General features: G+C 46.2%; 1 protein-coding gene across 1 annotated transcript; it reads right to left on the reverse strand.

Moving 5' to 3' along the window:
* Positions 1-9,697: 9,697 nt before the first annotated feature.
* Positions 9,698-100,511, reverse strand: LOC138303604 (uncharacterized). Its single transcript, XM_069242894.1, has 7 exons — positions 100,037-100,511; positions 82,645-82,740; positions 60,110-60,340; positions 42,013-42,243; positions 35,664-35,686; positions 32,913-33,025; positions 9,698-11,825 (listed from the first exon to the last, which is right to left on the reverse strand). The coding sequence occupies exons 1-7, from the start codon at positions 100,436-100,438 to the stop codon at positions 10,915-10,917; spliced, it is 2,007 nt and encodes a 668-aa protein (XP_069098995.1). The 5' UTR covers positions 100,439-100,511; the 3' UTR covers positions 9,698-10,914.
* Between the last annotated feature and the right edge of the window lie 43,668 nt (positions 100,512-144,179).

Consider the following 144,179-nt stretch of genomic DNA (forward strand, 5'->3'; position numbering starts at 1 on the left):
ATTTTTGCTGCACAAGGAGTTCTTTGCAGAGATAAAGGGCCTGATTACAACTTTGGAGGAGGTTTTAATCCGTCCCAAAAGTGATGGTAAAGTGACGGATATACCACCAGCCGTATTACGAGTCCATTATATCCTATGGAACTCGTAATACGGCTGGTGGTATATCCGTCACATTCGGGACGGATTAACACCTCCTCCAAAGTTGTAATCAGGCCCAAAGTCTTTTCGGTCCTGAGACTTCAGGAAAGAGGAGGCAAGCTCAATCCAAGCCTTTGGAGAGCACTTCTCAGCACAGCCAGAGAGCAGCAAGGCAGCAGGGCAACAGCGAGGCAGCAGTCCGTCTCAGAAAAGCAGTCCAGGTGAGTCCTTTGGGCAGACAGAAAGTTATTGTTGGCAGGTTGCATGTTCTGGTTCAGAGTTTCTTCCCCAGCAGGTTCCTTGTCCAGAAGATTCTGAGTTTGCCAGGGTCCCAGTAGTGGGTGTGGCAGTCCTTTGTGTGAGGGCAGGCCACTGTCCTTTGACATGTAAGTGTCAGGCCCTCTGCCCTCCCAGCCCAGGAAGACCCATTCAGTATGCAGATGTGTGAAAATGTGACTGAGGATCCTGTGTTTGGGGTTGTCTGAGTGAATGCACAAGGGAGCTGTCAACTAACCCTAGCCATTTTAGGGTAGAGAAATACTCACTTTCTAAAAGTAGCATTTCTGAAATAGTAATATAAAATCTAACTTCACCAGTAAGCAGGATTTTCTTATAACATTCTGGCCATACTAAATATGATCTGGCTACTCCTTTCAGATCAGAATCTACCACTTAAACAGTAACTGAGGGTAGCCCTAATGTTATCCTATGAAAGGAGCAGGCCTCACAGCAGTGTAAAAACGGATTTAGGTGTCTTACACTACCAAGGGATATAGAACACACATTTTCATGCCCTGCCTTTTATCTACATAGCACCCTGTCCTATGGGCTACCTAGGGCCTACTTTAGATGTGACTTATATGTAGAAAAAGGGGAGTTTAAGACTTGGCAATTACTTTTAAATGCCAAGTCGAAGTGGCAGTGAAACTGCACACACAGGCCCTGCCATGGCAGGCCTGTGATATGGCTAGGGGGCTACTTATGTGGGTGGCACAACCAGTACTGCAGTCCACTAGCAGCTTTTAATTTACAGGCCATGGGCACATGTAATGCACTTGACTAGGGACTTACAAGTAAATGAAATAAGCCAGTTGGGTATGAGCCAATGTCACCATGTTTTAAGGAGAGAGCATATGCTCTTGCAGCATATGTCAGGAGTTCGAGGCCCTCCTCCACCGCAGGCTTCTGCCTGCTCCTCATCCCTGTAGTCTAGTGGGAGAGCTCTGCTTTCCTACTAGGCTACCTTTTGCCTCTCTCCTCCTTTTGATTTGCTTTGCTCTCTGCTCTGCTTCACTTCTGTCCCTTAGTGCTCCTTTTGCTTTGCTGTGCTCTGCTTCACTACTGTCCCTTAGTGCTCCTTTTGCTTTGCGCTACACTCTTCCTCGCTTCTTTCTCACTCCGCTCTCTTTCTCTCCCTTTCGCTCTCCCCCTCTCTCTCTCCCTCCTCTGCTGTTGCTGCCCCGCTCCCTCCTCCCTCTCCCGCGCTGCACTTCTGCTGCTGCTGCCCCCGTGGCCCCACCCTCCTTTTCAGCTCCAACTCTTTTCCCGGCTTCCCCTTTTTTGTGCCATTTTTCATCCCCCCTCCCACCTGTCCTCTCCTCCCCCCCACCTCCCTACTTAATGGCGGCCGCTGCGTGTTAGGTCAAGCAATACCACTGACCTGGTCAGTGCACTGGTCTGCCTCCTGTGGCTCCACCCTGTAAGTAGAGCCCTTTCCCTGGCTCCTCTGAACTCCTGACCCCTGTCAGGAGTTCGAGGCCCTCCTCCAGCCACAGGCTTCTGCCTGTGCCTCATCCCCGATGCTAGTGGGAGAGCTCTGCTTTCCTACTAGGCTACCTTCTGCCTCTCTCTTCCTTTTGCTTTGCTTTGCTCTCTGCTCTGATTCACTACTGTCCCTTAGTGCTTCTTTTGCTTTGCTTTGCTCTCTGCTCTTCTTCACTTCTGTCTCTTAGTGCTCCTTTTGCTTGCTTTGCCCTCTGCTGTGCATTACTACTATTCCTTAGTGCTCCTTTTGCTTTGCGCTACACTCTTCCTCGCTTCTCTCTCACTCCGCTCTCTCTCTCTCACTTTTACTCTCCCCCTCACTCTCTCCCCCGCCGCTGCTGTCCCTGTGGCCCCGCTCCCTCCTCTCTCTCCCGCGCTGCACTCCTGCCGCTGGTGCCCCCGCAGCTCCGTCCACTTTTTTGGCCCACCACTTTTCCCGGCTCTGCACCCTTTTCCCAGCTCCACCCCCTTTTCCTGCCATTTTTTGTCCCCCTTCCACCTCCCAGCTGTCCTCTCCTACCCCCCCACCTAATGGCGGCTGCTGCATGGACGCGCAGCAGGTTCGCCAAAGGTGCACCAAAGGCAAGCCCGTCTGCGCCTGGACCGCGCCCAGCGCCAGAACCCCTGGCTCTCGTCCTCCACACTGCTGCCATGCACGTCTTTACTACGACGACGCCACCCTCCGCCCCCCTCAACACCGGCCACTCTCCCACCTGCCTTCAAGCCTCCCCGCAGACCACCCGCAGACCCTTCTCCTGCCGGAACTGCACCTTCACCAGCCTCCACACCAACAACCCACCCACCAAGACAGGACGCAACCATCTCAGATGTATCCTCCTTAACACCCTCTCCGTCCACATACACGACTTGCCTCCCCAGATGTCGCCTTCCTGACCGAGACCTGGATGAACCCCTCCTCAGCGCCTGACATCACCATAGCCATCCCGGATGGCTACATGATCACCCACAGGGACCGCTCCAACAAACCAGGAGGAGGCATCGCCATCATCCACAAGAACACCCTCAGGATCATGACCAACACCGAAGACACCCTTAGCACAGCCGAACACCTGCACTTCCAAATCCACACTGACCCAAGCACCACCCTCCGAGGGACCCTCGTCTACAGGCCCCCCGGGCCACAACAGCTGTTCAGCGAGTCCATTACTGACATCATCAGCACGCACGCTCTCGCATCCACTGACTACTTTCTCCGCGGGGACTTAAACTTCCACCTCTAGAACACCAACGACAACACCGCCACCATGCTTGACAACCTCTCCAACCTTGGCCTCAAACAGCTCGTCACGACACCAACCCACTCCACAGGACACACACTCAACCATATTTTCTCTGCCAGCAATCACGTCTCTTTCAGCCACCGAACTCCATTGGACAGACCACCGCTGCATCCACTTCTCGCTCAAGAAAGCCACAACACACCATCACCCACAACGGATCCCCCACCGCAGTTAGAACAATGTCACCGAAGATCAACTTATTGCGACCCTCTCCCAGAGCCCACCCATCGACACCACCGACACTGAGGCAGCTGCCCGCAACTTCAGGCAATGAGTCAACACCTGTGCCAATACTCTCACCCCAATCAAGAATCCCTCCAACAGATGCACCAACAGAAAGGCCTTCTGGTTTACCGCCCACCTCCACGAATCTAAGCAAAGCTGCAGAAGACTCGAAAGAAAGGGGCGCCAAGATCAGACTCTGGACAACCTCACAGCCTTCAAAAATGCCATCCGCAGACACCACCAACTCATCCGAGCCACCAAGAGAACCGCCTTCAAAGACCGAATCAATACCAACACACACAGCCACAAGGAGCTCTTCAACGTCGTGAAGGAACTCTCCAACCCCAGCTCCAACGCCAACGACATCCTGCCATCACAAGACCTCTGCGACTCCCTAGCCTCCTACTTCCACCGCAAGATTGCAGACATCCACGACAGCTTCAGCACCCAGACCCCCCCAGCAACCACCAACACCACAGATTCACCTCCGACCAACCTCCTGCTCTCCTGGACCCCCGTCAACCACAACAACACCATCAAAATCATGAACACCATCCACTCTGGCTCTCCATCTAACCCCTGCCCTCACCACATCCTAAACAAAGCAAGCTCTGTCATCGCACCCCAACTACGGATGATTATCAACAGCTCCTTCGAGTCCGCCACTTTCCCGGAGAGCTGAAAACACGCCAAGATCAATGCCCTCCTCAAAAAACCAAGGCGGACCCAAAGGACCTCAAGAACGTCCGGCCTATCTCCCTGCTCCCCTTCCCAGCAAAAGTAATCGAGAAGGCTGTCAAAAGACAACTAGCCCGCTTCCTCGAGGAGAACCGCACCCTGGTCCCTTCCCAATCTGGATTCTGCAGCAACCACAGCACCGAAACCTCCCTCATCGCCGCCACCGACGACATCAGAACCATACTGGACAGCGGCCCATCCTCCTGGATCTCTCGGCCACGTTCAACACCATCTGCCACCACACCCTACGCTCTTGCCTCAGCAATGCTGGAATCCACGGCAGAGCCCTGGACTGGGTCACCTCCTTTCTCACCAGCAGAACCCAGAGAGTCCGCCTCCCCCCATTCCGCTCGGAGGCCACCAAAATCATCTGCGGCGTATCCAAGGATTCATCCCTAAGCTCGACCGTCTTCAACGTCTACATGGCCCTGCTCACTAACATCGCCCGATCCCACAACCTCAACATCATCTCATACACCAACGACACCCAGCTGATCCTCTCCCTCAACAAGGACTCTGCAAACACCAACCTCCACGAAAGAATGAAGGCCATCGCCGAATGGATGAAGGGCAGCCGCCTCAAACACAATTCCGACAAGACGGAAGTCCTCATCTTCATCTCCACCCCCTCCACGTGGGATGACTCCTGGTGGCCTGCCACTCTCAGAACTGCTCCGACTCCCACCAACCACGCACACAACCTAGGATTCATCTTGGATCCCTCACTATGCATGACCTAGCAAGTCAACGCCATCTCCTCCTCCTGCTTCAACACTCTCCGCATGCTCCGAAAGGTCTACAAACGGATACCTACTGAGACCAGAAGAACAGTCACCCAAGCACTCATAAGAGCAAACTGGACTACGGCAATGCCCTCTACGCAGGAACCACGACCAAACTCCAGAAGAGGCTGCAACGCATCCAGAATGCCTCTGCACGCCTCATCCTGGACATCCCTCACCACTGCCACATCACAGACCACCTGAAAAATCTGCAATGGCTCCCAGTCAACAAGGGAATCAGATTCAAACTCCTCACCCACGCTCCACAAAGCACTGCACAACACCAGACCAGAATACCTCAACAGCCGACTCTCCTTCTACACCCCGACCCGGCATCTCCGCTCCGCTGACCTCGCCCTCGCAACCGTCCCACGCATCCGCAGAACTACAACCGGCGGTAGATCATTCTCGCACCTCGCCGCCAAAACCTGGAATACTCTTCCCACCACCTGCGCCAAACCAAAGACCTCCTTACCTTCAGGAAACTTCTCAAGACCTGGCTGTTCAAACAGTAGCAGCGCCTCCCCTTTTTTTTCACCCCTTCCCTCCTCAGCACCTTGAGACCCTCACAGGTGAGTAGTGCGCTTTACAAATTATTGATTGATTGATTGATTGACTTCTAGCACTGATTAGCAGTGGTAAAGTGCGCAGGGTCCTAAAGCCAGCGAAAATTAGGTCAGAAAAATAGGAGGAAGAAGGCAAAAAGTTTGGGGGTGACCATGCAGAAAGGCCATTTCCAACAATGAACCTCTTGAGGGTATAGTGTATTACACATTTTCAGGCCTAGCAGGCCTTTTAGATATTTAACTGTGGAGTCCGCAGCACAAGGGTGCAGTGCCACAGGTCGTTACTAGATGCTCCTTTAGAGTCAATAGCAGAAGGTGCAGTACCACTGGTGGTAGCTGGTTGTCCCTGTATAGTCAACAGCAGAAGGTGCAGTACCACTGGTTGTGGCTAAATGTCCTTTTAGAGTCAAAAGCAGAAGGTGCAGTACCATTGGTTGTGGCTAGATGTCCCTGCGGAGCCAAAAGCACTCAGAGTACAGTGTCCCAGAACACTGCCAGAACTTCTGACATCAGAAGCTCAGAATGTCCCCCAAACCTGGAAACGTATCAGAAATAAACTGTGTCTGCGCATACATTAAACCTTTACCAGAAATAAAAATTGCAATACCACTGGTCATGACTAGATGGCCCTGTGATGTCAACTGAGTTAGTAGTGACTTGGGAGAATTATCATCATTCAGCCTGTGGAAAGCATACTACATTACACATTTGCAGGCCATGCAAGACTATCAGTATATTATTACAAACAGCATTCAGAACACAACCTCCTCTCAGCTGTAAAAACAACAGTTCTAGTTAAAAATAATTGAATGGTGGAAGAGGTTATGATATTTGGGCCCCCTCTAACCAAGTGTGACCCACAGTTGTCCTGGACGGAGGGGGCACATGGTTATGAATGTTTTGGTGGTGGTCCCATTGCCCTAGGACCACCACAGGCTGAGTTATGGCCAAACATGTGTCGTAAAAGGTATGCCTGCAAAGCATTATGGGGTGAGTTTCTGTGCATATATTAAACCTTTATCACAAATAAACTGTGCATGTGCTTTAGCAAAAGGTGCAATACGACTGGCTGTGGCTAGATGTGCCTGTGGAGCATACTGAGTTTAGTAGTGCCACGGGGCAATTATGATCCTTCAACCCTTGGAAGACATAGTACATTACAAATTTGTAGACCTAGCAAGGCTGTCAGAATATTTTTACAAACAAGGCCCTTATAACACAAACTCTTATCAGCAATAAAAACAAAACTTCCAGCTACAAGAGAGTTTAAATATGCATTGAATGGTGGAAGAGGTTATGATTTTCGAGCCTCCTCTAACTTAGTGTGACCCACAAGAAGTCCTGGACAGAAAAGGCACTTCATTCTGAATGTTTTGGTGGTGGTCCCAGGACCACTACAGGCTGAGTTATGGTAAAAAATGTGTTGTAATAAGAATGCCTGCAAAGAATTTTGGGGTGAGTTTCCCCGAGTGCAGTGAATATTGTAGTATTGGTTATCACGCTGTGCGGGGTGAGCTGCTTTTGAGGATTCATTCCTGGGTCGATTTCACGCTATATTAAGCCACAAAAAAAATTACAAAACACATGCACAATATCATTACTTGTAATTACTGATTATGCAACGTTAAGGCCAAGTGAAGGGCAAATTTAGAAAACCAACCACGCATGTGAACAAGAGTGCTTCCTAAAGAACAGGAGTGCTCATTCATAAACGAGAGAGGCAATAAATAAAGAAAAATAGTCAGTTCAAGCAGCAGAAAAACATTCCAAGCGTAATTAAAAGGACGTGGCTGGTGCTCCTCAGCCAAGTACTGGAAGTGACTCAGCGGCTGACAAACCACTTAGGAGACAGCAAAACAAGAGCGACACTGCCTTCAACCTATGGTAAGTGGCAGGAAGCAGCAGGCGGGTGCAAAGTATATACTCCATCCAACAGGTCTTGCAGACAGTGCGTGCACGCTGTCTAGGCTCAACCTAAAAAGGGGGCTAGTGCTAATGTGTGGGGACAATGGATGGTGCAAGGGAAAACAAGAAAAATTGTGGAGTGGGTGTATGTTGTGTGGGGATTAGGAACAGTAGGCTTATATCAAATTGGAGTGAATACAATATATGTGTGGGTTCTGTCTATGATGCAGTTAGGAACGCAAAGGATCATGGTCTGGACAGGTGTGTTTTATAGTGTGCTTTGCAGGTGTTTCCACTGGCCCAATGTGTGTCAGCTGTGTTGTTTTTTAAACCATTCAATAGGCAGTTGTATAATGCTTTGATGGCTTCGTACGCCATGGTCGACTGCCATCAGCTGATCACCGCTGGGAGACTGCTACATGGCTTGTGTATTTGTAATAGGCTTGGAGGTTCCCTGCTACCACCTCGATGCAGGAGTACGGACCTCCACGGTTTTTGACTGCCATGGTGTTGACGGGCCGACATTTGCTTTGACGGGCGGCAGTTCAGGCTGTTTTCATTGAAATACGGCCGTCTATTGCCAGGCACCACAGCAGTCTTTCTGCGACCTCTGCCACGGTTCTTTGACGGTCTGACCATCAAACTCATAATTAGGCTTGTAGTTACATTGAACTCTCCCTAATACATTCAGTACCAGCAATGTGCCATCAAGAGAGAAATAGACACTGTGGGATCCCGAGCTCAGAGCACTCCATCATCTCCTATGTTTATCAGAAGCAGACTCTCATTCAGCTTAACACTGACCCTGGATCTCCTTAATGTCAATATCCCAATATAGTGGACATAATGTCAATGGAAAATTGGTATGAGCTCTCATTGATTATTTAATTTGTTCCTATATGATTGTTTATAATTGCCAATATGTTTATGTCATGGATTACTATGCACACATGGGCCCAAACTTGCTAGAGTGTTGCGCTGGTGTTCACGCCATGTAACACGATCCTAAAAATACCGTCTCTGCACCTGCCATTGTTCAGGCCTGCTTTGCAGCACCAAATGGGCTGCGTCATGCAAAAGTCTGCAGAAACGTGGACTTGGTCTCAAAGTTTTGTTGGTTCAATGATAAAAAAGTGGACAATGGTAAGGCGGGCATCACAGTTGTGTTTTATGTGTCAAAACAATGCAAGATTTATATGTAATTTCAACAGTTAACTTACGCAATAGATTCAGATATTAGCCGTTAAGTATCATCAAAGGGTACAACACGTTCTTACTTATATCAAAACAACGTGACAGTGATTGCCTTAAATACATAACATTTAATTTTAGGTCTGCCTACATGCACCTCTAGCTGCCTGGTTTCTTCATGTTGACATTACATGCATCATTCAGCATACACAAAATATACACAACACTCACAGGGGCATTTGGTCACCCAGTTCAGTCATATGACTAGTAGGGTAGAGCCCTCTCATGGCAATGGCTCGCTGGGTTGTCCCACATCATGGTATATTGCAGATGTCTACACGTGGCTTCACGTTTGAAGATAAAGGGCCTGATTCTAACTTTGGAGGACGGTGTTAAACCGTCCCAAAAGTGGCGGATATACCACCTACCGTATTACGAGTCCATTATATCCTATGGAACTCGTAATACGGTAGGTGGTATATCCGCCACTTTTGGGACGGTTTAACACCGTCCTCCAAAGTTAGAATCAGGCCCAAAGTGTCCTGATTCCCTCTGTGTCCTGATTCCCTCTGCGTCCTGACTCCCTCTGTTTCTACACCATCTCGGACCACTCTCTGTGACTATCGTAATATAGCCGGCAGATGTGCACGCTGAGTGAATTTGGCAAAATGCACCCGTAGCAGCCATGTTGGAATCATGGGCTCCAGTTTCAGGCCTTTGCTCCTTGCTGAAGGGAGCCAGTGCGCATGCTGCGGCTCAGTGCCTCCAGATAGACATGGACTGCTCACGCACATTATGTGCATTAAATCTAGGCAACACTCCACAAGTAGACCAGTTACCCAGGAAGACTCATTAGTAGGGGCTACTAATAGTCTTGCAACTGCAGAGTTTCTTTCCCAGGGATCAAGGCAGGTTCACCCGGCTTTTGCTTTACCACTAGAAACTGACATGGTGTTAAGCCTGCCCCCACCACTGACTTGGTCCTGGGCTCCTGAAAAATGTCTTCCATGTTTAAATGGTGGTATAAAGAACAATAGACCCCCATCGCAAAACAAGGTCAGATATTTCGAATATAAACAATTTGGGTTTATTGCAAAATACCAGTGGTACACCATAGTACACAACATATAACAGAAGTAAACAAAATAACACAGCATATCATTGCAGGATAACAAAATAGCACAATACAATACAAAACAGGATAGCAAAACATACTCTTTCACAGCAAACCTCAACATAAGAGCATAGCAAAGCATAATGCAACATAGGGCATCACAGTAAACCAAAATATTCCAGAGAATAATATGCGAAGACTGGATACCACAAGTAAAGAAAATACAGCAAACCACAACAGAACATATACCATTCATGGACCTTCCCTTTGCAATAACAATAGAGAGTTTGCTTTGATTTGATGGCTGGACATTGGCTAGCCTGATACAACACCCTCCTTCAGCTCTTCTTTCACCCTCAAACAGGGATGCCACTTTCCCAAGAGTAAAAATACCAGCTATTTGTTGTTAAGAGTCTGCAATGGCCCAGACGTGATACCTAATAGGAGTTTAAACAAAATCATATGTATTCATTAGTAACATGACTGTTTTGCCTTTGTTTACTTGAATTATTAGTCTGTGATTATTAACACAGCTCTAGACACATTCAAAAGTGCTTTCTATTAATATTTGATGGTTGAAGTATGTGCAAATAAGGGCTGAAACTACCGGTTCTAGGTTTATTTATTTATTTTATTTAATGCGTTTTTATATAGCGCGGACTTTACCCAAAGGTGTCAGAGCGCTTCACAATAGGCAAAGTAAAGATACAAGAGGAGACAAATTACAAGTGAGCATGTTACAAAAACAAGCTTTACATTACAAGGGGCAATCGTGATAATTGTGCACGTATCGAGAGCAAAAAATAAACGAGGTAGCAAACGATACGTTATGAGAGGAAAAAGTGACGTGTGCAGGTTACAAGAGTAAATAAAGTACGAATAGAGGTAAAAAAAGTTGCAATCAATGGTAGACACTCAAAACACTAAAACAATAGTTATGTTACATGAGGCAGTGGTGGCCGTTGTGCATGTATCAAAAGCAAACAAGATATAAGAGGTAGCAAATGTGATTTTATTTATGCTTGTACCAGTCGGACATCGAGTGGTGCCGGGAGTAAACTGGTCCGGTGCCAGGTTGCCATCGGAGCGGTTTTCTACCGGCACCACCAGTGCCCTACCTTCAGGTTATACCGGAGGCTCTCCCTCCGCCTCAAAGTAAACCCACGGCCAGAGTTCATTGGAAATCACTGTCATTCTTCAGCAGCAACAGCAGCAACAGCACAAGCAACCTCAGCGCCCGCCCGAGCTCCTTCTAGCTTTGTTTGGTGTTTCCTCTCTGACTCTCGCAGTTTTCTACTCATTCCCCGCCTCAAGTCCTCAATGAGTTTAGTTTTCTCGGCGCTATCCTTCTCGCCCTCCAGATCTGTCATCAGGGCCTCATACTGGCGCTGTATTGCCTTCTCTTCTATCTTCGCTTCTTCATTGTATCGCGCTTTAACAACCTCCAGTGATTTCAATAACATCCCCTCGAACTCCTTATAGCCCCCATGTGTGTAAAAGGCGCCTCCTCGGAGCTGCAGCACAGTGTCTATCAGCGCCATGACCTCTGACCCCTCTCGCGCCCTCTCTTCTGCTCGTGCGCTGCTGCGGATGACGCAGTGACGCCCCCCGCACCCACCAATGAGATCCTTCAGAGCCGCCCCCGAGGCCTGGACGTAGCTGTCCACCGTCTGACCTTTCACCCCCTCTTTCCCCGTGAACAGCACCAGCCCGTGCCTTCGCAGCCCTTCTTCATTATCAAAGAGCTCTTTGATGAAGGCAATTGTTTCCATTCCTTCTGTGACGGTCTGCCCCAGGTTCAGCACAAGAAGGATGGCATGAGGACCCGGGGCAGAGAAAGTAAAACACTTATAACATTCTTCTGGACATTCCTCCTTGATATCTCTAGTGTCTAGTGGCAGAGGCCATTCTGTAAGCGCCAGCCTCCTCCCATCCCGCACACAGCTCCTCTTGGTGCACTCTCCCATCTCTGACTCGTATTCTAACTCGTCCTCTCTGCCAAGGAGGGTGTTCAGTGCCGCGTGTGTGCCGTCTCCAGTCAGGTCAATGAGGACGATCCTCAGCTCCTCCATCCCAGGGCCGCCGCCGACATCACAGGCACCTGTAAGGAGCACATCACACATTGGAAAGGACACTTTAGGCGAAGGAGGACCAAGCGATACAGTCACACATGCACAGCCCTGAGAAAATTAACACAGCGTGACCTCTGTATCTGGTCAATACCCAAGAGGTGAGAGGCAGCTCCATAACACTCCATCCACGGACAGGGACGTAACTTGGTCAGTAAGATTGGGGGGCTGGGGAGTGAGCTATGCATTTACCAACAAACACGCTGGCACATAATCTTGAGCTACATTATATGACCAGCATGGCACGAGGAGGGATTAAGGGGCAGTGGAAAGGGAAAGGAATGCAGAAAATACCTGGTGAGACGTGGCATTTTGACAGATTCCAAGGTCTACCAGTAATGGTAAAGCTGGGAATGAGCCAAGATCAATGCTCCACCCATGGAATGCCTCCCTCGGGCAGAGTAATGCAGCAATTTGCGATACACTGTGTTACTCTGGATTGATCAAGTCATGCAGGGAAGCGCAGTTATAGTTACTTGAAAGAACTCTAACTATAACTGTTGAATTTCTATGCTTTTGTATGAGTAAATTCAGAACCTAACTATAACGTCCCTGTAACCTTTGTTCAGTGAATGACTATGTTTTTTTAATGCACACGTTAATAATTGTGTCAGGTTGTGGCAAGCCAATAAGGTCCTTGCTTTTCCCAAGGATCCGAGGAGGATCTGTGAATTCTCGGATCAGCCCCAAAAAAAGGTAATTGTTTTGCCCATGAGGGTTCCCTAACAGACCCTACGATGTGCCCTATGGGGTCCGGATACCTGTATCCTGACCCCTTATATGTTTTTACACTATTTTCTTTCCCACCCGTCAGGCAACGCGAGAAACAAAATGGCGGCTGAAACCTTTCTATCCGGTTGCGGACAGCCAATCTGGGACTTGCTTTGCCTCCGGATCCGAGGAGGATCCGCGTATCTACAAATACAAATTTGTTTTCCAGTTAATTACAAGAAAACCACTGAACAGATTCACACCAAATCACAAAAAGGTCACTTTCTGGACTATGACCTACCTTTCTGCCAAATGTGGTGTAATTCCGTCCAGTAGTTTTGGCGCTATCACTGATCAAAATCTCTGTGGAAAAATAAATGAAGAAAAAGTGTTTTGGGACCTCCACTTTTTCATGGCCACCGCTTGACAGATCACCCCTAAACTTTCAAGACAGCAGCTGACGTGGCTGCCAATTTTTATTTGGAACATTTTGTGCAGATTTGTCAACCAGCGCCAAAGATATAGGCAAGTAAAAAGCACTTTTTCCTATAGAAACAAGGTCCTAACTATAACTACCTAATGGCGACCGCCACTAGGTAATATATATATATATATATATATATATATATTACCTAGTGGCGGTCGCGACTATGTTGTTATAGTTAGGACCATGTTTCCATAGAAAAAGCGTTTTTTGACATACTTATAGCTTTGGCACCGTCTGACAGATCTTCATGAAATTATTTTTTTAAAGTGTGCTGGCGATTCTTGTTGCGCATGGGAAGTTTTGGGGTGATCCGTCAAGCGGGAGCCATGAAAAAGGGGGTTCAAAAAAGTTGTGCTTCCCACGTTAATTCAAATAGGTCCTTTAGACACAACTTCAGCCCAAACCACTGGATGGAATTACACCAAATTTGGCAGAAAGCTAGCTGTCCGTTCAGTACTTTTTGAGAAATGTAGGGAAATCCAAATTTGTATATCTCTGGCTGTGGCGACCTCGCAATTCTTTTGTGAAAATTTGTGAATTTTCAGGAATGCCCTTGCAAAAAGAAGTGCTGTAATTGGCTGACCGCAACCTGACTCGAAAGTTTCAGCCGTCATTTTCTTTCACAGGACACGGTCCCCAGGATTGAAAATCCTAATTGAAAGTGGCATAAGGGGTCAGGGTGTAGGACCCGGACCCCAGGATTGGTGTGTTTTTAGGGGAAAATTATGGGTTTAAAATAATTTTCCATTACCATGCTCGATATTAGTTAATTTTTGTGAATATTCGTGAATATAAAACAATTTGCAAGAAATAACACAGACTCATTCGTTCACTAATTCACTCACTCATACATGCACTCAGAGACTCATGCACCCACTCAAACATCCACTCAGTCACTCAGACTGACACACCCACTTTCAGACCCACTCAGACACTCACGCACCCAGTCACTGATCCACTGACAGATACAGTCCCTGTGGCCAACCTGCGCAGCGCACGGCCAAAAGCCATGTGTGGCGCAGGGTTGGGTGGTTATAAGGGCTTGGCTGCTAGGCATATGCGGTGGAGGTTGGAATAACGTATAGTAATTAAAATTACTTTACTTTAAAAAAACATAGAAATTCACTCAAAAAAACAAAGGTTACAGGGACTTTATAGTTAGGTTCTGAATTTACTTGTAGAAAACCATAGAAATTCAGCAGTTATAGTTAGAGTTCTTTCAAGTAACTATAGCTCATGCCCTAAGGTAACTATAACTCGTACCTTCACCATGCACAGCTAATTACTCCACATATTATGGCATCTATGATATTATCACTGCAACATTAGCAATAAAATTATTGATAAGAACACTGCATGGCAAAGGCGTGAGTTATAGTTACCTTGGGGACTTTATAGTTAGGTGCACATTTTAAATGTATGAAACCATAGAAATTCAGCTGTTTTAGTTAGAGTTATCTCAAGTCACTGTAACGCATGCCCTAAGGCAACTATAACTCGCACCCGCGCCATGCACTGCTATTTACCCCACAAATGATGTCACTAACGACACTTTGATAACATCACTGATAATATCAGTGTAATATATACAGTAAAATTTTTGATGAAAAAAACTGTGTATGGTGGATGCACAAGTTATAGTTACCATAGGGCATGAGTTATTGTTACTTGAGATAACTCTAACTAGAACAGATGAATTCCAATGGTTTTGTACATTCAAAATGTGCGCCTAACTATAACGCCCCTGTAACCTTTGGTTTTTTAAAAGTTAATAGATATATATACAGGGAGTGCAGAATTATTAGGCAAATTTGTATTTTGACCACATCATCCTCTTTATGCATGTTGTCTTACTCCAAGCTGTATAGGCTCGAAAGCCTACTACCAATTAAGCATATTAGGTGATGTGCATCTCTGTAATGAGAAGGGGTGTGGTCTAATGACATCAACACCCTATATCAGGTGTGCATAATTATTAGGCAACTTCCTTTCCTTTGGCAAAATGGGTCAAAAGAAGGACTTGACAGGCTCAGAAAAGTCCAAAATAGTGAGATATCTTGCAGAGGGATGCAGCACTCTTAAAATTGCAAAGCTTCTGAAGCGTGATCATCGAACAATCAAGCGTTTCATTCAAAATAGTCAACAGGGTCGCAAGAAGCGTGTGGAAAAACCAAGGCGCAAAATAACTGCCCATGAACTGAGAAAAGTCAAGCGTGCAGCTGCCACGATGCCACTTGCCACCAGTTTGGCCATATTTCAGAGCTGCAACATCACTGGAGTGCCCAAAAGCACAAGGTGTGCAATACTCAGAGACATGGCCAAGGTAAGAAAGGCTGAAAGACGACCACCACTGAACAAGACACACAAGCTGAAACGTCAAGACTGGGCCAAGAAATATCTCAAGACTGATTTTCTAAGGTTTTATGGACTGATGAAATGAGAGTGAGTCTTGATGGGCCAGATGGATGGGCCTGTGGCTGGATTGGTAAAGGGCAGAGAGCTCCAGTCCGACTCAGACGCCAGCAAGGTGGAGGTGGAGTACTGGTTTGGGCTGGTATCATCAAAGATGAGCTTGTGGGGCCTTTTCGGGTTGAGGATGGAGTCAAGCTCAACTCCCAGTCCTACTGCCAGTTCCTGGTAGACACCTTCTTCAAGCAGTGGTACAGGAAGAAGTCTGCATCCTTCAAGAAAAACATGATTTTCATGCAGGACAATGCTCCATCACACGCGTCCAAGTACTCCACAGCGTGGCTGGCAAGAAAGGGTATAAAAGAAGGAAATCTAATGACATGGCCTCCTTGTGCACCTGATCTGAACCCCATTGAGAACCTGTGGTCCATCATCAAATGTGAGATTTACAAGGAGGGAAAACAGTACACCTCTCTGAACAGTGTCTGGGAGGCTGTGGTTGCTGCTGCACGCAATGTTGATGGTGAACAGATCAAAACACTGACAGAATCCATGGATGGCAGGCTTTTGAGTGTCCTTGCAAAGAAAGGTAGCTATATTGGTCACTGATTTGTTTTTGTTTTGTTTTTGAATGTCAGAAATGTATATTTGTGAATGTTGAGATGTTATATTGGTTTCACTGGTAATAATAAATAATTGAAATGGGTATATATTTGTTTTTTGTTAAGTTGCCTAATAATTATTCACAGTAATAGTCACCTGCACACACAGATATCCCCCTAACATAGCTAAAACTAAAAACAAACTAAAAACTACTTCCAAAAATATTCAGCTTTGATATTAATGAGTTTTTTGGGTTCATTGAGAACATGGTTGTTGTTCAATAATAAAATTAATCCTCAAAAATACAACTTGCCTAATAATTCTGCACTCCCTATATATATATATATATATATATATATATATATATATATATATATATATATATACACACATACATAATTAGTCACTGTAGTTATAGTTAGGGTTACCAGAGATAGGAATTCCACAGATATTTGCTCCTTTAAAAGTTTGTGCACATTTGACGAATCCCCACAAAACTTTCCAGATCTTTTCGTCCTTCTACATTGGCGGATGATGGAAAGTTTTGTGGTGAGTGGTAAAGTGCAAAGAAAACAAGGGGGTCCCAAAACACTTTTTTGCAGAATGCATTTTTCCATCTACTTTTTGTATTGGATGTAGCAGCCAAATGGCGAGTAAGATTTGGATTAAATTTGGCACAATTATATGTTATGGCATGCGAATGATTCTTTTGGGGTTAGAGGTAACTAGAGTAAGTATTTTTTAAGTTATAAAGTCATAAAACTTAGGGCCTGATTACAAGTTTCGTGGTCGGAAAACCCGACCGCCAGACCTGTGGTGAGGAGACTGCCACAGAGCTAGCAGTCTCCCCACTTGCCCTATTACAAGTTTTCCACTGGGCTGAACAGTGGAAACCAAGGTTTCTGCCAGTCAGCCCATTGGAAAATGTGCGGTGGCATTGCACTCGGCTATATATGGAGCCGAGTCCAATGCCGTTGCACAGGGGGCCTCCCTAGCACCCTCGGAATGCACACTGTCTGCTGAGCAGACAGTGCACATTCCGATGGTGCTGGGGACCAGTGGGGGGGGGCCTGCACTGCCCACAATAATGTCATGGGCAGTGCAGGGGCCCCCCTGTGGCCCCCAGCACTTGTTCTCCACCAGCTTTTCCATGGCGGTTGAACCACCATGAAAAGGCTGATGGACAACATGGTTGTAATCAGCACAGCGGCGCAGACTTCAACGCCATCGTGGCTGATTACAACCAAGATCGCCATCTGCCCGTTGGGATCTGAGATCCTGTCGGAGGCGGTGGTCTTTTGATGGTCCGACCACCAGGGTCATAATGTGGCAGTCCAACCGCCACCGCAAGTCTGGCAGTCTAGAGACTTAGTGGGCCACTACGACGGCGGTAAAACAGAGAAAAGTACTGGCAACAGGCTGGTGGTGCTTTTCCACATATTATGACATTGGCAGTTTGGCTTAGGCCAAACTGCCAATGTACCACAGCGTCTGCCACAACGGTAACCGCCTCCGGGCTGGAGACTTCAGTCTCCAGGCGACACCAGTCTGCCTGCGGGATGATGACCCCGCCTACTGCCATGGTTTTTGTGGCTTCCTTACAGCCAAGAAAACCATGGTGGTCCACTGCACCTGTTTTTTTACCAGCCTTCTCATGGCGGTGTTACCCTGGCAGATTAGGACCGCCAGACTGCGGCACAACTGCTGCGGTCATAATGTGGTGCTCGGACTGACCACCACCACGAGTCTGGCGGTCGAGAGACCTCCTGACTAGAAATGATGCCCATAGTGTCACATGGCCAATGCAGTACTTACCAGAGATTTAGAAAGTAACACAAAGCCAACAAGCATGGCTTGTGCTGGTTAGTAGATCTCGAGGAACAGAAGGCAGTGCAAATTGCTGTCTTGTGTTACTCTTCTCACCATATTCTACATTCCTGCCTAATTTCATCTACACCCATACAACACTCCACTGAACTTCACACTAAAGTACTTCACTGTATGCCACACTACTGCACAACAATGCACTCTACACCACTACACTGTGTGCCACTCCATGGTATTCTACTGTACTCCACTACAGTGTACACAACTCCACTGTATGTCACTTCACTGTATGCACTCGACTCTACGCTATTACATTGGACACAACTCCACTCTAAGCCACTCACAGTATGGTATTCCTCTCTATCCTACTCCAGTCAAAGTCACTCCAGTGTATGCCACTCCCCTGTAAACTAATTCAGCATACAGTATTCAACTACACCACTCCTCTGTACGGCACTGCAATCTACATTATTCCACTTATTCCACTTCACAGTATCACACTCCACTGTACACTGTTCTACTGTTTGCCACTCCACTTTACACCAATGCAGTGTACGCCACTGTAATGTATGCCACTCCACTCTACAACACTACATTCCGCGCTATTCCATTGGATTTCACTACACTCATTGTACACAACTCCACTGTAAACTATGACACACCCCACCACTCCAGTCTATGCCAGTACATTGTATGACATTCTACTGCACTCTAATCCACTCTATGCTATCCCACCATATGCCTCTCGACTGTACTACAGTCTACACTTTGTCACTGTACCCCACTGCACTCTACGCAATTACACTGTACACAACTCCACTATACGCCGCTCAACTGTACGATATTCCATTAGACACAATTCTGCTCTACGCCACTCCACTCTATGCTATTCAACTCTCCCCTACTCCACTTTACACCATTCCGGTGTACATCCTTTCACTGTACGCCACTCCACAGTATGCTACTCCAGTCTACTCTATTTCATCCCACAGTACTACACTGTACGTTATTCCACTGTACTCCACACTACTCCACACCACTCCACTATTGGCAATTACACGGTATGTAACACCAGTCTGCACTACTCCACTGTATGGTATTCCACTGTACCCCACTCCACTCTATGCCACTCCACTATAGACAGCTATCCTGTATGTAACTCCACTCTACACTAAACCACTGCATGGTACCCCACTGTATACTAGTTCTCTATATGGCACTACACTATGGCCCTCATTATGACATTGGCGGTAAGTGCTGCTTACCGCCATGCTGACTGCCGCCAACATACTGCTACCGCAACGGTATACCACTACCCATATTATTACCCACACATAGAAATCTGCCACTATACAGACACACACACAAGTCTGCCAGCCCAAAGGTCAGTGATAAACTGGCAGTAGCAAAACCCACATCGTTACACCAACAGAACTATGCCTACAGCATTATGAGCCACAAATCACTGCAGTGGACATTCAACCGCAGTAAACTATTGGCGGTACATACCGCTGCGCTCAAAATACACACACACTAATAAAGCAACACCACATTGGACAATTAAACTACACACACCTGACACACATATGCACACCACACCCACACACCACTATAAAGCGCACACACACACACATTACCCACAACCCTTTACCACTACGAAAAAATTAACAACAGAGAGAGTGCCACACCAACAGCACCCACAGAACCAGAGCCACAGAACACCATCACCCATACACCATCCACGCACCTCACAGCACAAACCCCAACACATCACCCCACACACACTCACACACACACCACACACACTACACCCATGGCACCACAAAGACACCCCAGGTTCTCAGAGGAGGAGCTAAGTGTCATGGTGGAGGAAATCATCTGGGTAGAGCCACAGCTGTTCGAATCACAGGTGCAGTAGACATCCATTGCAAGGAAGATGGAGCTATGGCAGAGAATCGTGGACAGGGTCAACGCCGTGGGACAGCACCCCAAAACAAGGTATGACATCAGGAAGAGGTGGAACGACCTATGGGGGAAGGTGCGTTCCATGGTTGCAAAACACCAGATAGCTGTACAGAGGAACCCCACAACATGGGAGGAGCAAGTCTTGGCAATCATGCATCCTGAGGGCCTGGCAGGAGTAGCAGGAGGACTGGACTCTGGTAAGTCAAATCTTTACTACTTACACCCCCCTACCTGCATGCCATCACATACCCCCATCCTCACCCTCATTCCCATCATTCCACCACCTCCCATATACCCCACCATCACAACCCACTCATCCCAATACCAAGCCCTGCATGCAATACCAATGCATGGACACCCATCACAGACCTGCATGGACAACCATCACCACTGCAGGCACACTAGAGACAATCACTTAGTCAACCAAATAACAACTCACACAAGGCAAAACTGCCATGGTAATAACAACCATAGAGAGAAACATATCCATGCACAAGATGTCACACCCAGAATCTATAACACTGCATTTACATCCCCACAGGACTCACACACAACGTCACCGGAGAGGAGGTGCCAGCAACATCTCGTCCCCCCACAGAAAAGGCCCACAGTGATGACAGCAGCTCTGCACGCCTGGATAAGGATGACCAACCTGGCCCATCAGGGACATCTGGACAGTCAGTTACCCAGGCACAGTTCCATACCACCACAGAGCCTCCCCACTCAGGAAACACCACCACAGCACCCACCCAGCGGGCCCATACCACTGTCCCCAGGACATGTCAATCAGCAGTGTGTCTACCACTACAGGGACCCCAGGCAATCCCACAAACACAGGACGATCAGGGACCTGGGGCCAGTGGCAGTGGGCACACAGTACAGGGGACAGAGGCACAGGACAACAGGGAAGCTGGGAGGACTGCTGTGCGACAGGGGGAGGACAGGCCCAGGTAACCGACTCTCCACAAGGCACTCAACAACATCCTGGGATCATACCACCATTCACAGGAGACCATGGGCCAGATACTGGCTAAGTTGCAGGAGACCCAGCGGCTGCAGGAGGGACAATACCTGGGGATCAAGGAGGGCCTGAGGGACATCCACGTCACCCTGGTCACCATTGCAGGGGTGCTGACATACATCGCCAACACCATGAGGGAGGCAGTGGCACACCAACGGGCCCCTGACACTAGCCACATTGGTGAACAGCCTTCCACCTCCGCTGATGCTAGTGGACAGGAGGCCCCGCCACAGGAACAACAGGCCACCAGCACCCCACCCCCTGCAGAAGGAGAACCACCCCTCAAACTGTCCCTGAGATCCAGGCAGAAGCCAGAGAACATTGCCAAGCCCCCCACCAGGAAATAAGACTCTCCTGATTGTCACCCTATACACCTTGAACTGCCATTGCTCCACTTTCCATGCCCCATTGGACAATGCACCTGTGATACCAATAGACTGGACTCTATCCTGGACTTTCCTCCATCATGACCCAAGCCCATTGCACATCCCCATTTACTACTCAGCACTAAAATAAACACCCTTGGAAAAACAAGTATGGAGTATGTCAAATGATTTAAGGATGTAGTTGTTTAACAATCTGTAGACATTGCAAATAGACTGTACAGTTATGTATACATAGGTATGACCTGTAATGTGCTGCAGTCAATACACCAGGAGCCATAGGAGGGCACAAATATCTGCAAATAGACATGTTAAAGGGTACAATAAGTGGCCATTGTAGTGGGAACAGAAGCCAGCCAGATAAAATTCAGTTCACAAAACAGCAATGGAAGGTGAGGTTACAGTGTCTTACCTGTGTGTCACTGGAAGTACTGTTGTATGATAGTTGTTCTGTTGTCCACATCCTCTTCCTCTGCCTCCTCTTCGTCACTGTCCACAGGCTCCACTGGTGCCACACAACCATCTCCAGCCTCATCCTCCTGCAGAAAAGGCATCTAGCGTCTCAAGGCTAGGTTGTGCAACATGCAACGATGATCTGGAAGACCTTCTTAGGTGAGTAGCACAGGGATCCACCTGTCAGATGGAGGGACCTGAACCTGGCCTTCAGGAGGCCAAAGGTGCGTTCAATGATCATCCTTGTTCACCCATGTGCCTCATTGTAACGTTCCTCTGCCCTTGTCCTGGCATTCCTCACTGGGGTCAGTAGCCATGAGAGGTTGGGGTAACCAGAGTCACCTGCAAATATCGAGGGATACCTGTAAGCCACACACTCACCCTTAGGGCCAACCCCACACCCATATACCAACATACACTGGGTGGGGACCATGGGCTCACCTATTAGCCACACCCGGTGCCTCTGGAGTTGAGCCATCACATATGGGATGCTACTATTCCTCAGGATATAGGCATCATGCACAGACCTAGGATACTTTTCATTCACATGGGAGATTTTCTGTTCCTCCAGGCACACTATCTGCACATTCATGGAGTGAAAGCTCTTTTGATTTCTGTACACCTGTTCATTTCTCCGGGGGGACACAAAGGCAATATGTATACCATCAATAGCACCAATGATGTTGGGGATATGTCCCACTGCATAGAAGTCAGCCTTCACTGTGGCAAAATCCTCCACCTGGGAGAAAACGATGTAGCTGCGCATGTGTTTCATCAGGGCAGACAAAACTCTGGTCAGCACGTTAGAGAACATAGGCTGTGACATTCCTGCTGCCATGGCCACTGTCACTTGGAAGGAGCCACTTGCCAAGAAATGGAGCAATGATAGGACTTGCACAAGAGGGGAGATCCCAGTGGGGTCACGGATAGCTGAGATCAGGTCTGGCTCCAATTGGTCACACAGCTCTTGGATTGTGGCCCTATCAAGTCTGTAGGTGAGGATAATGTGCCTGTTCTCCATTGTTGCCAGGTCCACCAGGGGTCTGTACTTGGGGGTATGTCTCCATCTCCTATTCATCCTCAGCGGTTGAACTCTAGGGTGAAAAACGGTGAGCAGCTGGTCATATTCAAACATATCCTCAGAGTAAAATGCCTTGCATGTTGTGACAGAAACAGTATGTAATGGCGGCCGCCTGACCTGTGTGGAGGGACAAGTGGAAATAAGGTAATTCCGCTGACGTTGTGCACCGTTGTGGGAGGCGGTAGAGGACTGCCGTGCAACTCCTCATTGGTTATCATTGGGCCCTATTGGTTCCAGTAGCCAACAGTGATGTACGCCAGCGGTAACGGTACGCACTGCCACGGACGTGACCGCCATTTTCTATCTGTTCACTCACTTGCTACCTGACCTTTAACAGGAGAGGACCTAAACTGCAAGTGCTGCTGTGACCTGTGTCTGGAAGCGACCATGGCTTGAGTGTCTGGGGAAAGGGCCCCAGCCTTCATTTCAGAGGAGTTGGAGAGACTAGTGGATAGGGCCCTACCCCAGTACCGTTTACTTTATGGTCCTCCAGACCAACAGGTGAGTACACTGTGAGCACGATGCATGAGGCATGAATGCATGGAGTGCTGTGTGTGTAAGCCTAGTGTAAGGGGGGGGTGGCTGAGGGGTCCTGGGCAGAGTGCTGCAAGTATGGTGGTCAATGTCTGTGCGTAAGGGGATGGGAGGGATATTGTGGGACATGAGTGTAACAGGCCAGATGATATGGCTGATACCTTTTTCTATGTATCCTCTGCTGGTCAGCGGCCATCAGAAAAAGGGTATTTGGCGTGCCATCGCCAAGGAAGTGCGAACCCTGGGGGTCTTTGACAGGCGGAGCACCCACTGTCACAAACGGTGGGAGGACCTGTGCCGCTGGGCAAGGAAGATTGCAGAGGCTCAGCTGGGGATGGCCTCCTGAGGAAGGGGTGCCTGTCGAACCCTGACCCCCCCTGATGTTCCGCATACTGGCAGTGGCCTATCCGGAGTTGGATGGGCACTGGAAGGCATCACAGCAGCCACAAGGGGGTGAGTACAGTTTCAAAATCAGAAACTTGCGCGTGGTGGGGTATTATCTGGGTGGGGGTTGTAGGCCTGTGGGTGCCCCTAGGCCTGGACGAACATGGCAGGATAGGTTCCATGTTTGGCAGGCTCTGATGCACTCCAGCCCCAAATATGCTAGTGGGCATCTACTACAGGGCAGGGTCCTGTGTGTTTCAGGTGTGCTGCTATTGGTGTTAGGCATTGTATTCGATGGCCTGGCGACTAGCATTGTAACTGGTAGTGCATGGCCTAGTGCATAGGGCTGTTCCCTGTGTGTTGTGTATGCCAACGGTGGTGTTGTTGCTGGCATTGACCAAGTGTATCCTCTGTCTCTTCCCCCCCTTTTTGTTTTGTCACCCTGTCCTTGTGTGCATTAGCTTCATCTGGCGGAGGAGCAGAGGCACCGGCGACGGAGGGAGCTGCATCCCACATGGCACATGAGGCCAAATCCACCGATGGTGAGGGCACCAGTGGGACGGAGAGCGAGGGGAGCACCACGGCGGAGACTGGAGTGGACAGTTCAACAGTGACACCTCCTCCGAAGGAAGTTCCCTGGTGGTGGTGGACACCTCTGTGCCCACCCCAACTACAGGTACAGTCGCCACCCCCGTACCAGCACCGTCCTCCCATCAGCCCCTCAGCATGTTTCCCGTGCCCGCTCACCCTGGAGGGTGGCCATCTCCTTTGCCCCAGGCACCTCAGGCCCGCCCAAGTCAGCCCTGCTGCCATCAGTGAGGAGTCTATTGACCTCCTGCGATCCATCTCTGTTGGACAGTCAACCATAGTGAATGCCATTCCAGGGTCTGGCAGGGCATTTGCAACAAACAAATGCATTACTGAAGGGCATTCACTCTGGCGTGGTGGCCCAACAGAGATCATTCCAGGCTCTGGCCTCCTCTCTGATGGCAGCCATTGTTCCTGTCTCTAGCCTCCCCCCTCCAACTTCCTCAACCTAGTCCCATTCCCCTCAACCCCAGCCTATCCCAAGCACACCATCAGACCAGTATGAACCCAAATCCCACAGGCACTCACATAAGCACCATCCAGCTGCAGACACACCAACACCCACTGCCTCCACTGTGTCCCCCTCCTCCTTGTCATCCACCCCCCTCCCAGTAGCGTCTCCACTGACACCTGCATGCACTACATCCTCATCCACTACCCCCATCACCATCACGCCTATCACTCCACGTCCCTCACTGGCATAAACCACCCCTACATCCATGCACACATCCCCTGTGTCCTCTCCTACTGTGTCTGTGCCCTCTCCTCCCTATGTACACAAATGCAAGCACTCAGACACCCAACAGCCATCCACCTCACAACAGCATCCAGCCCATGCACCTGCACCCACCACTCCCTCTTCCTCCACTCCCAAACCTTCATCCTCTTCCAGCACTAGTGTCCCTAAAAAACTTTTCCTCTCCACCCTTGACCTATTCCCTGCCCCCCACCCCTGGTCCTTCACTTCGGGCCAGGGTGGTCAGGACCCAAACTAGCACCTCAGCCAACTGCAATTGTGAGAGGCTCCAAGGAGACACCAGTCAGCACAGCCAGTGTGACTGCACCAGCTGGCAAAGGCAAGAAGGGGCCACCAGCTGCCAAGGGCAAGAAGGGACCACCAGCTGCCAGGGGCAATGACAAAGGCACAGACAGGCAGGATGGATATGGAGCCTGGTGCTGGAGCAGTCTTGCGTCCATGGACTGTAGTGCGTCCTGGCCCCTGCAAATCCTGTAGGTGTGAAACCCAGGTGAGAGACTGTTACCTTGCACTCCCCAAGATCTGCATCACAGGGCACAAAGCCCCCTTCAGAACCAGTGGATGAAGGCATCCACTCACCCCCTCCTTGCCAGGATGAAGCACACTGGATACAAAGCCCCCTCCAGAACCAGTGGAAGAAGGCATCCACTCACCACATCCTTCCCAGGATGAAAAACACTGGGCACAGAGTCCCCTCCAGAACCAGTGGACAAAGGAATCCACTCACCGCATCCTTCCCAGGATGAAGCACACTGGGCACAGAGCCCCCTCCAGAACCAGCGGAAGAAGGTATCCACTCACCCCCTCCTTGCCAGGATGAAGCACACTGGGCACAAAACCTGTGGAGAAGCCATCCACTTGAGAGACTGTAGCCTTACACTCACCAGGACCAAGTAGTGGGCAAACCACCCACTAGAGAGACTGTGGCTTTGCACTCCCCAGGACCAAGCAGTGGGCAAACCACGCAGTGGGCAGACCACCCACTAGAGAGACTGTGGCTTTGCACTCCCCAGGACCAAACAGTGGGCAAACCACCCACTAGAGAGACTGTGGCCTTTCACTCCCTAGGACCAAGCAGTGGGCAAACAACCCACTAGAGAGACTGTGGCTTTGCACTCCCCAGGACCAAGGAGTGGGCAGACCACCCACTAAAGAGACTGTGGCTTTACACTCCCCAGGACCAAGCAGTGGGCAATCCACCCACTAGAGAGACTGTGGCTTTGCACTCCACAGGATCAAGCAGTGGGTAGAACACCCACTTGAGAGACTGTAGCTTTGCACTTCCCAGGACAGAGTGATGGGCATGTGGCCCCCTTCAGGAGCAGTGGCGTTGTACCATCTTCTGGCTGAGGTGCCCCCGTTCCCCTTACCCCTGAGGTGCCTGTGTATTGTCGATGATGTATTTCTAGAACTTTATATTATTACACTGACTTTAATCACTTCCTTTTGTCCTTGCATTATTCCTGAGGGGTACGGGGTGGATATGTAATGTTGTTTCATCTGTTTGTGTGTATATTGTTGGGGGTGGGGGTGTTGTGTGTTGCGTGTGTGTCACTCTCTTTTTACCCCCCTCCCTTGTGTGACAGGGTCAGTACTCACCTTGGTCGTCTTTGCCGCCGTTGGTATTCCTGGTGTAGGAGGTAAACCAGCATGGGTTACACCTGCAGTTCGGGCTACATGGCGTCGTGGTTCGTCGTGGTTCGTCCTTGAGTGTCCAGAGGTGAGTCGTTTCCCTTCTGTGTACTGTTTCTGCCGTGCTTTTGATGACATTGGTACCGCTCCGGAAAAGCTGGAGGATTGGTGTCTCGTAATACAGTGGGCGGAACCTTGTCTTCCGCCTGGCTGTTGGCGGTTACCGCTGCGGTGCTTGTTGCTACCGCCGTGGCGGTCGGTGTGTTAAAGTGGCTGTCTGTGTTGTCTGTTTCCGCTGTGGTCATAATTCAATTTTTTTTACCGCCGGCCTGTTGCCGTTATTACCGCCGCTTTATCACCGACCGCCAGGGTTTTAATGAGGGCCTATATGCTACTCCACTCTACGCCACTCCAGAGTATAGCACTCCATTCTATGCTACTATATTGGATTACAAGATGTTAAGAAAGTATAACTTGTAGCCTAAAGATACTTTCCAGCAAAAGTTATAGTTTCTTCAGATAAGTATAACTATAAGCATAACTATGACTGCTGAATTTTTATGGTTCTGTGTGGATAAAACATGAACCTAACTATAACTTTTCTGTAACCTTTGTTTTTGTCAGTGAATTTACATGTTTTTTAATGTAAAGTAATATATGAATTCAGTACATTAATACAATCACTGCTGTGCACAGCTGTGTGTGTTTTTTTTTTTCCATTGGGTTTTGCATCTGCGGGTATCTGCGGAGCATCAGTGTCTCTAGATATCCATATTTCTTTCCTTTAATAACACCGAAACTACTGAACAGATTTACACTAAATCACAAAAGCACGATCTGTGGACCAACATCCAGCTTCCAAATTTGGTGTAATTCTGTTCAAGGGTTCGGGATGTAGCCTTGTCTAAAGATTGCAAAATGTCCATGCCCAAAGAATGGAGAAAAAGTGTTTTGGGAGCTCCACCTACCCCCCTTTTTTCTCGGTCCCCACTTGATGCATTACCCCAAAACTTTTCAGGCAGCAGCTAAATTGAGTGGCAAACTAGTTTTGAAAATTTCATGACGATCCATTATACGGCACCAACGTTAATAGCAAAACAAAAAATGCTTGTCTATGGGAAAAGTTGGTCCTAACTATAACTACATACATAAGTATTCAGTGAAAAAAACAAAGGTTACAGGGACTTTATAGTTAGGTCCTGAATTTACTTCCACATAACCAGAGAAATTCAGCAGTTATAGTTACCTGAGCTAACTATAACTTGTGCCCATGTAATGCACTGCTATGACATCACATTTTACATTACTCATAATGTAGTCAGTGACATCACTGATGATATCACTGATGACATCACTGATGTTTTCATCCAGTATCTGTAAGTGGTTATATGTATGTATGACTGAAGGTGCCAGTATTTGTATTGGTGAGTTAGTGGTTGAGTTAGTTTCTGTGTGAAACCGTAAGAGTATGTGTTCTACTAGATGTATCTATGAGGAAGTGGCTGTGCTATAGTCTGTATTGGTACAGTGAGTGGGTGTCTGAGTAGCTGTATAGCTGAGAAAATGGGTGTGTGAATGTTTGTATAGAGTACTGCCTGTATGTTTCAGCAACTGTGTTAGTGTGTAACTCTCTATGTTATTGAGAACGTTGATGAGTGAATGCCTTTATAAGTGGCTGTATCCACAGGTAAGTGGTTCTGTTACTTCTTGTGTGGCACAGTAAGTGTATGTGTGAGAAGGTGCACATGTAAGAAAGATGATCTGTTAGTTGCTGTATGGGTAATTATGTATGTGTATGAGAGGTGACTGATTTTATGTTTGAGTTGATGTTCCCATAAGTGAGTGTTTTGTCATTGAATCATTGTGAGAGTGAGTGAATGTGTTAAAGTTAATTTCTTCATTAAAAAGTGGGAGTATGAGTGGCTGTATGGGTGAGTATGTGGTGGGTGAGTGCCTGTATGTATTGGTGACTAGGAGTAGGAATTGTTGTATGGGTGATTGATTGGGTGTATAAGTATTAATAACTGTATGGGGGAGTTCATGGGGGTGTGTTTTTGTTGTATGTGTGAGTGAGTGGATGTGTCTGTGGTTATATGTATTTTATAGTAGATTTGTGAGTCATGTACGGATGAGTGAGTGGGTGTATCAGTGGTAGATTGGGCTGTGAGTCTGTGTGTGAATGGTTGTTCATGTGTAGTAATAGCATAGTTAGTTATGTATGCATGAGTGATTTGGTATGTTAGTGTTGAATGAGTGAGTGAGTAGTTGTGTGGCAGTGGTTGTACTGCTCTGTCAATGAGTCTTTTAGTATTTGTATGAGTGGTCATCTATGTGAGTTTGTGTAAGAGTATGATTGGGTCTGTGAGTGGTTCTGTGGATGGCGTAGTCAGTGATGTCATTTGAGATGTTATCAGTGAGGTCATTAGTGATGCCACTGACTGTCATGAGTGATGTAATATGTGATTTCAAAAGCAGTGCATTACATGGGCTCAAGTTATAGTTAGCTAAGGTAACTATAACTGCTGAATTTCTCTGGTTTTGTAGAAGTAAATTCAGGGCCTAACTATAATTTCCATGTAACCTTTGTTTTTTTCAGTGAATTTCTAAGTATTTTTTAAATTTTGTTTCCTAACTATAACGTCCCTGTAACCTTTGTTTTTTCAGTGAATTTCTATGTTTTTTTAACAAATAGTAATTTTCATTACTATACGTTAATCCAACCACTGCCACGCATGGCCAAAGAGAATTGGCTGCAGCCTATCTGTCTCAGTGTGAGAATATGTGTAAGAGGGTGTATCTGGGGTGGGAGTGGCTGTGAGAGTCTCTGGGTGTGCGAGTGCGTGCATCAGTGTCGTAGTGGGCGTGTCAGTGTCTGAGTGGGTCTGTGAGTGGGTAAATGAGGCTCTGAGTGGCCTGTAAGTGGATGCGTGAGTGTCTCAGTGGGTCTGTGTGTGGGTGCATCAGTGTCTCACTGGGTCTGTGAGTGGCTATATGAGGGTCTGAGTGGATTTGTGAGTGTATGCTTGAGGGTCTGATTGGGTTTGTGAGTGGGTGCATAACTGAGTGGGTCTGTGAATGGATGTGTCAGTGTCTGTGTGGGTCTGTGAATTGGTGTGTGAGGGTCTGAGTTGATCTGTGAGTGAGTGAGACAGTGTCTGGGTCTGTGAGTGGGTGCATGAGGGTCTGAGTGGATTTGTGAGTTGGCACATGAAAGTCTGAATGGGTCTGTGAGTGGATGTGTCAGTTTATGTGTGGGTCTGTGACTGTGTGCATGAGAGTCTGGGTGGATTTGTGAGTGGGTGTGTGAGGGCCTCAATGGGTCTGTGAGTGGGTGCATGAGGGACCTTGTGGGTCTGTGAGTGGGTGCGTCAGTGTCTGAGTGGGTCTGTAAGTGGGTGCATCAGTGGCTAAGTTGGTCTGTGAGTGGGTGTGTCAGTGTCTGTCTGGGTCTGTGAGTGGGTGCATGAGGGTCTGAGTGGGCCGGTGAGTGGATGTGTCAGTGTCTGAGTGGGTCTGTGAGTGGGAGTGGGAGTGTCTGAGTGGCTCAGTGACTGGATGTGTGAGAGTTGGAGAGGGTCTGTGAGTGGGTGTGTGAGAGTCTGACTGGGTCATTGTGTCAGTGTCTGAGTGGGTCTGTGAGTGGGTGCATGAGGCTCTGAGTGGTTTGTTAGTGGGTGTATGAGTGTCTCAGCAGGTCTGTGTGAGAGTGCATCAGTGTCTCAATGGGTCTGTGAGTGGGTGCATGAGGGTCTGAGTGGATTTGTGAGTGGCTGTGTGATGGTCTGAATGGGTCTATCAGTGTCTGAGTGGGTTTATGAGTGGATGTGTCAGTGTCTGTGTGGGTCAGTGAATGGGTGTGTGAGGGTCTGAGTAGGCCTGTGAGTGAGTGAAACAGTGTCTGTGTGGGTCTGTGAGTGGGTGCATGAGGGCCTTAGTGGATTTGTGACTGGGTGTGTGAGCGTCTGAATGGGACTGTGAGTAGGTGCATGAGGGACTGTAGGTCTGTGAGGGTGTGTGTGAGGGCCTGAATGGGACAGTGAGTGTGTGTGTCAGTGTCTGAGTGGGTCTGTGAGTTGGTGCATGAGGCTCTGAGTGGTCTGTGAGTGGGTGTATGAGTGTCTCAGTGGGTCTGTGAGTGGGTGCATGAGGGTCTGTGAGTGGGTGTGTCAGTGTCTGAGTGGGTCTGTGAGTTGGTGCATGAGGCTCCGAGTGGTCTGTGAGTGGGTGTATGAGTGTCTCAGTGGATCTGTGTCTGAGTGCATCAATGTCTCACTGGGTCTGTGAGTGGGTGTATCAGTGTCTCAGTGGGTCTGTGAGTGGGTGCATGAGGGTCTGAGTTGGTCTGTGAGTGGGTGTGTCAGTGTCTGAGTGGGTCTGTGAATAAGTGCAAGAGGGCCAGATGTAGCAAATTCCCAAATTGCGACTTGCAATTTGCGAGTCCCTGCGACTCGCAAATTGCAAGTCGCAATTTGGGATGCAGAAAGGTGTCTCAGACACCTTCTGCGAGTCGCTACGGGGTCGCAAAGACCCACCTCATTAATATTAATGAGGTGGGTCACAATTTGCGACCCCATAGCGATTCAGGGCACTCACAGGGATGGTGGCCTGCTGGGAACAGCAGACCACCATGTCCGTGACTGCTTTTAAATAAAGCAGTTTTTTTTTTTCAAAGTGCAACCCCTTTTCCTTAAAGGAAAACGAGCTGCACTTTGAAAAAAAAAACGAAACCTTTAGTTTCGGTATTTTTCGGGGCAGGTAGTGGTCCATGGAACCACTGCCTGCTCTGAAAAATTATTTTTAATGCCAGACACAAAGGGGAAGGGGTCCCATGGGGACCCCTTTCCGTTTGCGACTGGGTTACCATCCACTTCAAGTGGATGGTAACTGCGAGTCCATTTGCGACCGCATTCGCGGTCGCAAATGGAATTACATCACATTGCGACTCGCACATAGGAAGGGAACACCCCTTCCTATTTGCGAGTCAGAAATGCATTTTGCGAGTCGGTTCCGACTCGCAAAATGCATTTCAACATAGCAAAGACGCATATGCGAGTCGCAAACGGCGATTTTCGCCGTTTGTGAGTCGCAAAGTCTTTGCTACATCTGGCCCTAAGTGTCTTACTGGGTGTATGAGTGGGTGCATGAGTCTATGAGTGCATGTATAAGCGAATGAATTAGCGAATGAATGAGTCTGTGTTTTCTCTTCCAAACGTTTTTATATTTGCAAATATTTTGAGAATAATTCACGAACATTCATGAATATCGCACATGGTGATGTAAAATTATTTAAAACCCATAGTTTGCACCTAAAGTACACCTGTATCACACCCCTGGAGTCAGGGTACCTATACCTTGACCCCTTATGCCACTTTCAATGATGATTTTCAGTCCTGGGGACCGTGTACCATGAAATAAAATGGCAGCTGCAACTTTCTAGTCAGGTTGCGGTCAGCCAAATACAGCGCTTCTTTTCACACGTTCATTTGCAAAAATTCACAAATATTTACAAATTATTTGTGAGCCCGGATATACAAATTTGGATTTCCTTTAATATCTCAAAACCTACTGAACGGAATTATACCAACTAAGCGAAAGCGTAATCTGCGTACCGAAAGCTAGATTTCTGCCAAATTTTGACCCCCCCCTCCCATTTTTCTCGGTCTCCACTTGACAGATCACCCTTACATTTTCCATGTGCAACGAGAATCACCAGGGCACTTTTTTGGGAAACATGCTTTTTGTAAGGAAATACAGTCCTAACCATAACTACCTACTGGCGACTATGTGTGTGTGTGTGTGTCTTACACTCAGTGTTTGCTGGTACTTACATTTATTTTGCTACCCCTGATGTCCTAAAACAAAACAATTTCTTGGTTCTGGTTTATGGCAAAATAAATATATAATTTGGTGTAAGACAGATGTGGCTGGATGCCACTGGGAGCGTACCACCCCCAAAGGAGGTTGGGGACGGGAAGGCAAACAAGATAATCTGAAAAGGCATGAGGTGGAAACAGGACAATGGAGCCTTAGTATTAGGCATACCCTGAAATTCAGTAGTATCATTCGGGGTTTTTTGAGCAAAACATTTGGCGCTGGCAAAGTGAGTAAGTACTCTTTTAGAAATTAGGCAGTGAGGTAAGTACCTTTCACTTTCGCATAGAGACTCACATAGCTGCGGACGATAATAATAGTGTAGATCAGGAGTAACAGACAAATGTGCTTACCACTGTATTTTGCAGACATTTTCATTAGGACCAGCTCCTTAGTAAAACTATAGATGCGGTTGCTCAGTTCAGCAGACACCCGTGTTGGCTTCTCCGTGGTATCACTCTTGAACCTAGAACGAATTGTCAGTGTTAGTGGTGGTGTGTCATTTGTGTGTAGGACACACCGGCTAGGGGTCTGATTTAGATCTTGGAGGAGGGGATTACTCCGTCAGAAATGTGACGGATATCCTGTCTGCCATATTAGGATCCCATTATGTCCTACGGAGATCGTAATACAGCGGACAAGATATCTGTCACACTTGTGACGGAATATTAAATCCTCTGATATAGTAATCAGGACCTAAATTACTTACTATTGTTGACAGAGGCAGAGGGTATGGGAGATAGGTTGGAGCAGGTTAGGGGGTGTTTGGAAGTGGGGTATAGCTACTCTTTGCCTACTGGAGGAACTGAACAAGGTTCAAGTGTGAGAGATACAGGTGATTTGTTGTATTGGTGTTGGCCTGGGTTTATGATTTCAAGGGTCCGTAGAGATTATTGGTTATGAACATCAAATGTTGTAGGAGTATGTCACAGCCATATGTTTGACTCTTGAATGAAGAGAGCATGAAATGAAATACTAGTGATCTAACTTCAACCAACAGGTGACCTCCAAAGGGAGATTTAATCTACACCGATAATGTTGGATACATCTGGCCCACAATAGCACAAAGACAATTATTGAACTTGAACTTACAGAGACTTATGAGTTGGTACACTCCTCTGCTTCTTTTTTCTGAACCATGACCAAACTCAAATGTCTTTCCTTGTAATTTAAAAAATATTTTTTTCTTTTATTTCCCTGCTTCTTGCACTTCTCTTTCCCTTGACAGGCTTCAATTTGTTGTTTGGTTTTAAAGAATGTGCTGTTTATCATTTCATGTTTTATGTATTATGTCATTCGTCTGATGCACCCATACTTTTTTTTAATTGAAGTGTGTTTGATAAAAATAAAACGAAGTGAGCTCACAGCAGGCTGCCCGTAACATAACGATGTCCTGTATCTTTAAGGGGATGGCATCATCACCAGGTTTCCATCACGTCAGGTAGGATATCAGAGGTGTTCCACAGGCTTCCGTCGGCGATGGGTGGCCTCGAAGTTCACTACCATGTCCGCTTTGTGGCATAATACATTGCTCCTTATTACTTCATGAGCATAGAGGCATCACTGTGCCCTTATCACTGTATTGGGACAAATTGACGTTATCTCATTAGGGGTGCGATTTGCAACACTTTTGACACAGCCCCTAACACTTTTGACACAGCCCCTAATTCCCAACTAACTCACCGGCTAGCACCTAGTGAGTGATGTAAAGAGCCAGAGGAACTTTTGTCTTAAGAAAATGTGGTGTGCCAAGACTTGTGAGGCACAAACAAACGCAAGTGAAGTTTCAAAGGATTATGGGATGCCATCTGTGAGCCAACTGCTTTACAACGCGGTGACTTAACCGCCCACAGGACATATTTACTGCAGGTTCAGCATCAGAGTGACAGAGTAAAATACTCCATCATCCTGACAAAGTAGCCCTACTCTCAATCAGGCCCTTTGTTATTTTGGTTCACAGCAGTTTAAAAGCATGTTTGCCATTGTCCCAATTCAAAATCACCCCTGCCTCATTTCTATAACAACCAGGTTGGTCGTGATCATGTGACGCTCTAAAAACTGGATTGTTGTTTTAAAACGTTTGGGAAGCACTGCCAAAGAAAGGACCTCTTGCACACAATTCAGGACAAGTATTATGCCCAAAGACCTTCAAAGATCAAGTCAGCCCATTATTAGAGGTTCTATGTAAAAGCAATATGTGTCCATGTTGTGTGGTATGTTTAAAATGTAGGTATTATGGAACTTCAGCTATCTGAACTATTGTGATGTTAAGATAAAGTTAAGTTAGGGTCATGTCAGATGACTTTCGGGAAAAATTAGGGGTCGAGAGGCACATGATGTCACTTCCTGTGATGTCATTAAATCTAAAGGGTATGTTCTGATACCCCTGGCATTTTGATGAATCAACATCCATTCCCTAGAGCCATTTATTTTGTGGTAGGCATTAAAGTATTGTATACACCTTCACAGGCATATAATAGAAGGAGGGGGGTGATAGGGTTGAACAGAATGAAGCTGGAGATTTTCACTAGATTTACCTACAGGGAGCTGCCCTCAAAGGTATGACACAGCTCATCAAGAAACTCCTTGCTTTTAGAGGTCATTCACTGTTTTATAAAAACAATCCTCTACATTAGGAGTTTAATTTCTGAAAAGCAAACAGAAATGCCGAGTAGGGCTAAAATAATATGGTACCCACTCAGCATTTCCCTTAGCCTGCAGTAGAGATAATGAGTCAACAACCGCACTGTAGGCCTGCAGATCCCCACCAGCCAGGCATAGACTTTTAAATAGGGTGGGCGGTCCCCCAGAGAAAAACAGCTAGTTCTTGGCCTCTGCTGATCTGGTGCACAACCACATTGCCAGAAAGGGACTAAGGGCCAGATGTAGCAGAGGTTTTTACCCATTCTGTGTCTATGGGAAAAAGTGTTTGTACATATGGCCCTAAATGAATCCTTTAGTGTGCAAATGAGCCAAGACATGTGTTGTGAGCATGGTAAGACCATAAATAAATGTTATTAAATTGATTCATGGTTGCATTTGTCATTGACTTACACAATTTCTGAATTACCACCTGAGCTGCAATTGGTGATTGCCGTTCTTACCTGCTGAGAAAACCTTTCACATCCTAGAAGAAAACATGAAAAATACATGTAAATTCTACAGGTTTTGTTACAAGTGTAGAAGTATGTCATAATTTGGTCATGATAACATTGGGTATCACGTCATATTGTAAATGGAGTGCTGACACTCTACTGGATTTTCCATAACTATATTGTGCTATACTCGATCCCACATATGGCTTGGGAGGCACTGATATTGGGAACAGAATATACTGTTAGTTACTCGGCTGTCGCTTTTCCAGTAAACAATCTGCTTGATAATGCAAGGATATTTGTCTTTCTTGAACATATGGCAGATCAACAAGTATTTGTTGTAAGTCCTTATTAGATGTTTTTGGAATCCAAACACACAAACAAATGGGAGAGAGGTACCTCTCCTTTTCCATACCCCCTTACTTTTAGTAACCCTACACATACACACAAAAGAGGAAAAGGAGGAAATCTAATACTCTTATCAAGTCAAGAATACCACATCGAAAAAATGCAAGGTTCTTTAAAAATGCCTTTGCTCATCATTTGCTTCAACATTGGGCCTGCTACAACTTCTCTGGGCAGACCAACGGCAGGGACAGAGATGGGAGTTGGGGAAGACAATACTTACACATATGTAGGGGTATACTCAGCAGAACAAAAAAATTATTACTGCTACCTCATGGAAGTCGTAAACTCTCTTTACTAGAGGACCCCCTAAATGGGATTAAAAAATCAATAATAGTAATGAAATGGTGTTATGAGCGCTCCATCATCCCTCCTGTCTGCTTTATTGTAGACATGTTTTGGCCAGTCTCAATCGCCCAACTGGGTCGTTCAGCCTTCCTCAGGACTAAAGATCCCCCTTACTTTTACTCCTCTTACTTATAGTCTTTATTTAGGGGATGGGGATGCATTTATCCAACATATAATGACCTTACTTGCCATTCCTAAGAAACCACACAACGGGTGATCCTGAATTGAAAAGTGAGATAAATGAGAAAATTGACAAAATCAATGCATTTTTCCACAAACAAGCATGGTTCAGACCCCCTTCAAGTAAGAGCTTCTGTGTTCAAAGTTCAATACTTCATGTCTGTACCTGTACCCTTTCAAAATAATTCCTATTGGGGAATCACCTGGGAGGGCCTTTCCGGTTTGAACTTAAAAAACTTTGTAGCATCACATTAAGATAACATACTGTCCCAGGAATCGGTGTCTATGAGCTTGGATACCCCCTTTTCAAGTTCAGGGCTTTTGCCCATTCCTCTTAAAAAACAAGGGACTCAGTAGGGTTTAAGGTTCAGTCAGTACAACCTCCCACATCAATATTAGTAACCAAACTAGTATTGACTGCTATTAGGGTTCAAAGGAGAGTCAGTGAGTCTGAGGTACTCACCGCTTCAGAACTGACAGTCGTCTCCCACTATCCTCAGGATCATTCTGGCATTGATAAGTGAGATCACAGTGTGAGCTACAACCCACTGAATTGTTGGGGTGCTCCATGGTTCCTTAAGGAACTCACCATGACATACTCATGTCTTGGGTAGATGGTGAAGGAGCTCACAGATCCTACAGAGGTCAATGGGCAACCTCTCTGGTTGTTTGGCCTGGGCCATGAGCCCCACTCTCCTGCAGTTGATGCAACCTACATGAACTGGGTGTAGAGACTCACAACAGTGACAGGTGACACAAACCTAAGGCTCTTGAGCATAGAAAATAAATAGTCTATTATGGAAAACAGACTAAAAGAGGAATTTGTTGTGTAGAAGATGCAGTAGTAAAGGGTAATCAACTGTAGTCTGAAATTAAAATTATTTAAATAAACTTGCAGAATACTTTGAGAATCACAATAGAAGGAATATTATCAGAATGTATGGTCTTCCTCAGGACAATTAGCCACCAGACCCAGAAGTAGCAGTAAGCCTAGAGGGATCATAATATTTGTTTAGAAGATACTTATTTTGTAAAGGTGATATCAGTGGTGAAAATTCTGAAACAAATATCTTGGTGTGAGAACAAACTAATTTTCAAGCTCAATGCTGTGAAATCTAAGACTTCAAAAAGGAAAGAGTTTCAGAATGGGATGAAGATATGGAAACATTGAGCCCTTCCTCTAAAATAACTTTTGATGACTGTTTTACTCTTCTGAAAGTAAGACTAAGTATCTAGCTTATGTTTGTAAAACTCTGTTATGCTATGAAAAATGTCAAGCTTTTTATAGTTTAATTAGTTTGTAGATGATTCATTCAAATTTCGTCTTGTCATAGTAATGATTCCTGATATGGTTTATTCTTCAGAGGTGCCCAAATTATGTACATTTTGTCTTTCCGTATGGGTTCACCTTTGCCTGAGTGGTTCATCTATGTGAGGCATTGTTTCAGTGTCAATTATGCTGACCTGTTCTGTCTATTCTTGGTTATACTTTCAACTTTGTTTTCCTTATTACATTTTCCGTTTCTTTGTTCTGTTTTCCATCACCCCAAAGATGTTTTAATTTCCTGATTTTATTCTGTTTCACTTTCTCAGTTTATGTGCTTTGCATGCGTGATGTTCGATTTCTATGTTTTCTAATGCATGGGACAGTTTATGTCATATGACATATTGTGATTAGTTATAAATAGGAGTTATATCTTGGAGTGTTAAGTAACCCAATTAAGAGACAATTAATTGAAAAAGACTGTTATTTCTTATATCCTAATGGACACTGGTATTGTCCTGTTAGAAGACTCTCCTTTGTCCCCAGATGAAGCAGCGAAACGTAAATAATTTTTGCTTGGGACGTTCTTTGTTTCATTAGACAATGGTGCTATTATTTTGTATCACAAGTAATTAGATGTAACAATTGCGAGAAAGTACGTCTTTTTGTGTAGTCGCCTGACTTGTCGTGGATGGATAATGCTGGTTTTAGACTTCCACACATAGGGGCACTGCTGTCCAGTCACCATTGTATGTGCTCTGACCCCCTGAATGTTTTTTAACTTGGGCTAACTCTTATTTGGCATATTTAACTTCCCAGTAAGACCATAATATATGATTCAGGAAATACACTAATGGCTTGTAGAAGGCAAATGTGGCAGGCATATGGACCTATCAGTGCTTCTCACTATTGAGGTGTGAAAACTGCTAACACAGCAGAAACAAAAGCTTAGACCTTTTGGCAGGGAGACCAGGGAGTGAGGTATGTGACACATGAGCTCAGGAAGGGTAGCTAGGAAAGGTTCAGGAACTTCATTAACTTGGAAGGGACCATGGTGAGACCTGCACATTCGTATTTAAGTGTTAAGGGAGATGTAGAGAAGAGACGTTTAGCACCAGCCCATTGTGAGGGGGAACAGGTCCCAGAACCTGTTTGGTATAGATGATGAGGAGACTGCTTATTTCCTAAATACATCCCTCATTGGCACACATGCTCCCTCAAGGGGCAGACATTTTCTGCCGTAATGGATTTACCTCAGAATGGTGTACTGTAGAATAGTTTGCACTCAGGCAAACAGGATTTGCTGCAAAAGCAGACAGGTTTGCCATTGGGAACTTTTTTCTTTTTCTTTATATAGTTTTCAGATGCCACCCCACCAACTGGTTAGTACATCCTAAAAACGTGACACCTACCCACAGCTAATTAGAACATTTCTGGACCTTCAGACGAATAGAAGATAACCAGCACTAAGAGCTTTGTGGAGACCTGAAGGGCTGGAAGTGCTCCCATTTGTCACAAGAAGTAAGAAAGTGACCCCAAGTGTCATTTGGCTAACCGCCTGTGTGGCCACAGGGACACAGCAAGCCTCTAGAGGCATTTCTCCTGTAGTGCCATGCTGATCAGAAGCAGCTGGACCTGAACTGGACCCTGCTAGTGGCCTCTGCTGGAGTGAGTGCAGACCTCTAAGTGCTGTCTCTGAGATCCTGGGTGCCTTAGAAGTGACAAGAACTATTGTCACTGCTGCTTCAAAATATAAATATATTTTAGTTTAATAGCACTGGATGCAAACAAAGGTTTCAAATGTTGGAGTTTAAATTCACACTAAAATCTTTGAAATAGCATGGCATAGTTCCTAAATTTATAAATCTAATATTTATCCTTTAAGTTTCATGGTGGCTTGACCTCAACCAGACAGTGATGTCTTGTCACCCTTTTTCATTTTATAATTGCCACCATTGTTAAATATAATCAGACAGATAGAATTGGATTTTTTATGGGGGTTAAATAAGTTTGCCTCATTTTTTTCAAATAAACTGAGCTGTTTTTAGAAGTCTCATGTTATAACTTAAATTTAGAATAATCCAAGAGTCTCCCATCTAATACTTTTTGTTGAAAATTACTATTTGATCCAATTGGCTTTTCATGGAATCCTATCAATATCATCATTGTGTTGTTATCAAGTTTATGCCACTGCCATTCTTAGTTACACGTGTTGTACTGTTTACAATCATTGTAGCACTCTAGGTTCATGGAAAGAAATTGAGAAATAAACGTTCCATATAGATGAAAAAGGGTAAAATTGTGCACTTATGAAATTGAAAAAATCAGGCTTTGTGGACTGGTCTTTCAATATGTAGTCTAAACTCAGATTAAGAGTACAAAATGGTCACAATTTGAATTCCTGCATTATTAAATAATGTGTTCAAATACCCTAAGGGCATGCTCAAATCTAATTGCTGTCTGAAGGTCATTTAAGTAACAGGAGTAATTAGAGTCCAAATCTAGGAGTCTCTAAGCAAGTAAAACAATGTGTTTCTGTCCGCTGAAAAATTGTAGAGCCAATGATTCTGAGACTTCGAAGATGGAGTAATTAGTGTTACTAAGGCTGAATCATTGATGCATGATAGCAGGAACCCACCTTGGTGGTCTTGGCACATTTGTTGAAAGGCGTGGGTACCAAACTATTGATAATACGGATAAGTCAGAATTAGAGCTGTAAACCTGTGAATTACGTGGTTAGCCCATTTGTTAGGGAAGCTCCGCAGCAGTGGTAGGACCAGAGGTGTACCACAGGCACCTGCAGTCCCTGTGGTGCAAGGGCCCCTCCACCTTCACTGGCCCCCATTCAGTGTCAGGACTATGAGCATTGGTAAACATGAAAATCTCTGGGACCATTCAACACATTCTGTAGAAGGGCCCCATCATTTTATGTCGCACCATCGAACGGGACCTGGGAACTCACACAGTGTTACTGTCTTCAGCTAGGTGTGAGTATATTTTCAGATGGGTGTTGTGTTCGTAAGTGTTGCCATGCTTCTTTTAGGATTCATTTACCTCAAGTTTTTCTGAGTTATCATCAGTGTAGAGAGTTCCATGCAGGGAAACATCTAATGCAGGAGCTGCCCTTGGGACGGAAAAGGGGTGGGGGCGGGGCGGCGGGGCACATGGAAGAGGAGGGGTGTGGGAGAGGGACACAGCAAAAAAAAAAGTAAAAATAAGCACCATGTTGTGCTGCGCCACGCCTCGATGCTCCCATCTGCTCCTCGACTGGACTGCAGGCACAGGCTCCCAGCCTGCCCTGCTTGCAATCCTAACGCTGCTTTCATGCTGCTGGCATGATTGGACAGAACGCCTAGCCAGGGAACTCTGTGGCAGAGTGGAAGTCTCTGCCTGCTGTCTCCAATCCACAACACAGTGCCTGCATTGCTGGGTTGGAGAGAGCCCAGTGTGCATGTGTGTTTGACTAGCCTGAGACGGCCGGACAAACATACATGCACACTGAGGGTAGTGCTGTGCACGCCCCCTTGTCCCTGTCACAACCCCAAGGTCCTGCACCTTTTACTATAAAACAATAATAAACATTGTTTATTATTGTTTTAAAGTAAAAGTTTTGCAGTTGTTGCTGCTGGCGGGGGGGAGGGGAGGCAACGCTCCTCCTCCCTAGCAGAGGAGCCACCCCTGCTCCAATGTCGATTGGTCTGCGGATAGTCTCTGGTGCCTAAAGAAATGAGCGTGTGTGGTATTTATGTGACAACAAATTTTATCTAAGAAATGTTATTGATTAACCTACACTTTGAAATGTACTAGATGGTGCAATCTAGTGGCCAGTACTAGGATGTAATGGTTACGTCCGTGACGCCTCAGCGCCGCAGCCACAAACGTGACATTATGTCCTTGGCACCCAAGGGGTTAAAAGATTTGCTTAATAACATCAACCAATTCCAAAGCTGCAGACAAAATTCTTTTTAGAAGGCTCTGTCAGTAATTTCAACTAATTTCAGTCCAGCAGACACAAATATGTTCAAGTGGTTCTGCTAGTACAGTCTATCAGTTTCAGTCATACTGACACAAACCTGTTAAGACCCCCATGTCCATTTCTAAGGACTGAAGACATGTAGTGCGAGCAGACAAATATTTACAGATTGATTCAATCGCTCTTACTTCAAACTGTTGGACTAAAGACAACTTCCTCTTTTCCTGTATTGTGGTCATCATTTCATTCAGCGATAACATGTGCTTAGACAATTTGGTGATGGATTCATTCAACAAGTGCAGGAATTCCTTCTCTTCTTTCTCCAGTTTGGAGAGAAAGTGTATTTTCTCTTTTTCCAGCAACTCTTGAAGCTCTTTAAATTCTATTTCAATCCTTTCCCGCTCATTCTTCATTTTAATCTTAGAAGAGAGAGAAAATGAGCAAAGAAACTGTCAAAATGCTTTGCTGGACCTGCTGGTTTACAAAATAAACTACAATTATGTACAGTAGGACAAATACTGAGCTGCTGATGTTCCCTCTTACACACAAAGGAAAGTTCAATTTTCACAACAAAGTTAGCATTTTACTCCAGTAGGTTTGCAATATGTGTTCACCTTCTTTTAAATTCACAAAGGTTTTCAGGAGTGTTCCTGAGAAACTGTGGTAGCAACAAGTGCTCATGAGTACCTCACGCATTCTATTTCAAATTTCTGTTTAAGACTCTGCATGAACATTTTGCATTACTCAGTAGTGTTCGCCATGGGCACAGTTATAGTTAGTACCAGGTTAGGCTATGATGCTTCCTCTTACCTGGAGGGAGCAGAGAAAAAAGCTGTTCCCACTGCATGGGAGGAAAGCAACAAAGCGGGATTCGACTGCACCTTGGAAGGGTGCTGGCTGGGGAGCGGGTAGAGCCGCAGGGGCATTGCGACTCACACAGCAGTCCCCAACATATACTAATGACATGGGACTTCCAGGTGGCATTGGGGCACCCAAGGTCATAAATGACCTGCTCCCACTGGCACATTGTATGGGCACTGGCTGAGGAGGCAGCATGTGCTCATAAACACCTCACCTATTCTTTTTAGAATTTATTTTAAAGACTTTGCAGTCTGCCACCAAATCAACAAAGACATGGCAGTAGCCATTTTAGGAATTACACTCAGATTGTTCTGGAAACAGAGTTAAAAAAGAAAGGTGGGGCTAAGCCTTAACCTCTAGGGAGTGAGGGGAGTCCCAGAGGAATCCCTGCTAAGGCCAAAAACATAATTTGTTTAATGGTAGCAAAGATCATCTCCCAGATATTTTGAATCCTAACCCCCCTGAGTGGGCCAGGGCCTGGGGGATTGGTGCATTTGAAAATATTTGGGAGGGGGCATGCAGCCTGTCCTCCCTGAGGCATTTGGAGGCCCCAGAGGCCCCAACCCTCAGGGCCAATTTACTTATTTGGAGGAGGAGCGGGTCTGATGGTAGAAGTGACTTGGGGCAGCATTCTCCACACATTGCTGTTTCTACGTGGGAGAGTTTGAGCAGGTAATTAAGTAACTGCCTGCACTCTTCAGGGCTGGGAACACAGCTTCGTTCTCTCATGGTGGCAGCACAGAAAAGTCTGCACCTGCCTGAATGGAGCAAAACAACATAGCTAGCTCCCTCTGCACCCAAGATGGGTGTTGGCTGGGGAGCTGGAATGGGCCTCAGGGGCCATGGAATCCACTCGTGGCCCCAAAGTTAATATAATGTGAGACACCCAACAAAATACCCAAAAATTGAATAATAATATATGAGTGGCAGGAGACGCTCATCTATTATTCACTGCTCCAGGCAAAGAGCGCCCCATAATGCCATGCAAGGAATGTATAGTAATATTTTGTTATCTTGGTGGTGCTCCCTAGAAGGGGAGTGCATTTGTTTAATGTTAAGGAGGCCTTCAGGGAGTGCAGCAGGCCATCCAGAAACAGAAAATACAACAGTAAGTTACCTGGGTGATTGAATCTCTGACTCCAGGACAGATTACCATAATACCACAATAAAGCTATCCAAGCTGGAGCTGTTCAGTGGAGGGACCATTTATGGTTGGTCCTAGAGTTGCACTTTGTGGCCTAAAAAATGTTAAAAAGGACTCAAAGAGTTCTTATTGTTTGATTACCATTATTGGTGAATGTTTAACAAAGCTAATATATTTGATTTATATATCTTGATGTGCTGACTCTTTCATTGCTCGCCATGCACTGCTAGTTACCCCATGTGTTACATCACTCCTGAGATGTTCTATGACATCACTGATAACATCACTGCAACATCTGAAATTACATCATTGATGACAACACTGTGCATTGCTAGGGCACAAGTTATAATTACTTTAGGGCACAAGTTATTGTTACTTTAGATAACTATAAGTTGTGAATTTCAGTTGTTTTATTAGTTTTAACTGGCATGTTTTAACTGACATTTTTACCTAACTATAACATCCTGTCAACTTTTGTTTTTTTTCAGTGAAAGTGTAAATATACATAAGGCACCATAGTGCAAGGGTGCCTGCGTTGTAAGGAGCATTATTTTTGCCTCAGGGGATTGTTTTTGTGAAGGAAGGTGCAACAGTCCACTGTGGCATTTTCCTCCTTCTATCCATGCGGCAGATTGCAGCACACATAGAGGAAACAGATTAAGACTAATAAAGGTATTTCTCCGTGCTACGCTTTATCTGGGAAGGTGGATTATTTTGGTGCATTCCCAGGTCTACCACTTCTGGGAAATCTGAGAATGCATCAGAATCCATGGATGTTGCATTGGAACACCCATGCAACACCCATGAAACGTCTCCCTGAGGCAGCAATTTGTGCTGTGTGCTTTACTCCAGATTCATGAAGCCACTCAGGGCCACACAAATTGACCTTGAGTAGCTTCATAAATCAAATTGTGGGCCTACGTCGCTCATATAACACTTTGCCTGGTGCAAAAATGACACAACCCCAGTTATAAATATGCCCCATAGAATATATGCATATAAATATATGTAGCACATTTTCATTGTGTATTGCTGTATGACATTTTTCACACTCATTGAGGATTTTCCTTCCTAAATTGCTCACTCGCCATGTGTAAAAGAAAAATTACTAACTACTGTCACTAAACATTTTTTAAATTATGAACATGGAGTTACATTCATACTCCAGTCAAAAGTATGCAAAACTGCAGGGTTTAAAGAAACCCCAAACCTTGTCTTTTTGAACAGAAGATCAACAAGCCAAGAAGCCAAAAACCCACATAATACATGTAATACAACCTTGAGTAAATAGGATACAGAAACACTGTTTATCCCATTTTGGCTTCAAAACTCCAAACAATGGGAAAGTGAGATGCTGTTCCTAAGTCCTGACTGCAGCAATTCTGTGAGGATCTGCATCTGTGAAAATCTTTACATTGCTCTCTTTCTCCTGCAAAGAGATCTGTTGCAAAAGGGAAGCTTTGTGACACCTTTTATATCTCAAATCTTGATGAGGTCTAAGAGGTCGCATTTCTGATGGATACAACTACCTGTGGATTCCTCACCTTATGAATTCTCCCAATGCGCAAGCATTCGACGGAAATTTTTCTTCCCAGCACTTCACGTCGACAAGGACGTCATAATTGCACGACTCAGCACGCGCCTCCGTCTGACGTTATCATGGCAATAGTAGGTCCTCGCCGGCATGGTGACGTGCCTTTGACGCTAACGGTTTTCTCCTAGCTCTCGGGGAGCTACTGTTTCGAAGGTGTCTTTTTGTCTCTCGTTACAATGTCTCCTCCTAGAAAGTCAAGGTTTAAACCTTCTTGTGAGTGCAGGGTCGTATGTCTTTTACGGACCCTCACGATGACTACTTATGGTGTCTATGTTCAGAGCATGACGTGGTGGATTGTGTGTCCTCCCAAAGGATGAATCAGAAGGCGCTAAAGGAGAGAGAAGCCAAACTTTTTATGGCTAAAGCAAAGAAAGGGCACAGAAGTCATCGGAGATCGTCTTTCTATAACTCATCAAAGAAGCATAAGAAGCAGCGCCGGCATGACTCTCAACGCTGTTCGGCTAGAGGTCGTTCACGATCCAGGTCTCCATCTAGCCGGCGTCGTGCGACATGGGAGGTTAGTCCTACTGTGACCCCACAGCCTCAAAGTCCTCAGACTTCTCTGGCGCCATCGGTCTTCGAGGTGGTTGGGCCTCAAGAGAGTTCTCGCTTTTCGCCTGGGGGGCAGGTTTCTGATGCCCAGCTGACACAAGTGCTGCAGGAAGATCAGCAATATCCTGCCTTCCCTGCTCCGGGAGCGGATCCGGCGGCATTTTTAAATGCTATGTTCAGCATGTTTAATGCTATGGCCCCTGCTGGTGCACCGGCTGGTCCCACTGGTCCTTTGGCATTCTCCTTGGGCTCTCCGGCTCTATATAAGTCATGCCTTTTTTTCCGGCTGAGCGGGCCGGTTCGGCACCAATGACATTGTCTCATAGACCTGCGGCGACGATTACATCGCCTCATGGGCCTACGGCACTGATTTCTTGGCCTTATAAGCCTGTGGCACCGAGGACGTCGCCTCATACACAGTCGAAGCCGGTGACGGGACCTCACATGTCCACGGCACCGATAGGATCAGCTCCGGCGCCGGATGGATCACGATTGGATTGGAGTGTGTCTCCTTTTTCTCGTGGTCCACATCTATTGGTCCTGAAGCTGGTGTCGTCGACGTTGGCTAACTCTATGTCAGCGCCGAGGTTGTAGGCCAGGTTGAGGTCGCGGAGGAGAGCATTGAGGCTCTTGGAAGAACAGGAGTACCAGAGGCAGCTGCTGAAAAAAGGAGAGATTGGTGAGCCCTTGGGAGAATATCAGGGCCTAGACTCAGCAAGTGGGCTGGACACTTCCCCTGAATGGGATCTTGCATCTCTAGGGGAGTTTACAGAGGAAGCAGGTTCTTTCCATTCTGGGTCAGAAAGGCGGTAGATTTCTTGGACCTTCCATTACCGGCTGCTGAAGTTAAAACAAACATTTTGACAGAGGTCCTGCATCCTTCTTTGGCTTCAGCAGAACCCTTGCTTCCATTTAATGATGGTCTGATGGAGCCTAGAGGAAGCCTGTGACATCGCCAGCGGTAAACAGAGCTGTTGCAAGACGGTACAGGGTGGCTCTGGGAGATCTGGGATTTTTAATGCAGCATCCGACTCCGGAGAGTTTAGTGGTCCATGCCTCCTGTTCGGCACGTTCTACACCAGGCTCTTTCCCTGGTACTCCTTCGGACAGGGAATCCAAGAGGATGGAGCAGTCGACTAAGAAGACTTTTCATCCTGCAGTATGGCCTTAAATCGGTCAATGCTACCTTTGTGTGAGGTAGATATGTGCACGCTCTGATGGATGTGGCTAAAGCTGTAGTTCCTGACTTACCACAGGATATGCAGGGGCAGTTCAGTGAGCTCCTCTCAGACGCTCAAGCTGCCGCTAAGCAGATCATCCAGTCTGGTCTGATACTACAGATTCAGTGGCCAGGGCGATGGGTACTTCAATCTCTACCAGGACACATGTGTGGCTGAAGTCTTCTGGCTTTTCTACGGATGTCCAGACCACTTTATTGGACCTGCCTTTCGACGGGGAAAAAGTGTTTGGAGCCAAAGCTGACTCTGCCTTAGAGCGCTTCAAGGACAGTAGGGCCACAGCGAAGTCTTTGTGTTTTCAGGCTTCCACTACTACCCCTTTCAGGTCCTTTCAGAGGTTTAGGGGATTAGGGCGTGGAGCCGCTTATCGTGGAAGACCCCAGTCCACAGTCCAACAGCCTGCCAGCCTTCCATAAAGATTCTTTAGAGGGCAGGGGAGAGTTCGGTTAAGAGGAGCCACACAGCAGCACCCTGCATCATCCTCTTCCTCTGGGGGGGCACAACAAGGAAAGCAGCCCTAGTATTCTACCCATTTTGCGTCACACTTCTCCTGTAGGCGGAAGGTTACTTCTTTTTCTCTGCAAGTGGGAGTTGGTCACATCGGACTCCTGGGTTCTAAATATTGTGAGGAAAGGATATGCCCTTCTTTTTTGGGAGTTTCCCCCTCCTACCCCTCCCCGTCCTTCGTTTTGTTCAGAAGACCATTTCCTGTTGTTGCAGCAGAAGGTTCTAGTCCTGTTATCGAAAGCAGTGGAGTTGGTTCCAGAGCAGGAAAGGGGTCAGGGTTGTTATTCAAGATATTTCCTGATCCCCAAGAAGGATGCTCGATTGAGGCCTATTCTGGATTTGATGATTTTGAATTGGTTCCTCAAGCAGGAGAAATTCAGATGCTGACTCTGGCGCAGGTGCTTCTGGCGTTGAACAAAGAGGATTGGATGGTGTCTGTCGACTTGCAGGATGCTTATTTTCATATCATTATTCTCAAGTTGCACAGGAAGTATCTCTGGTTTGCGGTGGGGTCGCAACACTACAAGTCTGTGATCCTTCCTTTTGGTCTTACTTAAGCACCTCAAGTCTTCACGAAGGTGATGGCGGTGGTTGCAGAAAGTCTCAGGAGGAAGGGAATATTGGTATTCCCTTACCTGGACAATTGGTTTATCAAAGCCAGCTCTCCAGAGCTCGTGCTGCATCACCTGCAAATGAAAACTCAGTTGCTGTTCGACCTGGGCTTTTCGGTATATGTGCCCAGATCTCACCTAGAGCCCTCTCAGTGCCTCCTGTTCATAGGGGCAGTACTGGACACAACACTGAATCAGGCCTATCCTCCGCCTCAGCGCATTCAGGACATTCAGGCGTTGACTATAATGTTTCTAAATGGAGCGGTTGTTCCAGTCCTCAATGTCCTACGTCTGCTCGGTCTGTTCGCTTCTTGCATTCTATTGGTCACTCATGCATGCTGGCACATGAGGGCTCTTCAGTGGTCCCTCCGCAAGCAGTGGTTTCAACACAAAGGGGATCTCCAGGAGTTGATAACCATCTCCAGAGAAGCTGCAGTGGATCTACGATGGTGGGCTGTGAACTGCAACCTTTCCCAAGGAAGGCCGTTTTCCACTGCTTCCACTCTAGGGTGGGGAGCTCATCTGGGGGACCTGGGGATAAAAGGTCTTTGGTCTCCAGTAGAACAGATGTTTCACATCAATACGTTAGAACTGCCGGCGATACGTCTGGCTCTCAAGCCCTTCCTCCCGTCCCTTTGCTGTCAGTCAGTTCAAACCTTGATAGACAACACTATCGCAATGTGGTATATCAACAAGCAGGGCGGAGTAGGGTTGTACCTTCTCTGCAGAGAGGCTCTGCGACTCTGGTCCTTGGCTCAGGACCATCGGATCTGCATAGTAGCAAACCATATGGCCGGAGTTCTCAATGTACATGCGAACAGTCTCAGTCGGTATTTCTTGGCCGATCACGAGTGGCGTCTCCATCCAGATCTGGTCCTTTACATCTTCCGGATGTGGGGTTTTCCACAGATAGACCTATTTGCCACTCGGGAGAACGTGCACTGCCCATCGTTCTGCAGCCTCCAGTTTCCAGTCAAGGAACATTGGGGGACGCGTTTCAGATGTCTTGGTACGGCCAGTTACTTTATGCGTTTTCCCCCATGCCCATGATTCCTCGGGTCCTGAGGAAGATGCGCCAAGACCAGATTCCAGTCATTTTAACAGCTCCAGATTGGCCAAGAAGGGTGTGGTACGCAGACCTTCTTCAACTCCCACTGTGCCCTCCGCTCTGTCTCCCTCACAGGGCAGACCTCCTCTCGCAGTCGCAGGGGCAGGCTCTACACCCCCACCTCCAGAGCCTGCACCTACATGCCTGGAGATTGAACGGGGCAATCTGAGTTCCTTTTCTCTCCCACCAGAAGTGGAGGATGTTACTTTATCGGCCAGGCGACACTCCACCAAGTCTGTTTATGCCGGCAGATGGGCGAAATTTGTGGTTTGGTGTGGAGAGAGACAAATTGATCCTTTGAAAGCCCATTTGTCTGATGTTTGCTTTGACTTTAGCACAGAAGGGTTGTGCAGTTGCGACGATCAAGGGCTATTTGTCAGCGCTGTCGGCCTTTCTGTGCCTTCCTGATCAACCTTCATTGTTTAAGTCCCCTATAGTTGTTAGGTTCTTAAAAGATCTAACTAATAGGTTTCCTCCCACACCGTTTGTCATGCCTCAGTGGGATTTAAATTTGGTTCTTACTTTCTTAATGGGTTTCCCGTTTGAGCCTATGCATTCTTGCCTGTTAAGGTTTTTGGTTTTAAAAACAGTTTTCCTCACTGCTATCACGTCTGTGAGGCACGTGAGTGAGCTCCAGGCCTTAGGGGGTCATTACAACCTCGGCGGTCTTTTTACAAGACCCCCGAGGGACCGCCGTGCGGAAGACTGCCAGTAGTGGTGGTTTGCCGCTCAGCGTATTATTACTGTTGGCTGCTCTCTGTCCTTTTTACGACGGAGAGCCACCAACAGCCATACTGGCGGGCGGCGTGGAAGTGGAGGTTGCTCCACCTCCACCGCCACGCCAACAGAACACCGCCCAGCGAATCACATCCTGTGATTCGGCGCGGTGGTGTTCTGTTGGCGGTGTGGTGTCGGCGGAGCAGCCCCCATGGCTCCCGTCCCCTCCCGGAGGATAGACGGACAAGGTAAGTCGATCGTCCGTTAGGGGAGGGGAGTGGGGGGATGTTGTGTGTTGTGTGGGTGCATAGGGGTGTGCGTCTGTGTATGTAGAGGGGTGTATGTAGAGGGGGGTGTGCGTGTCTGACTGAGTGTGTGGATGTAGACATGTATGTTGGTGTGTGTGCGTGTATGTGTGTTGGTGGTGCCTGCGTGCGTGTCGTGTGTGTGTGAGTTATGTGATGTTGGGGGTCGGGGTGGGGAGGGGGGCCCTGCCACCTTTGAGGGGTTGCAGGGGTAGTGGGGGGGTAGGGGAGGGAGTTTGGGTGGGGGTAGTGGGTGGGGGAGACCCCTATCAGTGCCAGGGAAGGAATTCCCTGGCACTGATAGAGCTTACCGCCATGTATTTAATGGCGGTCCCAAACCGCATGAAATCCATGGCGGTAAGCCGGGTCCGGCAGGTTGTGATACCGCCGGCGGTATAGTGACGACTGCCGGGCGGAATGGTGAAGCGGCGGTTGACCATGGCGGTAACCGCCATGGTCAAAATCGCATTTTTTAGACCGCCAGCCTGTTGGCGGTCTTACCGCAGCTTCACCGCCGTCCGCCAGGGTTGTAATGACCCCTTTAGTGTTAAACCTCCTTTACATCATTCTATGCTGACAAAGTGGTACTGAGAACAAGGGCGGCTTTCCTTCCTGAAGTTGTCACACGTAGAATTGGCTAACCTCTGACTGGCAAATTCAACTTACCCACAAGTCCCTAGTATATGGTACCACGTGTACCCAGGGCCTGTAAGTTAAATGTCACTAGTGGACTGCAGCACTTATTGTGCCACTAGAGTGACCATGTAAAACATCACACCAGCGCCCTCATTTTGACTTTGGCGGGCGGTCCTACATCGTGATGACGCATATGCGGCCGTTCCTCTGCGGTACCTATTATGTGTCTGCTTCTGGGCCGGCGGGCGGAAACAGCGTTTCTGCCGCCGGCCCAGCGGGAAACACACCACAAAATTGAGCCAGCGGCAATGTTTGGGTGCGTTGGGTGCAACAGCACCTGTCGCGTTTTTCACTGCCCGTAAATCGATGAGCCGGTGGGGCCCCTGGCACCCCCTTTCATTCAGCCTTTGCATGGCGGTGGGACCGCCATGCAAAAGAGGAAAAGGGACTCGTAATCCAGCCCTGCCCTGGCAGATTAAGACCGCCGACACCACCAGGCCATTGGCTGGCGGCAGTCTGGCCGCGTCAGTGGTCTGACCGTGGCAGCTCTGCCACCTGCAACGGTCGTAATGTGGAGGCCGGACCGCTGCTTTGGCGGTGGTCCAACCTCCACAGCGGCGTTGGCAGGCTCATGACCGCCAGGGTAGTAATGAGGCACAAAGTCTGCTACAGCAGCCTGGCTGGGCGGTTCTAAATCTGCCATTTTGGCCTGTCAAAATCACCCTTGACTAAATCTTCCTTTTTAATGTTAGTAGAAACACCACTAAAGTAGGCATTAGCAGCCCTAAGGCAAGGTGCTTAGTATTTAAAAGTATGACATATATATTTAATGTCCTTACATGTCCTTGCAGTGAAAAAGCATGTAACCTGTTTCCACTGTAGCAAGGCTGGCTGTGCCATGGCAAACACTGGGTTACTTTATTACACTACCTTATAAAGCTTACTTCAGATTGACAGAGGCTACAAAAACACTTTAAACACTTTTTAAAATAGTTAACAAGGTCCAACTGATTGCTAAATTCAGATTTTGGTAACTATTTCAGAAATAGTGACTTTAGAAAGTCACTATTTCCTGGCCTGAAGTCTAAAAGGAACAACAGGTCAATTGGGGGGAAGGATGCGTTTCCTTCTACTTGCAGGATGGCCTGGGGGATGAGGCCACCAACTGCACAAGCTTCAAAGGGACGACCACACCAAGGCCTGCCCTTTTCTTTCCCAGGTAGTCAGGGTGGAACCAACCCCAGTGGGACAAAAACCTGTTTAAGAACTGGTTTGCAGGGGAGGTTATTAATTTCCCTAGACACACCACAGGGATATACCCAATGCTCTCCCAAGGGAAAAAACGGGTTTTGACATGTTGTGGGCAGAGAAGCGTGCGCTCGGATAGTTTAATGCCAACCCCCAGGAAGTAATGTCAAAGGGGTTAGGGCTGCCCCTGAGAACTATTTTCCTTCAGAGAGTCTCCCACACCCAGAGGGTAAATCCAAGCATAGATGTGGCACCCCTAAATACATTCTTGGGATCTCTGCTGGACATGAGAAAGAGAGAAGAAGGACTGCACCTGCTAATCCCCTGTTGGACTACAGGTGAGTGGACTACACTTACTGTACTGTATGGAGAGAACCCCCAAGGGCTGGACCTGCTCCCACCTGTACCCAGGACAGTAGAGTGGTCTTCAACAGCTGGTTGGATAGCCTCTTGTTAAGCTCCAGGAACACAAAAGTTACAAGAAGCCTGCAACTTCAGGAGCCCAGTTGGCCAGTTCCATGTGGAATTGATCTAGACCCTGCTAGTGGCTTCAGGGAGAGTGAATCCTAACCACCAAGTGGGCTCAAAAGTTCCTAGACCCTTGGCTGGTGTTAGAGTGTACTCTTTGCCCCTAAAATCTACAAGATTGGACATTTAGAGGATCATGTGCACCAGTTCCCTTAAAACACCCAGAGGATACCACCAGATCACTGCCAAACCACAGCCACCAATGTTGAACTGGTGGTCAGACTCTGATTGCCAGTTTGCCCTGCTGAGGAGTACCAGGACTTCCAGAAAATCTTCTAAGTCAGCACCTTGAGGCTCTTACCAGAAGCAAAGCTGGGCAGCTCCCCATCATCTATGATGCCTTCCTGGGCTTGGACGTCTGACTTTGATGGCTTTGAGGTTTCCTACATTGAGGTAAAGAACTTTCCTGCTAACACTAAGGCTCTCTCCAAGACACTAGACCTTGCCTGACCGCCACCACTGACTCCACCTTTGGATCCAGTCTGCAGCAGACCCTACTGTCAACCTTCGTCAACAAAGATTTTCTCCAGATAAGTTTCTAAGTGAAAAGGTAGAATTTCTTCACTGGTGATTTCCTAAGGTCCAATCCGCTGTCACTAACTTATTCACTCTCACCCTGCTGGTGGAACGAGCCATTTAAAAAAAAAAAACTACATTTATATATCTGTTTTACTGATTTAAAAGCTGCATTTTACTCTGTTCCACGAGCTATTTTATGGAGAAAACTTGGGAATCCCCCAATAAATGTTGGAGGCTTTTAAACTTCTGTATTTAAATACATGGGTACAAGTTAAATTAGGTGAAGGCTCTAGTTTGTTTCGCAGAATCATAACTTGCAATGGCCTTAAACAAGGCTGTTTGTTCGCCCCGTGTACATTTTAATCTTTTTATGTCACATTTGTTCCAGCACTTAGAAGCCATCAATGCTCACCCGTCTAAACTTGCTAACTGCCATCTTAAATATCTTCAGTACACTGACAATACAATATTACTTAGCCAAACCCATGTAGGATTGCAACAACTAATAGCTGCATTTGACAAATATATTACAGCAAATCATTTGGAAGTGAACATCTAGGAAACCAAAGTACTGGCAACAGGTCCATATGTTACCAAACGGTGAACTTGGCAAGCAAGAGGAAGGCCATTTGAGACTGTAAAGTCATATAAATATTTGGGTATCCTTTTTGATAATAAAGTCTTGCTTAAAAACCATTTTAATGTACTAAGAGCCAAAACATCATCTTCAATATTCGCTTTTTAGTCATTGCAAGATTCATTAAAATTCCAATTGTATGATCATCTTCTCAATGTTATTGAAGCCAAGTTGCTTTCGACTATTTCCTATGGCTCTCCTGTCTTGAAGGGAAAAAAACTCAGAACTATTGGACTTATTGATAATAAAGGCATGTAAATCTGTTTTTTTAATTCCAAAAGCAATTGGCCAAGCTGAAATACGGGTTGGAATTTGGTCTCCGAAGACAAACAATAGCGAGGCAGAGGTCGTTCTTGAAATGTATGCATTAACTGTTTTTATCAGAAGTTAGCTCCTTAGCAAACAACTGCTGGTATGAAATGTATCATTCTGAATATGTTGGTGCTTGGAGAGCTTATCTTAAAGAGTGCTTCCAAAGTTTCGACTTATGGGTTTTCTGACATGAATAAGCCATGTTTTAAACCGCTTTTAAACAGAAAGTTAAAATGTAACTCTTTTAATGCTGACAAGGAGGCCTTAGCTACAAAGAAGCATACCTAGACAGTGATAAATTCTTGTCAGAGACTGGAAATTGAGCTGTATTTGACCACCTATTTCCTATCAAGTATGAGGGCCAAATTTCTAAATTAGAGGTTTGGCAGATATCCCACCAAGAATGGCACCCCAAAATGGACCCAACAATGGGCATCTAGTGTCTGTAGACTGTGCGGGCGCTCGCAAGAAACTATTTTATACTGTATGTGTTTGCCCAAACCTGTTTACTGCACATCACATATTATTAAAGCCTTCATTTCTTGATGGTGGGGTGAGATCTGTCCGCCAGGCCCTTATATTGAAGTGCCTTAATCACACTGACTTTTCAGTTGATTAAGATTTTGACCATGGCAGAAAGAAAGTTTCTATCCTTACCATCATGATGTTTTCTTGTGATAAGTTTTACGCCTTTTTTTTTGTACATTTGTCCTCTATGTTTGGTTGGGTTGAGGTACTTTCTCAGGACAAGGCATTCAGCAGTTTTCCGAAAATACATTTGCATCTGCCTGAATAGGTCCTGTCAATTAAGGACATACATAGTATTGAATCACATGGCATTATTATGTATCTTAGAATTCTGATGACTTTCATGTAAGTAATATTTACAAGCACTTGGCAGTTTGAAGCAACCTGCATGGTTTTGTGTGGGCTAGGGTAAATGCAGTTTATTTTTTTTACTATAAATTTTACATGTATTAGTTTTAGTTAGATTGCTGAATGATTTTGCATGGTATTTTGATACATATTTTAGTTCTGATGGATTTTTATGCATATATTGTTTACAAGCACTTGGCACTTTTGAAGCAACCTGTTTGGTTTTCTGCATGCTAGAGAACATGTAGTTTTATTTTAACTTTGATGAGTTCCAGGTGTATAAGTCTTACTGAAAAACTGTTGAAGACACATGGTATTTATAGGGACTATTATATGATAATATGGCTGGAAATGTACTTTAATGTGTAACTTTGTGATGATTTTAATTAATCAGACAATAAAGTTTCATTCATTCATTCAATTTCTTCACTGGTACCAACCTGGTCCCTCAATCTGAAGGGCAAACCATCGTGGTCGGTCAAAAACGTTGACTTTGACCCAGACTACAGCGTTTGAGGCTCATTAATTAGTGCTTTGTGCTTTCTGTCGCTAGGTTTCTCATCATATTCATATCTCTGGCTGTCGACATCAGATGTTTGTCATTTTTGTATCTATGTAAAGATTACAATTTATTTTATTATGTTGTATCTACCAATTATGAACTGTTTATGTACTGATAAATGCTTCACTCTTGTTTCTTCTAAGTTAAGTCTGACTGCTTTGTGCTACAGCTTCCATGGGATAAGTTAAGACTTAACTTATTGAGATTGACTTGGGTCTGGTAAAGCATTGCACCATTATTAGGAACTACCATCCACTTCAACTAATAATCCACATTCTCACAGCTAGTAGCAGCAGAGTTAGAGTAGTTTGACTCACTGAATGGTGGTACAGTGACTGTGATGTGAAGGACGCTACAGACTTGAAGAGGGAGCCAGGTATTTTTCATGCAAATCAAAGGAGTAGAGAAGGGGATTGGAATGCCTACAGGTCAACTAGTCAACAAGGCCTACTGATCTACATATAGGCATGCCAAGTAGGCCAGCGATCTTAGTGTGGACCCTATAGGGAATAGGGTACAGTCTTGTGAGTATATGAATGAAAGTGCAGTACATCCCTCAACGATGTAGCTGTCATCTCATTCTTATTCTAAAGAACAAAGGCACCCAATCAACAGATGGAACCACCTACATTTTACATATTTACATACTGCAAAAGGCACCACTGATCAATTGTGAATAAGCTGTCAAATGGGACTGGCTCTACAGCTTGTACTGACATACCTTAAGGGCAAATACAAAATAAAGTTATATACATTATTTTTCTGTTTCATTGTTTTAGAAAGTGTCAGTGCAAAACTATAGAGGCTGGTAGAACAACATAGAAGGAGACAAGCAGAGTTGACAAAGTCATTCAAGTAGAAAAGCTTGGTAGAAGCAGTGAGTCTTCAGAAGTTTCCAGCCTATTCAGATGCCTGCCAAAAGCAATATATGTTGTGGAAGAGACCTGCAGTGGGAGGAACATTAGTTGTGGTGAGGCCGACCACCCATTGTGTTTGCATTTCGCTAGCCACAGGGTGAAACAGTATTTGGAGAGTGACCTTCAGCGCCTCTTCTGGTGACATGTGTCCACAAATTACTTTTATTTGTGTTTTGCCCTGGTTTTATTAGATATAGGCTCAAATTATAAGTGTGGTGGTCTTACAACCGCTACAGTCGCAGTGGCTTTCTGGACCGCCGCCAATGTGACGGTCCAATCGCCACTTTAAAACCCTGGTGGTCGGACCACCAGCTCCGTCAGAATCTTGGATCCCAGAAGTCTGGGGGTGGCAGGGCAAGCAGCACTGCCCTGGGGATTATGACCTCATTCTCCACCAGCCTTTTCATGGTGGTAACACAACCATGAAAAGGTTGATGGAGAACAGTGCATGGGCCCCACGAGTGCCCCTGCACTGCCTATGCACTTGGCATAGGCAGTGCAAGAGCCTCCATGCCCAGCACTCTCGCAATGTCCACTGTCTGCACTGCAGATAGTGAACATTGCGAGGGTGCTGGTGCACCCTGCTGGCTACAGCATTGCCACTAGCTCGATTTCGAGCCGGAGACAATGTTGTAGCCTGTTTCCCACTAGGCTGGGGATGGAAACCGAGGTTTCCACGTGCCAGCCTAGTGGAAAACTCTTAATGGGTCCGGTGGGGAGGTGGCCTGTGTGGCGCCAACTTCCCCATCAGAAGTTCGACAGACTGTGAAAACCATCAGCCGAACTCCTAATGAGGCCCATCGTCTTTCTTCACAGTGAAAAGAGTAATTCCTATTTTTTGATGCATACACTTGCTTAGAATTCTGAAGCAGATTCACATTTGGATGTAGAGTGTAAGAAGATGAATAGTAAAGAATGTATTGATACTGTATATATCTATATGCATGTAATACTTGCTATCCTCCTTCTATGACTATGACCTCTGATTGCTACTTACAGTGGTCTCCCTATATAATATATTGTTTTGTCTAAGAGTATTTGTATAGTGTTTACCACCCCTATATAAGTGATGAAGCCTTATTCATGCAGGTATCAGGCCACACTGTGTCGGTGTGTGGTTTGGATTAGTGTTGCCTTGGCTTTGAGTCTATGGGCCTGATTACAAGTTGTTCGATGTATTCCGACCTGTGCGTAAACCCGTTTATGCACAGCTCGGAATTACGAGTTGAGTGCTGTTTAATGCATCTGATAATTATCAGACATGTTAAATACCTCAACTTCAGAACATTTAGGCCCATATTAATACTTTTTGACGCAAATCAGCGCTAACGCTGATTTGCGTCAAAAGGCTTAGGGCTAACGCCATTCCAACGCGCCATCTGGGTGCCATATTTAAGGAATGGTGCAAGCCGGCGCAGCGGCCTGGTTAGCGTAAAAAAAAAATGACACTAACCGGGCAGCGCAGGCATAGGGGAAAATGGGGGTTGTGCGTCAAAAAATGGTGCAAGTCAGATTTGCGGCAAAGTTCATGCCTCAAACCGGACTTGCACCATTTGTTGACGCACAAACCCCATTGAAATTACTCCTTTGTGGACTGGTCTTTCAATATGTAGTCTAAACTCAGATTAAGGGTGCAAAATGGTCACAATTTGAATTCCTGCATTATTAAATAATGTGTTCAAATACCCTAAGGGCATGCTCAAATCTAGTTGCTGTCTGAAGGTCATTTAAGTAACAGGAGTAATTAGAGTCCAAATCTAGGAGTCTCTAAGCAAGTAAAACAATGTGTTTCTGTCCGCTGAAATATTGTAGAGCCAATGATTCTGAGACTTCGAAGATGGAGTAATTAGTGTTACTAAGGCTGAATCATTGATGCATGATAGCAGGAACCCACCTTGGTGGTCTTGGCACATTTGTTGAAAGGCGTGGGTACCAAACTATTGATAATACGGATAAGTCAGAATTAGAGCTGTAAACCTGTGAATTACGTGGTTAGCCCATTTGTTAGGGAAGCTCCGCAGCAGTGGTAGGACCAGAGGTGTACCACAGGCACCTGCAGTCCCTGTGGTGCAAGGGCCACTCCATCTTCACTGGCCCCCATTCAGTGTCAGGACTATGAACATTGGTAAACATGAAAATCTCAGGGACCATTCAACACATTCTGTAGAAGGACCCCATCATTGTATGTCGCACCATCGAACGGGACCTGGGAACTCACACAGTGTTACTGTCTTCAGCTAGGTGTGAGTATATTTTCAGATGGGTGTTGTGTTCGTAAGTGTTGCCATGCTTCTTTTAGGATTCATTTACCTCAAGTATTTCTAAGTTATCATCAGTGTAGAGAGTTCCATGCAGGGAAACATCTAATGCAGGAGCTGCCCTTGGGACGGAAAAGGGGTGGGGGCGGCGGGGCACATGGAGGAGGAGGGGTGTGGGAGAGGGACACAGCAAAAAAAAAGTAAAAATAAGCACCTTGTTGTGCCGCGCCACGCCTCGATGCTCCCATCTGCTCCTCGACTGGACTGCAGGCACAGGCTCCCAGCCTGCCCTGCTTGCAATCCTAACGCTGCTTTCATGCTGCTCGCATGATTGGACAGAACGCCTAGCCAGGGAACTCTGTGGCAGAGTGGAAATCTCTGCCTGCTGTCTCCAATCCACAACACAGTGCCTGCATTGCTGGGTTGGAGAGAGCCCAGTGTGCATGTGTGTTTGACTAGCCTGAGACGGCCGGCCAAACATACATGCACACTGAGGGTAGTGCTGTGCAAGCCCCCTTGTCCCTGTCACAACCCCAAGGTCCTGCACCTTTTACTATAAAACAATAATAAACATTGTTTATTATTGTTTTAAAGTAAAAGTTTTGCAGTTGTTGCTGCTGGCAGGTGGGGAGGGGAGGCAACGCTCCTCCTCCCTAGCAGAGGAGCCACCCCTGCTCCAATGTCGATTGGTCTGCAGATAGTCTCTGGTGCCTAAAGAAATGAGCATGTGTGGTATTTATGTGACAACAAAATTTATCTAAGAAATGTTATTGATTAACCTACACTTTGAAATGTACTAGATGGTGCAATCTAGTGGCCAGTACTAGGATGTAATGGTTATGTCCGTGACGCCTCAGCGCCGCAGCCACGGACGTAAACATTATGTCCTTGGCACCCAAGGGGTTAAAAGATTTGCTTAATAACATCAACCAATTCCAAAGCTGCAGACAAAATTCTTTTTAGAAGGCTCTGTCAATAATTTCAACTAATTTCAGTGCAGCAGACACAAATAAGTTCAACTGGTTCTGCTACTACAGTCTATCAGTTTCAGTCATACTGACACAAACCTGTTAAGACCCCCATGTCCATTTCTAAGGACTGAAGACATGTAGTGCGAGCAGACAAATAATTACAGATTGATTCAATCGCTCTTACTTCAAGCTGTTGGACTAAAGACAACTTCCTCTTTTCCTGTATTGTGGTCATCATTTCATTCAGCAACGACATGTGCTCAGACAATTTGGTGATGGATTCATTCAACAAGTGCAGGATTTCCTTCTCTTCTTTCTCCAGTTTGGAGAGAAAGTGTATTTTCTCTTTTTCCAGCAACTCTTGAAGCTCTTTAAATTCTGTTTCAATCCTTTCCCGCTCATTCTTCATTTTAATCTTAGAAGAGAGAGAAAATGAGCAAAGAAACTGTCAAAATGCTTTGCTGGACCTGCTGGTTTACAAAATAAACTACAATTATGTACAGTAGGACAAATACTGAGCTGCTGATGTTCCCTCTTACACACAAAGGAAAGTTCAATTTTCACAACAAAGTTAGCATTTTACTCCAGTAGGTGTGCAATATATGTTCACCTTTTTTTAAATTCACAAAGGTTTTCAGGAGTGTTCCTGAGAAACTGTGGTAGCAACAAGTGCTCATGAGTACCTCACGCATTCTATTTCAAATTTCTGTTTAAGACTCTGCATGAAGATTTTGCATTACTCAGTAGTGTTCGCCATGGGCACAGTTATAGTTAGTACCAGGTTAGGCTATGATGCTTCCTCTTACCTGGAGGGAGCAGAGAAAAAAGCTGTTCCCACTGCGTAGGAGGAAAGCAACAAAGCGGGTTTCGACTGCACCTTGGAAGGGTGCTGGCTGGGGAGCAGGTAGAGCCGCAGGGGCATTGCGACTCACACAGCAGTCCCCAACATATACTAATGACATGGGTCTCCCGGGTGGCATTGGGGCACCCAAGGTAATAAATGACCTGCTCCCACTTGCACATTGTATGGGTACTGGCTGAGGAGGCAGCATGTGCTCATAAACACCTCACCTATTCTTTTTAGAATTTATTTTAAAGACTTTGCAGTCTGCCACCAAATCAACAAAGTCCCAGAGGAATCCCTGCTAAGGCCAAAAACATAATTTGTTTAATGGTAGCAAAAGATCATCTCCCAGATATTTTGAATCCTAACCCCCCTGAGTGGCTCAGGGCCTGGGGGATTGGTGCATTTGAAAATATTTGGGAGGGGGCATGCAGCCTGTCCTCCCTGAGGCATTTGGAGGCCCCAGGGGCCCCAACCCTCAGGGCCAATTTACTTATTTGGAGGAGGAGCGGGTCTGATGGCAGAAGTGACTTGGGGCAGCATACCCCACACATTGCTGTTTCTACGTGGGAGAGTTTGAGCAGGTAATATACATTTAAGTACCTGCCTGCACTCTTCAGGGCTGGGAACACAGCTTTGTTCTCACATGGTGGCAGCACAGAAAAGTCTGCACCTGCCTGAATGGAGCAAAACAACATAGCTAGCTCCCTCTGCACCCAAGATGGGTGTTGGCTGGGGAGCTGGAATGGGCCTCAGGGGCCACGGGAATCCGCTCGTGGCCCCAAAGTTAATATAATGTGAGACACCCAACAAAATACCCAAAAATTGAATAATAATATATGAGTGGCAGGAGACGCTCATCTATTATTCACTGCTCCAGGCAATGAGCGCCCCATAATGCCATGCAAGGAATGTATAGTAATATTTTGTTATCTTGGTGGTGCTCCCTAGAAGGGGGGTGCATTTGTTTAATGTTAAGGAGGCCTTCAGGGAGTGCAGCAGGCCATCCAGAAACAGGAAATACAACAGTAAGTTACCTGGGTGATTGAATCTGTGACTCCAGGACAGATTACCATAATAAAGCTATCCAAGCTGGAGCTGTTCAGTGGAGGGACCATTTATGGTTGGTCCTAGAGTTGCACTTTGTAGCCTAAAAAATGTTAAAAAGGACTCAAAGAGTTCTTATTGTTTGATTACCATTATTGGTGAATGTTTAACAAAGCTAATATATTTGATTTATATATCTTGATGTGCTGACTCTTTCATTGCTTGCCATGTACTGCTAGTTACCCCATGTGTTACATCACTCCTGAGATGTTCTATGACATCACTGATAACATCACTGCAACATCTGAAATTACATCATTGATGACAACACTGTGCATTGCTAGGGCACAAGTTATAATTACTTTAGGGCACAAGTTATTGTTAATTTAGATAACTATAAGTTGTGAATTTCAGTTGTTTTATTAGTTTTAACTGGCATGTTTTAACTGACATTTTTACCTAACTATAACATCCTGTCAACTTTTGTTTTTTTTCAGTGAAAGTGTAAATATACATAAGGCACCATAGTGCAAGGGTGCCTGCGTTGTAAGGAGCATTATTTTTGCCTCAGGGGATTGTTTTTGTGAAGGAAGGTGCAACAGTCCACTGTGGCATTTTCATCCTTCTATCCATGCGGCAGATTGCAGCACACATAGAGGAAACAGATTAAGACTAATAAAGGTATTTCTCCGTGCTACGCTTTATCTGGGAAGGTGGATTATTTTGGTGCATTCCCAGGTCTACCACTTCTGGGAAATCTGAGAATGCATCAGAATCCATGGATGTTGCATGGGAACACCCATGCAACACCCATGAAACGTCTCCCTGGGGCAGCAATTTGTGCTGTGTGCTTTACTCCAGATTGATGAAGCCACTCAGGGCCACACAAATTGACCTTGAGTAGCTTCATAAATCAAATTGTGGGCCTACGTCGCTCATATAACACTTTGCCTGGTGCAAAAATGACACAACCCCAGTTATAAATATGCCCCATAGAATATATGCATATAAATATATGTAGCACATTTTCATTGTGTATTGTTGTATGAAATGTTTCACACTCATTGAGGATTTTCCTTCCTAAATTGCTCACTCGCCATGTGTAAAAGAAAAATTACTAACTACTGTCACTAAACATTTTTTAAATTATGAACATGGAGTTACATTCATACTCCAGTCAAAAGTATGCAAAACTGCAGGGTTTAAAGAAACCCCAAACCTTGCCTTTTTGAACAGAAGATCAACAAGCCAAGAAGCCAAAAAACCCACATAATACATGTAATACAACCTTGAGTAAATAGGATACAGAAACACTGTTTATCCCATTTTGGCTTAAAAACTCCAAACAATGGGAAAGTGAGATGCTGTTCCTAAGTCCTGACTGCAGCAATTCTGTGAGGATCTGCATCTGTGAAAATCTTTACATTGCCCTCTTTCTCCTGCAAAGAGATCTGTTCCAAAAGGGAAGCTTTGTGGCACCTTTTATATCTCAAATCTTGATGAGGTCTAAGAGGTCGCATTTCTGATGGATACAACTACCTGTGGATTCCTCACCTTATGAATTCTCCCAATGCGCAAGCATTCAACGGAAATTTTTCTTCCCAGCTCTTCACGTCGACGAGGACGTCATAATTGCACGACTCAGCACGCGCCTCCGTCTGACGTTATCATGGCAATAGTAGGTCCTCGCTGGCATGCCGACGTGCCTTCGACGCTAACGGTTTTCTCCTAGCTCTCGGGGAGCTACTGTTTCGAAGGTGTCTTTTTGTCTCTAGTTACAATGTCTCCTCCTAGAAAATCAGGGTTTAAACCTTCTTGTGAGTGCGGGGTTGTATGTCTTTTACGGACCCTCACGATGACTACTTATGGTGTCTATGTTCAGAGCATGACGTGGTGGATTGTGTGTCCTACCAAAGGATGAATCAGAAGGCGCTAAAGGAGAGAGAAGTCAAATTTTTTTTGGGTAAAGAAAGGACACAGAAGTCATCGGAGATCGTCTTTCTATAACTCATCAAAGAAGCATAAGAAGGAGCGCCGGCATGACTCTCAACGTTGTTTGGCTAGAGGTCGTTCACGATCCAGGTCTCCATCTAGCCGGCGTCGTGCGACATGGGAGGTTAGTCCTACTGTGACCCCACAGCCTCAAAGTCCTCAGACTTCTCCGGCGCCATCGGTCTTCGAGGTGGTTGGGCCTCAAGAGAGTTCTCGCTTTTCGCCTGGGGGGCAGGTTTCTGATGCCCAGCTGACACAAGTGCTGCGGGAAGATCAGCAATATCCTGCCTTCCCTGCTCCGGGAGCGGATCCGGCGGCATTTTTAAATGCTATGTTCAGCATGTTTAATGCTATGGCCCCTGCTGGTGCACCGGCTGGTCCCACTGGTCCTTTGGCATTCTCCTTGGGCTCTCCGGCTCCATATAAGTCAGCGCTGTTCATGCCTTTTTTTCCGGCTGAGCGGGCCAGTTCGGCACCAATGACATTGTCTCATAGACCTGCGGCGCCGATTACATCGCCTCATGGGCCTACGGCACCGATTTCTTGGCCTTATAAGCCTGTGGCACCGAGGACGTCGCCTCATACACAGTCGAAGCCGGTGACGGGACCTCACATGTCCACGGCACCGATAGGATCAGCTCCGGCGCCGGATGGATCACGATTGGATCGGAGTGTGTCTCCTTTTTCTCGTGGTCCGCATCTATTGGTCCTGAAGCTGGTGTCGTCGACGTTGGCTAACTCTATGTCAGCGCCGAGGTTGTAGGCCAGGTTGAGGTCGCGGAGGAGAGCATTGAGGCTCTTGGAAGAACAGGAGTACCAGAGGCAGCTGCTGAAAAAAGGAGAGATTGCTGAGCCCTTGGGAGAATATCAGGGCCTAGACTCAGCTAGTGGGCTGGACACTTCCCCTGAGTGGGATCTTGCATCTCTAGGGGAGTTTACAGCGGAAGCAGGTTCTTTCCATTCTGGGGTCAGGAAGGCGGTAGATTTCTTGGACCTTCCATTACCGGCTGCGGAAGTTAAAACGAACATTTTGACAGAGGTCCTGCATCCTTCTTTGGCTTCAGCAGAACCCTTGCTTCCATTTAATGATGGTCTGATGGAGCCTAGAGGAAGCCTGTGACATCGCCAGCGGTAAACAGAACTGTTGCAAGACGGTACAGGGTGGCTCTGGGAGATCCGGGATTTTTATTGCAGCATCTGACTCCGGAGAGTTTAGTGGTCCATGCCTCCTGTTCAGCACGTTCTACACCAGGCTCTTTCCCTGTTACTCCTTCGGACAGGGAATCCAAGAGGATGGAGCAGTCGACTAAGAAGACTTTTTCATCCTGCAGTATGGCCTTAAATCGGTCAATGCTACCTTTGTGTGAGGTAGATATGTGCACGCTCTGATGGATGTGGCTAAAGCTGTAGTTCCTGACTTACCACAGGATATGCAGGGGCAGTTCAGTGAGCTCCTCTCAGACGCTCAAGCTGCCGCTAAGCAGATCATCCAGTCTGGTCTGATACTACAGATTCAGTGGCCAGGGCGATGGGTACTTCAGTCTCTACCAGGACACATGTGTGGCTGAAGTCTTCTGGCTTTTCTACGGATGTCCAGACCACTTTATTGGACCTGCCTTTCGACGGGGAAAAAGTGTTTGGAGCCAAAGCTGACTCTGCCTTAGAGCGCTTCAAGGACAGTAGGGCCACAGCGAAGTCTTTGTGTTTTCAGGCTTCCACTACTACCCCTTTCAGGTCCTTTCAGAGGTTTAGGGGATTAGGGCGTGGAGCCGCTTATCGTGGAAGACCCCAGTCCACAGTCCAACAGCCTGCCAGCCTGCCAGCCTTCCATAAAGATCCTTTAGAGGGCAGGGGGGAGTTCGGTCAAGAGGAGCCACACAGCAGCACTCTGCATCATCATTTCATCTTGGGGAGGCACAACAAGGAAAGCAGCCCTAGTATTCTACCCATTTTGCGTCACACTTCTCCTGTAGGTGGAAGGTTACTTCTTTTTCTCCACAAGTGAGAGTTGGTCACATCGGACTCCTGGGTTCTAAATATTGTGAGGAAAGGATATGCCCTTCCTTTTTGGGACTTTCCCCCTCCTACCCCTCCCCGTCCTTCGTTTTGTTCAGAAGACCATTTCCTGTTGTTGCAGCAGAAGGTTCTAGTCCTGTTATCGAAAGCAGTGAAGTTGGTTCCAGACCAGGAAAGGGGTCAGGGTTGTTATTCAAGATATTTCCTGATCCCCAAGAAGGATGCTCGATTGAGGCCTATTCTGGATTTGATGATTTTGAATTGGTTCCTCAAGCAGGAGAAATTCAGATGCTGACTCTGGCGCAGGTGCTTCTGGCGTTGAACAAAGAGGATTGGATGGTGTCTGTCGACTTGCAGGATGCTTATTTTCATATCATTATTCTCAAGTTGCACAGGAAGTATCTCTGGTTTGCGGTGGGGTCGCAACACTACCAGTCTGTGATCCTTCCTTTTGGTCTTACTTAAGCACCTAAAGTCTTCACGAAGGTGATGGCGGTGGTTGCAGGAAGTCTCAGGAGGAAGGGAATATTGGTATTCCCTTACCTGGACAATTGGTTTATCAAAGCCAGCTCTCCAGAGCTCGTGCTGCATCACCTGCAAATGAAAACTCAGTTGCTGTTCGACCTGGGCTTTTCGGTAAATGTGCCCAGATCTCACCTAGAGCCCTCTCAGTGCCTCCTGTTCATAGGGGCAGTACTGGACACAACACTGAATTAGGCCTATCCTCCGCCTCAGCGGATTCAGGACATTCAGGCGTTGACTATAATGTTTCTAAATGGAGTGGTTGTTCCAGTCCTCAAGGTCCTACGTCTGCTCGGTCTGTTCACTTCTTGCATTCTATTGGTCACTCATGCATGCTGGCACATGAGGGCTCTTCAGTGGTCCCTCCGCAAGCAGTGGTTTCAACACAAAGGGGATCTCCAGGAGTTGATAACCATCTCCAGAGAAGCTGCAGTGGATCTACGATGGTGGGCTGTGAACTGCAACCTTTCCCAAGGAAGGCCGTTTTCCACTGCTTCCACTCTAGGGTGGGGAGCTCATCTGGGGGACCTGGGGATAAAAGGTCTTTGGTCTCCAGTGGAACAGATGTTTCACATCAATCTGTTAGAACTGCCGGCGATACGTCTGGCTCTCAAGCCCTTCCTCCCGTCCCTTTGCTGTCAGTCAGTTCAAGCCTTGATAGACAACACTATCGCGATGTGGTATATCAACAAGCAGGGAGGAGTAGGGTTGTACCTTCTCTGCAGAGAGTCTCTGCGACTCTGGTCCTTGGCTCAGGACCATCGGATCTGCATAGTAGCAAACCATATGGCCGGAGTTCTCAATGTACATGCGAACAGTCTCAGTCGGTATTTCTTGGCCGATCACGAGTGGCGTCTCCATCCAGATCTGGTCCTTTACATCTTCCGGATGTGGGGTTTTCCACAGATAGACCTATTTGCCACTCGGGAGAACGTGCACTGCCCATCGTTCTGCAGCCTCCAGTTTCCAGTCAAGGAACATTGGGGGACGCGTTTCAGATGTCTTGGTACGGCCAGTTACTTTATGCGTTTCCCCCCATGCCCATGATTCCTCGGGTCCTGAGGAAGATGCGCCAAGACCGGATTCAAGCCATTTTAACAGCTCCGGATTGGCCAATAAGGGTGTGGTACGCAGACCTTCTTCAACTCTCACTGTGCCCTCTGCTCTGTCTCCCTCACAGGGCAGACCTCCTCTCGCAGTCGCAGGGGCAGGCTCTACACCCCCACCTCCAGAGCCTGCACCTACATGCCTGGAGATTGACCGGGGCAATCTGAGTTCCTTTTCTCTCCCACCAGAAGTGGAGGATGTTACTTTATCGGCCAGGCGACACTCCACCAAGTCTGTTTATGCCGGCAGATGGGCGAAATTTGTGGTTTGGTGTGGAGAGAGACAAATTGATCCTTTGAAAGCCCATTTGTCTGATGTTTCCTTTGACTTTAGCACAGAAGGGTTGTGCAGTTGCGACAATCAAGGGCTATTTGTCAGCGCTGTCGGCCTTTCTGTGCCTTCCTGATCAACCTTCATTGTTTAAGTCCCCTATAGTTGTTAGGTTCTTAAAAGATCTAACTAATAGGTTTCCTCCCACACTGTTTCTCATGCCTCAGTAGGATTTAAATTTGGTTCTTACTTTCTTAATGGGTTCACCGTTTGAGCCTATGCATTCTTGCCTGTTAAGGTTTTTGGTTTTAAAAACAGTTTTCCTCACTGCTATCATGTCTGTGAGGCACGTGAGTGAGCTCCAGGATCTTAGGGGGTCATTACAACCTCAGCGGTCTTTTTACAAGACCGCCGAGGGACCGCCGTGCGGAAGACCGCCAGTAGTGGTGGTTTGCCGCTCGGCGTATTATTACTGTTGGCTGCTCTCTGTCCTTTTTACGACGGAGAACCGCCAACAGCCATACTGGCGGGCGGCGTGGAAGTGGAGGTTGCTCCACCTCCACCGCCACGCCAACAGAACACCGCCCAGCGAATCACGTCCTGTGATTCGGCGCGGTGGTGTTCTGTTGGCGGTGTGGTGTCGGCAGAGCAGCCCCCATGGCTCCCGTCCCCTCCCGGAGGATCGACAGACAAGGTAAGTCGATCGTCCGTTAGGGGGGTAGGGGGGTGTTGTGTGTTGTGTGGGTGCATAGGGGTGTGCGTCTGTGTATGTAGAGGGGGGTGTGAGTGCGTGTATGATTGCGGGTGTGTTGCGTGTATGAGTGCGTGTATGTCTGTATATGGGTGTGCGTGTCTGACTGAGTGTGTGGATGTAGACATGTATGTTGGTGTGTGTGCGTGTATGCGTGTTGGTGGTGCCTGCGTGCGTGTCGTGTGTGTGTGAGTTATGTGATGTTGGGGGTCGGGGTGGGGAGGGGGCCCTGCCACCTTTGAGGGGTGACCCCTATCAGTGCCAGGGAAGGAATTCCCTGGCACTGATAGAGCTTACTGCCATGTATTTGATGGCGGTCCCAAACCGCATGAAATCCATGGCGGTAAGCCGGGTCCGGCGGGTTGTGCTACCGCCGGCGGTATAGTGACGACCGCCGGGCTGGAGACCCAGGTCTCCAGCCCGGCGGGCGGAATGGTGAAGCGGCGGTTGACCATGGCGGTAACCGCCATGGTCAAAATCGCATTTTTTAGACCGCCAGCCTGGTGGCGGTCTTACTGCAGCTTAACCGCCGTCCGCCAGGGTTGTAATGACCCCTTTAGTGTTAAACCTCCTTTACATCATTCTATGCTGACATAGTGGTACTGAGAACAAGGGTGGCTTTCCTTCCTGAAGTTGTCACACGTAGAATTGGCTAACCTCTGACTGGCAAATTCAACTTACCCACAAGTCCCTAGTATATGGTACCACGTGTCCCCAGGGCCTGTAAGTTAAATGTCACTAGTGGACTGCAGCACTTATTGTGCCACTAGAGTGACCATGTAAAACATCACACCAGCGCCCTCATTTTGACTTTGGCGGGCGGTCCTGCATCGTGATGACGCATATGCTGCCGTTCCTCTGCGGTACCTATTATGTGTCTGCTTCTGGGCGGGCGGGCGGAAACAGCGTTTCTGCTGCCCGCCCAGCGGGAAACACACCACAAAATTGAGCCAGCGGCAATGTTTGGGTGAGTTGGGTGCAACAGCACCTGTCGCGTTTTTCACTGCCCGTAAATCGATGAGCCGGTGGGGCCCCTGGCACCCCCTTTCATTCAGCCTTTGCATGGCGGTCCCACCGCCATGCAAAGGCTGAATGAAAGGGGACTCGTAATCCAGCGCTGCCCTGGCAGATTAAGACCGCCGACACCACCAGGCCATTGGCTGGCTGCAGTCTGGCTGCGTCAGTGGTCTGACCGTGGCGGCTCTGCCACCTGCAACGGTCGTAATGTGGAGGCTGGACCGCTGCTTTGGCGGTGGTCCAACCTCCACAGCGGCGTTGGCAGGCTCATGACCGCCAGGGTAGTAATGAGGCACAAAGTCTGCTACAGCAGCCTGGCTGGGCAGTTCTAAATCTGCCATTTTGGCCTGTCAAAATCACCCTTGACTAAATCTTCCTTTTTAATGTTAGTAGAAACACCACTAAAGTAGGCATTAGCAGCCCTAAGGCAAGGTGCTTAGTATTTAAAAGTATGACATATATATTTAATGTCCTTACATGTCCTTGCAGTGAAAAAGCATGAAACCTGTTTCCACTGTAGCAAGGCTGGCTGTGCCATGGCAAACACTGGGTTACTTTATTACACTACCTTATAAAGCTTACTTCAGATTGACAGAGGCTACAAAAACACTTTAAACACTTTTTAAAATAGTTAACAAGGTCCAACTGATTGCTAAATTCAGATTTTGGCTAACTATTTCAGAATTAGTGACTTTAGAAAGTCACTATTTCCTGGCCTGAAGTCTAAAAGGAACAAAAGGTCAATTGGGGGGAAGGATGCGTTTCCTTCTACTTGCAGGATGGCCTGGGGGATGAGGCCACAAACTGCACAAGCTTCAAAGGGACGACCACACCAAGGCCTGCCCTTTTCTTTCCCAGGTAGTCAGGATGGAACCAACCCCAGTGGGACAAAAACCTGTTTAAGAACTGGTTTGCAGGGGAGGTTATTAATTTCCCTAGACACACCACAGGGATATACCCAATGCTCTCCCAAGGGAAAAAACAGGTTTTGACATGTTGTGGGCAGAGAAGCGTGCGCTCGGATAGTTTAATGCCAACCCCCAGGAAGTAATGTCAAAGGGGTTAGGGCTGCCCCTGAGAACTATTTTCCTTCAGAGAGTCTCCCACACCCAGAGGGTAAATTCAGGCATAGATGTGGCACCCCTAAATACATTCTTGGGATCTCTGCTGGACCTGAGAAAGAGAGAAGAAGGACTGCACCTGCTAATCCCCTGTTGGACTTCAGGTGAGTGGACTACACTTACTGGACCTGCTCCCACCTGTACCCAGGACAGTAGAGTGGTCTTCAACAGCTGGTTGGATAGCCTCTTGTTAAGCTCCAGGAACACAAAAAATGCCAGAAGCCTGCAACTTCAGGAGCCCAGTTGGCCAGTTCCACGTGGAATTGCTCTAGACCCTGCTAGTGGCTTCAGGGAGAGTGAATCCTAACCACCAAGTGGGCTCAAAAGTTCCTAGACCCTTGGCTGGTGTTAGAGTGTACTCTTTGCCCCTAAAATCTACAAGTTTGGACATTTAGAGGATCATGTGCACCAGTTCCCTTAAAACACCCAGAGGATACCACCAGATCACTGCCAAACCACAGCCACCAATGTTGAACTGGTGGTCAGACTCAGATTGCCAGTTTGCACTGCTGAGGAGAACCAGGACTTCCAGAAAATCTTCTAAGTCAGCACCTTGAGGCTCTTACCAGAAGCAAAGCTGGGCAGCTCCCCATCATCTATGATGCCTTCCTGGGCTTGGACGTCTGACTTTGACGGCTTTGAGGTTTCGTACTTTGAGGTAAAGAACTTTCCTGCTAACACTAAGGCTCTCTCCAAGACACTAGACCTTGCCTGACCGCCACCACTGACTCCAACTTTGGATCCAGTCTGCAGCAGACCCTACTTTCAACCTCCGTCAACAAAGATTTTCTCCAGATAAGTTTCTAAGTGCAAAGGTAGAATTTCTTCACTGGGGATTTCCTAAGGTCCAATCCGCTGTCACTAACTTATTCACTCTCACCCTGCTGGTGGAACGAGCCATTTAAAAAAAAAAAACTAAATTTATATATCTGTTTTACTGATTTAAAAGCTGCATTTTACTCTGTTCCACGAGCTATTTTATGAAGAAAACTTGGGAATCCCCCAATAAATGTTGGAGGCTTTTAAACTTCTGTATTTAAATACATAGGTACAAGTAAAATTAGGTGAAGGCTCTAGTTTGTTTCGCAGAATCATAACTTGCAATGGCCTTAAACAAGGCTGTATGTTCGCCCCGTGTACATTTTAATCTTTTTATGTCACATTTGTTCCAACACTTAGAATCCATCAATGCTCACCCGTCTAAACTTGCTAACTGCCATCTAAAATATCTTCAGTACACTGACGATACAATATTACTTAGCCAAACCCTTGTAGGATTGCAACAACTAATAGCTGCATTTGACAAATATATTACAGCAAATCATTTGGAAGTGAACATCTAGGAAACCAAAGTACTGGCAACAGGTCCATATGTTACCAAACTGTGAACTTGGCAAGCAAGAGGAAGGCCATTTGAGACTGTAAAGTCATATAAATATTTGGGTATCCTTTTTGATAATAAAGTCTTGCTTAAAAACCATTTTAATGTACTAAGAACCAAAACATCATCTTCAATATTCGCTTTTTAGTCATTGCAAGATTCATTAAAATTCCAATTGTATGATCATCTTCTCAATGTTATTGGAGCCAAGTTGCTTTTGACTATTTCCTATGGCTCTCCTGTCTTGAAGGGAAGAAAACTCCAAACTATTGGACTTATTGATAATAAAGGCGTGTAAATCTGTTTTTTTAATTCCAAAAGCAATTGGCCAAGCTGAAATACGGTTGGAATTTGGTCTCCGAAAACAAACAATAGCGAGGCAGGGGTCGTTCTTGAAATGTATGCATTAACTGTTTTTATCAGAAGTTAGCTCCTTAGCAAACAATTGCTGGTATGAAATATATCATTCTGGATATGTTGGTGCTTGGAGAGCTTATCTTAAAGAGTGCTTCCAAAGTTTCGACTTATGGGTTTTCTGACATGAATAAGCCATGTTTTAAACAGCTTTAAAACAGAAAGTTAAAATGTAACTCTTTTAATGCTGACAAGGAGGCCTTAGCTACAAAGAAGCATACCTAGACAGTGATAAATTCTTGTCAGAGACTGGAAATTGAGCTGTATTTGACCATCTATTTCCTATCAAGTATGAGGGCCAAATTTCTAAATTAGAGGTTTGGCAGATATCCCACCAAGAATGGCACCCCAAAATGGACCCAACAATGGGCATCTAGTGTCTGTAGACTGTGCGGGCGCTCGCAAGAAATTATTTTATACTGTATGTGTTTGCCAAAACCTGTTTACTGCACATCACATATTATTAAAGCCTTCATTTCTTGATGGTGGGGTGAGATCTGTCCGCCAGGCCCTTATATTGAAGTGCCTCAATCACACTGACTTTTCAGTTGATTAAGATTTTGACCATGGCAGAAAGAAAGTTTCTATCCTTACCATCATGAAGTTTTCTTGTGATAAGTTTTCTGCCTTTTTTTTTTTACATTTGCCTCTATGTTTGGTTGGGTTGAGGTACTTTCTCAGGACAAGGCATTCAGCAGTTTTCCAAAAATACATTTGCATCTGCCTGGATAGGTCCTGTCAATTAAGGACATACATAGTATTGAATCACATGGCATTATTATGTATCTTAGAATTCTGATGACTTTCATGTAAGTAATATTTACAAGCACTTGGCAGTTTGAAGCAACCTGCATGGTTTTGTGTAGGCTAGAGTAAATGCAGTTTACTTTTTTCACTATAAATTTTACATGTATTAGTTTTAGTTAGATTGCTGAATGATTTTGCATGGTATTTTGATACATATTTTAGTTCTGATGGATTTTTATGCATATATTGTTTACAAGCAGTTGGCACTTTTGAAGCAACCTGTTTGGTTTTCTGCATGCTAGAGAACATGTAGCTTTATTTTAACTTTGATGAGCTCCAGGTGTATAAGTCTTACTGAAAAATTGTTGAAGACACATGGTATTTATAGGGAATATTATATGATAATATGGCTGGAAATGTACTTTAATGTGTAACTTTGTGATGATTTTAATTAATCAGACAATAAAGTTTCATTCATTCATTCAATTTCTTCACTGGTACCAACCTGGACCCTCAATCTGAAGGGCAAACCATCGTGGTCGGTCAAAAACTTTGACTTTGACCCAGACTACAGCGTTTGAGGCTCATTAATTGGTGCTTTGTGCTTTCTGTCGCTAGGTTTCTCATCATATTCATATCTCTGGCTGTCGACATCAGATGTTTGTCATTTTTGTATCTATGTAAAGATTACAATTTATTTTATTATGTTGTATCTACCAATTATGAACTGTTTATGTAATGATAAATGCTTCACTCTTGTTTCTTCTAAGTTAAGTCTGTCTGCTTTGTGCTACAGCTTCCATGGGTTAAGTTAAGACTTAACTTATTGAGATTGACTTGGGTCTGGTAAAGCATTGCACCATTATTAGGAACTACCATCCACTTCAACTAATAATCCACATTCTCACAGCTAGTAGCAGCAGAGTTAGAGTAGTTTGACTCACTGAATGGTGGTACAGTGACTGTGATGTGAAGGACGCTACAGACTCGAAGAGGGAGCCAGGTATTTTTCATGCAAATCAAAGGAGTAGAGAAGGGGATTGGAATGCCCACAGGTCAACTAGTCAACAAGGCCTACTGATCTACATATAGGCATGCCAAGTAGGCCAGCGATCTTAGTGTGGAACCTATAGGGAATAGGGTACAGTCTTGTGAGTATATGAATGAAAGTGCAGTACATCCCTCAACGATGTAGCTGTCATCTCATTCTTATTCTAAAGAACAAAGGCACCCAATCAACAGATGGAACCACCTACATTTTACATATTTACATATTGCAAAAGGCACCACTGATCAATTGTGAATAAGCTGTCAAATGGGACTGGCTCTACAGCTTGTACTGACATACCTTAGGGGTAAATACAAAATAAAGTTATATACATTATTTTTCTGTTTCTTTGTTTTAGAAAGTGTCAGTGCAAAACTATAGAGGCTGGTAGAACAACATAGAAGGAGACAAGCAGAGTTGACAAAGTCATTCAAGTAGAAAAGCTTGGTAGAAGCAGTGAGTCTTCAGAAGTTTCCAGCCTATTCAGATGCCGGCCACAAGCAATACATGTTGTGGAAGAGACCTGCAGTGGGAGGAACATTAGTTGTGGTGAGGCCGACCACCCATTGTGTTTGCATTTCGCTAGCCACAGGGTAAAACAGTACTTGGAGAGTGACCTTCAGCGCCTCTTCTGGTGACATGTGTCCACAAATTACTTTTATTTGTGTTTTGCCCTGGTTTTATTAGATATAGGCTCAAATTACAAGTGTGGTGGTCTTACAACCGCTACAGTCGCAGTGGCTTTCTGGACCGCCGCCAATGTGACGGTCCAATCGCCACTTTAAAACCCTGGTGGTCGGACCACCAGCTCCGTCAGAATCTTGGATCCCAGAAGTCTGGTGGTGGCAAGGCAAGCAGCACTGCCCTGGGGATTATGACCTCATTCTCCACCAGTCTTTTCATGGTGGTAACACAACCATGAAAAGGTTGATGGAGAACAGTGCATGGGCCCCACGAGGGCCCCTGCACTGCCTATGCACTTGGCATAGGCAGTACAAGAGCCTCCCTGCCCAGCACTCTCGCAATGTCCACTGTCTGCACTGCAGATAGTGAACATTGCGAGGGTGCTGGTGCACCCTGCTGGCTACAGCATTGCCACTGGCTCGATTTCGAGCCGGAGACAATGTTGTAGCCTGTTTCCCACTAGGCTGGGGATGGAAACCGAGGTTTCCACGTGCCAGCCTAGTGGAAAACTCTTAATGGGTCCGGTGGGGAGGTGGCCTGTGTGGCGCCAACTTCCCCATCAGAAGTTCGACAGACTGTGAAAACCATCAGCCGAACTCCTAATGAGGCCCATCGTCTTTCTTCACAGTGAGAAGAGTACTTCCTCTTTTTTGTTGCATACACTTGCTTAGAATTCTGAAGCAGATTCACATTTGGATGTAGAGTGTAAGAAGATGAATAGTAAAGAATGTATTGATACTGTATATATCTATATGCATGTAATACTTGCTATCCTCCTTCTATGACTATGACCTCTGATTGCTACTTACAGTGGTCTGCCTATATAATGTATTGTTTTGTCTAAGAGTATTTGTATAGTGTTTACCACCCCTATATGAGTGATGAAGCCTTATTCATGCAGGTAGCAGGCCACACTGTGTCGGTGTGTGGTTTGGATTAGTGTTGCCTTGGCTTTGAGTCTATGGGCCTGATTACAAGTTGTTCGATGTATTCCGACCTGTGCGTAAACCCGTTCATGCACAGCTCGGAATTACGAGTTGAGTGCTGTTTAATGCATCTGATAATTATCAGACATGTTAAATACCTCAACTTCAGAACATTTAGGTCCATATTAATACTTTTTGACGCAAATCAGCGCTAACGCTGATTTGCGTCAAAAGGCTTACAGCGGGCTAACGCCATTCCAACGCACCATCTGGGCGCCATATTTAAGGAATGGTGCAAGCCGGCGCAGCGGCCTGGTTAGCGTCAAAATAAATGACACTAACTGGGCAGCGCAGGCATAGGGGAAAATGGGGGTTGTGCGTCAAAAAATGGTGCAAGTCAGATTTGCGGCAAAGTTCATGCCTCAAACCGGACTTGCGCCATTTTTTGACGCACAAACCCCATTGAAATGACTCCTGTCTTAGCAAAGACAGGAGTCATGCCCCCATGCCCAATGGCCATGCCCAGGGGACTTCTGTTCCCTGGGCATGGCCACTGGGCACAGTGGCATGTAGGGGGGCCCAAATTAGGGCCCCCTATGCCACTTTAAAAAAATAACAAAAAATACTTACCCAAACTTACCTGTACCTACCTGGGATGGGTCCCCCCCATTCATGGGTGTCATCCAGGGGTGGGCGAGGGTGGAAGGGGTGTCCCTAGGGCAGGGCAGGTCAGAGACCATAGAAGTGAGCCCACAGGTCCTTTAACGCCTGCCCTGACCCAGGCGTTAAAAAATGACGCAAATGCAGTTTTGCACCATTTTTTAAGGTCCGCCCCCTCCCGTGCACCATTTTTGCACAGGAGTTTAAATAAGGCGCAAATGCCTTAGAGTCATTTATTGCGTAGGAACGCCTACCCTGCATCTCATTAACACAAGGTAGGTGTCCACGCTAAAAAATGACGCAAACTCCATGATTTTTTACGCTAGACGGGTCTAGCGTCAAAGTATAAATATGGAGTTAGCTTTGTGCGGATTTGCGTTAAAAAAAATGACGCAAATCCTGCGCAAACAGAGTATAAATATGGGCCCTAGATGGGTCAAACCTGCAAATATTTAACGGGGGGAAAACATACAACAGTTTCCGTATCATGTAGTCTGTGGTGTGTTAAACACCAAAACACGCATGATATTCCCTCACAAACTTGTAATACATGCTACTTATGGCACCTGATAAATAACGTACCCCATGGTTTTGTTCTCTATCAGGTGCAATAAATACCACCTATACTCATATTTATTTCCGTGTCATACATGATGACTACCAAGGTGTGGTCATTGATGGATGAGGAAGTCTAACAAACAGGCACCCATTTTTAAAACGTACTAAACTAGCAGTTCTGATTAGCAGTGCAGGTACGTTTATTTTATTGGTAGTTTATCTTGTATGTTCTCAATCCAGTTTCTTATACTGGCGGTGGCAGTAGGTCATCCAGTCTGTGATTATTTAGATATGCAAGCGGTAACAGGCATCAACAAAGAGTGAGAGGGAATCAGACATCTGCCTGGTTAGATTGTGTTACAGCCCTGCTTTATATGATTGCCATCTTTAAATGCCAATTGAAGAGTTTTGCCAAGATGGACTATGTTATTTTCAGTATAGAATGTTTATGCTTAGAGTATGTGACTATTTTGGATCTGTAGGTTGGACAGTGTTAGAGACACGCGTTGACCAATAATTTATGGTGTACTTCTTTGGTCTCGGTAGGCCAGTTTTTCTAGTATTGAGTGGTTGTTTAAGCACCCTGGTCCAGTCTGTAACTGTCCCACCCAGTTGCGAGTAACATTCCAACAGTTGTTTCAAACACTGTATGCTTGTCCCGTTGACGCTGAAGGATCAGGTAATGGACTGCTTCATGATATGGGGAGATAGATTATATCACATTGATACTGAAAATGTCACAAAGCCTAGATTAGATGCGCTACAACTTCTGGTTGGTCGTAGAAGATATGGTAAAAATACATTACTACGACTGTGAAGTCTGGTGGGTAGATAGGTATGGTCGGAAACCCACATGTCCTTATGCAGGTTGTCGGTCATCAAGTTTAAAGTTTCAGTGGCTATTTCTAGTGCTGATCACATAAGTGTAGTTGTTACATTCCATTATTCAAGATCATGGTGAGGTTATGTTGGATGGAGCTCCCCAGTTGGAATGGAATGCCTGTGCTTCTGCTCTTAGTATGGTGTGCTGGTCCTTTCTATTCCATAGCTCTCAACCATCCATATATTGATAGGGATTACCTTTCCGGATTCTATCCTGGGTTCTGAAGTTTATGTACTTATTTTGGGAATAAATATGTTTTACTTCTCTTTTGAACTTTAAAGGCACCTGGATGCTTCGAATGTAGTCAGGCAATCAGTTCTGGAGATTGGAGGCTTGTAATGAGAAAGTGCAGCTTCCTATAAAATATTTATTGTAAGGTAACACGATAATCTGCAGTGATAGCCTGGAGCATGTTTTTTGTTTTATTCTTTACATTTCATTTGTAAGCATGATGGTAGTTTTCATTGGCTGGCCCTGTGAACAATGCATAGTGCTTTGAACATTGAACGCCTAGATACAGGTAGCCAGTGGAGTGCTTGCAGGACCGGCATCATGAGTTCTCTGGGGTGAAGGCTGCAGTGTTTTGGATTTGTTGAATTTTGCATATTGCGAAGGAGTTGCCGGCCGAGGTATAGGCTATTGCCATACTCTCATGGAACTCACAAGAGTGAAGATAGCTTGTAGTTTTGTGGTGTGCCAAGGTCTGGGAAGATGGGCTGCAGGCTTTTAATGTGTAAAAGTTCCTCCTTATGACTACTAATAGGTCGACAGTAGCTAGAGTAAGGTTTTGCACACAATGGCACCTTAACTGAACTGCTACAATGCACATGAAAAGGAAAAGGTGTCTTTGTAATATTTTCTGTTGCTTCTTACTAAACAGATTAAGCATAAATGAATAAAGTTTATTTTAAAACAATATTTCTGCATGAAGCATTTGATTCATGGATGAGCACCTGGATATTTAGTTGATTAGTAGAAGGCACTATGCCTAAGTAGACAGGCACTGCCTAACCCAGAAAGTCTGGATTGGATGTGCCAATGCATGTAAACACATGCATCATAAATGCTGTTTATGTGTGTTACATGCATAAATGATATTTATCCAATTAATTTGTCAAATAGGATTTGTGAATGCTAGGACTAAAGTAGCAAAATGGCATCTCTTTCCTAATTGATTGTGTATAGGAGAAGTGACAAACAGCATGATAATCGGGTCTAATTGTCAGGTGAAAAATAATCCGTGATACATTCCAGTGGAAGCATTTCCCGGAAGGTGAAATAATACAACAAATCACGAATAGCATGAGGTGAGAGATAACACCCAGGGTTGAGTCAAATCTAACTCATTGTATATTTCAGAGAACCAGTAACAATACACCTTGCATACCATGCTGCACTGTCAAGCCAGACCTAAATATCAGCAGCTCAACAGAATGTAAACAGCTTGAGAAATGCTAAAATTGGATGTTATGTAGAATAGACTAAACATAAGTAATTTTATTATTTTATTGTTTAATTGAAGCAGATATACCTATGTGTTTCGTTGAACTCATTATTTAGTTCTTAAAAGAGATATGACTAGGTAATTGGCAGCACTCTTGCAGAAGTAGGAAGAGATGAATAATTGGTTGGACTTTTTGTTTACTTTGGATGGGGCAATACTTTGATTGAGTGCTGGACTCTGTTTATTAGTGGATGGGTGGGGGGGTGTTAGGTGATCGGCAGGAGTATCTGTTTCCTTATGGAAGGGAAAATGTCCAAGTAATTGGGTGAATGGAAAATGAATGAATAAGTTTATTTGTGTCAAATAATTAAAATTGATACAATTAATTGAAATGAATCGCTAAAACCTGAAGATAAAATCAGTTTATAACATTTTACACCAATCCGATAATAGAGCAAAACTATAAAATACCACTTAATTACAAAATAAAAAAATATGATTTTAAAATACTGATTCTGCAGCATTGTCAGTAACTAGAGGATTCAAGTCGTTCGCTGCCTAATGGCCGTAAAGATTGTATAAATAAATTTATCTAAGCATGCTAAGAACATGGGAACAGTGGTAGTCATACAAAATTCCAGTATGTTTTTAAAGGAGGACACCCTATTCAACCTAAACTGAGGTTTAAGTAAACTGCGGGGTGCAGTTAAAAACTCCAGACAGCACCGTAGTAGGTGAATCATGGACTCTCTTCTATACTTGCAGAATCTGCAGGGCCTGCTTCCTAATGTTCTCGCCCACTCTAATCAGAAGGACCTTACATCGTGCTCCAAGGATGCAGCGCCTGGTCTCCTTGGTTAATGCGGACTTCAAATACTGTTGCATTTTCATTTCCCCAGACGATTATGGGTGGGCATAAGTAATGGAGTGTACAGTTGCTAAGTCAACTTTCCTTGAGGTGAATGTGGCCTGTTTCCTCAAAATTGCTTTGATGTCGGATTAAGAAACATTGAGGGCCATCAGCGTATCCAAATTGACATCTAAAACAAGAGCCACCTTTCTAAGATATAGAGATCGTGGGTTGGTGGAAGCGATGAAGATCACTTGAAGATCCTTTTTTAAGGTGTCTGGTTTGCTTTGTTGTAGGGTGCAATAGTAGTTGAGAAAGGCAGCCTTACTTTCAAAGTCTTGACCGCGCAGGCCAAACTCCAAGTGAAGTAGTGAGTGACGAGTGTATTTTGGACGATGGTATAGCCTCCTAAAGGCATTACACTGACACTTATCCAGTATTTAGGTGAATGCCCCTTGTAAGCATGTTCACCATAGAGAAGGTTGGGTAGTAATTTTTCTCGCATAACTCACAAAATGTCCTCTGTTGAAGGGGAGTACAGCTGATGATATAATCTGCATGAGGCAAATGTAACAACTTGAGCCTTCCTGCTAATGTGTCTAAGATGGGCACTTGCTTTACCTGTATCCATAAACCAGACGCCAAGATAGTTATGCTTGGATTTCTGAGAAATTGATTGGTTGCCAAGCCTCCATCATACTTTTTTCTTATTTTTGTAACTGCTGAATATCATCACCTTTGTTTTATTTGGATTCGCCACCAATTTACTCAAAGTATATTAAGTATAGCTCACTGAGAGCGCGCTGCAGGCCAACTTTTGTGTCATCTAATGTAGACAGGTCACCGGCGTAATGGATCATAAGAACCCTAGCGGGCCGAACTTTGGTGGACTTGCGTTCGCCCTTGCTAATGAGTGAACTATGTCTGCGGTGTAAGGATTAAACGACATAGGCTCTAGGACGGACCCTCGCTTTAGGCCCCATCTGGTCAGGGTTTGTTGGGTCACTGAGTTATCCGTGCCGGTCTTGACTCAAGCCCACATGTCTGAATATAATGAGATGATTAAGCAAAGTGACAGGTGTGGCCCATTCTGCCATTTTTGCCCAGAGTCGGTTGTGGTCAACACTGCCAAATGCACAAAGCACGCAAATAGCAGCAGCCGCGAGGTAAGAGAAGCCCTGTAGGCCAGATATGACAAAGCAACAATATTACCAACGGTAGAGGAATTCTGTCTGAATCAGACAGAAAGCCACCCATGCCTCAAGATTGTGGAGTAAACCTTTTGCATAGGTTTTGGACTCTTTTGAAGTCTACGTCCAGTAGTGTGATTAGCTGATATTTCTCTGGGATGGGTTTTCAATTGGGTGGGTTTTCCTTACCCGTGAAATGGGAATGATTAGGTAACTGATTGGACGCGTAATTGACTTGTTGACTGGGATACACCAGGGTAATTCATAGAATGCCCTGCTTGCTTGCAGAAGTATGCCTCTGTATGTGGTAGAGCGTTTTGTTTACTTTAAGAAGTAGAATTAGCTATGCAATTGGTTGCACTCCTTGTTTACTTGTGGAAAAGAATATCCCAGAAAACCTTAAAATACATCTCTTCAACTTTATTTTGTAGACTGATTCAAAAGCTAATGCCTTCCAGTTCAGTGTAATCGGCCCTTGGTTCATTGTTACCTACAACCTCCGCTTTCGTTTATTACATATAAAGGGCTCCATTGCACTATAGCTGGGTTGCGCTTTATAAATAAATAATATATATAAATATATATATATATACATATATATATATATATATATATATATTAGCAGGTAAAATAATTGCAAAGGTCCCTGTGTTTCAGACCAATGTGAAGGCTATACATTTTGTGGGAGGCAGTGCAACTAAGCACCTCCTTGGGATAAATGGACAAGTATGTCACAGGCTAATAACTCTTGGGAATTTAACCTGTTACATATGACATATCAATCGATCAAAGAATTGTAACGAGTATGAGGGCACAGACTACTCACATGAAAAGCAGGAGGCTTGTTGTCCACTTTTCATGTATGAAACACATAAAAAGAGATCTGAGAATGTGCTTGGGGTCTAGCAACCAACAAGTGAAATATCACTTTTGAGCAGGGGTATCCAACACAATTCGAGGAAAGTCAGATCAAGGGCAGATTTTGAGGATAAACTTTGAATTACATTTCAATTTAATTATTTGTAAATCTGTCTGTTGCGGGTACCCTGCAAATCTGGGATGGACACAGCCCTCCTGAACCTATGAGGAATCCCTCTACTGCGAATATTACAATTGGTATCTGGGTCTTAAAACGTGTGTCACATTACTTAATCTTTTTGTCTTAACTATAAAGATTTTTCTATAGAGGATCTGTGTGTATAATGTGTTCTGAAAACATGAAAGGTGACCTCTGAACATTACCATACCTTAAACTCTGCTGACTTCTTCTTTGCATTGGATTGAAGGCTCACAATTTTGTCCAACTCGCTCTGCAGACGTTCCAGCGTTGCAGTGAATCGCAACTATATATAAACAAAAAAATAACTTTATTTCCTTGTCCAGCCTAAACAGGGACCGATTTAAAATCTGAAAGCAACACCATTTTAATTCAGCTGTACTAGTGATATATCCTGACATTAAAGTTGACATAAGTGGACACAAACAGCCTACCTTTCGTTTCTGTGTCATGTTTGGTTATTGTAGCCTAATGGCACGACATACTATATATAGCATTATTGCAAAAATGTCGAAGACTATACTGGTTTGATAAAGGGCCTCAACTTAAGTTATAGGCCTGACCCACAGGTAATTGACCATAACAAATGAGAACTACTATAGCCCTAGGCAGGAGGGTTGTAAGGCTATTAGAACATTCAACCCACTAAGAGTAGAATGTTCTAAATTAAAAGGGAAAAACAGAAAGACCGGCATTAGAATGTTCGAGCAGAAGGCCTATACCCGCTACTATAATCCCATAGCCACACAATGGCCTTCAGTGGAGCTCCCAAAATTCAAATGTTCTAACTTGAATTTAATTAACTTTAAAGTGTCCCGGGAATATAAAAAGTGTAATCCAGTAAATGCAGTTTCTCATTCACAGAATGTTCTCTCTCATTCATAAATACTGAATGTCATAATATGTGTGGTATTCTGAAACACATATTCTAAAATTTTAAAATAATTTAACCCAAAACATATGGCTACTGCTGGCAACAATATTTCCTCTGTGATGGAATTAAAGATGATACTCTCAGGTAGCCAATGAATCATGTGACTGATAGAAACATCCTCTGAGAGAGAAGGGCAGCATCCGAGAGACCTGAAGGGGAGCACATCGAGAAAAACACATCACACACCTTCATACAGGGATTGACTCTCAGAAAGAGGCTATCTTTCTCCACAGACTCCAGAGTCCATTCTGTCATGTATTTCAACAACCAATAAATGTAATGGGTTTTGTTAGGTTACCAAGCGAGCTGCCAAAAAAATAAACATTTGGACAATTATGCATACAGTGCAGACATCCTGAAATTTTTAGACCCTACAAGCCTAGCCCAAAACTAGATGGCCAACAGACACCTTTGTTCATCCAATCATGAGGCGAAAATGAAATATTCAGCTACTGTTTCATATCCTAAATGTTTGAGGCAATAGTGTTCCTGTTTCTATTGTAGATGGATCTTCAAAGAAAAAATAAATAGCCTAGGATCTTCTTCATTGGCTTGTTCACAAACAATAAGTAGGCAAGAACTTCTGTCAGTGCTCCTGAACCATTAGGACACCTCTGAGGTCATCCACTCTCTCAGAATGCCCCTTATGGAGTGCTGTGGATCATGGTCTGGAACTTTTTCCTATTGAAAAAGGGAAGAGCTTATAGAAATCCTTAAAGGTGCAAAGCATCTTCAAATGAGAACAGAGAGTTAGTGCAGCCAACTACACTGCTGATGTTTCTATGGTGCATTCTTGCCATGACAACTCAACGATGAACTCTTCATGATTGTGCCTTATCATCCTGTCTCTTAAAGCTCAACACAGAACATTGGATCTACTCTTTTCTGCTGATGCTTTTTGTGCTCCTGAGGATAACAATATTAACAGGATGAAGAAGGAAGTTAATGGACTAGGGAAGTAGCCATCATCAGAAGACGTGTACACTCTTGTGGGAGAGACTACTGCAAATGCAACACCAGTCATCTCAATGAAAACTCCTTGAAAATTGCAAAAGGCAACCAAGTGGAGTAGAAGCCTATGGTTATCATCAGCGGCAAGGTAGCTCCCCTCACAGCAAAGCAATACATTTTAGCCTGGATCCTGTCCAGTGCTTCTGTGGGAAGGAGCATTTCCACCAATCTCCCACCTTAGCAGAGGGTAACAAAGGACAGTGAGGTGCTGGATATTGTGCAGAATGGATGCAAGATCAGGTTTCAAGGTCCTCCACCCAGATTTTCTCCACAAGTTTCCTGGACTTTTCTCTTGAGCTTGTACATGCCGAATGCAAAAATTACGGTAATGTGCATAGCAAAAGACCTCCATAATATGAAAAATAAGATACATCCACTCCTACAAATGAATGGACGCAAAACTGACTTTTTGCCAATCCTGAACATAACAAAAGTGAACAAATGGGCCAACATGGAATGAAGGATGTTACACCTTAATCACATTTCACCTTGTATACATCATGAAGATTGATTTGTATTAGAGTTTTGCAAGGTGTGTACGTTCATGTCTCGATCATCCAAGTGACAGCAGTCTTGCATGCAGATCTAATTTGACTGCCTTGGATTGGCTTCCAAACCTACTCTCTTGTCTTCTGGGTTCCATGGTGTTGTGTATTTTTGTGATTCCCAAAACCTTATTAAACATTCTGAGAAAGTGTGTTCTGCCTTTGAAAACCCATAATTTATTTTCACTGTTGGGTCTCTTTTATGGCTTGTGCCCACCTAATGGTGTCTCACCCACTGTCATGCTCTTCGTTATAGTGCCTGCCATTTTATAATTAATTCAGCTGCTATGAACAGTGGAGATAAGGGGCTCTGAGCAGGTTTCTTATGTGCAGGCTGCGCGAGGAAACCGTTGCCTGACTCAGCCACGCATCTACACACAGGTAGCACTGTGACAGATAAGTCCCTGAGCAAATTCTTACCATTTATCTGGAAGGTAGGAATAACTGTACACATTATGATATCAATTGTGTGTTTTACTGTATTTCCTTATTACAACAACCTACAAAGGTCTGCTTTGCTACCTTCTATACAAATTAGTGGGCCTGGAATCCAAATATAAGGTCAATTTTGATGTGTCTGGATTTTTAACTTACTTTCAGAAGTTGACATGTATCTCTGAGCCAGTCCTTAATAAAATTGCCTGGCTGAGTTAATTTTTCTCCTTAACCATCTGGCAGAACAAAGACCCCAGAAACAATAGGCCTCCAGCTACAGGAAGACATCAGAGTTGGAATCTCAGTAGCTATCATCCAACAACTGCTGGCCAGTCTAGTGGTGGGATGCTCTCAGGACTTGACAATAGGATTACAAAGACTTTTCTCTCTGCTTCCTATCAGTGGATACCATTGAAGAGGCTGAGGAGGGAGGAATAGGCAGGCCAGGAATAGTGGAGAAAACCTCAGGTGTATGTTCCTGAGTTTTTATTTGAGGTACCGTTTGTAGTTCAGAATGCAACATAGGGATGGGGCAGGCAGTGGGATGGCCCATTTTAGTGATGCAAAGGGGATGGATGATGTTGCATTACCACATTGGGTGTGTCCCCACCAACCCCCACAGAGCCTGCTCTAAAGGGAGACAATTTGCTACACTAAGAGCCTAATCAGGAATTTGGCAGTCATGCTACCGCCATCCAAATGTCGCCGGAATCGCTGTTGCACCATTGGCAGACCAACCGCTCTATTAAGATGCATGCGGTTACGTAGACAAAAGTCCGCTGCGGTCCCGCTGCCATGAAATCTCAAGTGCTGCGGGATAGGCCAATGAGTCCGTAGGAGGGCGAACTTCTAGAGTTACCGCCGGCCCAATTACAAAGTGCGTCCCTGCTGACGTGCATGTGGCGGTCCAACCACCATTTCTAAGCTGGCAGAAAAGGATAGATATAAGGCTGAAACCCACCTGTACTCAGCTTCACAAGCCCTGTGCTGCCATGGAGCCGATCGTACACATCCTGCCGCTGCTATTCCTGCTTCATGACATCCAAAACCGACACTGTCGTGGATGCAACCGATGATAGGCTAAACCCTTACCTATTTCCATCACTCCTCAGCAAATAGATGTCCCGCCATGGACCTGGCAAGGGTTTTGTTGCCCCTGGACCAAATATATTTTGTGGGACCCTGTTCGGAATTATTCTTAATGCATGAACCAATTACAGCTCTATGATGCCCTCTTTGGTCAGGTCACTGACACTGCACAGGTGCACTCTACAAAATGGGACATGTGTGCATATATCATAATCAGAGATAGTGATGTGTACATTACATTTTGTCACGCAACAGCACCTCCTCACCAGTATCACACCTATTACCTCTGTGACACCCTTACATTGCTCACATGCTAGCTCCTGTTGTGATATCAACAATACATATGTATGGATGTGTCATGAAACTGAAACATATCTTCTCTGCTAAATCTCTGTAATGGACTCACACATCACCCACATTTGAAGGTAATGTCAGGTAAATGGAATTCAAAATAATCAGCGTGAGAAACATTCAAAGGTCACAATGTAAAGACTGACTGCACGCTAGGTATGACTCTACCAGGGGGACCCCTGAAAGGCTGGGGCCCTGGGCCACAATCCACTTTGCATGTGCCTCAAAACCTCTATGTGTACAGGACCTGTGGCTTTAAGTATATCAGGGGCAACCAATCACATAACTAAGTGCTATATGTGGGAAATGTGTAAGTGCAAGTCAAGAAAGCAAACACAGCAGTAACAGCATTTGTCACACATTTAGATAAAGTAGGTGTAAGGTACAAACACAAAAATGGACACATGTCCATAACAAAGTCTACAAAGGCGTGACAAAGTAACAACCTCCATGTGTGATTAAACAGAGCTCTAGCTTGCACACATTAAAAACATATCCAACCTACATCATAGGGAGAAGTGCAAGCTAAATAATGTTGACACTGGCCAAGCCAAGCTGAAATACTTACCATATAAAATACTACACAATGCAATCTCAGCCCCAATTGGAATTCATCCGACATATCCATCCACTGAACATTTCCCCTTGTCCTGGGTGACTCCAGTACTGGTTCCAAGGTCAGATCATTCTAACCCCTTCAAATGAATCATCAATCGGGGTGAAACAAACACAACTGTAGTCACACATCCCAAAGTATCCAAGAACATCAAAATGGTAGAAAAGCAATGGCAGGACTAATGTGTCCTAAATATGCAATTTTTTAAAAATTTTCCCAAATCAATACATGGTGTAAAGCAAAGGCCAATGGCCAGTACATTAACACAATGGCCCTCATTATGAACACGGCGGTAAACACTGCACCGCCGGCGGTGGCGGTAACAACCGCCAACAGACGTGCAGTCCGAACCGCCCAATAATGAACCAACTGAAACACAGGCATCCTGAAAACCACTCACCGCCAGCAGAGGAGTGCAGATAACAACGGCAGAGCCTGTCCACAGGCCGATGGAAAGGCCCTACCTGCCCATCAAATAATGAAGCACTAGACCGCCGTCAGTTCCAGGATGGGAACCACCGGCACGCAAAGCCAGGGGGAAACAAACCAAATATAAGGAGACACTCACCGGAGGCCCACACAACACGCCGAAGCAGACATGGAGAGAGAGTTTCAGGACATGCCAGCCCTGCTCCATCCATATACCTCCACGACCGAGACCGCCGACGAAGACGGTAAGTACCCCAACCTACTAAACAAGGGAAGAAAGGGCACAGTTACATACCCACCCACTCCACCCACCCTGCAACAATCCCACAACCCTTCACAGCAGCACACGCCATACACTCCAAAGCAAGAGGTACTTACCCGACACAAGGCAAATCCAACCTGCCCAAAGTATACTTGTGCTCCAAACCCACAAACAATGAAACGAGAGACCACTGATCCAGAGTGTGCCTCAAACAACACAGGCCACACATTAACCTTTATTTTGCTCACTGAGCAACAGAAGTGCATAGAAGGACAATGGCCAGTCCATAGTAAAAGAAGTCCGATGGGCCACAAAGGCCCCAACTTGACTCCCACAAGTGCAACGGTACTCCACCTCATAGGGGCAACAATGGGGCATCCAGGCACCTCAGGGAACAGGGGCAGCAGGGGGTGGTGATTTATGACTGGGGGGGCTTAGATTTCCGTTTGGAAGGTGGAGGGGGTTTGGGTTTACCCTTGGAAGGTGGGGGAGTGGGCTTGGACCGGGGGGTGGCCGATGGACCTGGCTCAGCACGGGTCTTCTTCCTCTCTGGGAAATGGGCACGGGAATGGGAAGGACGGATGGGGGCGGGCTGTGACATGGGAGGAGTGGACAGGGCAAGGAGGTGAGCACGTTTAGGGATGAGATGGGGTGGCCAAGTGGGTTGGAATAGGTCAACACGGGAGAGGAAACGTTTCTTAGGTGCAATTGGGGTGGACATGGAGGAAGGCGTGGGAGTGGAGGTAGAGGGAGTGGTTGTGACAGGTGTAGGTGTAAGTGACGTGGCTGCCGGTGACGGACAGTATGCTGAGGTGTGGTGGATGTGTGATGGGTGTGTGTTTTGGTGCGTTTGAGTGTCTTGGAAGGGGGGTGGACACAGTGGGACAAGACAGGCTGCCAGTGTAAATGGATGTTGTCTAGGTGTCTGCAAGTCTGGTGAGTGTGCTGCATGTGCCAAATAAAGTAGTTGTGGTGAGGGCGGGTGGGGTGTCTGGGGTGCATGAATGGATGTGTGCTATTGTGGTGACTGCAGGAACAGGGTCAGCAACATTGAATGAGGGTGCAGTGCCTGTGGGTTTGCATTTACAGGGGACAGGCAGGGATGTGGAAGAGGTGGACACAATGGGGGAAGTGGATGTTGGTGTGTGTGCATGTGGATGTTGGCTTTGTGTATTCTTGAGGTGGGAGGTGTGTGGCATATGTTTTGAAGTGTGCTTCTTCTGTGTTGAGGTGTGTGCCTGCATGTCAGAATGTGTGTTTTGGACGGGTAAAGGGAGTAGGGTGCTGGAAGGGGTAGAGGTGGTTGGAGGGGGACGGAATGACCAGGGACACTGGCTACCATCCAAGAGGAGGCCAGAGCCTGAAAAGATTTCTGTAGGCCAGACACGGCGCTGTGAATGCCATCCATATAGGCATTGGTCTGCTGCACCTCTGATGCTAGCCCCTGGATGGCATTGACGAAGGTTGTCTGCCATACAGAGATGGTTCTAAGGAGGTCAATAGCCTCCTTCGTGAGGGGAGCAGGGCTGCCTGTGGCAGGAGATGAGGTGCCTGGGGCGAAGGAGGCACCCACCCTTCTGGGTGAGCGGGCACGGGCAACTCGGTGGGGAGCAAATGGGAGGGCGGTGATGGTATGGGGGTGGCGGAAGATGACACAGTAGGGTTGGGCCCAATAGGGTCTGCCAGGGAGCTCCCATCGGAGGAGGTATTGGAGTCACTACCTCCAGTGGTAGTTGCCTCCCCCGTGGTACTCCCCTCGCCCTCCAACCCACTGGTCCCCTTGGCGTCCGACGACTCTGCCTCCGAGGATCCTTGGGCCTCTGCATCACCACTCGCCGGTGCCTCAGCTCCCTCGCCAGATGATGCTGATGTACACAGGCAACACAAGAGAACAGGGATGGGGAGACAAAACAGGAGAGACACTTTTTAATAGGTGAATGGAGGTACATTAGTGGTTCACACAAACACCAACCCAGAAAACCTTCCACCAGGCAGCACCTACCGCTATACACATGGTTATACCCCTGACTAGTGGCCAGAACGCTGCTCTACAGCCATTCCCCAACTAACTTAAGGACCTGACGTACTGCAGACTTGACCCAAACACCCCTACTCCCCACGGGGGCCATTATGTAGATGGACATCAGTCATAGCCCCTGCCACTAGACAGCATAAATACGAATGCACACACACACATCCATCAAGGGGCCAAATTTTGGTATATGTACTCACCCCCTTGTGACTGCTGTGCAGACTTCAAGCGCCCATCCAGGTCCGGGTACGCCACGCAAGGATGCGTTGCATAAGGGGGGGTCGGTGCCCGTCAGGCACCCCTTCCTCGTTGGGAGGACTTCCCCAGCTGGGCCTCACAGATCTTCCTCGTCCAGCACCGCAGGTCCTCCCACCTCTTCCTGCAGTGGGTGCACCGCCGGTTGTAGACCCCCAGGGTCCGCACTTCCTTGGCGATGGCATGCCAAAGTCCCCTCTTCTGGTGGGCGCTGACCTATATGGGACACACAGAAAAGTAACACTGATTTCAGACACTGGCCAATCATATACAGCTGGCTATACTTCCACTATGGGACGGACATTTCAAACAGCCTAACAGCAAACACACACGCAGCATGTCAGGAACCCTGGACCATACAGTTTAACAGGTGCACAAATGTATGCAGCCAACAACCACCACTACACACATCCATGCCCCCCAATCCTCCTACTCACCTGTACCTCTGGCCGACCGTAGAGCTTGGCGTACAGGGGCAGGACCCCGTCCACGAGCTGCTTCAATTCATCTTTGGTGAAGGCCGGGCCCTTTCCCCTGAAACACAAGCCATTTCCATGACCAGAGGCAGGACACAGCAGTACACTCGGTGGAGTACCTGTATGCACGAGATCAGGGAGTCAAGTGAAGTTGGGGTGATGAGTTTGCGTACGCACAGCGGCGGCGTTCATGATACGCTAAGATTGCCCATTGAGAACCATGTTAACCAATGAATTTGCACACGGCGGTAAACACCGCCTTACGCTATTACGTCAACCGCTAGCGGTATGAGGTCACTTCTACCACAACACTTCTGGATTACAGGGGGCAGACATTTTGGCCTTAACTACGCAGTTGTAAAACCCTCATCTGCACAATGCAGGCCTTATTGTCCCCTAAACACCCATAGGCATGTAACAATATACATTACCTCACCTGACCAGTCCTGATATATCATTGTGGTCATGTTGCTGTAATGTCACACACACTAAGCATTATTGTCGTCGACACTCATGCCAGAGGTGCTGAATGAAAAACAATGTGTGCAGATGGATGTGTGTTCCTCACACGTGTTTTCAACTCCTCCTAGGAACAGACCCTTGTGGCGAGGAAGGGCCCCATCGGTGTACAGACCACTTGTTGATTTGCGGACCATGGTGGAGCGTCACATCATTATCAATTACAGACTCACTCGTGCAACTATTCATCAACTTTGTGCATTACTGGATCCAGCACTGACACCGTCAAGTCGTAATCAGCATGCCATCCCTACTGAAGTGCAGGTGCTCTCTGCACTCCATTTCCTGGCAACAGGCTCATTTCAAGTGACAGTGGGCATGGGTGCAGGTTTTTCACAGTCAATGTTTAGCATAATACTGTCAAGATTCCTGAATGCATTTGTACGACACCTACAGTCCTATGTGAGCTTTCCCCAAAGTGCTAACCTCCCTGCCATCAAGTCGGACTTCTATGCCTTTGCCAACATACCCCATGTGATAGGTGCCATCGATAGCACCCACATAGCTATCATCCCTTCAAGAGTCAATGAACATGTGTACAGAAACAGGAAGAACTTTCATTCCATGAACATTAATTGGTGTGAACTGCAGACCAGTACATCTCACATGTGAATGCCATGTTTCCTTATTCAGTCCATGATTCCTTTGTGCTGAGGAACAGTAGTGCGCCACACAAGATGGAACAACTACAAGAGGACAGAGGGTGGATCATAGGTAGGTGTTCCTGACACTTATTGCCACATAGCAGACAGCCAGGCTGTCTGCCTCTGAGGGTTGTCAATGAAAGTCCTGTTTTGCACCTTTTTCTAGTTGATTCTGGCTATCCCAACTTGCGTTGGCTCCTGACACCAGTGAGGAATCCTGGAACATATGCAGAGAGGAATTGCAATGAGGCTCATGGACGTACTGGGAAGGTGATAGAGCTCACAATAGGTCTCTTGAAGGCTAGATTTCGTGCCTACATATTTCTGGCAGTTCCCTGGCCTATGGACCTGAAAAGGTGTGTAGAATAGAGGTGGCCTGCTGCATGCTGCACAACGTGGCTGTGAGAAATGCTATCCCCCTCTTGTAGGAGGAGGGTGCTGTATACCCAGACCAGCTTCCTCAGAGAGGGGATGAGAGTGATGATGAGGAGGGGGAAGATGTAATTACCAGGACCCAACTGATAAAACTCTACTTCCAGTAACTTTGTGGGACAATTGGATGAGATTGCTGTATGCGCATCATACTGTCAGTGTGCCTTGTCATCTAGGGGGGTGTTAGGTCAATACTCATTGCCACTGTGACCAGGTCTGCGTAGGACAGATTACAATATAGTATAAAAGTTCAACACATCTCTAGGTACAACAACATGTAAGGCATGTGGTGAATTTCCTGCTACTCAGATAACAATAAAAGCGTTATCATACAGTTGCATCCATACTTCACTTTGTTTAAACTTACTGACAGGGGACATTGTAACACGTGAAAAGGTGTTTTATTTGGTGCAGGGATTAAATCGTGCAGATTACAGTGTTGGAAGTGGGCTACTGGTGGTTGTACAATATGGCAACATGGTCGCAGCATTGTTGGCAGTAGTGGTTGGTCCATCAATGTTTACAAGAGTTTGTTTTAGTTTTCAGTTTGGTTTGGTGGTTGATTCAGTGGGACACCTTGAGAACAGTTCTTGCCAGAGTCACTTCTTTGAGGAGGCCTTGTTCTTGGCAGGTGTTCCTGTGCCATATCTGGGCCTGAGGGTCCGTTTGGGCGCCTGGTGTTGGCCGGTACAGGTTGAGATGGATGTCCCCTGTGTGTCTTGAGAGGGTGGTACATTTGCAGTTGCTGCAGATGCTGTTGTTGTCAGGTCTGTATCCTAGCCTGTAGAAGGGGTTTCCTGGTCTGTGTGGGTCTCAGGCTGTGTTGGGACAAGGTGCAGCAGCGCACCTGCTATGCTGGCCATTGTGGCACTGTGCAGTTTCCACTGCTCCATGGCCGCTTGGTGGTGTGCTAGCTGCATCCTTTGACTCTGCTCCAGGGTGGATACTATCTGGGCCAATCTGTCCTGGGTATGGTGATATGCTCCCAGGACCTCAGACATCACGTCATGGGCTGCAACATCCATCCTGTGGCCTCCCCCCTGGGCCACTGATGCCCTCCCACTGGGCCTAGCCCCCTGTGCCTGTGTCCCCTGCACAGGTCTGGCGGTACAACTTGTACTGGGGCCATCGTCTTCCTGCCTGTTGGTAGGGGGTGACTGTGGCCTCTGTACATGTGTTCCACCAGTCTGTGGCCTGGATACACAGGTGTGGGGACGGTTGCCCTGGGCTGATGTTGGCTGGGTGCTAGGGGTGTCAGTGGTATCCTGGGTGGGGCTGCTGGATGGTGACAGTCCAGGACTGTGTGAGGGGCCAGGGTGATCGTCAGTGTCCAGGGTTCCGTCCCCAATGTCCTGGGAGGTGCCTCTGTCTCCCTGTGGGGCACTGCCACTCCTTGTCCTGTCCATCAGGGTGACATGGGTGGTAGTGCCTGTTGGGAGGAATGGACATGTCTGTTACATTAGCATGATCAGATGGGGTGCACAGGACTGGGCGGGTTTGTGCAGGTTTCACACTTTGGGGCCATGCAGGTTGCTTTCGTGAGGTTAGCATTGCTTTTTTGCTTAGGATGTGGAGGTGCATTGTGGGTGCTGTAGGCCATTGTGATTCCTTGCAGGGGTGGGTGGCTGTGCACAGGGGAGGGATGTGGGCCTGTTAGTGGGTTTGTGGGCATGCAGGGGGACTGGATGTAGTGATTGTGGCCTGGGTGGGGTTGTGGTGCTGGTGGTAGTTGGAGGGGTGAGGTGGTGCATGCATTCCAGGTGTGATGGATATGGGGTAATTGTAGATGACTTACCCAAATCCATTCTTCCAGTGAGTCCAGTGAGTCTCTCTGGGTGCAGGATAACCAGGACCTTTTCCTCCCAGTCAGTGTAGTCGGGTGGTGTTGGTGGAAGTCCACCCCAGTCTTCTGGCCTGCAATTTGGTTCCTCTGTGCCATTGACCTGACTTTCCCATGCAAGTCATTCCATCTCTTGCGGATGTCGTCCCTGGTGCGTGGATGGGGTCCCACTGCATTAACCTTTTTGACTATTGTCTGCCATAGCTCCATCTTCCTGGCGATGGGTGTGTGCTGGACCTGGGCCCCAAATAATTGTGGCTCGACCTTCAGGATCTCGTCCACCATTGTCCTTAGCTCCCTTTCTGTGAAGCGTGGGTGTTTGGGGGGTGCCATGGTGAGTGTTTTGAATGGTGCCTTGTGTGGATCTAGGTGAGGGTGATCTTGTGTGGTTGGGTGTATGTATCGTGGAATGTGGCGTTCGGTGTCTGCTTCTGGAGTTCTCTGTATTAGTCGGCCTAATTTAGTTGCAAAGGATTGTGGGGTGTGTCTGTGAGTGTTTTATAGTGTTGTGGATGTGTGTCAGGTGTGTGGGTTTCAAACTTGACAATTTTGCATTTCTTACTGTTGTGTCCACTTGCCGGCCGTGGCGGTCTGTACCGCCAATGGTCGTTCGGCTTCCACTAACCGCTGCGGTGATTTATGCTTAATTATTTGGAGGGAGGGGTGTTTGTGTGCTCGGCGGTGGCGGGGCGGGAGGCCCAGCATTTCCACGGACAAGGTCCTGGCGGTGACTGGTGGCAAGGAGATTTTTGTCGGTTTCTGATTTTTGCATCATTATATGGCGGGTTTCTGTTCACCGCCAATGGCGGTCTTCTGTTTGCTGTTGCCACGGTGGCAGATGGTGTTTACCGCCATGTTCATAATGAGGGCTAATGTGTGGTCCATAACACAGCTGTGCCACTAACTTGCCTCTCATGTCACTGCCGGGGGAACCCTCCCCTTATTCTAATAGTGTAGAAATAATATACTTGAAAGGAAGCCAGGGGCATGCGATCCCCAGCTTCTATGCATTCACAGTATCCAAGAAAACACTTCCAAATTTACATAAAATCATTTTCTCAACATGTATCTTAAGGGATATATGTTCTCATGATGCTACATTAAAAAGTTTCATTAGCTAGCTCTTTTTTTTTTAAATATCTTTATTAATATTTTTAACCAATTAAACAAGTCAACAAATAGCAGTGCCATACAGTAGCTCTCCTGTTTCATGTGTCACAAAATTCACAAAATATTGCATGCTGTAAGCATTTAGATGCAGGACAGTGGGCATTTGGAGAGGCGTTTCCTTTGAGACTTCCACGCCTTCTAAATGATTTATTATCCCACAGTTATCGCTTTTCAAACTAAAGTGGCAGATATTTAGCTAAGGCATGATTGGTTGGCAACAACTGAATGAACGAATGAATGACTAGTGAACGTATAAATCGCACTGCCACTCCCAAAGGAGCATCCTGGTGCGAGGTGGCAATGAGCAGCACTCCATAAAACACGATGTCCTGAGAACTTGTGCATCAGAGAATGAGTGAATAGCACAATGCATCAGAAATTCCAAAAAGCCATGTCTTGAGCTTCCTTCTAAAGATGGCTTCTGATTCAATAAATCATAAGTGTCTGGGGAGAAGATTCCAAGCCTTTGTGCCTAAGACTGAACAAGATTTTCCTCCTCCTGTTTTAAGTCTGAATTTAGGAGGTTTAATATATTTGCCTTGCACGAACCTGAGCGTTCGAAGGGTCATGTAGTGTGTAACTCTAGAGATTAAATATTTTGGCCCCAGAACCCCATAAACTCTGAAAGCAAATAAGAGGATTTTAAAAAGGACCCATTTGTGCACTGGCAGCCAATTTTGAGCTTTCAGGTGTGCTGATGGAGAGGAACAACAGCGGAGCTTTAATACCAGTCTGGCCACAGAGTGTTGTGGCACATGTTTGGATGACCCTGCATACAGACTATCACAGTAATCCAGTGTAGATGTTATCAACGCAAAGGCTACTGGTTTTCAGGCAGCTAGTGGAAGGTACTCAAAGAACCTTTTCAATTACTTTATGAGGCGAAAACACATTCTCCCCACTGTAATCACTTGTGGTGGAATGACAGAGAGGCATCAATTTTATTCTGAGGTTTGGTATGATCTTGACCATGGCCAGTGGCGGGAGGGTCCAGGTGGGGGAATTGGGCCACCACAGAGCAGGACTTCCCAAGTAACATAATCTCTGACTTCCCAAGTAACATAATCTCTGTTTTGTCAGTATTGTACTTAAGGTGATTTACTTCTATCCAACTTCAGTCAAACAGTTTTTAAATTTGATCTCCAAGCCAATAGAATCCTTATCCAGCAACAGGATCAGTTGTGTGTCATTGGCATATGATGTGGCTTCAATACCAAAGGAGGAAATCAATCAGATCAGAGGGCCAAGTAAATAGTATATAATGCCAGGCTAAGCAAAGTGCCCTGGGGTACCCCTGAAGTGACAGTCTTTTCGGGGAAAAAAAGATCATAATATAACGTTATGTCTGTGACCTGAGAGGAAGGATTTAATCCAGATCAATGCCAGGTGGGAAATTCCACAGTCCTTGACACGTTGCAGCAGGATGTCATGGGAGATGGTATCAAATGCCTCTGATAGATCTAGTAAAATCAGCACAGCATTATTCCTGCATTTATCGTCAGTTTTAGCGTGTCTGCCACTTCCAAAAGCGCTGAATCGGTGGAGTGCCTTGTAGGAGGTTAGAGTCCTCCGAAAATGCAGTTAGTTGTCCATTAACCAATTTTTCTATTATTGTACTTAAATAGGAAGTACTGAAATCAGTTTGGAAGACTAGTAGGGTCAGCCAGTTGTTTTTTCTGTAGCGGTTTAACAACTGCTAATTTCCAGTCTTTGGAGACCTCCGCAGTGGCCAATGAAGTATTCAAAAGTTTGTTTATTACTGAACTTATGCAATCAACAACTTTGTGAAATATGCAAGGGGGAGCAAGGGATCCTGATTTACAGGCTAAAATAGCTTGACGTGGCTGAGATAAAATCATTCTCTGGAAAGTTGACAGTGATGGTCATGTCTGGGGAATGTTTCCTGTCGGTACATTCTTTAAAGAGGAGGCAATTCTAATCCCTTGTTGGATAGTCCGTATTTGTTCATCAAAGAAGAATGAGGATATTTTATTGCATAAGATTTGAGATAGTGGAATATCCCTAATTGTTGCTTTAAGTTGTAAAAATGATTTAGCAATTTTAAAGATTTTGTTTTATTAGATTGGGCTTTATCGATCTGGGAGGAGAAATTGCTTTTTTTTTTATCTTAATCAGGCCAGGGTAGATTTTCAGGGCCTTTCTGAATTTACACAAATATTCAGCATAATAGGCTCGCCTCCATTTACCTTCAAGTTGCTTGCAGCCAAGATGTAGTTCTGTTACAGTCTGCGAATACCATAGGGCTGAAGGCAGAGATTTTGCTTTGTTCTTAGAGGGAATTAATGGGGCTAATTTATTAATGGATTGAGTAATCCAATTAATAAAATTTGAATTATTGTCAGCCACATTACCTTAGAAGGTGGGGGTAGAGGAAGATTGCGCCATAACGAGGTCAGGATCTGATGCTAGCTTTCGCCATTGCCAGACCAAATGGAAACCTGACGCTGACGGCGGGGAGCCGGACTCCTTCATTCATATCATAGTCTAAATGGAATCAACATATGATCAGACCAAGCCTGTCTGGTAGGGGGGTCAATTACCAGGTTAGGGTTATTAGAACATACTCCATATAGTGTATGCTCTGCTGTGTGTGTAGATGAGGTGAACAACTGAGAAAGGCGAAGGGAACTTTTAAGTATCTATAAATTGGCTACCTCTGATTTTTTACTGCACTCCAAATGGAGATTAAGGGCCATATGTACGAACAGATTTTCCCATTGACACAGAATGGGAAAAACCCTTTGCTACATCTGGCCCTAAGTCCCCTAACATTGTAAAATTTTCAAAATGCAAAACAGACAGAGCAACGGCATCACCCAAAGAGGCTTAAAAACTAGCACATGGACCAGGGGGGTGACAGATGAGGCCGCCCGCAAAGGACATAAAAGGGCTGATCTTAAAACAAAGTAAAGGCTTTCAGCCCCTTTGAGGGAGCCTAAATCAAAAGTTTGACATTGGAAAACATCTCAGAGGATTATAGCCAGACCACCCCTGTGAAATTCAACTGAGAGTTAATGAGCAAATCGAATATTTCTTGAGCATGTTTACTCAAGGACCCTGGGTTAAAGAGGCTGCCAAAAATGATTATGCTGCTGGCGCCTGAGAAATGGCAAGGGGAGATGCTAGGGAGACCCCAAATAGTGCTCTACACATTAGACATGGTAGTAGGGCCTTCGATATTGGCTGGGGAGAGCAACGAATCACAGTGCTTGGTAGAAACATTAAGGCCCATATTTGTACTTTTTAGTGCCGCATTTGCACCATTTTTTGCTGCAAAAGTGCCACAAACTTACAAAATACAATTATATTTTGTAAGTTTGCGCTGCTTTTGCGTAAATAAATAGTGAATGCGGCACTAAAAAAGTATAAATATAGGCCTAAGTACTTTTAAAACATCTGGTGGCGTAGACATACCTGGGGTTTAAACGAACAGGGTGGCTGGCGCTGGTCGCATTCGGGTCGGGGACGGGCGCAGATGGGCTCGCCTTTGGCACGGCCTCAGCGCATCTGCTGCGTGCCTCCGCAGCATCCACCCACTTTAATAGTATGTCACCAAAAAGAACTAGAGCACCAAACAATAAAAATGCCTGCTCTAAAAAAGAACTCCAGTAATACAGGAAGTGGACATCTAATAATGTGCATGTGCAAGTAAAAGTAACTCAAAGTTAAAACAGATTAAATGAATTTTAAAATGTTCCCCCTTTGTGAATTCAGAGTTTCGTACAGACAATAAAAAGACCCCCCACTTTTTATCATGAACACAGATGGAACCAACAAATGTCAGATCACAGCATTTTAAAGTTAAGACTAACTGCTGTGCACCTGCGCCATCCGCAAACTTCATTAGTAAGTCACGAATAAGAACTACAGCGCCACACACCAAAAATGGCCGCTCTAAAAATGAACTCCGGTGATGCACCAGCAGAGGTGAGAACGTTCAGCTCTTATCATCTACTAGATTAATCCTTTTCAAAATGTCCTGTCTTCTAAGTCATGGGAGTGTGTAAATCATCTTAGTTTGTTTGACAAACTGCACTGTGACAGGGAAGTAAGTGGTTATTTACAAGATCTGGTTGCTCCTCCTGTTGAAATTTAGGAGCAAACAAATCTGACCTCAATCAAGATTTAAACACAGCATCAGGAAAGAAGGTGAGCGCTAGGTGGATGGATTTTGGAGGAAACCCTAAACTCATAACACTGTGAAGGTAAATGCAGAAAAATATCTGGTACTCACTCATACAAGGCTAAAGTGAACTGACAATGAAGGAAGTAAATGAAACTTATTTTGCACATCTGGAAACAGCCATGAGTAGGACACGTTAGTACCCCTATAGTACTTCATCAACTTATACAGCTGAGGTTCTTCATACCTTCACAACAGCGTAACAATCAGTCCATGCAGGCAAGTGCTTCACTGCCCCTCATAGCAGTAGGTAGCACTATATAAATGTTGCAATACAATAGATTGGGTTTAAGGGGACAAGCCTACTCTTGCTTCATGGAGGACACTGCAGCTCCTACCTGGTACTGCTCAGCGGCCTCTTCGATGGGGATCACTGCATGGCCCCTGTGCTCGCGGGATCTGTCGCAGATTGTGCACACCGCTCTCTGGTCTGTCTCACAGAAGAGTTTGAGGGGCTCACGGTGTCGCTCACACAGGTCTACAGAGTCTCCTGGCTGCTGAGACATCCTCTGAGAGATCTCCACTAGGTTTGAGAGCTGCAGGTTCCTGGGGAGGTCCGTCTTTGTACACTTTCTCCTGCACTGGGGGCAGGTAAGGGTTCCCCCTGCACTGCCCCAGGACAGAGTGATGCATCTCCTGCAGTAGCTGTGTCCACAGTCGATGGTCACCGGATCTGTGAAGTATTCAAGGCACACGGGGCAGGAGACCTCATTCTGGAGGTCTGAGAGAGGGGCGGCCATGGCGAGCTCTGAAGCTCTCGGAAGCAGCTCTGCAGTGGCCTTAGTTTCACTTTCTGGGGAGTTGTGTAACTCTTTGCTTGAGATCACGATCTCGAAGGGATAGCAGATATTGAACAACACCGTGTACAGGTAGGTGATTTCCAAGAAACATCAGACTGAAGTCGAAGTTCGCTAAGAACCGTGTGCAACTCAGCAGAAGAGAGAAAAGTCCAGCAGCTTGTCTGATCCTGGGCAGTTTCGTTTCTGAAAAGAGCCGAAGAGCCGGGGTAGCGCGACTGGAAAGGGGCACCCGATGTCTCCCTTCTGACATCTCTTCTTGAGAGCAAGTGTGCGTCTACTCCTTCCCCATCCGAAAATCCCACAGAGTGGGCGAAAAGGGGCTTGGCCCAGCTCCAGCGCAAAGGGCTTATAATAAGTAACTGTCTTCTTTGAGTAAGAGCTGTTTCAAGCACTAATCAGGACTGTTATTAAAATCACTTTCGATTTCCTTACTTGAGGAATTCTTTGACCTTATTCAATGTTTATGGAAAGGGTCCCGGAAATGACGTTGTTTTGCACAGCCGGATTCTGGAACATTCTTAATGTAAAGGACTGAACATGACAACTAAGGGATGCGTCACTAGGCTTGCCAAAGGGTGCACTCTCAGTGGCAATCTTTCCATATTCACAAGAAGGGGTGTCACATTAGCTACACGGGCATTGATGTAGAACAGGCCTCGGATTGTTAAACAACTGCGCTCCATTTTCTCAGCACAAAGGAATAAAAACCTGCAATCTCCCACGGTGCCATCTTTGCACTATACAAGCCCACCATGATACAATGCTCGTGGAAGGTGAATCTTCCCACCCAGCCTTGGAGACACAAGTGCCAAGCAACCCTCCCTACTACCGCTTACAAACTGGAGATGCCGTTGGAAGCCAAGATAAACAAGTATTTGCAATGCAATGGGTCTCGCATTAGCTCGAGTTAGAGCTCTTAGCGTTGTAAATTCCTAACTTGACTTTTCTTGCCACATAATTGGAAAATGAAAAGTAAAACAGTTGGTATAAGAAGCCGATTTAAAGCACCATGGCCACCATGAGTGTGAAGGAGAGATACAAAAAGAACAAGAAGTTCGCTCGCAGTCAAACGTATCAGCAATCGTGCAATTATCCATGTTACAGGGTTGGCCCTCAAGGTGGTAAAAAAAACGCCCCAAGGAGGGACAAACATAAAGCATTTACCAATGATAACAAAGGATTTTTGAAAGGCAAACCCACGAACGAGTGAGCGTGTGGTGGGCCTGGTTAAAAGCCTACAATACTTACAACAGGTCAAAGTGCTTGTGCGCTTGACCTAAAAGATTAGGATTCTGCTTCACTTTCACCCGAGAGTTGTGAAGGAACCAAGAAAGACTATCTACCTGTTGATTGCACACTTTCTTTAAGTATTAGAAGATTTAACTCTAGACCACCACAAAGGCCGACAGAATAGTTTATGGGTCCCACCTGCTTCCTGGAGTGCTATAGAAGAAGGAAGTTGCTCACATCCATCACAATGATCTTCAACTTATCATTGAAATACAAGCTTTTTGGGCCACATAAATGGCCTTCAATTCCAGGATGTTTCTGTACATTTGGGAATCTAGCATCCTTTGTAGAACTTACAGTGCACTAATCAGAATTGTTACACACATGGAGAATACATGAACTGGGAGGTAGCTTCCCAAGAATAACATGCAATTTCAGTGCTGTTCACCTCCTGCCAACTCTCCGTGGCACAATGTGGAAGGTTTAAAAAAAACATTGTTGCAGCATACATTGTTTGGGATGTAGAGTCGTCAGGTGAAGAAACCAGAAAAAGTATCTAAAACAGAAACATGGATGTGTTGGAGGGTGCCGCAGTCCAAACCAACGCACAAACAAGCGTAAAACATGCAACTTGCAGTTCACAATTATCAACAGGCAGATGGCAGCTGTTCGGAGAACAGAGCAGATTACACGGTTTTCACAATGTAACACTGTAAAGGTAAATATCATTTGAAAGGCGCACAATCTGCAATTAGGAAGGAATCGCTGGGCCTTGTAGTAGTCTGGGCATGACTTTCCAAATGGCTTTGTTGCAGAAGGGAGTGTGGTTCTGTTTCGAGGCGGTGTGCAGTCTGCATAGTGGGGTTGTCAGTCTTTTTGGTTTGTGAGTTTTTGTAAGTCACACTGTATTTAGCAATTTTATATGTGCTAAATACCCAACAGTAAAAAAAAAAATGTTTTACTAGCCAGTTTGTTGCATTTTGAGGCTGCATACAGTGTAAGTTTGGAGTTGTGTGATATTGTGTGCTATTGGAATATGGTGTCTTAGTGGTCCGCTTGATAGCGGCTTTGAACTCTCATTATCTGTGCTGGAGTGGGTTGCTGGTCCGGTATATATACATATAATGTCATGTTTGTGATTGTTTTGTTCTTGTTTGCTCTTTCTCCGCTGCCTTTCGTTTGCCTCCCTCCATATCCTTTTCAGGTAGCATGTGCCTCGGATTGTCGCCTCTGTGCGAGCACTAGAACCCGAGCGTGGCGGGAAGAGGGTATATTGGAAAGGATGGTCAAACCACAATGGATGCTTCTGTCGATATAATGATGATCTAACCATGCGGCATGGATTTTGGGGGTTGGGCCATCCATTCGTGGTCACAGCTGCGCACACCACTGCATTTGAATCCCAATCTGAGGTGACTCCACGCGACAGAGGTCTAATGACCTGCCATTTCCAGAACTTTCTACTTCATTTTTGTATTTTTTAGATCCTTTCATTTCAACGTTGTCCGCTCCAAAGACAACATAGAGATATGCTCGGCGCCAGACATCACTCTTCTAAAATCATCCTTATGTTCTTTTAAAATAATGTCAATCTAAATAGCTACTTGTAAAGAAATGGCTCCCTGTTGCAGTTACCCCCCCACTTTTTGCCTGATACTGATGCTGACTTGACTGAGAAGTGTGCTGGGACCCTGCTAACCAGGCCCCAGCACCAGTGTTCATTCACCTAAAATGTACCATTGTCTCCACAATTGGCACAACCCTGGCACCCAGGTAAGTCCCTTGTAACTGGTACACCTTGTACCAAGGGCCCTGATGCCAGGGAAGGTCTCTAAGGGCTGCAGCATGTCTTATGCCACCCTAGGGACCCCTCACTCAGCAAAGACACACTGCTTGCCAGCTTGTGTGTGCTGGTGGGGAGAAAATGACTAAGTCAACATGGCACTCCCCTCAGGGTGCCATGCCAACCTCACACTGCCTGTGGCATAGGTAAGTCACCCTCTAGCAGGATTTACAGCCCTAAGGCAGGGTGCACTATACCACAGGTGAGGGCATAGGTGCATGAGCACTATGCCCCTACAGTGTCTAAGCAAAACCTTACACATTGTAAGTGCAGGGTAGCCATAAGAGTATATGGTCTGGGAGTCTGTCAAAAACGAACTCCACAGTTCCATAATGGCTACACTGAATACTGGGAAGTTTGGTATCAAACTTCTCAGAATAATAAACCCACACTGATGCCAGTGTTGGATTTATTAATAAATGCACACAGAGGGCACTTAGAGATGCCCCCTGTATTTTACCCAATTGTTCATTGCAGGACTGACTGGTCTGTGCCAGCCTGCTGCTGAGAGACAAGTTTCTGACCCCATGTGGTGAGGGCCTTTGTGCTCTCTGAGGACAGAAACAAAAGCCTGCTCTGGGTGGAGGTGCTTCACACCTCCCCCTGCAGGAACTGTAACACCTAGCAGTGAGCCTCAAAGGCTCAGGCTTCGTGTTACAATGCCCCAGGGCAGTCCAGCTAGTGGAGATTCCCGCCCCCTGGACACAGCCCCCACTTTTGGCGGCAAGTCCAGGAGAGATTATGAGAAAAACAAGGAGGAGTCACTGGCCAGTCAGGACAGCCCCTAAGGTGTCCTGAGCTGAGGTGACTCTGACTTTTAGAAATCCTCCATCTTGCAGATGGAGGATTCCCCCAATAGGATTAGGGTTGTGCCTCCCTCCCCTCAGGGAGGAGGCACAAAGAGGGTGTAGCCACCCTCAAGGACAGTAGCCATTGTCTACTGCCCTCCCAGACCTAAACACACCCCTAAATCGAGTATTTAGGGGCTCCCCAGAACCTAGGAAATCAGATCCTGCAACCTAACAAGAAGAGGACTGCTGAGCTGAAAAATCCTGCAGAGAAGACGGAGACACCAACTGCTTTGGCCCCAGCTCTACCGGCCTGTCTCCCCACTTCTAAAAGACACTGCTCCAGCGAGGCTTTCCCCAGGACCAGCGACCTCTGAATCCTCAGAGGACTGCCCTGCTCTAGAAGGACCAAGAAACTCCAGAGGACAGCGGCTCTGTTCACCCAAGACTGCAACTTTGTTTCCAAAGAAGCAACTTCAAGACAACTGCGTTTCCCGCCGGAAGCGTGAGACTTGCTACTCTGCACCCGACGCCCCCGGCTCGACTTGTGGAGAAACAACACTTCAGGGAGGAATCCCCGGCGTCTACGAGACTGTGAGTAGCCAGAGTTGCCCCCTCTGAGCCCCCACAGCGACGCCTGCAGAGGGAATCCCGAGGCTCCCCCTGACCGCGACTGCCTGACTCCCAGATCCAGACGCCTGGTAAAGACTCTGCACCCGCAGCCCCCAGGACCTGAAAGATCGGAACTCCAGGGCAAGAGTGACCCCCAGGAGGCCCTCTCCCTTGCCCAGGTGGTGGCTACCCTGAGGAGCCCCCCCCCTTGCCTTCCTGCATCGCTGAAGAGACCCCTTGGTCTCCCATTGATTTCAACGACAAACCCGACTTGTGTTTGCACACTGCACCCGGCCGCCCCCGTGCTGCTGAGGGTGTACTTTCTGTGCTAACTTGTGTCCCCCCCGGTGCCCTACAAAACCCCCCTGGTCTGCCCTCCGAAGACACGGGTACTTACCTGCTGGCAGACTGGAACCGGGGCACCCCCTTCTCCATTGAAGCCTATGCGTTTTGGGCACCACTTTGAACTCTGCACCTGACCGGCCCTGAGCTGCTGGTGTGGTAACTTTGGGGTTGCTCTGAACTCCCAACGGTGGGCTACCTTGGACCCAAACTTGAACCCCGTAGGTGGTTTACTTACCTGCAAAAACTAACAAACTCTTACTCCCCCTAGGAACTGTGAAAATTTCACTGTGTCTAGTTTTAAAATAGCTATATGTGATTTATTTGAAAAGTATATATGCTATTGTGATTATTCAAAGTTCCTAAAGTACCTACCTGCAATACCCTTCATTTAAAGTATTACATGTAAAATTTGAACCTGTGGTTCTTAAAATAAACTAAGAAAATATATTTTTCTATACAAAAACCTATTGGCCTGGAATTGTCTCTGAGTGTGTGTTCCTCATTTATTGCCTGTGTGTGTACAACAAATGCTTAACACTACCCCTTTGATACGCCTACTGCTCGACCACACTACCACAAAATAGAGCATTAGTATTATCTCTTTTTGCCACTATCTTACCTCTAAGGGGAACCCTTGGACTCTGTGCATACTATTCCTTACTTTAAAATAGTGCATACAGAGCCAACTTCCTACACTACTTGCCCACCTTTTATGAGGTATAATTTGCCCAACAACATTTATTCAACAACTCTAAATCGTATCTTTTAGGTGCACACTTGATTACAAATTGGTTAGAGAAAAACAGCGTCACCGAATCCCGCCCTATAAATCCTCACCCCTTTCACAAACGTATAAAATGAGACCAGATCCCAGAAAGTTGTAGGCTGCCTGCTGCCGACCCCAAGATATGCATGTTTTTACTTCAAAGATGTTCAGCAACGCCCCCCCCACACACACAGATTACAACCTTTGTCCTCAAGTACTTGTAATTGAGAAACCTCGCTTGAGTTCCTTCCCTAATTGAACGTTCGTGTCTTCTGGGCGCATGCAATGCATCGCCACGCCTCCATCCAAAGTCCATTAGTTATCTAAGTACATGAGAATTTTCGCAGGAAAGCTCTCCTTTTGTTCTTGCTAACCTCTGGACGTGAATAGTGCAGTGCTTAATTTGTAAATAAAGAGGTGCCGGTGCTCAAAGCCCTTCTCTTAAACAGGAAGCTGCTGTAATTAAATCTGCCAGCACTGAATACTGAGGCAGCGTAATCCTGAAGCCATCTCGGGCCTCTTCAATCCATTTACGGCCACCCCTGCCCCTTCAGCTCATCCTGCAACTTTCAACTTTCTCCCTTTATGACGCTTTTTCGTTTTTTCTTCTTCCGTCTTTCACATATGTGTCTTTTGCTCGCAGCAAATGCTTAAGGCATAAGAATAAGCCCCGGCCCTCACAAATAAGTGCCGGTGCTCAGCACCGGAAACAACAAGCACAAATGAAGCACTGGAATAGTGTACACACGTTAAAACTGTAAAAACTATGTAAAAAGGGCATTGGGACTTTCTGTCTCGGCACTGCAGGGGAACCCGCCTCAGCCTTTGAGGGCTGTGCATCTGCCATTATCTCTCGCCTTCCTCCTCTCTCTTAAATGGCCATGGCAGCCACCACGGGTGGGGGAAACAAAAAGCGAAAGTCTTTTGTTGCTTCGAAGGGGATAGGCATCTGTCCAGAACCCAGCCTCACTCAGGAGTCCTCTATTTGTACGCCCTTGATAGCTTTTATTTGTTCAGTTTCAGTACACAAATCATACTCGTATCGCGCACACAAATATTGTTTTCCTGATTGAGCATATTAAATCAATGCCCTTGTATTTTTCGAAATGAGAGATTAAACGTGGTGCCACCTCCGCAAGCTGTTGTGTTTTAATTTACTCTTGCCACGCAAACCGCATTTTTTGAACCTTCAATACCAAATGCATATGTGCAGTGGTGGGCGCCGCAAATCTCAAGGGGAGGGCGGGGTGTGGATGGGGACGGGGACATTTTCACAAAAATATTTTTGTAAAAACTAGCACAATCAGATCGTGCTGTATAGTAAATAAAAAGTATCCCAGAAACCATGGTGAAAACACAGAGCCTCGCATGTTTTCAGTAGTTGGCCGGTGCACTCGTGGAGGGCTAAAACCCTGGAAAAGGCATGACGTAAGCATGCCTTTCGCTAATGAAATCAAGCAATTTGAAAAGGCAAGCCCTCAACCAACCAAAGTGATGGGCGTGACATGGGCTTGGTTAAAAGTCCACAGAGATATTACTGGTGGGACAGAGCGCTTGGGCACTCAACCCAAAAAAGACAAGCAAATAGTAAGCCTTTGGGCGTGCTGAAGCCCACAGATTGAAAACAACAGATATCTTCAAGCGCATACGCTGCCTAGCGAGACCTAAAAATGCCACCTCACGTAGAGGCTTGAAACGTAACTGGCAGAATCAGTGGCAGAAATGTAAAATGATTGGGCAACTCCTACAGAATGTGAAGAGAGCCCCCTGCGTCTCCTATATCTCACAGATACTCTTTGGCCTTGGCTGGAATGGGGTTATTCTGAAGGATTTGGGGGGCCCTGAAGGGTCTCAGGGGTTGCAGGGTGTAGGAAGGTAGCCTTTTTCTAGCCTTGTTACCCCCACTTTTGGCCTGTTTGTGAGTATATGTCAGGGTGTTTTCACTGTTTCACTGGGATCCTGCTTGCCAGGGCCCAGTGCTCATAGTGAAAACCCTATGTTGTCAGTGTGTTTGTTATGTGTCACTGGGATCCTGCTAGCCAGGACCCCAGTGCTCATAGGTTTGTGGTCTATATGTGTCCTCTGTGTGGTGCCTAACTGCATCACTGAGGCTCTGCTAACCAGAACCTCAGTGTTTATGCTCTCTCTGCTTTTTAAATTGTCACTGCAGGCTAGTGACTAATTTTACCAATTCACATTGGCACACTGGAACACCCTTATAATTCACTTGTATATGGTACCTAGGTACCCAGGGTATTGGGGTTCCAGGAGATCCCTATGGGCTGCAGCATTTCTTTTGCCACCCATAGGGAGCTCAGACAATTCTTACACAGGACTGCCACTGCAGCCTGAGTGAAATAACGTCCACGTTATTGCACAGCTATTTTCACTGCACATAAGTAACTTATAAGTCACTTATATGTCTAACCCTCACTTGGTGAAGGTTAGGTGCCAAGTTACTTAGTGTATGGGCACCCTGCCACTAGCCAAGGTGCCCCCACATTTTCCAGGGCAAATTCCCCGGACTTTGTGAGTGCGGGGACACCATTACACGCGTGCAGTACACATAGGTCACTACCTATGTGTAGCGTCACAATGGTAACTCCGAACATGGCCATGTAACATGTCTAAGAACATGTAATTGTCACCCCAATACCATTCTGGTATTGGGGGGACAATTCCATGATCCCCCGGGTCTCTAGCACAGAACCCGGGTACTGCCAAACTGCCTTTTCAGGGTTTGCACTGCAGCTGCTGCCAACCCCTCAGACAGGTTTCTGTCCCCCTGGGGTCTGGGCAGCCCAGTCCCAGGAAGGCAGAACAAAGGATTTCCTCAGAGAGAGGGTGTTACACCCTCTCCCTTTGGAAATAGGTGTGAAGGGCTGGGGAGGAGTAGCCTCCCCCAGCCTCTGGAAATTCTTTGATGGGCACAGATGCTGCCCATCTCTGCATAAGCCAGTCTACACCGGTTCAGGGATCACCCCGCTCTGCTCTGGCGTGAAACTGGACAAAGGAAAGGGGAGTGACCACTCCCCTGACCAGTACCTCCCAGGGGAGGTGCCCAGAGCTCCTCCAGTGTGTCCCAGACCTCTGCCATCTTGGATTCAGAGGTGTTGGGGGCACACTGGACTGCTCTGAGTGGCCAGTGCCAACAGGTGACATCAGAGACCCCCTCTGATAGGCTCTTACCTTTTTTGGTATCCAATCCTCCTTTCTTGGTAGCCCAACTTCCTTTTCTGGCTATTTAGGGTCTCTCCTCTGGGGTATTCTTCAGATAACGAATGCAAGAGCTCACCAGTGTTCCTCTGCACTTCCCTCTTCGACTTCTGCCAAGGATCGACCACTGACTGCTTCAGGACGCCTGCAAAACCGCAACAAAGTAGCAAGATGACTACCAGCAACATTGTAGCATCTAATCCTGCCGGCTTTCTCGACTGCTTCCTGGTGGTGCATGCTCTGAGGGCTGTCTGCCTTCACCCTGCACTGGAAATCCCAAAGAAATCTCCCGTGGGTTGACGGAGTCTTCCCCCTGCTAACGCAGGCACCAAACTTCTGCATCACCAGTCCTCTGGGTCCCCTCTCATCTTGAAGAGCGTGGTCCCTGGAACACAGGAGCTATATCCAAGTGACCCCCACAGTCCAGTGATCCTTCAGTCCAAGTTTGGTGGAGGTAAGTCCTTGCCTCCCCACGCTAAACTGCAAAACTGTGTACTGCGTGATCTGCAGCTGCTTTGGCTTCTGTATTTTTTTCCAAGGATTCCTATGTGCACAACCTAGCCTGGGTCCCCAGCACTCTGTCCTGCATTGCTCAACTCGCTGAGTTGAAATCCAACGTCGTGGGACCCTCCTTTGTGACTCTGCGTGGACTCCAGTTCACAAATCCTCTAAGTGCCTGCTCTGGTACTTCTGCAGGTGCTGCCTGCTTCTGTGGGGGCTCTCTGAGTTGCTGAGCGCCCCCTCTGTCTCCTCCTCCAAGTGGCGACATCCTGGTCCTTCCTGGTCCTCAGCAGCACCCAAAAAACCTCTACTGCGACCCTTGCAGCTAGCAAGGCTTGTTTGCGGTATTTCTGCATGGGAACACTCCTGCAACCTTCAGCACGATGTAGGGCATCTTCCATCCAAAGGAGAAGTTCCTAGTCCACTTAGTTGTTGCAGAATTCCAAGCTTCTTCCATCCGGAGGCAGCTTCCTTGCACCTTCAACCGGGGTTTCCTGGGCTCCTGCCCCCCCCGGACACTATCGCGACTCTTAGACTTGGTCCCCTTGCCTTGCAGGTCCTCAGGTCCAGGAATCCGTCTTCAGTGCTTTGCTGGTGTTTGTGGTTCTTGCAGAATCCCCCTATCACGACTATTGTGTCCTTTTGGGGTAGTAGGTGTACTTTACTCCTACTTTTCAGGGTCATGGGGTGGGGTATCTTGGACACCCTGGCTGTTTTCTTACAGTCCCAGCGACCCTCTACAAGCTCCCATAGGTCTGGCGTCCATTCGTGATTCGCATTCCACTTTTGGAGTATATGGTTTGTGTTGCTCCTAGACCTATGTTTGCCTATTCTATTGCATCCTATTGTAATTCTACACTGTTTGCATTACTTTTCTTACTATTACTTACCTGTTTTGGGTTTGTGTACATATAACTTGTGTATATTACTTACCTTCTAACTGAGGGTACTCACTGAGATACTTTTGGCATATTGTCATAAAAATAAAGTACCTTTATTTTTAGTAACTCTGAGTATTGTGTTTTCTTATGATATTGTGCTATATGATATAAGTGGTATAGTAGGAGCTTTGCATGTCTCCTAGTTCAGCCTAAGCTGCTCTGCTATAGCTACCTCTATCAACCTAAGCTGCTAGAAACACCTCTTTTCTACTAATAAGGAGTAACTGTACCTGGCACAAGGTGTAAGTACCACTTGGTTCCCACTATAAGCCAGGCCAGCCTCCTTCACAGGGGCCTGTGTTACGCCCTTGAGCAGAGTCCATATCGTGCCACAATATTCAGACAACTAATGTGCTACAGCAGTTCAGACATCTGTTGACTACAATTGACTTGCATTGTGTGTGTGATACCAGCAGATTAGTACATGCAACCAAGGTCACAGCCTCAGCATGTGAGAGCACCACCAGCCACTGTAACAATCATGGATAATGGAGAGATGGACTCCGAACAGATCAGCTAATACACTACTACCCTGCATTCACCTGAGGACCCAGATCATATGTGTTGGTGGAAACAGCAAGAAAATGCTGCTGTGTGTTCCGGGGCGAGGGGCATAGCTAGTAAGTTGTCAAATCGCAGGTGGAACGGAAAGACTATAACATGAAGGCATTGTCCCCTAGTGCAGCAAATGGTTAGTTCAGCGAAAGGAAAAAAAACAAGCACTGACAACTCCAATGGGTCTCATCTTTGGCAGCTATTGGCTTTGATTTTTTTTTTTAATCTCTTTATTAATGTGGAAAACACAGTATCACATACATCTGAGCACTTGCCGTTGCTCCTATCATTATTTATAATACGTAATCCAATTTTGTGACAAATAGAAAGTGAAGAAAAAGAGAAGAACGAAGAGAGAAGAAAGAGCTATACTGTACAATGGTGTGAGCTAATCGAATAGGTATTCAGAGAGAAGGTAACTAACCCTAAAACATCTGATATCTCGCGGAAGTGAGCCTAATTGGTAAGCTATATGGTGAGGGGACTGAGACGGAGGGGGGAGAGAGGCAAGAGGGAGGGGAGGGCAAAAGGAGAGCGCCCAGAAAAAGTATCAGCAACGCGGGGAGAGGTTATTTCTCTAGCAATAGTAGCTTGATGTTCCACTGTGCCTAACTTGGTGGTCAGCCAGGGGCATGCGGGGGGAACTCCAGTACAGGCCTCCCATGACCAATAGACATCGCGAAATCAGCTCTTGTCCCACCTTTCATCAGTGTATCATGATCAAAGCCCCCCTGGTCTGGTCCCTTTTGTCCACTGTGTGTCATCCTAAGTGCATTGGTTTATGCTATACGAACTGTGTGGCATGTTGCAAATGACGTAAGAATTAGGATAGGATCATGGCGTATGTCTCCAGGCCGCAGGGTCTAGTTAGATCCTAATCTATTTCAGATATGGGTGTATGTCGGTTGGTACTATCCATGTGATCATGGTGGGCGGGTATCATCTTTAGTTTCGAGCGATGCATTCATCTATGCCCTTGATCAGCATCCCTTTATCCCGGAGTGAGTGTAACCCTTGAGCCTCCGCCCTCGCCCACTTCACCATATCTCTTATCTGGTACAGCCAGTGCTTTCCATTGCAATGCTATGAGGCGCTTAAATAATATAAACTCCAACTCGATGCATCTTTGTACTTGTTTCTTTCCTTTCGGCTGCGTTCGGATACCCAATAAACATGGAGCAGGTGTGGGAGAGAGCGGACACCCAACCAGCTCAGCAGAGCAGTTATGTCTTGCCATGCATGTAACAAAGGTGGACATTCCCACGTCATATGAAAAAAGGTTGCATCTGCGTCCCCACATCGTGGACATTCCTGAGGAGACCGAGGAAACATATGTTGTAGCCGGTGCGGAGACAGATAGGTCTGGTGCAAGTAGTTAAATTGAGTGAAGCAGAATCTAGGATTGCGAGACACAGATCGCACCAAGCCAAGTGCCGTGCCCCATTCTTGTTGATCCAACGGGGCTGGAAGAACCCCGTCCCACCTTGCCTTCACCTTGGGTTGAGCTACCTCTGGGTTACCTAATAAAACATTAGATATCTGGGATACACTGCAATTCCCTCCCAGGCTGGACAGCAGTTCATGCAGTGTAGGCGATGTTGGAGGTTCCTCATCTTCACATCGCCAAGTCCGAAGCGTGAATTGTTGTAGGGCATAATATGTCAGAAACCATCCCTTGTCCACGTCATATCTCGAGGAAAGTTCGGCAAAAGACATCATCCACCCTCTAAAAATATGTCCCCAATCATTTGAATGCCCCTCTCGGGCCACTGTTGCAACTTATGCTGTCTAGTCAATTTAGAGATCCCTGGGATGGATAGTAGTGCAATCTGGGGTGAGTATGGGGGGTCCGATTCCCGTCGATTATATAGCGGCACCAACACCAATGAGCTATGTGCATCAGAGTATTGTGCTGGCCGGCCGGACTACCACAGTCCAACAACCATTGCAATAAGTCTGTGCATCCTAGGATGGCGTGCACTATATTCACCTCTGAATTCGGGGGGTCTTGCAACCTACGCCAGGCCCACTGTATTTGCGATGCAGCATAGTATAGTTCATAATGTGGGGTGACCAGACCTAAAAAATCTAGTGGTAGCTGCGTGGCTGTTAACGCCACCTGCCGGCGGCCTCCTCCCCATATTAAGTCCGTTGTGAGGCTATTTAGTGATGTGAAAAAATCACGGGGTATCAGTAGCCGTAGAGCTGCGAAGTGATAGAGCATGCGTGGCAGAATGATCATTGTATCGATTGCTACCCTGCCCATGGGCGAGAGCGGGAGTGATCTCCAGAAAGGCAGAGATCCTCGAATTGAACGGAGAGTGCGTCCCAGGTTGCCCTCCCTGAGATCAGCGACACCATTGTATATTTATATGCCTAGATATTTAAAGGTTGTGTATGCCCATGGTAATGCATGTGTCGGAGCACTGTATTGCAATTCCTCTGGTGTTGGCGCTAACGGAAACTGACAAGACCTGGACCAATTTACCTGCAGGCCTTATGTATCTCCGAATTGGTCTAGTAGTTGCAACATACCCGGAAGTGAGGCCGTACAGCCATACAACTTGTGCCTTAGTGTTACAAGTTGGGCTTCACCTACGAAGTCTTCTCATAGTTCATTTCCACTCTCTTTTTCTATCCCTTTTCATTCACGTTAGATGGTGTGGTCCTGGGATGGGGACGGGGGTGGGGTAGGAGCGGGGGGAACAGAAATACTTAGTTCAAGACCCTTTCCCTGGCTGGGTATCTGGATTTGCATAACCTCTCGTACATATGTGAATGTCCACCTATAAAATAATAACCTGGAATGTGCGAGGCATGGCTAGCCCCAATAAGCACTGCAGGATCTATACATACCTTAAAAGACACAAAATACATATTGCTATACTACAGGAAACACATTTAACAATAGATGAACTACGTAGCCTTAAGAATAAATGGCGGGGCCTAGCTTATGGCACCTCATTTTCTGCATATGCTAACAGAGTGTTAGTATGGATTGCTCCAGAAGTACCCTACACAGTAGAACATCATAAAGTGGATGCAGATGGCCGGTATGTACAGTTAGAGGGTTCCCTGTATGGTAAACCGCTTATTATAACTGGTCTATACGCTCCCAACACAAAACAGGGAGAATTTCTCCAGTCGCTCACTCCCCGGTTGTTTCAGGATCCTACCTCGCAATATATATGGGGGCGGAGACTGGAGCTGCGTACCTGATATAGTCAAGGATAGGTCTCACCCCCCATTGGACGGTGCTCCCTGTAGAAAAACTTCCCAAGTGTTCCATAACTGGATCTCAGAGCACAGACTAGTGGACATATGGAGCACGCTATATCCCCTGGAAAGGGAATATTCCTTCTTTTCCCCAGTTCATCACCTTCACACCCGTATAGACCCACTGCTCTGCTCGACTGAACTGGTTAGCAACTTCACAGGGGCTTCCTATCTCGCTAAAAAAATATCGGACCACTGCCTGCTGCTAGGCACCACTCAATGGGGTACAATGAGGACGAGTATTCCCACCTGACTGCTGCAGCCAAGCTTACTGTTAGACCCACCATTCCATCACGAGCTGTCAGAACATGTTTGGACGTATTTCAAACTCAATAATCGGACAGCGTTGTCACATGCTCTGGAGTGGGATGCCCATAAGGTGGTAGTCAGAGGTCTCTGTATGTCGACAGTGGGAGGGACACGGCGCATACTGACGGACGAGTTGAGGAGGGCGGAGACTGAGCTCCGTGATGCGGAAAAGGGGATGGTGTTGGGTGCTGTGGCCCCAGAGAACTTACGGGCATTCCGATTGCAGATGAACGAGGTCAACATGCGCCTGTGTAGATACAAATATCGCCACTATGTAGCCAGGGCACACTCTGAGGGAGATCGTTCAGGTAAACTGCTGGCATGGATAGTGCGGGGGAACAGCAACACAGACCAATAGGAGCGATAAGATTAAGCTCAGGCATAGTGACCAATACCCAAGCGGGAATAAATGATGCATTTCAACTATACTTTAGCACCTTATACGCAGCACGCCCCCCTCATCCACACAAAAACTGACAGAATTTTTCGATGCACTCCCTTTGACTCATTAGTCTACGGCGTAGCAAAGTGAATTAGATGCACCTATTGATGCGGCAGAGGTTCAGTTAGCACTACAACAACTAGCGGGCAATAAAGCGCCGGTCAGTGATGGACTCCCAGCAGAGTACTACCGCGCATTCTCAGGACAACTAATCAAGCCATATGTTAGATGGTACACGAGGCGCGTGAAAAAATAACGACGCAAGTCCTTGTGTGCAGGGGAGAAATCGACGCACACACCATTTTTCCACGTATCTCTTCTTCTGCGGCCCTTTGCGGAGATTTTCCACTTTAAACCAGGTACTTTGTGCTTGAAAGAGACTTTGGGGACCGCCAGGGGTAATGTGGCGTCCGTACCGCCAACAGGCTGGCGGTACGGAGACCCGTATTACTGCCACGGTCGCACCGCCGGGGCCGGCGGTTTCCCACCGTTTTAGCCCCGGCGGTGATAATCCGCAAGGGCAGCGCTGCAAGCAGCGCTGCCCTTGGGATTATGACCCCCCTACCGCCAGCCTGTTTCTGGCGGTTTGCACCGCCAGGAAGAGACTGGCGGTAAGGGGAGTCCTGGGGCCCCTGGGGGCCCCTGCACTGCCCATGCCACTGGCATTGGCAGTGCAGGGGCCCCCTAACAGGGCCCGGTGCAGCTTTTCACTGTCTGCAAAGCAGACAGTGAAAAGCGCGACGGGTGCAACTGCACCCGTCGCACGGCCGCAACACCGCCGGCTCCATTAGGAGCCGGCTCCTATGTTGCGGCCGCATCCCCGCTGGGCCGGCGGGCGTAAACTAGGTTTGCGCCCGCCGGCCCAGCGGGGATGTTGTAATGGGCACCACGGGAATGCGTCCGCATTGGCGGACGCATGGCGGTTACAGCTTGGCGGGCGGCAGAAGCCGCCCGCCAATGTTGTGATGTCCCCCTTTGTTTGCTTTTTAAAGACTTAAGACACTTTGGGGGTCATTACGACCCTGGCGGAAGGCGGAGAACCGGCGGTAAGACCGCCAACAGGCTGGCGGTCTCCCCTCATGGAATTATGACCATGGGCGTTACCGCCATGGTCATCCGCCGGTTCTCCGTTCCGCCGGCCAGGGCGGAGACGACCGCTGGGCTGGAGACCTGGGTCTCCAGACCGGTGGCCGTCACTATACCGCCGGCGGTATTTTGACCCGGATTACTGCCGCGGATTTCCTGCGGTTTGAACCGCCATGAAATCCATGGCGGAAAGCACTATCAGTGCCAGGGAATTCCTTCCCTGGCACTGATAGGGGTCTCCCCCACCCCCTACCCCCACCCCAACTCCCTACCTTACACCCCCCACCACCCCTGCCACCCCCCAAAGGTGGCAGGGCCACCCTCCCCACCCCGACCCCCAACATCACAGAAACTCACACACACACACGACACGCACGCAGGCACCAGCTATACACTCACACGCACACACGCCAACATACATGCCTACATACACACACACAGGCAGACACGCACACCCACATTCACACATTCATGCACACATCCATACTGACATAGCCACAGACATACATGCACTCATTCCCATACACACAACACCCCGCAAGCAAACACGCACTCACACACCCCCTCTACATACACACACACACACCTCCATGCACGCACACAACACCCAACACCCTCCCAACCCCCTCCCCTCACGGACAATCGACTTACCTGGTCCCACGATCCTCCGGGAGGGGACGGGAGCCATGGGGGCAGCTCCGCCGACACCACACCGCCAACAGAACTCCGCCACGGCGAATCACAGGACGTGATTCGCAGGGCGGTGTTCTGTTGGCGTGGCGGTGGAGGTGGAGCAACCTCCACTTTCCCGCCTCCCGCCAGTATGGCTGTTGGCAGCTCTCCGTCCGAAAAAGGACGGAGAGCTGCCAACGGTCATAATAGGCAGAGCGGAAAACCGCCACCACTGGCGGTCTTCTGCACGGCGGTCCCTCGGCGGTCTTTCCAAAAGACCGCTGAGGTCAAAATGACCCCCTTTATCTCCCTTTTCAGTAATATCTCTACAATTTCACATTGCATCTTTATTCGTTTTGACCTGCAATTATCCAGATAAATATTATATATTTTTCTAAACACTGTGTGGTGTATTTTTGTGGTGCTATTTTGTGTTATTTACTTTACACATTGCCTTCTAAGTTAAGCCTGACTGCTCGTGCCAAGCTACCAGAGGGTGGGCACAGAATAATTTTGGATTGTGTGTGACTTACCCTGACTAGAGTGAGGGTTCTTGCTTGGACAGAGGGTAACCTGACTGCCAACCAAAAACCCCCTTTCTAACAAGGTTGTCTTATTGATCCTGTGCACCAGCGTCGTAGTGGGACTACGATGAGTGTATCTCTGCATGCTATTCAGCTATGCTAGCTGTGGCCAGCTTAATACCACACTGCCATCTTGGTGCATCCAATGCCTCCCCACGTGTGTTACTGTTAGCTCAGTAGAGAGGTGTGCAGTAGCTGCAGTGGGGCTGGATCTCGATAGGCCCTCCTCAGTTATAACCCCACGTCAGGGTTAGTGAATCACAGGGGTTGGTGAGCAATTGTAACCCATGCGGACCCAGACATGCATGGCAATCTGATGTGGGCTGTGAGTATCAGAAGGACAATCAGGTGCCCTGCAGAACAGCTCAGACCGTAATCGGGGGGCTCATCTCTTCAAGGGGCGTCTGCGCCATTGTACATACGCCCACTCCGCTCCACCAAAGTGAGCCATGATCCACTCTTCTGGTCCCAAAAAGCTGGGACTTACTGTCAGTGCGCTCACCTGCCCATCTGCCGAACACAACAAGCCTTACTGTCGTGGTAGCCTCACGCGCAGTCCTCTCGCCGCCTCGTGTTATTCACGTTGGCTCCCCCTAGTCCCAGCTGCCCTCTGCAGGTCACCTTCGCATTCCAGATCACCGGTCTGTTATTCTTATTCGTATTCCGATGTTCTGCTGCCAAGATCCCCGGCTTTGAGCGTATGACCGCCCGCACCTTCCGGGCCGCGCCGCCCGCAGATAGCTCCCAGCAGCGGCTCTGCTCCCTGAGGTCTCGCCGTCAGGGCCAGGACGAGCCAGGTATGTTCTCGGGCATGGTCTCCTGATCCCACTGATCGCTACTCACTCATTAGCATGGATAGCGGTACCAGCCACACACCTGCAACCCAGTCAGTCGGTCCCGCCGGGCTTGGCCCCCTCTCCAGGGAGGTCCGTCTGTCTGGCGGCTCCCCGTGGCACCTCTGTGTAGGCACAGTGTACGATGCGCCTCCTCTGCTTCAGCGGTTCGCACAAAGCCCTAGCTTAGAGCCCCGCGTCACTGCGACCCTGTCGGGGAGAGACACGACTCCTTCCTTCGTCTTCGTTGCTCTGCTTCTGGGGCCTCAACTGCTCCGCGTCACACCCAGCCCAGTTCCGTGCACTCCGCACCACCCGACCGAGGCCAGCCGAGCAGACAGTCGACTCTCCAGCTCCTCGTAGCTACTCACAGCTAGGTGGTAGGCAACGGGGACAAGCGGGAGGGAGGAATTGAAGAATTAATTTTAGGGCAGCGAGCGGAGCTCTTAGAAAGTGTCCGCACTAGCCGCCATCTTGGACACGCCCCCTCCCTATTGGCTTTGATATTGCCTTTTGAGATGTTCTACAGCGTTGGGCTTTTTCCCAACAATGTGCATCATGGTCAAGATAAAAAAAAACAACAAAAAAAACAGACATGAAGGGCCTGACTTAGAGTTTGGAGGATGGGTTACTCCGTCACAAACATGGCAGACATCCTGATTGCTGTATTATGATTTCCATAGGCTATAACAGGATCTTACTACATCAGACAGGATATCAGTCACGTTTGAGACGGAGTATCCCTCTCCGCCAAACTCTAAATCAGGCCCTAACACTGCTAAAATGCAGGCCGCCACGTCATTCCCCCAGCATGCACATACATGATAATGAATGCTCGTGATTGCTTCAGAGAGCATGTGCATATCAGGGAAACGACATGAGCACCGTTTGGTTTAATTTGTTTGTTTACCATCAAAAGATGATACCACTTGGATTGGTAAGTAAAAAAATATATATATTTCTTTCAGCACAAAAGCGCAAACTAGAAAAAAATAAAAAGGACAACAGAGGGTAATGGAAGAGCGAATGGGAGATCGGGTGAGGGCGAGGAGGGAATAAGCATTGCACGAGGGAGAGAGCAGCAAGGGGGTGGTGTGACGAACACATCAAGAGAAGGCCAAAGAGCGTCGGAGCGGCCCGGAGAATCATCTGAGATGACGAGAAGCATACAAAAGTGACCGCAACACAGGGAGGCGGGGAGAAGTACATGAGGGCAATAACACCACAAAAATGAGTGGTGGAGCACTTTGTGAGAGACGGAGAGAGCTGAAAAGCACACACATTCTCTTGGAGTGCCTAAAGAGAAAAAAAGTTTCATAAAAGTAATCAGTGGAAGGATTGAAGTTTGCAGTCAGAGAGATGTTAGGAAAATGAAAGCCATTAAGTTAAAAGCCAGGAAATGAGAGTGACAGTAAATCCAACCAATGGTAAGAAATGGGCTGGCTGTAAGCCCCTGTAAGTTCTTGGTAAAGCCCACAACAGGTCTTTTGCAAACAGACAGCTTACACTGTCCAATAGGCTTCAACTAAAATTCAAATATAAATTGTGCTGGGAGCTGTTATGCACGTTTTTGGCACATGGTGTAAATTAGAATAGGAGCCACACCCTGAGATAGGTAGACAGGAGGATGAATCATATTTGTTTGCACGTTCATTGGTTTTCTTTTTACTTCAGGTAGGCTGATTCTCAGATAAATAGTTGTTACCTATGATAGATTGGCTTATATTCGTGGACTATGAGGCTTCTAAATTTACAGTGAACTTGAGTCCTTAATAGCTGCTTTTATAGTTTATGAACTTTAGGTCTGTTTTTTTCTTGCCCCTTGCATCAATGCATAGAGTTTAAAAATCATTCTCACTTAAAAGCAGACATTCCTTGAAAAAATAGAAGCATCAGTACTTATATCCTAGGTTAATGCCTCTAAAACAATGTGATTCTATTTGTTGAGATCCTCCCATGAAGCAACGAGGTAAGGTAGTTGTTACATCAGGAGTCTTTACTTTCTCCTTTAATCACCTTCTGTATGGAAGATTTTTCGTTGATGGTCTGGCTGACGTGAGATTGGCGTGAGATTGCCTGACGCCTGACACCTGACTTCCGGGCTGCCTGACTTCCGGTCAGAGCCACTTCCGGTCGGAGCCAGGTCCATGCGCGTTCCGGAGCGGCGACACCTGCAGCACCCTGATCAGGGGACAATGCACCCGCACCTGCAGCCCATGATCGCTGGGCACCACGGACTTCAAGACTCACCGGATCCAAGCGCCAAGAGTCGGGGGCACTGGGCAGGAGGAACCGCCGCTGGACTAGGCTCTGCTCCCCGCAGCCGCCTTTCTCACCCGGGGGCCCACACGGCCAGCACCTCGCAGACAACGGGGCTGCAATCGAAGTACTCTCTTCCCGGTAAGGAACTGATCGCCACTGGCCCCCGCCCCCACCCTGCGCTGCGAGTTAGAACCCGCTCCCACCCCCAGCCAAGGGTGCCTGGGACTATTCTAAAGGCTGGGCTGTTTGGGGCTTCTTTCCCGAGGCACGTGGTTCCTTCTCACTGCGAGAGTCGGCAGTGTTGCTCGGTGCCACTGCGTGAATTGTGCTTCGAGCGTGGACCGTCGAGTCTGCCTCTTCCTCCAGCACCCGGGGACCGATCGCGGGACAGGATCACAGAGCAGCAGGGCCGCTGGGATCTGCCGGTTCCGCTGAATCCCTCTGTGGGGGACACGAAGCGCAGCCCAAGAAATCCACAAACTGCTGCCAGCGAGGAGCAGAATCGCACAAGCTACCTGCTGCCTGAGGTCCCTTTCTTCCCCTGACTTTCTCGCTAGTTAGGAGTTGCCTGACTCCACTCGGCTTTCTTCTTCGCCAAGCAAATTCGTGCAACCAGGATTGGATTGAGTGGGGAAGGAGAGGCTTTTGCACGATTAGCACACACATAATCTACAATCACCAGTCGAAAGCACTCAGATATTGTCTGTCAATCCAGGGGTGGCAGCAAGGATGACATTAACACGTGGAAGGAAAAAAGCAGCAAAGAGACAAAGGCTAAGCTCACTAGGGGAAGGTCAGCATGAGCAAAAAAACAAATCTACCGAAAGGAAAGTACTCCCACACCCGGCACAGACTAGGAAATCGCACTGCAAATCTCCAAGCAAGGGAAAAAAAGCAGGATACAGGAGACTTTTTGCTCACTAAGAAGGAATCGAATCCCACCAGCACCTTAATGAATAAAGCTCCTGCTGACGACTCCGAGACAACATGTGCAGCTGACGTGAAGACCGTGCAGGACATCGAAAGGACCTGCGCGGACCTGGGAAAAATCAACATACCAATTCCCCAGCCAAATAAAACCAGCTTAACGATCAGCGCAGAAATTCACAGATGTTACCTAGATGATACTTTTTCCACTTTAAACCTCAGTAACTGGAACAACCGGGGTGAGAGTCTGTGCTGCACTCTTTTTTCCAAACAACCCCCGCAGGTAGAGAACAACACAGACAGTATCATAGTTGATGAATTTCCGCTGATAGGCCTTTCAGATACTTGCTCAGATACACCTCAGGGCACTCCGTTTGCAAACAACTAAACAAAAATGAGATCTACCTGTAGTACAAGCTCACCACGAAAAGATCTCTCATCTTGTAATATAACAACTACAACAAAAACATTCGACACCGACGCATCCTCAGCTGTCACGGCAATGGAGCAACCAGAGCAACTAGAGGAACTTGAAGACTCACTAGACCACACAACGGGGGCTAAAGCAAACGTAGAACCATCAACATCTGGAGACTCGTGGAAGGCCTTGCTAGCAACAATGGACGCGATATCAGCAGCCTTCCAATTTCAAACAGATAAGCAAGACACTCAGGTAGATTTACTCAACATCCTGGCCATCCACATTGTGAGCATCGACAATAAGCTACAATCCTTGAATGATCTGATAAAGAGGGCTCTAACCCACTCATACACTCAGCAGGTCACATGTCAGTTTTCCATCACAAGCGATAACTCACAAAGATCCCTGGATATCCTAACTGACATCTTGAAAGAGGTAAAAATCCAGACCCTTAGAACTGAATAGCATCTTAGTAGTTGTGGCGAGAAGACCCCCAAAAACCAAACGAAGAAGGATAACCCACAAAACGCAAAGATACCCCAAGAGGAAAGCAATAATATCAAGGATATTCATTTATCCGAACAGGGAATGTCTCAGAACAACACAGAGGGCAGATCATGCCTTAGCACACAAGAAATGGCACCCCTCAAGGGTGGATCAAAGGATTTAATTCCCAACAATTCAATAGTGGGGGAATCATCCCTTATGAAACGGGAAAAGAAACGAAAAAGGAAGGCGCGGAAAAAAACAAAGGGGGTCCAGCAAAGCTGTATATGGAAATCGTTTGCTAAATCAAATGGCACGCAGTCCAAGGAATCAGAAAGCACTGAAAACAGAAACAAGATCTGCCAATCTAGACAGATTAGGGCAGAATGGCCAGCCAGCTAAGACAATTCTACAGGCGAACCAAGCACTTTTGTTAATCAATCAACATCACAGCAACAGTCTCCGAAAACTCACCGTTCCAGCAACAAGTAGGGTAGCAGCATTTTGCAAGGAGAGATGGCCTTAAGAGAATTCCATGGAAATTGAACTATCATCAGGCAGTGCCCAGAACAGGGAACTCAGCGGTCCACTGACAGGCAGGAAACTGGCAAACCCTGGGAACATAACCCTTAACGCACAAGCTCCGCACACAACATGACAGTAATAAATCAACCCGCAGGCAACAACAAACAGACATTAGTTCATGGTTGCCATCCTTGGTCAGATGATTGCACAAACAGCGTGGCACAAATAAGAATCCCAGGACACCAGGCAACGCAGGGCAATACGGCCCCAGAGGAAAATAAATTACTTTTCATCCCTTGCTATGATTCGAAGGGGGCTTTTGACATTCTAAATAGAGGCACCATACTGAAGTTAATAAATGCGATTTTTCCCCTGGCTCACATTTCAACAACAGAATTGATGACTGTGGAGTTCACTCCACATCCAAACAATAAAGATAAAGAGGCAATGCTGACATCCTGGGCCACGTCCGACATTATTGACCAAATTCTAGCACATCAAGATACGTTTAGCGCATGGGGCATCGCTCTGCAAAAACTAGAACCGCCCAGATACCCTAACCTTTTGGTACCGCAACAAAAGAAGGGCAGCTCAATCTTAAAAGGGGCCGTGGGAGTAGAAACCTCCCTAAGCAGTTGGGACCACATTACAATTGTAAAGCACCAAAGCGCCTCCCATCCTGGCATGCACCAACAGGTCTTCATTGGTACTCCCTCAAAAGTCAAACAGGCTGGAAAGCAAAATTTAAATGACAACAATTACAAATGGTCCTGACGAAAACCCAGAATATATCCATATCTGCTCCTGGAACACTCACGGTTTAAAAAATCTGGTTACCGACAGGGCGGCTCTGAATTTCCTTCAGCAGTTTGAAATCATCATGTTGCAGGAAACATGGTGCATGGAGCCGATACAAATTTCTGGTTATTCTGGGATAGACGTCTCTGCAAAACAACCTCAAAAACATGGACACCCCAAGGGGGGCCTCACAATGTATTGCTCCACAAAAATCAACTGGGTGATCAAACAGATCGACCTGGGAATTGACTGGCTGCTACCAATAAAATTGGAACATCAGGCGCCATCAGGCAACAACAGAACTTTATTATTGATCAACGTATACGTACACCCTAACAAAATCCAAAACAGTGGAAACATTGAAACATTTACCAATATTCTAAAAATGGCGCAGAAACAAAATAAGGACGCAATCCTCATTTTATCTGGCGATTTCAACCTTGATTTGAGAAAGGCAGCACAAAACACCCTAACGGAACACGCACATATATCAAATTTGAAACCCTGGGATTGCGCTGACTGACGCCTCTCCCTGAGGACGCCTCATCCGCGCAAGTAACCTTTTCAAGTGGCACAAAAAAATCCAACATCGACTTTACATTAATAAACGAAACCGCGTTGCCACTGGTTTCAGCATACAGGATTCAACAAGGCACAGAGAGCGATCACTTTCCACAACTTATTAAGATGCGGAATGAATGGAATCAGCTCCCCACTGCTAATATCATAATTTCAGCCCCAGTGACTTATGATACAAAAAAACTGAAATGGAAGGGGCCGGGCCTCGACAAAGTAATGGAAGTAGCGTACCTCAGTGCAGGCGCAACTAAAGAGCTCAAAGAATCACTAATAGTGCAGGCACTAGATGACCACCCCCAAGGAATACGAGTGATCGCTTGGATGCACTTGTGTGATTCTTTAATAAATACATTTTCCATCAAAAAATGTCTCCCATTTGTGGTCATAGAGTCAAAAAACAAAGTCAAGAGTCGCAAAGAAGAAAAGCCATGGTTCAACAGGACATTGCGCAATTTGAAAAATCAAGTCTCTAGAGAATCAAAAAAAGTCCTGAAGGACGTACACTGGGGGAGGAAGTCTGATGATACAAGGCTTTCTGAATTAAGAGCCAAATATAAGAAAAACTGCTGGATGGCAAAACAGAGTTATCACGAGGATCTGTGGACCAAGCTGCTCATGTCCAACAAACAGAAAAATAACAAAAAGTTCTGGGAACTAATAAACGGACTAACTAAGGGACAGAATCGACACACAAATGCAGGTATCGATGCAGCCACATGGGAAGCCCACGTACAGACAATGTTCTCACTCCCAGAGCACCATGCTAAGGAGGAGGCCTCACAGATAGCAACGCAAACAGACTTAACTGTAAACGGAAATGAAGGAAAGCACAAAATAATGACCATTGACATAGAAATGCTGACAAGCCTTATCAAGAAACTAAAAATGGAAGGGGCAGCTGGTCAGAACGGTATTCCAAACGCCTTGTTTAGAGGAGACCCTTCATTCTGGGCGTATTATTTGGCGCTGCTTTTTAACAAGCTCCAAGGCACTACGTGTCTCCCAGACGCATGGAAAGACAGCATTATTCACCCTATAAACAAAGCAGGTAACCCCGCAAATCCTTCAAACTACAGGCTAATAGCACTGATAGATGTGGAAGCAAAACTCTACGCATCCTGCCTACTGCAACAACTAGCAGAATGGATTCATGACAGACAGTTAATTCCACAAAGCCAGACAGGTTTCAGAGCTGGTATGGGTGCTTCCACCAACCTGGCAACCCTGGCCCTGCTGGGAAACAAAGCCAGGCTGAAGAAAAAAAGGCTACTTGCATGCTTTATTGATCTAAAGGCAGCTTTTGCTTGCGTACCAAGAACCGGCCTATGGGAGAAACTGAAAGGGTGGGGCTTACCGTGCAGCCTCCTTGGCGCAATGATGGACTTGTACACAGGTACTTGGGCGCAAGTAAAAATTGGAGAGGGCAGCCACCTCACCAACTGAATATTAACAGCAAAAGGACTCAAACAAGGGTGTGTATTGGCTCCCACGCTGTTTAACTTATATCTTGCAGACCTAGCTCAGGCTCTAGCTCCCGTAAATAGCCACCCGCTAGTATTGGCCAAGAAAGGAATTGCATGGCTACAGTACCCAGACAACATAGTTCTACTCAGCCAAACACCTGTTGGGCTACAGCATAGCATAGATGCATTTTATATATACATAACAATGCAAGGCCTAGAATTGAATTTGGGTAAAACTAAGGTTGTCTGCCTAGTTGACAGGAAGTTTAAATCTGCTTCATGGTTCATAAACGGATCCCGGGTGGAGGTTGCACCCACATATAAGTACTTAGTATTCACTATGAACCGCCTCCTGACTTTCAAGCCGCAGCTTTCTGTCGCTCAAGCAAAAGCCCTCTCATTGACCTGTGGTTTTAAAGTTCTAAAACAAAAACTGAGCTGCCCTTCATACTCCCACCTGCTTTCTGTCATGGCAGCGTGGCTAATGCTCACCATCACTTATGGCGCAGAAATTATGCTGGGGAAGGAGGCAGTTTTTTTCAATCAAGTTCAGACAAAGGCCTACAAAACAGTTTTTCTGATACCACGACCAGCATCTCCAGCTGAGGTTTGGTTAGAATTGGGTCTGAAAAACTATGAATTTCAGAGTATTCATTAAACTATGCTGGAGGTTGCGTGCAACCGAGACTGGTACTCTAAACAACATATGTTGGATGGAAATTGAGGAGCAACAGCGACACAATGATAAAAGCACCTGGGGTCATCACTTAAATAACTGCATTAAAGCACTAGGTTTGCTAGAAGCCTGGGACCAGAAGCCGGACAAAAAGGAGTTTTTTCGGAAGGCAAACGCTGTCACTAAGAAGAAATCTTTTAATTCTGATAAACAAAAACTGGCAAGCAGACAGCACGCCTGGACTATAATAACATCATACAAAACTTTACGGGCACAGGAATACCTAGCAACAACCTTCAACCAGTTGCTGAAACATCGGTTCATGCTTTTCCGCTTTGGATTGATGGAAACGAAGGATATGATCCCTTCATGGAGACAGCAGGTCCTGACACATTCCTGTCGACTGTGTGGGTACAGACAAGAGTCATTAGAACACATTTTTTGTGCGTGCCCGGCTTTGCTAGGCCTCAGGATAGTATATCTAAAAAACATTTTTAAGACACTGAACATACGCTCATGCAGACCGGCCATTATAAACTCGCTTAGTGGACTTTCAATCCTGTTTTCCTGTCGAGGGACCAAATTCATGGTATAGGCTCAGAAAGAATTAGTGAATAAAGTTGAAGCCGAGTGTGCAAGGGCACATTCCAGCCAGGCTCACTCAGCTTCACTCATTCACTATTATAGTGTTCGTAAGGGAGTAAGAAAGTCCTAAAGTTAAGTTCTAGACCAAGTTTGGAATTAAGTGTAGAACATTTTAGTTATGCACAACTCTTTACCAAGATATGTTTTAGTTTCAAATAAGCTTTTATGTTTTTATTATAGGTTTCTATTAACATAATGAGTAGGCAAAGTATTTATATTATTATTATGCATTTTGGAATTGCGATGGTTTTAATTAACCGAGTCAATAAACTTAAACTTGTAAACTTGTAAACTTACTTTCTTCATTGTCATAGATTGGGCACACTGTGGCACTTGTGCCCCCTTTAAAGAAAAGTGACCTTCAGGAAACTCATTGGTAGGTGTAGTCTCTTCTTGCCGGGTATTCTGCTCATACTTCAATCATTTCAACAATGTCCAGTCTAAGTGACCTATGGAACATGGATCCAGGGCTCATAAAGAGAGCTCTCCTGCACATCTTCACCGAAAGCAACTACAGCATGAACTGCCGCCAGGCATCCACAGAGGGACACCCCACTTCTGAAAAGTGAAACCACCTCCCCAGCCAGAGTTAGGGAGACGGAGGCACTGATTCCGCTGGGCACTTACAGGCACCGGTGGCACATATTGATGTTGGTGACAAAATCCAACCTGAGTCCAAAGCCAAAGCGGCTTTTATGAACAAACTGAAAACTGAACGTAAGTGTCTATGAAACCGAAATAGTGGGCCTTGCCCTCGGGGCTTGGCCCAGCTCCAGCACAAAGGGCTTACAATAAGTAACGTGTCTTCTTTGAGTAAGAGCTGTTTCAAGCACTAATCAGGACTGTTATTAAAATCACTTTCGATTTCCTTACTTGAGGAATTCTTTGACCTTATTCAATGTTTATGGAAAGGGTCCCGGAAATGACGTTGTTTTGCACATCCGGATTCTGGAACATTCTTAATGTAAAGGACTGACCATGACAGCAAACGGATGCGTCAACAAGCTTACCAAAGGGTGCACTCTCAGTGGCAATCTTTCCATATTCACAAGAAGGGGTGTCACATTAGCTACACAGGGCATTGATGTAGAACAGGCCTCGGATTGTTAAACAACTGCGCTCCTTTTTCTCAGCACAAAGGAGTAAAAACCTGCAATCTCCCACTGTGCCATCTTTGCACTATACAAGCCCACCATGATACAATGCTCGTGGAAGGTGAATCTTCCCACCCAGCCTTGGAGACACAAGTGCCAAGCAATCCTCCCTACTACCACTTACAAACTGGAGATGCCCTTGGAAGCCATGATAAACAAGTATTTGCAATGCAACGGGTCTCGCATTAGCTCGAGTTAGAGCTACTAGCGTTGTAAATTCCTAACTTGACTTTTCTTGCCACATAATTGGAAAATGAAAAGTAAAACAGTTGATATAAGAAGCCGATTTAAAGCACCATGGCCGCCATGAGTGTGAAAGAGAGATACAAAAAAAACAAGAAGTTCGCTCGCAGTCAAACGTATTGGCAATCGTGCAATTATCCATGTTACAGGGTCGGCCCTCAAGGTGGTAAAAAAACCGCCCCAAGGAGGGACAAACATAAAGCATTTACCAATGATAACAAAGGATTTTTGAAAGGCAAGCCCACGAACTAGTGAAATTGATGAGCGTGTGGTGGGCCTGGTTTGAAGCCTCCAATACTTACAACAGGTCAAAGTGCTTGTGCGCTTGACCTAAAAAATTAGGATTCTGCTTCACTTTCACCTGAGAGTTGTGAAGGAACCAAGAAAGACTATCCACCTTTTGGTTGCACACTTGCATTGAGTATTAGAAGATTTAACTCTAGACCACCACAAATGCTGAAAGAAGTTTATGGGTCCCACCTGCTTCCTGGAGTTGTACAGAAGAAGGAAGTTGCTGACATCTATCACAATGATCTTCAACTTATCATTGAAATACAAACTTTTTGGGCCACATAAATGGCCTTCAATTCCATGATGTTTCTGTACATTTGAGAATCTAGCATCGTTTGTAGAATTTACAGTGCACTAATCAGAATTGTTACATATATGGAGAACACATGAATTGGGAGGTAGCTTCCTAAAAATAACATGCACTGTCAGTGCTGTTCACCTCCTGCCAACTCTCTATGGCACAATGTGGAAGGTTTGAAAAAAAACATTGTTGCTGCATACATTGTTTGGGATGTAGAGTCGTCAGGTGAAGAAACCAGAAAAAGTATCTAAAACATGGATGTTTTGGAGGGTGCTGCAGTCCAAACCACTGCACACCGCGTAAAACATGCAACTTGCTGTTCACCATTATCAACAGACAGATGGGAACTGTTCGGAGAACAAAGCAGGTTACAGGGTTTTCACAATTTAACACTGTTAAGGTAAAACATAATTTGAAAGGCGCACAATCTGCAATTAGGAAGGAATCGCTGGGCCTTGTAGTAGTCCGGGCATGACTTTCCAAATGGCTTTGTTGCAGAAGGGAGTGTGGTTCTGTTTCGAGGCGGTGTGCATTCATCATAGTGGGGTTGTCAGTCTGTATGGTTTGTGAGTTTTTGTCAGTCTGGAAGGCTGTATAAAATTGCTTACGTGTTTCCTCTGGCTTTCGCATTACTAATTAATGTTAATTATTGACTATTCTTCCGGGGGGGGAGTGGAATTCGAGAAGAGCCTCCTCATCAAAGTCTCGTATCCTGTGGCGATTTCAGGTGACAGTAGGTGGCAATGGTCTTCAACATTCTTCCAGAAGAATCCCTGGCTCCACATAACTAACTGTTATTCTGAGCTTCCTCACCACCTCACCACATCCTCCTGTGGCTCCTGGCTTGGATTGGCATCTTCAAAAGAGAAACTGCAAGGCTAGGAGGCAAACTCTTTCTGCCCTCTACTGCTCCAGATTCTGACAAAGATTCAGTAGGAGCAGGAGAAGTGGGTTCTGGTGGTGCATTCATGATCTCCTAGGTGAGACGGAGCTGACGCACTGACGAGGGCGCCGCTGCAGACGCGGATGAGGGCATCCGCTGCCATTGCTGTGAAGGCTACTGAGAGAGGCGAGCGCGAGGGAGAGGCCTAACAGAGAACAAACGCTCCGCGTTACCGCAGCTCTCTGTCAGGCGGAAGAGGAGCGGTTAACGGCAGTCTGAAGGCCCCCTGGGATTCAACATCGGACCACACAGGATGCCCGGATATCAGGACGTCTGCTGGAGGAAGTGTGGTGGTGGGGCTGGTTGAGCACTTAAGAGGAACGTGTCTCCTCCTATCAGAGACAGGAGGCAGGCCCCCCTCTCCCCTCTTTTTGTTGTTGGGTGCAGGAGGGGGGTAGGAAGGGTGGTGCAGCCATACCCACAGCTGTCAGCTGGGACAGAGCGGCCTTCCCGCTGTGGATGTAAAATTCAGATGGGAAGACCTCTAAACTGCTGATGGGAAAACCAGAGCGCACTTGAAAGCTTCTCCTACTCTTTATTCCTTTCATCCCTCTCCTGCTCCATTTCCCTACCCCTGCCCTTAAGTATCCCCCTGGCACAAACGCAAACCAAACTAACTTCCCTGGTGGAAACACTGCAGTGCTGATGCGATGAACAAGTGACGATATTGCAGGAAGCCTCGATGACCTGCACCCCCCACCTAAACCAGGAGGAGCTTTTTTCCTAATACGTGTGCAAAGAGCCTAATGTTATTGGAGGCAAGTCTGCCTTTGTTGACGCCCCGCCAAATCTAGAACGTATTCTAGCAAGCCCTCCTGTGAGTTCCCCCAGGCAGGGTGAGCGCAGCTGTGTTAGTCACAGCAGCGGAGTCAGTGCACCAGGGCCACACAGAAGGGGCCCAGCCAGGTCTGGGTGCAGCTTGTGGGCCCTGTGTGCCCCGCTTACCCACCGCTTACCCACCGCACCTCGCAAATGCACCTCGCTCCTCACCTACCTCCTCACTTACGAAAACCTACGAACATTCAGCCATCGGACACCCAGTCCATTGCTGTACGTCGCCGCGTGTACAACTTTACCTACTATTACCGCAGCAGAAGGAGTAGTGCTCAGGGCCTACTAGGGCCCACCACTTTCCACAGGTCCCAGTGAGTGCAGCAGTTTTAGTAAACTGCTGCAGAGAGAGTGCACCGGGGTTACACAGAGGCGGCCCGCTAGGTTGGGTGCGGCTTGTGAATCCCCCGGGTGCCCCGCTCACCAGCCACTGTAAACCACTGTAATCCTGCCATCCTAAACATCAGGAAAAAGCAAATCGCGATTCTCTTTCACCAATCCGGGTTAAAAGATAGCCACCATGAGATCGGGGCGACTCAGGATTCTAGCAGAGGGCAAAGTCAAACCTTTAAAATCCCAAAGGAGGGCGCAAGGGAAGGGAAAGTGTTCAGCGAATCGCTCAGCGCAAAGTACGCAAAGTAGCAGACCGGATCAGCTGGTAGCACCCCTCACTCCTTTTCAGCTCTACTTCAATCAAACAGGACTCACTAACAAGGCTGACTTTTTGAAAGACCCAGCTGCGGCTTTCTTCTCAAATCCCAACACCGACGTGGGCCTTCCAACCCCACTGATTCCACAACCTCTGGTCACGGGGCAGCTTGGTCTCGGGCTGTTAACAAACCCGACACAACAATTAGGGGTGGCCCTCCCCTGTCAGGAAACATCAAAGGACCAAGCCCCTGAAGAGCTTAGTGATCCCCTGGTTCAAGGGCAACAAATCAACTTCAGTTATTTAAGTAGCCCAATGGCACACAAAAATTCGCAAGCGGGTAGAATCGTGACTATGGCTCAGGTACATGCTCAGGAGTGGGAAACTTCTGCAGGTGCTCATCAACAGGTTTTAACGGGCAAACCAAGTAACTCCGAGCTTCCAATCTCTACGGGTAATGCAACAGAGGTACATAACGACACTGGGTATGTGAAAACCCACCAACAATCGACCCCAATCCTGTGGTCAAATTTCAACTCCCAGGGGAACAATGAGAGACTGGACATTCGTTCCGAAGTAACTACAGGGTTGGAAGATTCCTGGTTACAGTCGCTCTCTATAACAAATAACAAAGACCTGGGAGAAGCGCTGGACTTAAAAACTTTTGATCTAGTGAATCCTAAGGATCAGCAGTCGAGCTATCCTCTGGTGGTAGGAAGCGTTAAAAACAGCATTACTACGCACCAACAAGAAAGAACTTTTAACTTGATTATTGAAATTTCTAGCGAAATGTCCAAAATACAATCACTTGAGGAATTAATGGTGAAAAGCAACTCGACTGCTTCGCCTTCCAATAACACCCCCTCAGAATCCATTAACAGGGAAAAAAATATTCTGTTAAAAAACCCCGCTCAAGCCGGCCACCTTACTTGTGAGATAGGAGATCTAACGCGACTACACACCTCATTGCTGAATGCTCTACATACTTCAACGGCGGTTCTTAAAATGCAATCAGATTAATTAGACTTGCAAATGGATCTAATGAAGGTAATGGCCACATACATAGCTGACATCAATCACAAATTGGACTCGCTGGCCATCCGTCCAATCAAACAAAATTGCAACCACCAGCAAATTCCTTGTAATTGTGGCCCAATAATAGATAAACTGTGTACGTTACCACAAGTCTTAGTAGAGATTCTGCAGGAAGTTAAAACAAGAAAAAACAATGAGGCCATCCCCAAGAACCATGATACTTCTCAAAAGACACCAGCCTTTGGGGTAAGTAGCCCAGCAAAAAAAGATGCAAACATTCAGTGCATTAACCCAATGGTCACATACGGATAAGATGGATCTTCACAGTCGGAACAAACAGCATCTACCAATTTGGAGAGTATAATTGAGCAGCCAGCTCCAGCACTGAAACCCCTAACAAAGAGACAAAAAAAAGCGAGCAAGAAAGGCAAGGAAACAAACACGTGCCAAAGCTATTAACGACAATCTGTATCCCATATTTTCAATGCTTCGGCAACTGCAAAATCGGGTTTCAGGAACCGCAAGAAGTATGCAAATTTCAAATAGCTCCAAAACCATAAGGGAGGGGGTAGTCACCAGTCCAGAACAAGAATTCACTGGAGACCATCAACCTGCTGACTCGCCAATGTTGGTCAAATATAACATGCCACACCCAACATCCCAAGACCAATTGAACGGGCACGCACTGGTCATGAGGTTGGCGGCTCCTCGTCAGGGAGACCTAAGGGCAGGAAATTGCATCAACAAGGAAAAATCTGAGATCCATTTAGATGCCCAATTACCAGTGAAGATTCCACCAGTGCCACCCTCCTATGCAGCTGTCGCACAAGCCACTTCCTCACTATCTACAATAACCCTTCCGGACAAGACCCAGGGCATCTTGCTGAGTCTCAAAACATCTTCCAGGTGAAGATCGTCCGCCCAGGTCAATGTGGGGCAGGTTATAGTAATTCCCACAGGCACAAAGAACAATAAATTTACTCCTTTAGCAGATGTCCAGACTCAATCCTCTCACCAAAGAAACACACTTGTCACTGACCATAAATCTCAAATATCCTCTAGGGAGGCCTCAACTACTCATCATGATGGACGAATAAAGACAAAAGTAACGATTCAAAATACTCAAATAGCCGCAACAGACCTTGAAAATAAAGCCCTTTTAAGCAAACAATCATCCACGCTCAAAAGGGCCCCAAACAGAAACAAGTCGGAGGATGGTCAACAGAACAGGCCTATGCCACAGAGAATTATAGAGCATTCCCATCAATCACAATCTAGTCATGTTATTGAAAATGATAGGGAATCAAGACAGGTCATTCTAACCCCAGATTATGACTCACGCGGCCAACAAGATAGCCTGAACAGGGGCAACATTCTGAGGCTTTTGGCAGAGCTTCCTTCAACTAAGAAAATTATGTCCCCAGATTTAATATCACTGAAATTCCTCTCCAACAGCACTGAGAATGACCGGGAACAAACTCTGACTATGTGGAGAACAAGCGAAATCGCTGCATTAATCATGGCAGTTAAGCAACAGTTTGAAAACTGGGGTATACGGCTATCACAACCAACAAGCCCACGTTATCCTTTTCCCCTATTGTTAAATCTGAAAAGTGAACCAATTAAAAAAACGGAGTCACAGGCCCGCAAGCGCGGATGGGGCCCGGACGTCGGGCAAGCGGAACAGCGTCAATCCAAATGGGGGGAATAAGATTCAAATACCTCTTTTGATCCCCTAATTGTAGGGAAGGGAGTTCAAGACGAATGGAGATGGATGGCACGTACCCTAAATTCAAGGAGAAGTAATTGACCCACCATACGCAATGCACTAGATACAGATCAAAGGCCGACCGTTACTATTATGTCCTGGAACATCACGGGAGCAAAAGCAATTATTACAGAAGGATTTACAGTAATGTCCAGTTGCAACTACTCGATAATAGTGCTGCAAGAAACATGGCTGGTAGACCCGATAGAACTAGGAGGCTATTCTCTACACCACATTGGAGCTGAAAAATAAAACAAATCAGGCAGGGCAAGCGGTGGTCTAGCCACATACATCTCTACGGCACATCAGGTCACAACAGAACAGCTGGGCTTCTCATCGACGGACTTACAGGCAATAAAAATCAATTTTAGTTTCAATTGTCACACTCGACTAATTATCTTTAATGTCTACGCCCATCCGCGGAAACATTGTAAAGTACTTCTCTTCGAGAAGTTACTGCAAAAGGTAGAAGAGATACGGTGCCCTAATCCAGCATGGGACATCTTATTAACAGGTGACTTTAACAGCAACCTGATATATACTCCAGAACCGGACGAGCAATTGGCAGCAGAAAACGCAATTTGGTCAGTGCTACCACAGTTACCATCAATACAGACGAAACTGGATATAAGAGGCCATAGAACATCTGAGTATGAGGGTGCTAAACGGCAGGGTGGAAGGTGATGTCCCGCCCAGCTTTACTCATCATAGTGAAAAATCTGCAACTACATTTGACTATACTGCCGTCTCTCTTCCCCTGCTGGCACATGTTAAAAAATTCAAAATCATACCTACTCTCCACAGTGACCATTCGCTTCAACATATAGAATTGGCAATCTAAACCGCTTGTTTTGGACGGAGTTCTCTCTACCACAGCTGTGCAAAAATATAAAAACCCTGATTCAATCAACAGCACGCCAAGATCTCTCATCTGGGGAGGTGTGGGCCAGCTTTCTACAGTTAGTACCATCACTTGGCTCGGCCAGGCGTCAAGCTCCAAATCATAACCGGAGGCCACTAACTATGCCACCAGATATCTTAGAATTAAGAAAGGATCTGAAACGCAAACTCAGATCCACAAAAGATAGACCTCCTACAGAATCTTTATGTGCCCAAATAAAAACCCTTCGGAAAAATTATAAGAAACAGGTATGGCAAATACGAACCCAAAAGGAGGATGATTTCTGGATCAACCTACTTTTCAACTAAAGAAAGGCTAATACTAGAGAATTCTGGATGTCAGTGAATGAAATAGACCGAAAGGCAAGAATAATAAACTGTACTTCAATTTCAGAAGATAAATGTGTGGATTACCTGTTAGACATCTTTTTCAAGCCAACCCCTCCTGTAGAAAATCAGCAACTGAAGGCTTCACTAAAACCTACAGACGTTCGTCAGAGTGATATGAGATTCAGTGCCAATAAAGTAGCCCAGGTGATCAGAAGGAGCCCGGCCCTAACGGTCTTCCCCAAGCCATATTTAAGGCGGATCTGGATTATTGGTCAGCCACTCTGTCAATATTATATGCTGAAGTCGAACGTAACAGTACCATTACTGATAGTTATAGTGATAGTTGGAAAGGATCCATCATTAATCCTATATAAAAAGGAGGCAGCAGGGCAAACCCAGCTAGCTATAGGATGATAGCTCTAATTGACAGTGAGGCTAAATACTTTGCCTCTTTAATCCTAGCAGACCTGCACACCTGGTCTAATCTAAATAACCTGGTCCCTATGAATCAAACTGGTTTCCGGAAGGGCTACGGCACAGTGACTAACATTCTTGCGCTAGGAGATATAGCCATCCGAGCAAAGTGCTTAAAGAAAAATGTACACATATGTTTTGTGGATTTCAAAAGTGCTTTTGATTGTGTGGACAGAGCAATTCTCTGGAACAAACTACGGAGTTGGGGTTTGCAAGAACTAATTTTGAGGTGCATAGAATTGCTGTATGATAAAACTTGGGTACGAATCAAGGTAGCAGACGGCTCAAAAGTTTCCAGGAGAATACCAACAAACATAGGATTAAAGCAAGACTGCGTGTTGGCCCGCACCTCTTTAACCTCTTCATGGCAGATCTCTCTGCAAAACTAGATGCAACCAACTCGCATTCTCCAAGGATGGGAAGTCTTGCAATAACACATCTATCGTATGCTGATGACATTGTTCTGTTAAGCCACACAAAAATAGGGTTGCAACGGCTGGCTGGTTAGTGCCTTGGGCGAACTTGCAAAGACAAACAAACTAGAGGTTAACACTTCAAAGACAAAAACAATGTCAATAGGCTGCTCTTTGAATCCTGCAAATAAAATAACATTGAACGATATCACTCTTGATACGATCTGCAGCTACAAATATCTTGGATTTACTGTAGACAATAAGATCAATTTTGTGCCGCAAAACCAGTATATTCTACAGAAGTGCAAAGCCTTGGCGTTCGCTTTCTGCACTCTTGCTAAAAGATTAAAGGGCCCATCCTATAAACCACTAATGTCGGCAACCATCGTGGAAGAATAGAGGAGAGACTTCCTGCAGGCTATGTAAAGGCCCGAAAGAAGATATGGTTCACCTGATTTGTATTTGTCCAGCCTTAAAGGAAGCCCGCAGACAACTATTAAAACTGCTTTTTATGAGAAATGGGACTCGTTCCTGTCGGTCAGCGGTGATGTCAATGTTTGATCCTAATGATGCACAATCAATATGCAAATTTATCAAATTCTTGACTGCACACACCAAAGACGTAAACCTGCTATCCGGGATGCATGCTTAATCACGCACTTTTTGCACCTTATTGTTAAGAAACTGATTTTAGATCCTCGCATAGTTTCATGGCCAAGGAATTTATGGAATTTTATAGAATTTTAGAGATTTTTTTATCTTTAAATATGTTGTATTATGAGATGATTGTTATGGTTTTTATGAACTAAACAATAAAGATTATTGACATGGTAATTATATATGTGTAAAATAGCCAACAGAAAAAAAAGTTTTAGTAGCCAGTTTATTGCATTTTGAGGCTGCATAAGGTGCAAATTCGGAGTTTTGTGATAATCTGGAATATGATGTCTTGGAGGGCAGTTTGACAGCTGCTTTGAAATCTAATTATCTGTGCTGGAATGGGTTTGCTGTTCTGGTGTACATATATACAGTAAATATAATGTCTTGTTTGTGATTGTTTTGTTCTTGTTTGCCCTTTCTCCGCTGCCTTTCGTTTACCCCCTCCATATCCTTTTCAGGTAGCATGTGCCTCGGATTGTCGCCTCTGTGCAAGCGCTAGAACCCGAGCGTGGCGGGAAGAGGGTATATTGGAAAGGATGGTCAAGCCAACATGGGTGCTGCTGTTAATATACTGATGATCTAACCATGCGGCATGGATTTTGGGGGTTGGGCCATCCATTCGTGGTCACAGCTGCGCACACCTCTGCATTTGAATCCCAATCTGAGGTGACGTCACAAGGAAGCAGAAAACATTTTCCCGGGAGAGAGGTCTAATGGCCGGCCATCTCCAGAACTTTCTACTTCATTTTTTTTATTTATTAGATCCTTTCATTTCAGCCGCTCCAAAGACAACATAGAGATAAGCTCAGCGCCAGATATCACTCTTCTAAAATCGTCCTAATGTCAATCTAAATAGCTACTTGCCTACCTTTTATGAGGTATAATTTGCACAACAACATTTATTTAAGAACTCTAAATCGTATCTTTCAGGTGCACACTTAGATGCGGCTAAAATCAATATTTGATTACAAATTAGTTGGAGAAAAACAGCGTCACTGAATCCCACCCTATAAATGCTCACCCCTTTCACAAACGTATAAAATAAGACCAGATCCCAGAAAGTTGTAGGCTGCCTGCTGCCGACCCCAAGATGTGTATATTTTTACTTCAAAGATGTACAACAACACCTCCCCCCTCCATACACACAGATTACAACCTTTGTCCTCAAGTACTTGGAATTGAGAAATCTCGCTTGAGTTACTTCACTAATTGAACGTTCGTGTCTTCTGGGCGCACGCAATGCATCGCCACGCCTCCATCCAAAGTCCATTAGTTATCTAAGTACATGAGAATTTTTGCGAGTGAAGGAGCATGATTTAAATGTGATGATTAACATGGAAAGCTTGCGATATAATGCTTAATGAAATTGCATAGAAAATGTAAAACGCTAACGCATGTGTATGAAATGTGCCCACGGGGAGTGGCCAACATTGTATTCGGTGATTAATGCAAATGATTATTAATGAATCACTAACGTATTAATGCATGATTTTGTATCAGTGTTAAAGAATTATGTATTAGAATTTCTAAATCAAAATTAGGCCTTAGTTAGCAAGGGTCTAGGCCTAGCTGCCTGTTCTCATATTAATGGTGTTTTTCTAACGTGTAATGTAATGTTTCTTGAAGGACGTGAAGTTGTACTTTTCCAGGAGCTACAGATGTGTGTGTAACCGTAGTAAATTCTTTCTCATGAGAACCCTACTTGCTCAAGGAGACATTCTTGCGGGGTGCAACAGTGTAATTCGCAACAGGTACAAGGTCGTCTAGACTAGGGAAGACAATGGGACTACTGACTCGAGTAACAAATATAATTTTTCTCACCCGACATTCTACCCGTTGAAGGCGTCAAACCCAGGAACCAATGAGCTGCATGAGAACTGTCTAAAGTGGAAAATTCTAGTAGGGTGACCGTTGGATTATTGGATAGAGATAATGGTGCACCAAATATTGACAAATTGGGAATTAGAGACTTGTTTGACAATTTTTATATAACCTGGAGACACAAGGAGAAATCAGCCGTTACTCGCCATTAATTTTGCCATTTTGCCACTACCATTGCCAGAGACATCTTGCTATTTTGCCCTTGGAGAGAGACTTTTTGCTGTTATACGTTTTCTGCTTGCTTATTCAAACCATCCTCGTGTCTTGCCTAGCCCAATACATACTTCTCCTCCTTATGAGGAAAGAGTTCCTTTTGTCCCACCTGGCTGAAGACTTTGCTATCCTATCTTGGCTGACGGCGAATCGACTGCTGTCCTGAAGACGAAGACTGACTCTGTATGCTGACCCATTACGAAGGGTAACTATGAAATGCTGAATTGTAATTGTCTGTTTGCCTTTCCTTTCTAGGAACCAACTGTTCTTTTGACAGAGACCATAGTTAGAAGTTTTCTAAATTCATGTTAGTAAATTGTTTTGCATGAAGCCCAACATGCTGATGCTAATTAGAGGTTGGTTAAGGTGTTCACTGAATTTGGCAAATAGACAAAAGATAGAATCCTTGCTTTGTTGAATAATGTACTAATGATTACTCTGCTAAAGTCTGATTAATGTTGAATTCGTGGATAGTGCTGATGTTTATGATCTTTACTTTAATAAAATCCTATTCCAGTTGCCATATAGTAGTTTTATTAATGTGTTTGCTGGTATTGAGACTAATTAATATGCTAGTAGAGTGTAATTAATAGGGAATAAATATTCATAATCTTGCTTATGGTGTGTCTCTGTTTCTTCTTATATGTGCATGAATTAATCAAATTAGACATTGAGTCGATTATTGATTTATTGAGATGCCACGTGATTGCCTTGTCCTAAGGAGTCCTCAATCAGGGTAAAAAGATTCATGGGCCTTAAACGAGTCCCGTTGTAGAGTTAATTATCAAAGCTGGGATGTGTTATCACAGGAAAGCCCTCCTTTTGTTCTTGCTAACCTCTGGACGTGAATAGTGTACATACGATAAATCGGTAAACTCTCTGTAAACTGGGTCTTCCTGTCTCGGCACTGCAGAGGAACCCGCCTCAGCCTTTGAGGGCTGTGCATCTGCCATTATCTCTCGCCTTCCTCCTCTCTCTTAAAATGGCCATGGCAGCCACCACAGGTGGGGGAAACAAAAAGGGAAAGTCTTTTGTTGCTTCGAAGGGGATAGGCATCTGGCCAGAACCCAGCCTCACTCAGGAGTCCTCTGTTTGTACGCCCTTGATAGCTTTTATTTGTTCAGTTTCAGTACACAAATCATACTCACATTGCGCACACAAATATTGTTTTCCTGACTGAGCATATTAAATCAATGCCCTTGTATTTTTGGAAATGAGAGATTAAACGTGTTGCCACCACCGCAACCTGTTGTGTTTTAATTTACTCTTGCCACGCAAACCGCATTTTTTGGACCTTCAATACCAAATGCATATGTGCAGTGGCGGCCGCCGCAAATCACAAGGAGAGGGCGGGGGTGTGGACGGGGACGGGGACATTTTCACAAAAAAAATATTTTTTTTAAGAACTAGCATAATCGCGCTGTGTAAAACCCAGGGAGATCGCGCTGTATAGTAAATAAAAAGTAGCCCCGAAGCCATGGTGAAAACATGGAGCCTTGCATGTTTTCAGTAGTTGGCCGGTGCGCTGGAGGAGGGCTAAACCCCAGAAAAGCCATGACTTTCGCTAATTAAATCAAGCAATTTGAAAAGGGAAGCCCACAAACCAACCAAAGTGATGGGCGTGACATGGGCGTGGTTAAAAGTCCACAGAGATATTACTGGTGGGACAGAGCGCTTGGGCACTCAACCCAAAAAAGACAAGCAAATGGTAAGCCTTTGGGTAGGCTGAAGCCCACAGATTGAAAACAACAGGTATCTTCAAGCATATACGCTGTCTAGTCAGACCTAAAAATTCCACCTCACGTAGAGGCTTGAAAACTAACTGGCAGAATCAGTGGCAGAAACGTAAAATGATTGGGCAACTCCTACAGAATGTGAAGAGAGCCCCCTGCGTCTCCCATATCTCACAGATACTCATTGGCTGGAATGGGGCTCTTCTGAAGGATTTGGGGTGCCCTGAAGGGCCTCAGGGGTTGCAGGGGCCTGTGTTACACCCTTTAGCAGAGTCCGTATCGTGCCACAATATTCAGACAACTAATGTGCTACAGCAGTTCAGACATCTGTTGACTACAATTGACTTGCATTAGATGTGTGATACCAGCAGATGTAGTACATGCAACCAAGGTCACAGCCTCAGCATGTGAGAGCACCACCAGCCACTGTAACTATCATGGATAATGGAGAGATGGAATCCGAACAGATCAGCAAATACACTACTACCCTGCATTCACCTGAGGACTAGAACATATGTGTTTGTGGAAACAGCAAGAAAATGGTGTGTGTGTTCCGGGGCGAGGGGCATAGCTAGTAAGTTGTCAAATCGCAGGTGGAACGGAAAGACTATAATGTGAAGGGATTGTCCCCTAGTGCAGCAAATGGTAGTTCAGCGAAAGGAAAAAAAAACAAGCACTGGCAACTCCAATGGGTCTCATCTTTGGGAGCTATTGGCTTTGATATTGCCTTTTGAGATGCTCTACAGCGTTGGGCTTTTTCCCAACAATGTGCATCATGGTCAAGATAAAAAAGAAAAAAAAACAGACACCAAGGGCCTGACTTAGAGTTTGGAGGAGGGGTTACTCTGTCACAAACATGGCAGACATCCTGAATGCTGTATTATGATTTCCATAGGCTATAACAGGATCGTACTACAGCAGACAGGATATCAGTCACGTTTGTGACGGAGTATCCCCCTCTCCTAAACTCTAAATCAGGCCCCAAGACTGTTAAAATGCAGGCCGCCACGTCATTCCACCAGCATGCACATACATGATAATGAATGCTCGTGATTGCTTCAGAGAGCATGTGCATATCAGGGAAATGACATGAGCACCGTTTGGTTTAATTTGTTTGTTTACCATCAAAAGATGATACCACTTGGATTGGTAAGTAAAAAAATATATATATTTCTTTTAGCACAAAAGCGCTAACTATAAAAAAATAAAAAAAAGAACAACAGAGGGTAATGGAAGAGCGAATGGGAGGTCAGGTGAGGGCGAGGAGGGAAAAAGCATTGCACGAGGGAGAGAGCAGCAAGGGGGTGGTGTGAAGAACACATCAAGAGAAGACCAGAGAGCGTCGGAGCGGCGGGGAGAATCATCTGAGACAACGAGAAGCACACAAAAGTGACCGCAACACAGGGAGGCGGGGAGAAGTACACGAGGGCAATAATACCACAAAAATGAGTGGTGGAGCACTTTGTGAGAGACAGAGAGAGCTGAAAAGCACACACATTCTCTTGGAGTGCCTAAAGAGAAAACAAAGTTTCCCTAAAGTAAGCAGTGGAAGGATTGAAGTTTGCAGTCAGAGAGATGTTACAGATGCTATGCTGCAGGAGAGGGGCAAACACAAAATGGACATGTTAGGAAAATGAAAGCCATTAAGTTAAAAGCCAGGAAATGAGAGTGACAGTAAATCCAACCAATGGTAAGAAATGGGCGGGCTGTAAACCCCTGTAAGTTCTTGGTAAAGCCCACAACAGGTCTTTTGCAACCAGGAAGCTTACACTGTCTGGTAGGCTTCACCTAAAATTCAAATATAAATTGTGCTGGGAGCTATTATGCACGTTTTTGACACATGATGTAAATTAGAATTAGGAGCCACACCCCGAGACAGGTAGACAGGAGGATGAATCAAATTTGTTTGTAAGTTAATTGGTTTTCTTTTTACTTCAGCTAGGCTGATTTTCAGATAAATAGTTACCTATAATAGATTGGCTTATACTCGTGAACCATGTGGCTTCTAAATTTACAGTAATGTTGAGTCCTTAATAGCTGTTTTCTTGGGAGCTTTTATAGCTTATGAACTTAAGTTTTTTTTTTCTTGCCCCTTGCATCAATGTACAGAGTTTAAAAATATTTCTCACTTAAAAACGGGCATTCCTTGAAAAAATAGAAGCATTAGTACTTATATCCTAGGTTAATGCATCTAAAACAATGTGATTCTATTTGTTGAGATCCTAATCATGCAGTGACGAGGTAAGGTAGTTGTTACATCAGGAGTCTTACTTTCTTCATTGTCGTAGATTGGGCACACTGTGGCACTTATGCCCCCTTATAAACACAGGTGACCTTCAGGACACTCATTGGTAGGTGCAGTCTCCACTTGCATGGTATTCTGCTCATAGGTCAATCATTTCAACAATGTCCAGTCTAAGTGACCTATGGAACATGGATCCAGGGCTCATAAAGAGAGCTCTCCTGCACATCTTCACCGAAAGCAACAACAGCATGAACTTATGCATGCTTCTGCCCTAAGACGTTCATGTGTTGTTCAAAGTTCAATCTGTCCCAAAGGCACATAGTCAATTCAAGAGTCAATCTATGAAACCAAAAAGGGTCTGCAGAAATCAATGTCTTCTTACATAGTTGAATGACAGGCAATAACAATCAGGCAAGGCTAGCTAGAAAAGGATTTTACCTGTGGTGGGTGACCTGACATCTTTCACTCCTTTCATCCCAGAAACAAACGTATGATTTAGTGCTTTTGGGGACAATCTGGACATCATAGAGCAGTGATACTCAAAGTACGGCCCGGGGGCCGCATGTGGCCCTCCTGACATTTACATGCGGCCCCCAGGACAACAGCAGCACAGTGCTGCTGTTTATTCGACTCAGCACTGGCACTAAAAATTGTTAAATAAACGGGCAAGTACTTATTTGGAGTCTAATTAAAGTTAAAGAAAAGGAGTATCTAGGGTGTTCTGGAACTCTTAATTTAGAAACACCTTCATTATTAAAGGCATCTTGCAGCAAAAATATAAAAGTATGATCTGTGTGAAATTGAAACAGTGCATTTCATTATCCTGCAGAACCATT

Source organism: Pleurodeles waltl, chromosome 7, assembly GCF_031143425.1.
Source record: "Pleurodeles waltl isolate 20211129_DDA chromosome 7, aPleWal1.hap1.20221129, whole genome shotgun sequence".
In the NCBI taxonomy this organism is placed as follows: Eukaryota; Metazoa; Chordata; class Amphibia; order Caudata; family Salamandridae; genus Pleurodeles; species Pleurodeles waltl.

Bases quoted from the DNA above. Each gene is read 5' to 3' on its own strand.
- LOC138303604 (XM_069242894.1), bottom strand. From the start codon at position 100,438: ATGGCCGCCCCTCTCTCAGACCTCCAGAATGAGGTCTCCTGCCCCGTG. The intron at 82,741-100,036 runs GTAGGAGCTGCA...GTTTATATATAG, and splicing joins AGGCCGCTGAGCAGTACCAG to TTGCGATTCACTGCAACGCT. The intron at 60,341-82,644 runs GTATGGTAATGT...CTCTCTTCTAAG, and splicing joins AGAAGTCAGCAGAGTTTAAG to ATTAAAATGAAGAATGAGCG.